At 48.3% G+C, this 138,248-nt stretch overlaps 7 protein-coding genes across 18 annotated transcripts; 5 read left to right on the top strand and 2 right to left on the bottom strand.

Moving 5' to 3' along the window:
* Positions 1-11,804: 11,804 nt before the first annotated feature.
* UTP11 (UTP11 small subunit processome component) lies at positions 11,805-16,629 on the bottom strand. Its single transcript, XM_067311578.1, has 8 exons — positions 16,492-16,629; positions 16,332-16,393; positions 16,150-16,252; positions 15,834-15,947; positions 14,948-15,041; positions 14,509-14,639; positions 12,716-12,826; positions 11,805-12,099 (listed from the first exon to the last, which is right to left on the bottom strand). The coding sequence occupies exons 1-8, from the start codon at positions 16,552-16,554 to the stop codon at positions 12,016-12,018; spliced, it is 762 nt and encodes a 253-aa protein (XP_067167679.1). The 5' UTR covers positions 16,555-16,629; the 3' UTR covers positions 11,805-12,015.
* Positions 16,630-17,477: 848 nt separating this feature from the next.
* FHL3 (four and a half LIM domains 3) lies at positions 17,478-49,226 on the top strand. Of its 6 annotated transcripts, none has more exons than XM_067311584.1 (6): positions 17,478-17,750; positions 44,124-44,305; positions 44,391-44,565; positions 45,197-45,366; positions 45,679-45,865; positions 47,152-49,226. In XM_067311584.1, exons 2-6 carry the CDS (start codon positions 44,150-44,152, stop codon positions 47,301-47,303), a joined length of 840 nt encoding a protein of 279 aa, XP_067167685.1. In that variant the 5' UTR covers positions 17,478-17,750; positions 44,124-44,149; the 3' UTR covers positions 47,304-49,226. The 6 variants fall into 6 exon arrangements, with proteins under 6 accessions (XP_067167685.1, XP_067167683.1, XP_067167682.1 ...); XM_067311582.1 differs by having other exon boundaries at positions 44,121-44,305; XM_067311581.1 differs by lacking the exon at positions 17,478-17,750 and adding an exon at positions 17,914-17,989 and having other exon boundaries at positions 44,121-44,305.
* Positions 49,227-52,820: 3,594 nt separating this feature from the next.
* Positions 52,821-61,941, top strand: SF3A3 (splicing factor 3a subunit 3). Its single transcript, XM_067311430.1, has 17 exons — positions 52,821-52,995; positions 53,119-53,166; positions 53,314-53,366; positions 53,878-53,983; positions 54,850-54,922; positions 55,325-55,416; positions 55,851-55,933; positions 56,310-56,448; positions 56,767-56,835; positions 57,199-57,266; positions 57,693-57,800; positions 58,159-58,228; positions 58,954-59,118; positions 59,236-59,346; positions 59,816-59,906; positions 60,867-60,922; positions 61,634-61,941. The coding sequence occupies exons 1-17, from the start codon at positions 52,900-52,902 to the stop codon at positions 61,709-61,711; spliced, it is 1,506 nt and encodes a 501-aa protein (XP_067167531.1). The 5' UTR covers positions 52,821-52,899; the 3' UTR covers positions 61,712-61,941.
* An 11,754-nt stretch (positions 61,942-73,695) lies between these two features.
* INPP5B (inositol polyphosphate-5-phosphatase B) lies at positions 73,696-92,810 on the top strand. 7 transcript variants are annotated; one of them, XM_067311335.1, is made up of 23 exons: positions 73,696-73,754; positions 74,636-74,699; positions 74,810-74,889; positions 75,148-75,245; positions 75,632-75,661; positions 76,138-76,248; positions 81,101-81,194; positions 82,562-82,732; positions 83,479-83,580; positions 84,067-84,181; positions 84,841-84,957; positions 85,807-85,994; positions 86,600-86,711; positions 86,869-86,978; positions 87,909-88,044; positions 88,657-88,767; positions 89,432-89,594; positions 89,755-89,990; positions 90,579-90,692; positions 91,089-91,173; positions 91,576-91,703; positions 91,954-92,065; positions 92,404-92,810. In XM_067311335.1, the coding sequence occupies exons 2-23, from the start codon at positions 74,643-74,645 to the stop codon at positions 92,526-92,528; spliced, it is 2,595 nt and encodes an 864-aa protein (XP_067167436.1). In that variant the 5' UTR covers positions 73,696-73,754; positions 74,636-74,642; the 3' UTR covers positions 92,529-92,810. The 7 variants fall into 7 exon arrangements, with proteins under 7 accessions (XP_067167436.1, XP_067167435.1, XP_067167434.1 ...); XM_067311333.1 differs by lacking the exon at positions 73,696-73,754 and having other exon boundaries at positions 73,969-74,699; positions 81,104-81,194; XM_067311332.1 differs by lacking the exon at positions 73,696-73,754 and having other exon boundaries at positions 73,969-74,699.
* Positions 92,811-93,495: 685 nt separating this feature from the next.
* MTF1 (metal regulatory transcription factor 1) lies at positions 93,496-114,261 on the top strand. The gene is made up of 11 exons (XM_067311386.1): positions 93,496-93,535; positions 93,836-94,299; positions 100,743-100,981; positions 101,405-101,536; positions 102,082-102,155; positions 103,139-103,272; positions 104,134-104,211; positions 106,094-106,196; positions 106,796-107,352; positions 108,307-108,373; positions 109,884-114,261. Exons 2-11 carry the CDS (start codon positions 93,886-93,888, stop codon positions 110,255-110,257), a joined length of 2,172 nt encoding a protein of 723 aa, XP_067167487.1. The 5' UTR covers positions 93,496-93,535; positions 93,836-93,885; the 3' UTR covers positions 110,258-114,261.
* A 3,302-nt stretch (positions 114,262-117,563) lies between these two features.
* YRDC (yrdC N6-threonylcarbamoyltransferase domain containing) lies at positions 117,564-121,072 on the top strand. The gene is made up of 6 exons (XM_067311764.1): positions 117,564-117,699; positions 118,099-118,294; positions 118,705-118,819; positions 119,178-119,297; positions 120,012-120,154; positions 120,509-121,072. Exons 1-6 carry the CDS (start codon positions 117,564-117,566, stop codon positions 120,570-120,572), a joined length of 774 nt encoding a protein of 257 aa, XP_067167865.1. The 3' UTR covers positions 120,573-121,072.
* A 93-nt stretch (positions 121,073-121,165) lies between these two features.
* On the bottom strand, positions 121,166-125,327 carry MANEAL (mannosidase endo-alpha like). The gene is made up of 4 exons (XM_067311341.1): positions 124,889-125,327; positions 124,040-124,149; positions 123,559-123,635; positions 121,166-123,092 (listed from the first exon to the last, which is right to left on the bottom strand). The coding sequence occupies exons 1-4, from the start codon at positions 125,325-125,327 to the stop codon at positions 122,456-122,458; spliced, it is 1,263 nt and encodes a 420-aa protein (XP_067167442.1). The 3' UTR covers positions 121,166-122,455.
* Positions 125,328-138,248: the final 12,921 nt, after the last annotated feature.

Here is a 138,248-nt window from a genome sequence, read left to right as displayed (position 1 = left end):
AGCTCTGGTGCACCAATCCCATCCCCAAAGGTGAGCGTTTCCTTGCTGCTCCCTGCTTTTGGTACCACTAAAGCAAAGCGCGATCATCCCCTCCACCACCTCCAGCTCTCTTTCCTGGCCACGGGCACCATATTTGTCACTGCCGCCCCTGGCAGCGCCCAGCAACAGGGGTTTGTGCCGGCCGCGCAGGAGCGCTGCACCGCAGTGCGGGAGGCGGCAGCACCTGGGGCGGCAGTGCGCCCACCGCAGCCAGGATGGCCCCGCGGCGCAGGGGTCTCCGCATGGCCCTGCCTGGCTCGCGGCATCTGGCTCGCACACGGGCCCCGCGCGACGCTGTGCATGGCAGCCCTGCCGTGGCTGAACTGCCTGGGCTGCACCAGGGCTCGCCGTGCTGCACGCGGGGTGATGGAGGCAGCGCAGCCAGCACGCGATGGTGTTGCTGCACGGGCACAGGCTGGCGCCAGCTGGTATTTGCACTGATAGCAGGTGAACCTGGGCACTGGGCGGCCCCGACACCTAGCAAGGGGTGGCAGAAACGCCCAATCCGCCGTCGCTTCCCCTCCTGAACTTCTCAAATGCCAAGGGAGGGATTCTTTGCATGCTCTGTTTTGAAGCATTGCAAGGGGCCGCGGGCAGCCGGAGGCTCCCTGCGCTGCAGGGTGCCGGGACGCTGCCTGCTCCCTGCAGCCCAAGCAGCCACCCAGGAACGCTGCCATCACCAGAGCACAGCCCTGAGACCAGCTGCACACTCGCGCACGCTGGTCTGGTGGTGCAGGACGCGGAGCTGGGCCAGTGCTGAGCCGTGCTGATGGGAGCCGTGCCAGTGCTGAGCCGGGCCGGTGTGGGCACCGCGGTGCACCGGGCACCGGGCAGTGAGCGCAGGGCTCCCGTGGTGCCTCCCCGGGAAGGGCCTGAGTCCGGGCAGTGCATTACAGTAGGACCTCATTAGAACAACGTTGCCATGGTGATGCATTAGGGCAATATATCATTAGATACCTTCTGCTGGTGATGTATGGCTCCAAGCGTGGCTCCTGGCAGTACCAGCCCCAGCCCTACAGGGGAAGGCGGCCTTTGCTGCAGAAATGCTTCCCCTTCCCTAGGGAAAACCCCAGATCTGCCATGCGCTGCCATGTGTCCAGGCGGAGCGGTGGTGGGAATGGCGGTGCGGCACCGCATGGCACGGCACAGCACAGCACAGCACAGCACGGCATGGCACCGTGGCACAGCATAGCACGACTCCCCTCCACCAGCCCGGGACGCTCTGCCAAAGTCAACCAGGGTCCAACCTGGCCCGGCCCAAGCCCCGGTGCTGTGTCCCGGCTCGCGTCCGGGGGCTGCGTCCCGCTGGCTCTCCGCGGGAGCTGCACCGCTTTCCGCTCAGTGGGCTAAATAAATTGCTTCAGCAACAAAGGCTCCAGAGAGCAAAACGGGTGAGCGGGTTGCTCTAGCTGCCAAGTATGCAGCATGCATTGGGTATAATTTGGTTTTAATTAACAAAGAAGAAAGCAGCAGAGTTAATAAAGTATGTGCCTGCTTTCGCAGAGGCATCGGCGCTCAGCGCGTGGCAGACGCAGCCGAGCGGGAAGCCGAGCGGGAGGCGCGCGAGGGGTGGCCGCGGGGCCGTGCCCGCTGCTCGGTGCGGAAATGCCGCAGCTCCGCTGGCCCCGGCGCTGCCTGCGGGGCCTCCGCGGGGGCAGGCGGCCGCGCGCCAGGGAGCCCGCGTGGGGCTGGGGCGCCTGCGTGGGGCCGGCACAGCCTCCCCAGGTGCAGGCTGGCGCAGGACCCCGCACCCCCGGCCCAGAGCCGCCGCTTCCCCAGATCCCCAGCAGCGGGGCGGCCAGCAGGGCAAGGAGAGGCTTGAGGCGCAATAAAGGAAATTCCCCGGGAAGGCCCTGCTGCCGGCTCCTGTTCCCGGCACGTGAGACGCTTGGGGGCGTGAGGCCGCGCAGGGACACGCTGGTGCGGGGACAGGGCGGCCGCTGCCGGCAGCACACCCGCGAGCGCCTTCCCCAAGCGCTCGCCCCCGTGCTTTTGCCCTGCAAATCACTGTAGTTACAGCATTTGGAAAATGCTGCGGGAGCGCCGACGGGCATCCCCGCGTGTGTGGCGCAGCTGGCTCGGCAAGCCCAGCGTCCTGCGCACCCCGGGCGCTGCGTCCTGCCCCCCGGCAGTGCCGCCACGCGCCCCATGCCGGGCTCTGCACCGCCAGCCCCTCTGCGCCGGGACTGCCAGAGCAAATCATGGCTGCTAATGTCTTTGCACTCAGCTGAGGTCTCCAGGCTTGTCTTGAACCAAGACACGAGAAACCTGAGGGGTTTTGCCCCTCACTGTTTCACTTGGAGTGGACGGTGCTGCAGGGACTGGTGTAAGCCAGCACATGAGGGAAAAGTCCTTTCCCAGGGGCAGCAACATCCTGGGGAGATTCATCTTTAACAGTGAGCCCCTGGATTGAAGATCAAAGCAACCACGTGAAGAGGAAAAGCAAAGGGAAGAACCAGAGCAGCTCAGAGGCGAGTTGCCTCTGTGGGTCCAGCACTGAGCAGCTCTGGGGCATCGCAGGGAATCTGCGTTCCTGTGGGGAGACATGCACCCCGGGCTCGGCAGGCTGCAATGGCTGCGCGTGCACTGGCATCCCTGCGCATGCGGGAGGCAGCCGCATCCCCGTGCACCCTGGGCTCGGCAGGCTGCAACACCTGTGCGTGCACCAGCGTCTCTGTGTGTGCAGGAGGCAGCTCCATCCCTGCACACCCTGGGCTCGGCAGGCTGCAACGCCTGCACATACACTGGTGTTCCTGTGTGTGCAGGTGGTGGCCCTGCTCCTGAGCCTCTGTGCATCCATGCTGGGACTCCTCAGCGCTGGTTTCTGCCCCGTTTGTCCTCCTCTCTCACGCTGCATTTGCCTGGCACTGGCTGCGCTGCACGCCAGGAATCATTGCATCACCTCGACTTTCCTGTTTGATTCCCAAGACCTGGCTCTGCTCCAGGAGCCAGCACCTCTGGCCCTGCCATGGGAGCCTGGTGCCATCCAGCATGATGGCACATCTCCACCAGTGCCCGGCGATTGCACGCCGCTCTTGCCACACAGCTGGTCCTGTGAGCTGGGCGCCAAATGCCCCAGCCCATCCCGGGTTCAGCTCCAGCAGTCGGAGCTGGTTCCCTCCCAGCCCTTTTGCACCAGTTTTCAGGAGCTGGCAGCTGAGATCCCGGCACCGTCTTCTTTCTAAGCTGGCTGAGGCTGGGCTGAGAGGTCCAGTCGGGCGGCAGAGCACGGACATCCCTGCACCACAGGTTGCTCGCCCTAGGCCAGCCTCACCGTGCACGGGCTCCTCGTTGTGCACAGACACTTTGCCATGCACGGGCGCTTTGCATCCCCTGCACCCTGAGACTCCCCTCAGCTCCCTCAGTCTCTCCACAAGAACGGGGTGCCGGGTGCAAGGGCTGGCAGGTTCCCCTGGCACAGCAGGGCTTGAGAGGTATTTTGCAGGCTGAGCCTCAGCCGCACGAAGGTCTGTCTGCTGCCGCCGCTTTGTTGCCCAGCAGGAAAGGTTCAGCAGCCCTGCTCCCAGCGCAGGGGCTCAGCACCAGCCTTGGCTCATGCTCGACGTGCATTTTTCGCCTTTTAGTGAAAGCAGCTGGATTGTCTGAAGTTGCCTCTCAACTCCTCTCTGGGGCTTGGGTTGCCAAGAACTGATTGACGCATTTAACAGCGGCAGTGGGTGCAGAGGAATTTGGCAGGAGTCCAGCCGCATGATAACAAAGGACACGGCCGTTCCCGCTCAGGTTCTCCAAGCTCGGCTCCCTTGGAACAAGCTGTCCTGTGCTGAGGCAGTTCATGCTCCCGCTGCAGCTGTCTGTGGGCTTGGGAGCAGCCTGGGAAGGAGGACATGCCTAATCTCAGGGGACAAGGGGGACATCCATGTCCAGGCGAGAGTTTCGGGCAGGCAGGGCTGCTGCATGCAGCGCTCAGCCCAGACTGGGGAAGCCAAGCCTCTTTCTAGGATTTCCCACCCCTGCTTTGAGATGTAAGAAAGCTTAAACCCACACTGAATGTGAATCTGCGTGGACAATAACTTGCATGGTTTTACATGCATGTGCTCATGTGTGAACCTGTGTTTTTGTTACATTTCCTGGAGAGAAGAATATCCTGCCAAGCATAGACCAGTGGGAGAAGAGCAGTCAGCACTGATTCCCTTCAGCACATGTGTCTCCTTGTGCACGCTCCTGCGTGCACACACATGCACACCTATGTGCTCCCCTGCACACGCGAGCATCTGCTCCGCATGGCCGCATCCCTGCAGGCACCGCGCTGTCTGTGCCCAGCGCGACACTCGCATGCAGTGCACATCGCAGTCGCCGAGCTGGCTCGTTACTTAGCAGTCAGCAACAGTCAATCCTGCGTCACACAGCCACCCCTTGGCAAAGCAGCATTTTGTCAGCCAGCTCCACGGTGGAGCCGCGCGAGCTGCTGCTGGCATTTCCTGGCCGTCCCGGAGGCAGGAGAGTGTCACCTTCCCCAGCCCCGGAGCGGGCTGGGACGAAGCCCCCCCAGTACCACCACAGCACCCGGCCTCAGCTTCGCCGCGTCCCGCTGCAGGGCGCCCTGAGGCCAGCGCCGATGCTCACTGATGAGGACAGGGGGCTTCCACATGTATTTTCGGAGGTGTACCCATTTCAGGTATAGCTAGACAGTGATTTCTGGGAGTTTCCTGAGCATTTCGTGTGTGCATTGCTCATCCCCTGGAGCCTCCTACCTCCTGCAGATAAAAAGGGTGATTTGTGCAGCTTGCACAGGCTCATGAAAGCACCAGTGCGAAAGGGTGACATAAGTAGGAGAACAGACACAAGTAGAAAAGATTTGTTACTTTAACCAGAGACTTATAAGCCTTGTTTCCTCTTCCTTGTGTCCCCTTTCCATAAGAGTACAGCAATATTTTATTGTCACGTGTGGGAGAAAAGCCTTGGCTCTTTGGAGGACGCGCTGGAGTACCTTGCAGGAATGCAGGGCTGCCGCATCTGCGCTGCACCCGAGGCCGGCGAGCGGAGGGAGCAGAGCCAGCGTGCAGGCGCTCGGATGCCGGGCACATTCTTTCGAATAATGCCAAAAGAGCAGCATTATCCTGAAAGCGGCGTGGCCTGAACCCTGCCTGTGTGGCCATGGCAAGTGTGGGCTGCAGTACAGCTCGGGCTATTATCATGCAACGGACACAGCAGCGGCTCTGTCAGGGGGAGGAAGGGTTAGGGCCGGGGAGAGGCTTAAGAATAAAGGCTTGTTTGGGAGAATTATTCACTGGGTCCCTGCTGTAGGTGGACAGCAGCGGATTAGAAGGAAACATTATCTCTCAGGGCAAGTTCAGAAGGACAAATGAAGCCAAACTGGCACGGGCTGAGAGTCTCAATACATTATTCTCTTTGCGCTACAAATCTGAGAGAACAAAGTGCTCAGTGTAAATGCTCACCAGGGCCTTTTCTTCCCCTGTAGGACCACAAAAGTTCAGCATGAGACGAAGGGCCACGTGTTGGCTATTAGTCCACTACAAAGAGCATTTGAGTCTAGAATTTAGAGTCTCATAAAAACATTATTGTCTGCATCCTGGGACATTTGTTTGCTGGGGCAATACAGGACTGAAAAAATGTGACCCTCTCTGCAGCTGTGTGCCTCACTGCTCTTGTCACACGCTGGCCACCTAAGAGGGGCCACTGACGGCCATCTCCGCCGGGCCGCGTCGCCCTGCAGGCTGGGCGGCCGCACCGTGCCCGTCCCAGCTGCCCCGCGCCTGGGAACGTTCCCGCTGGGCAGGCGGCTGCCCCACGCCCAGGAGCGTTCCCGCTGGGCAGGCAGCTGCCCCACGTCCAGGAGCGTTCCCGCTGGGCAGGCGGCTGCCGTGCCGCCCACTTGGGGCGAGCTCCCAGGCCGCGCCAGGGAAGAGCGGCAGCAGACCACTGAGAGCGCGGAGGAGATGCGTGGACTGGCAAGGGCAGGCAAACAGCCGCGGCGTTATGTCGCGCGGGTCTGCCGAAACCAGGCAGGGTCGCTGCCCCGCGCCAGGTGGCCGCTGCAAAGGAGAGGTGCGAATCGCGCCTTGCTTCATACGTTCTGCGGCGCCTCCGCTGCCCGTGCTGGTCCAGGCGAGGAATGGCCCCCAGCGTGGCGCTGCTGACGCTGCCACCTCATCTCGCGATCGGAAGGGCTCTTAGCACAGTTAACCTGGATCCACGTCTCCCAGGGGCTCGGCTGCCTCAGCTGCCGGCCCAGCCCCGAGGGACGTCCACGCAGCCCCCCCGTGCCCCGGGCAGGGGGCCCCGGCGAACTAGCGCTCGGCAGCTGCGCAGGCAGCGGGGGCTCGCGCGTGGTGGAGCGACGCTCCCTGCGCCCAACCCCTCCGAGCGCGGCTGGATGGGCGGACAGACGGGCGGACAGGCAGGGTCACCCTCCCCCGGGACACACATCCCTCGCCCAGACATCCTGCCTGGGGCACCAGCTCTGGGCACCCAGGAAGAGCAAGGGACGGGGTCGGTGGGAGCTGTGCGCTCCCCGCACGCCTGCTCTGCCCTCCCGCGGGACGCAGCCGGGCACACGCGTCCTGCCGGGGCCGAGCACGGCTGCAGCTGCCGCAGCCCAGCACAGGGGTTCCCGCGGGCGCCCGGGAGCCAGCGCATCCTGTGGACATGGGCAGTCGCCGGCTGGGGCTGCGGAGGGAGCTCGGCCCCCATCTCCGTACAGGGCAGCGGAGGCTCTGCCAACCCCAGGTGCGGACGCTAATCCTGGCCCTGGCCACACCAATCCTGGCCCAATCGGCCGGGACGGGAGAAGCCTTAAATCCCCCGGAGCAGCTGCAGGGCTCCAGCAGCGTGTGGGGAAGGAGCTCTTTGTGCTTGGCTGCTGCTTTGCTGTCCGGGAGCTGGCGGGTAGGAGCAGAGTTTGGGGGTGCACAGCAGGAGGGTCTGGAGAGGGGCGCGGGAGGGAGGGCTGGCGGCGTCTCCCCCAGCGGCTCAGGGCGCACGGCTGGGGCTGGTGCGCGCCATGGGTCGTGCCGGGAGCGAGGCCCCGGCAGCGGTGCTGAGCTCCCTGCTGCGTGCGGCCGAGCCGCGATCGCTGCTCTCATGAAGATAAACTGGCCATTGTTGCCAAAAATAAATGTTAGTGTTCCAAATCCACACTTCAATAGCACCAGCTCATTAGAGATGCATATCATTTGGCTCTGGTCCCACACCTTCCAGCTCGTTATAAATATGCAGTTGCTGCTGGCTCTACCCCAATCATCTCTGCAATCAGAGCTTTTAATTAGGTTAATTAAATTGTATCAAACCTCACAGGGACGCAGTTCACTGATGCTGATGAGGCAGCCAAAACAGACCTTAACTCTGGCTCTAATGAAGGCCCTGCTGCCTGCCGCAGCTAATGACAACGCATAATAAATTAGAGCTTCCCTAGAAAGGTGCATCGGGGCTTGTGCTTTGGTAAATGATGATCTATATGCACTAGCTTACTACTTCGGGCTCTAGGTCTGCGAAGCCAGGGACATCCTGGGAATACAACAGGCTCCTGCCTGCTCCGAGCGATGCTCTGCACCTCGGTTCACGGGGCTCGAAAGCTGCTGGCATATAACTGTAGAGATGGCAAAGCAAGCGTGGCTGTTTGCACCTTGTCCTCGCTCTGCGAGGACGCCTGGCTTCTCCCAGCCCAGGCAGCGCCAGGTATGGGTTTGTTTAAATCCCCTGGGACTGAGCTGGAGGCAGGAGCATCCCGTTGGGAGGGGACTGGGGGCTGCGGGGACGGCTGGGACCGGGGCGATGCTCCCGGCCAGGCCGGGGAGACTGAAGGGATGGAGGAGCCAAGGGAAGCACAGGTTGAGGCCAGCCGTGTTGAATAGCAATTAGTTGCTCCTAATTTGCATTACCGACCCTCCTTGTCGTGCACTGAAGAAAAACAGCATGGGAGGCTGTGTTCTGCCTCGCTGTCGCTCACAGCCTGGGCAGCGTCAGCTGGTGGGACAGGAGGGTCGTGGGCAGTGTGGGGCTGTGCTGGTCTCCGGTTGGGTCCCAGTCCTGAAAATGAGGCCTGGAGCAAAGCTGCCCCTGAAGCCTTGGACCTGCGATGCTTCTGCTAGTCATATGCTGTTGCAGTTGCCTAGAGATAATCCTGCAAGCATTTTAATGTAGCCTGCTATTAACTTTTATAGGCGGTCATTATCGATTGAGTTCCTCAGCTTGAACGAGGAATTACATGAAATTACTATATGGCACAATATTATTCTGAGTCACCTGAGCGGTGAATCTGTGGAGTATTTTGATATCTGTATTTTCCAAGCTGCAGGGAATCTCCTTGCTAGAGAACCAGTTGGTTCAGCCTCTGATACTATAATTATTGCAAGCAGAAAATAGCCGTAAGCTGTCTTGCTCCATCTTTGCCCATAAGGGCCTGGCGAGAGGATGGTGGATCCCACCAGCATCTCAAGCCCTGCACGGTGGCTGAGTCACAGGGCGTTTGTTGCGGTTATAAGGCACTGACTCTTCCTGGACTCTTGCAGAAGCATTTCAGTGCTTTAAGTTGAGGAAACTACACTAAGGACTTCAGGGGTCGAAATGAGAGCAGAGCTGAGAGATGGAGTGGAGGGAAGGGTTTAGTGATGTTCCCCAGAGCAAGTGTCTTTGGTCCAGGGACTGACCCATGGGCACATGGGCCTGGATAAAAGCTATCCTCTGCCATAAAGTGCTACCTACATCGTACAATCCTGGTGATCACCTCACTGTGTGCTCTCCTTAACTCTTCTCAGGAGACTGTCCCAGAACCTCCTGGGAAACACCACGTTCAGCTCAGAGCTGCTCCTGGGCAGTTTGCACCCAGCCATGTCTGCTGGTGCTGGTCTCCACTATAAGCAGCCTCCACGCTGTTTGCCATCTACCAGCTTTTTAGGGTAGTCTCATACAGCCCCTGTCTTGCTAGGCTGAAACAGCTGAGACCTGGTCCCTCTCGTGGGATGCACCCTCTGTTCCCCTCCGTGCATTAGTGGCCCTTCTCTTCATCTGTCCCAGGGTGGACTGATCTTTCCTGGATCTGGATGCTCCCGACCAAGTCTCTCTCACAGCAGTGCTGTGGGATGTTGGCAGGACGCCCTGCTTGACTAACAGGTTTTTCTCTGCAGACGGTAGTCACTGTGTGATTGCACCCACAGATTTTGCTTCTCTTCTAACGCAGGGCGAACATTACTGAGGATCTGTGCGAGTGCAGGCAGAGCGCGGCCGCTGTGTGCGTCGGCCCCGCTTCCTGTTGTGGGCTACTTGCAAAGCTGGGGCAGAGCCCTGTGCTCTTCCTGAACCCCTCCTGGTCCTTGCGCATCGCCCTGGGGCCACCGAATCCGGGGTGCAGGGACCTGGGGGTAGGAAGTTGCTTTTGGGTAGCTGGAGTCTCATTCAAACCATGACATGATGCGGGACAGGGGATCTTCCTGAGAAATGGCCAGACAGCGCCTGGACGCTGTTTTCATTCCCTCACCTTCAAAATGTGCTGGCCTTACCAGGAAAACCAGACCAGCTTCTCTGTTCCAACAGGAGCCTGTTTCCCATTCAGCTGCTCCACAGGGAGCAGGGTCTCGGCACCAGAAGCAGTGTTTAACCTCTGATGGCATTTTCTGCATAAATAGCCTGAATGTTTGTCTAGCTGCAGAGCCAGGCAGTGCTGTGAAATGTACAGGGAGATGGTAGTGGCCAGATACAGGAACTTTGCTGGTTTTGCTCTTTGAAGTAGTGTGGTTTTACTGGGAAAGGTGCTGCTCTGGCCGCCTGTGGGAGAGTCTGCGCCTGCCCGACCCTGCACGTCGCAGGTAGCAGGGGTGAGCCGTGTCTGCACACGCAAGCCTGCGGCAGCCACAGCACAGCTGGGGCCGCGGCCACCCCACGCATGGCATGGCCTGCCGGCACATCCCGAAACATCCTGCCCCTCGCTGCACGAGAAGGTGGCTGTCTGCCAGCGGCGAGGCCATGTGCACCTGTCGCAGCACTCGATCTGCTGGTGGGATGGGAACAGACACTCAGAGCGCCGGACTAACGAGCTGTCCCTGCCAGGGTCACAGCTCCTCATCCTACCGTGGTCATTGCTCTGGTGTCCTCCAAGGGGCTTTGGCTGCTGGTCTGCTTCATCCCTTGCAGCTCCCTCAGCGCAGGTGAAGTCACTCAGGGATACAGATCTAATATTTATTCATTCAAATAGAAATTTTACTTCAAAGATCACCCACCCAGTGTACTGGGAATCTTGATGTACACTTTAAAAAACAATTAAAAGGTCCCAAATACGTATATGTGAACTTACCAGACTTTTTTCTAATCTAGCTTTTCATTGCACTTGGTTTTTGTATTTCTCTGGATATTGCCAATGGGAAGCTCTCAAAATGAACGAGTAATGCCTGGCTGAAATGCTGCGGTGTCCGGGACCCGCCCCCGCGGGCTCCGCGCCGCTCCGCGCCGCTCCGCTGCCCCCTGCCGGCCGCTGCGGCGCCCGCGCGAACCCGCCTCACCCCGCTTCCCCCCTTCTCTGCCAGCAGCGGGGGGAAAAGCCTTCACGGCGAAAAGCTGCACGGTTTTCAGTTGTACCTCTATGCTTTTTCTAAGAGGAAGGAAAAGGAGCGCTTTTTTGCCATGTAGTGTATTAATTTTTCCTCCGAGTTAGTCTGATGCTGGATTGTTTCTATTACACTCTCCCAGTGGAATGGGAAGACTCCTTCCATATGCAGAAGTCTTAACCGCTTTTAAAAATGAAATATAGTCCCTCCCTTAATGTTTCCCATAAAGAAAAAAATAATAATAGATATTGCCACACTGTTCCTAACTTGGGAATCTCTGTAATTACAGGAACTACATCCACTGCTACACTGAAGCTATACTTCAGCACCTGAAAAATAGTCATGTTTCCTCTAAGACAGGCTACAAAAATTCCCAACATGGGAAGGACTTGAGAAAGAGTATCTTTTTTTTTTTGACCATCTTGCATGGGCATGTGCTTATTATTGGCAGATACACTACAAGTGAGAGAGATAAGGGAAGGAATGTTTACACCCAGGCTCTCAACTTGCCTGAACTACTCCAGGACACTCGAGGATGTCTCCATTGTTCTCATTTGAAACCCTCCTCCAACTACCAAAACAGCAACAAGCATAACAAACAAAACAGGCCAAACTTCAGTCCCACATCTGGCCTTTGTTTCTCCCTGTTTATGAATCTCAGCACTGCCTCTGTTCAGACTTAGTTGCACTGGAAATTCCTTGTGGTAGGAGCAGTACCCCTTTGTAAGGTATGAGATAAAATAAGCACAAACAGCTATGTGTATATGCACACTCTTCTCAAGTACCAAAGTTGTTCACAAAGGATATCTTTCCTTGTAGAGTGGAAGAACCAATTCCTCACTTTAGCACCATTCCTGAATAGCCTTTGGCTAAGATAGTACCTGCATTTAGCAATGTGCCCTTAGCAATGCCTTTCACCTCTCAAGTTTCAAAGTGAAATACTTTATCTGCACAGAACAGAAAAACCAAAGACAGATGTGGAAAAAAGGTGATTAGAAAGATAACATTCAACTTTAGCCTGCTAGAAAAGCTAGTTAGAAAAGCTGATCTAGAATCTTGTGTGTGTTTGGCCATGTCATGGTTTGCTGGCCACACAACTGAAAGTAACAAAAAGCCTGGCATACCTATTTTGTCTGCATGCTGCCTGCACCACATCTTTGAGTCTCATAGCTTTGATGTTGACTTTTCAAGGATTGCTTACAGTGTACATCACTAGCACATTCAGGCACCTCTTGTGGGTTTCTAATGTAAATACCATGAGGACAAACTCTGATTTATTAATCCATTAATTAGATACAATGTGTTTATGGCTACAGAAGGCCCACAGTAATTTGTTTTGACAAAGTGTTAGGCTGCAGTGGAAGTCAGACTGATGTTGACAGTGCATCAGTACTTCTTCATAAGGCGAATCCCCTTTCTTCTAAACAAAGAAGGTTACATTAGTTATTTCATGGAACAGTTAACGTTTCCGCTGAAATTTGAACTTGTAAATAGCTGGACCATTTGTTGTCTCCTTCTTCACCTTCACTTTCTGAGTTTTGTCCTGAAAAAAAAGAACAAGAAAACTATTTTATTTGCTAGAACACAAGAAGAAACCTCTTTACATGAATAACACAAGCCCTACCTGGGACTGAAGAGGTGTTAGTGAAAAGTGAACACTTTCCACTATTTAGATGGGGATTGTATTTCCAATTGCTTTTCTGCCTTTAGTTTGTCAGGCACAATCTGTTTTGCTCATAGGCACCAGTGGAAGGCAAGCCCCACCAAAACAAGTAATTTTTTGGTCATTAGGATTTAAAAGATTTTCTTGTAACCTACAGAACTGCTTCCTTCCCTCTGCTATTTGAAAGCATTACTTTGGTACTTGAGAGGTGACAGCAATAGTATTTTACAAAAGACTGTGTACACCATTTCAAGACTTAAATCTTTGTCCTTGCTAATATGGTAGAGTTGTAATAGCAGATAAAATTTAAGTTACTAGTCATGTTACAAGTGGAATGCTTTGTGAAACCCTCTCCTTGCCTTCTCCATACCAAAGAGTTACTTTTAGGAGCTACCTGGAAATGTCAGTATAACTGGAATGAAGAAGTACATACATACAAAACTAGACCTAAAGATGTTAACAAAACAGATCCAAAAAAAACCCCTAAATCCCTCACCAAAAGATCTTTGCGTGTCTGGATTTTCTGTGCAATAACAAACATTGTTTTTTCTCGCTCGATACGCTGCTTCAGGAGGTCATACTGATTCTTCCTTTGTTGGGCTAATTTCTGGAGAAGAAAAAAAAGCATTTTTAAGAAATAAATAAGACAGTCTGGAACTAACCTCTTCTGAGAACTTGGACCTCACAGACTTTTTTGCATTTTAAATCTTAACAGTTCTACTAAAGAATGCTGCTTCTATTCTGTGGCTAGATTCCAGAAAATTGTGTAACATTTTGATTATCAGACTAGAGGTTTTCCAGTTAGGACTTGATTCTCCTTGCTTGTTTTAATCTCTTAAATCTAAACCAAAAAACCTTCTTCTAACCTGGCTTGGATACTGTGGAGCCTCATTTAGTAGGTGGTCTCTGGAAACCTCAGTTTTCTAACTCATCTGAACTTCAGTGTTGAGTGTAAGAGAATATTTAACTCTGAAAGGAAAACTCACAACTGTTTATTCAGAGAGGGAAAAAAAGTCTGCGACCAATTTCTGAAGTGCCTAGAAATTGCACAGAGGCCTCCCAAAATGCAATTTGTCACATTTATCTACTAAGAACTGATGGTTTTCCCAGCACAAAATGGTATTACTGCAGGTGTGATTTAAGTAATTACATCTAAAAAGAACAGATCCCAACATGCTTACAATATGACTCAGACATTCAGAGAAGATGCATCAGTCTAAAACTTGTCCAACTGCTTTACTGACAAGTCAAACTGAGAAAGCTGGCAAGAAGGAAGGGACCACAGGATGTTATCTGACATCTGAATCAGAAGACAACAGACTACAAATTTACTAATCAGCAATTTCAGACAACTTTATTTTTACCTTATACATACTGACTCAAGCTTATAAGACTGTCCACTACATCAGAACTAATTAGGAGGTATTTATAGTGCTAAAGTCAAGTTTAGCTACTTCTAGGACTGAACTGCTGTGATATTAAAACATCAAAGTTGATGCTGTGCAAGCAATTCATGCTGAAGAATCATGAAACATTCTAAATTAGAAAAGCTAAGGAAATGAGACCATAGCTTAAATGTCTTTGAGAAGAAAAGTGGGGGGAGAGCGGGAGGAGACAAGCCCTGAATCTCAAATCGTACTATGCTCAGAAACTAATGGGAAAAAATAGCATGAGATCAGAACCCTAATTATTTTTATTTCTGCAAGAGAAAGATTACTATGATTGTTGGCATTACAGAAAAGAGGAATAAACTGTATAGCTGAAATTTCATAGATATATCTATGTTGGAAGCTTCTTCACATCCCCTATTCAGAGGTATGAGGGGGTTTTTGAGTTGTGGAGAAGACTTAACAATGAGATGTTGTAAAATCACACTTAAAACTATAGCAATATAATGAAAAGATATTCCCATAGGTATATGTTGTGTAACAGAAGAAATGTATCAAGTGTGTCAAGGAACACCTCTAATCAGATCTACACCATTCCACTGTGGCCCATGTTTCTTCAAAGAATACCAATCACAACTCTTGATTTGTAATTCATAGTGGCCTGGGATACAGCTGAACAAATTCTCCATGTTGGTCCACGATTTGACTGTAGGTCTACACATACTTTATGATTATGTGACATACAGTACAGCCCTGTGTCACCAATAATAATTCTAGGATAACAGAACAACTTTGTCCTCCTTCAAAACATTCCAGTGAACCCTTTTGAGGATTTATGGCATAAAAGACGTAAAGTGCAAGTTAAGAGCGCTACAATACAAATAGTGGCAGCACAAACTACCTTTAAGTGGGCAGGATCAGTGGCTCCTTTCAGTGACTCTTTCTGTAATGTTGCAATAGTTGGTCGGTTGTACACTCTATCTACTAGCTCTGGAACAGTATTCAGATGAGTTGCAATATCAAACTCTTGAACTAGAAAAAAAAAAAGAATACTAGGAATAAAAACTCCCACACTTGGACTAATGCTCAGCAAACCTCCTGAATGTCGCTTATGCACAGTCAGCAATGGAGAGAGTCCTAGCAAGATAGCTCCTGCAGAACAAAGGCCTTCTCTAGTTATCAAAAGGGATTTTCAGAACACTTAAACTACTTTTCCTGAAATAGAATCTTCTTTTATGACAACAGCATAAAGAAAGCACCATGGTGTTTTATAGATTTTACACAGCTTGAAAGAAAACATCAAAAAAAAAAGTTTTGGACAAAGCCTTTATGTATCTTACCTTCTTTTTTGGTATCAAAGAAGAACACATGCTTGTTGGACTGCTTCCCCTCAGCATCCAGGAGATGGAGCTCTGACTTCAGCCTTTCGATTTTCTGCAAAAAGGAAAAGTTGATCTCAGTTTTGCTGAGCATCTGTAACAAGGTGAATCGTGTCTCCTTGAAAGAAATTCCTGTTTGCTTCTCAAAAGTATCTGCATCTAAACTCTTTCTTCTTTTTCAGTCTTCTTTAAACATATCTAGTCTACATTTATGTTGTCTCCTCAAAATCTTCTCAGGTAGAGTTTAACAGTAATTTCCAGTATTACCCAGCCAAATACGTACAAATCATTTTTCAAATGATTTTTTCAAATGTGAGTAACTTACCTTGATGGCAGACAAAATAGAAAGGACTACCTTGAAAGTACTAGCAAGGGTCTGAAGGCAAATCCAAAGTTGACTTTCTTTAGCTTTTATTTAGTGTGTGGACCACACTGTTTAATATAGTTCCATTAGTGGTAATGTGTGGACCAATATTACAGAATAAATCATTTTCAGAAGGAGTCAAAAGTATGCTGTCTGCCTAGAATATTCAACCTATTTCAGTAACCTATTCAACCATTTTCTATTCTTGCTAAATATGAGAAGCAAGAGTATTTAATGTCTGAAATTTACACAGAAATTTGCCTTGTTTTATCACATTCAATATACAGTAAAGTTTTTAGTACAGCTTACACCCTGAGGCTCCATATAAAGCTCCACTGACATTTTCACCTGTCATTTCTGGTATTACACAAGCCCAATTTCAGCAACCATACACACAAACAGCCAACAGCAACAACAACAGAAAAGAAAGTTAAAGGAAAAATTCTCAGCCAACCAAAAAACACTGAAAAAGCAAAGTATTACCTTGGCTTCTGCCACTCTTTTCATCTCCACGTACTTGAGATCCTGCGTCCTCATCACTTTCACCTGCTCAGGGGTGACTTCATCCTTCGGCTGCTTGATGATGTGAACTCCATCCTGGAAGCAGAGGGCAGGCAGCGCTCGCAGGCACGGGTGCCGCCCCGCTGCAGCGCGCTTTGGGCTCCGACAAAAAGCAGAAGGCCCTGCGGTCCCGCGCCCCGCAGATGCTCCTCATTTTCCACCGAGCCTGCCGCTCCCTTTGCCAACGCCGGGAGAGGCGGGCGGGCGCGGCGGGAGCGGCCGGCGGGGCGGTTCCCACCTGCAGCCTCGCGCGCGTCATCCGGAAGTAGAACTCGTCGGGGTTCCGGTCCAGCGCCGCCCGCTGCAGCGCCCGCAGCGCGCTCTGCTTCTTGCGGTAGTCACTAGAGGGAGCGCGAGGCGGTCAGGCCCCGCGGGCGGCGCTGGGGCCGCGGCGGGGCCCGGGGGGACGGGGGCACTCACTCGGCGCGCAGCCGGTAGTCCTTCTTCTTCTCCAGCAGCCCCAGCTTCCTCCGCGCCGCCGGCTAGGGGAGACGCAGCGTCGGCGCGGGGCCCGCACCGCCCGGCCTGGCCCGGCCCGGCCAAGCGGCGGAGGGCCCGGCCCGAGGGGGGGCGCACTGACCTGTGCCCGCTCGCGGTGAGGGCGCTGCCCCGACTTGGCGGCTTTCCTGAAGGCGGCCGACATGGCGGCGGGAGGCGCGACGCGGCCACACGCGGCTGTCCTGCTCGCCGACCGGCGCCCCGCCCAATGCCCCGCCCCTGCTCTCGCCACGCCCACCGCCCGGAGGCCACGCCCCCTCGACGGAAGCCGCAGTGTGAAGAGCCAGGCGGGCGCGCGGAGGCTGTCGGTGTGGGAGGAAGTGCGCGTCTCCATGGCGACAGGCGGCCCAGGAGCGCGACCGAGGCGCCGGCGGCAGCCCTGTGCCGGAGCGGCGGCGAGGAGGCTCCCGTGCGCGCCTCTGCCGTTGAGTAAAGGCGCTGCCGCAGCCCGGCCCCGGCAAGGGCCGGTGCTGCCCCGGGGGCCGCGGCCTTCCCGCCTCACCCACGCTCCGGGAAGGCCGGGCCGGGGCAGCCCGGGTGGCAACGCCTCTTTCCTCGGGGTCTCGGCCTCAGGCCCTGCCTGGCAGCGCTGCCCGAGCTCGGCTCGCTCGGCCGCGTTCTTGTTGTGTGTGAGCCTTAATCTGGGCTGGGCGCCTGCACTCCTTCCTTCGGCTTGTCTCGGGGTGCGCGCCTGGCCAGTTAGGGCGCCGGCCTGCGCGTTTATCTCTCGTTGACGCGGTTTTCTGCCGGGGCTCTGGAGCCCCCGCTCCTCTGTGAAAGCGTAGGCGGGGCTTGTCCGCGTCCTCACTGCAGCTTGCAGCGCCGAGTTTAGGATTGTTTTGTTCTGCAAATAACTGGTAAAACAAAACCTCGGTGCGGAAGAAAGAGAATAAAGAGAGGGGAATGGCCAGATACACCGTTGAAGCGTATCTGCGGCCGCGAAAGCCTGTCTCGGCCGGGGCGCTGCGGCAGAGCGCAGGCACGCCGCGCAGGGGCGCCCGGGAGCGGCAGCAGCGCGGGGCCGGGCTCGCTGCGGGCGGCTCCGCGGGGCTGTTCGTTTCCCGCAGCCGAAAGCCGACACCAGGATTTTCTTAAAATACGAGAGATGGCGTGTTTCTCCAGGGCCTTCTCTGAGAGAGGAGAGCTCGCAGGCGGTCTGTTTCCCTGAAGCCCTGTTAGCAGCGTCTCGGGGCGCGCGGTTGCCCATTGCTGCTCTCGTTTCCCTGCCAGCAAAGATGAATTGGAGCGAACAGGTCCTGGAGTGAACCTCCGGCTTCGCGCTTCGGCGAAGCCCTTCTCCTCGCCTCTCCGGCTTCAGTAACACGAAGACGCCAAACGGCGGTGAGGCGAGCGGGCTCCCCATCGCGGGTGCCGGTTAACGGGGCTGCCAGCAGCCCCCGGGCGGCGCTGCGCGCTGCCGTCCCTGGGCGCGGGGCAGCACCCGGGGCGGCCCCGACTCCCACCGCTCCGCCCCGCCGGGGCGGGCTCGGCTCGGCGCCGCCGGCGGGGGCGCCGCTACCGCCTGCCTGCCCAGCGCCGGGACCGGCAGCAGCGAGCGGCGCGGCCGCGGCGCCGACCAGGTGGGGCAGAGCGGGCCGGGCCGCGGTGGGGCCGGGGGCGGCGGGGCCGGGGCCGCCCGTAGGGGCCGCGCCGCGGGGCCCCGCGCGAGCCGCGTCCGCGGCGTTGTCTGAGGAGGAAGGGTGGGAACTGGGCATCCTGGGGGAACCGGCTCGGGTTTACTGGGTCACTAACCAAGACGTAAACTCGCTTGGACAGCTGGATCGATTTTTTTTCTTTTAGGAAGTACAGTTTATGTCATTTTCTGAAAGAAAAAAATTTGGCGCCATAGTCTCTTTTCCAGACTGTAAAGTTGTAATCCTTAAATTGTATTTTATTAAGCAACCTCTAAAACTTTATCCAAGCAATAAACTCAGAAGCAAAGTTAAAACAAATGCTCAAACCTAGTATAGAGAAGTTTTCAACACCTTCCAAATGGTTGCTTTATGTCCAAAGAGTCCTAGGAGAGGGATGGATTAAGATTACTCAAAGCCTTTTTTTTGTTTTTTTTGTTAGAGGATGACTCAAGTCACAGTTGGAATCTTACTTCTTTAAGAAATAGCTCAGTGGCTTTTCAAAATGTTCTTTACTGTACATGGTTTAGTTTTACATTGTTATATAGTTTCTTTCAGATAATGTTTTCTTTCTTGGTTTTTAGTTTTCTAAGTATTTTGTACATGTGGTTATATTAATCGCTTTCCCCATTCCATGAGATTTCATGGAAATGCTGGATATACTTTATGGTTAGCCTAGCTGAAGCATATTAGGAGGAGTTACTTCGCACTTACTGAAAGCTGAATAGGTGGGATGTGAGGGTGGTTACCTATCTTCACTGTGTAGGCTTTGATACTGAGGTGTCTCTATTTAGATTTGAATTTAATCTGTTCATTGTCTCCCTCTTTTGAAAATCATAAAGAAATATTGACAATTTGGAAAACCTATCATAGGAGCATAGGGAAGGCCGTCCTGGACTGGGCCAAAGGTCTGATGAGCTGCACAGGCCACTGGTGAATGGCTAGGGAAGAGTGCTGGGAGAAGGTTGTATGTACAGATACTTTTCTGACTCCTCTACCAAGCTTTTGAAATCTGTGGCTTTTCCAGCTGCTACCAATATGTGATTGTCAAATATTCCATTACTGTTCACTTTTTGAGAACCATTTTCTTGGATATTTCCTCTGAAGCCTCTGGTATTTAAAAATCTGTTTTTGACTTGAGTAATATTTTTCTGGTGTTTACAGAGGTGTTGAGGCTGCCTCATTTCCCTGATCTGCTTTGTCAAGAGATGGTTTAGCTTCCTGAAAGACAGGCTATCATCAGTATGGCAGGAAAGGGGAAATCTGTCATTTCTTCTGTCTTATTTTTGTGCCATTCCTTCCTTTTTATAGGATGGAGACCACATGGCTGCCTCTTCCTCTGCAGTTACTTCTGTAACTTTTCTTGAAATAGGTGCAGAGTTGCTGGCATTAGTTTAATTCTTACCTAGCTAGGGCTGTAATTTTGAATACTTTTAAGGTTGGCATAGTGTTAACAGACAAAAATACAGGCAATATTGTTAGTAGCTGTGTGCCCAGAAGTGGATGCTTCACAGCAAGAAGTATGATTTGGACCAAGAACTCCTTAAGCCTGTATGTAGGGGATTGTGGGGACATACTAAAGGTAAGGTGGTGTTTGGGACGACCCAGAATTCCCCTCCAGGAAGCCCTGTGGGAAGTTCCTTGGTCCTCATCTTCTGGGGTATCACTGTCTCTGTGTTAGATGTTTTTGAGGTGCCTCTTTTGGAGGAGAATTTGGACATTCCTGAATGTTGCATCTCCCCTGCCTTCAGAATAGCATCCAAAGAGCTGAGAAGTGACTAGCGTGCTGAGGATCAGGTTGGTTCCTTGGCCTTTGGGAGGATGGTAGGTCATTGCCCTTCCCTCTGCAGGGCTTGCAGCCATCTGCAGCACGTCTTCTGTCAGCTCTGCTTCCTGTTTACATTGCAGTTCGTTTTAGAACAGACTCTGAAAAGTCATGCTGACAGAGGACGTGGCCAGCACTTGGGTGGCTCAGCTCTCTGAGGCTGTCATAGGTAGAGAGGGCAGGAATCTTTCTTCTGGCCCATGTCATTGTATCTGCCCTGCTCACACATCCTTTTTTCTGTAGAATGGGATCTTTGTGTGGCTATAGACAACGCTCACTGGTCAATAGATTTCAAAAGGATATTAGAATATTATATATATTTAGCTCGGTGATGCTCAGGGGTTCACTTCTGTCTTGAAGCTGCTAGGTCTGAAACCCTTAACTGACAGAGTCAGGAAAAACTTCTCTGCAGGCAGGTTACTGAAATTCCCAATGCACCACCTTTGGAAGCATTTGGTTCAGTTTGCAGCCAGGGCTCGCTTATTCTACTGCTTGTTCTACTAGGCGAGATGCTTTCTACTGTGTGTTCCTAATTGCAGCTCAGCTGATGCTGTTATGTGGCCTGCTGCTTCCTGCAATACCAACAGGAAAACAGAGTAAGTTGATTCCTCTTTAGGCTCAAGTGATTCCTTTTCCCCTGGGGAAAGGGCTTTTGTGGTAATCACAACATTGATGCACGAGACTTCCATGGTGGCCTGCTGGGGTTCTGGTCTGTGTTTGTGGGATTTGCACTGTGCCCAGCTTGCATAAGGTCATGCTTGAAGAACCCTAACTGCATCAGCAGCCTCAGAAGAGAGATGAATGTAACCCTGTTTGCCTCTGCCTCACCCTTCATGTCAGAAAGTTTCCATAGACAGTTATTTACAGAAAATTGGGGACTGACTGACTGGCTGTGTCTGAATAGAAGTCAGGCTTCTTCACTGGGACAGTGGCCTCGTAATTGCTCCAGTAAGGAAGCCGTTCCTCCTTTGGTGTTCAGTATCCCTGATCAACATCTGTTCTTGGATTGCCAGTGCCCTTGATGGAGCATCTAGCTCGATCTGGCAAGAAGGTGCAAGTGGCACTTGCTGTTCTCCTGTCCAGTGTTCTTGTCTAGAATGCAATCTACTACCCCTCGTTCTTTGTGGGACTTGGACTATTTCTGCTGGTGTAAGTGTGATTTTGAGGCTCAAAGTGAAAAAATTCAGAGAGAAATTGAAAATGTTTTGCCTGATGATGTTATCAGAACAAATTTAAGTGTTTAAAAAAAAAAAGTAAAGAAAGGAAAAAAAACAGCTATAACAGTAGCCACCAGCTGCATCTAGGAAAGGGAAAATTCCAGTTGTTAGGGGGCACAGAGAAAAACTCTTACCGAGATTATTTAATCTCATATTGTTACCAAGAGTTTTAGCAGTTTAGAATTACTTTTAAAGGACAGGACATTTTAAGTGTGAGGGTTGAGACTTTGCAAGCAAAGGGGTTCAGCTGCGCATGCTCTGTTGCTTTCGGTAGGATTTATGTCCCATAGCCAGATTTGACAGCTCTGACTGTGCTCTGTGAAGCAGCTGCCATGAAGCTGCTGCAGTGTACTTAGCTCTGTGGTCCTTCCAGACACAGGAGGTGGCATTTCCCACAGTGACTGATATGTAGTTACTAGACTTTATCCATGAAGAAGTAGTGTATCTTTAGCTACAGCTGGAAGGAAAAATGCTGCATTCTGGGGAGGTATAGTTGCTGAGAAAAGTTCTTGGTCTTTGTTTCTTCTCTTCCTTCCGTTTTGCATTGGCTTTGCCAGGTGTGAAATAGAATTGTCAGCAGTTTACAAGGAGGGGGGAGTGTCAGTTTTCCTGTTGAAAAAAATATCAAGGGTCTAATTGCGAAAGGAAAGGGAAAACTGAAGAATGCCACACAGCTTCCACCTTCCTGTATTTCATCCTAGCAGAATTGCCTCTGCTTGGTGACTCACTTTGTGTCTGTTGATGTTTGCTAAATGGAGAACAGTTTTAACAAATGATTCTGCCTTTACTCAATAGGAGCCCTCTGAGATGATGATATTACTCTATAGGAAACCAGAAAGGCATGGCTATTAAGAGTAAGCTAATAGTTTTAAAATTCTTAATCAAGAGTTATTTAGAAATGTGTTAACATGGCATACAAATAGCAATGGAATAAAGATCCTGAAATTTCTGTTCTTGTCCTTAGTACAATCTCACTTTGACTTTATTTGTCTGTGGTCATCTGACTGTTAACGTTAACTCTCATCATTTCTGATCTGCCTCTGAATATATCACTGTAGATTGTCCCAATTTTGCAAGTTGCATTGTTCTTTTATTGTAAAGTGTTTTGAGCTTCTCCTATACAAAAATAATTCTTCTTAAATCAGCACCATGGATAAATATTAAGAAATTCTTGACCCTCCTAACTGGAGTCACTGCTGGACAAAAGCTTGTTTTAATGCTTATGCCCAACCTGCCCAGTGCCAGTTCTGTTCAGGAATACAAGTCAGCTTCCAGGACCAAAGCTAGGGGCTGATGCCAAGGACAAAATCTTCACTGCTTCAGTCTTCCTAACTTAGTTTTGAAAGTCTAAGCTGTAGGCCAGAGGAATGTGCTATATCCAACCCGGAGCTGTTAGCAGCCCCAAAACTCATAAATCCAGTGAGCAGAGATGTCAGTACAGGTGACTGAACAGCTGGAGTTGTTCTCTCTACACACAAGAGGGAAAGGGATCTCTGAATAGCTCAAGGAAATACTCAGTGTTGATGGAACTGCTGCAGCTCTGCTTCCCGAGTGCTTCCTTCACCACATGTTACACTTGACCCTGCCAGTACTAAACGCCAATAGGAGTCAAGTCATTGTCCCCAGTGGCAGATTAAACTGCTTTGCCATTGTTGAGAGTCCAAGATTTTCCTCTCTCACCCTGGTTAAATGACTGCTTGGATGTGCAGCCAAAGTATACATGAGCTAATAAAAAAAACTGTAGAGATAACAGATACTGAATAGCTGTTATGGGCTAAACAGTCATGCTGTAGCACAAAGATGTGTGGTTTTTGCTTGCTTGTTTTCAGCTTTAGTTTTTGTAGCTCAGTTACTTGAAAACAAGGTGATGTAGATCAGGTATAACTAACTTTCTACTGCCATAGGGAAACTATATGTATATATATGCTTTGAAGAAGAAAGCGGTCTCTTGAGCTGCTGAGGATCTAGTGCCTGTGTTAAAGGATATTTTGCACAAACTCCAGGCTAGCACTTCCTCAACTGAGACCTGGTAATGCTGTGGCAGTCTGTGCAGCTTTGGAATACTTTGCTGTGTTTCCCAACAGTCCATTTCCTTGTTGACAAAAAGTACTTTATCAATTGACTTTTTCACTTATTCAGTACACAGCCTTTGAAGCTCATTGCTGTAAGATAACATTGAGATCAGTAGTCTGGGAGGGTTTGTAAAGAGATGAGATGTCTACATGCATATCAGGAGTGCTTAGGCTTACAGTAAAGGAAGGGATGAGTTTTTGGAGAGGATCAAAAATCTTTCAGTGTGTGAAAGCACTATGGAGTGATTGGTGTTGGAAACTCCCTGTATTCCTGTGATGCATGGAGTAGTGCTGTTGAGTACTGTGTTATTAAAGGCTGTGGTACTGAAGTGAATAGCTGGATAGATAGTGTAATTGTTTAGATATACATCTGTCATAAGTGCTCCTATGTTGCTAGCATACATAATCGCTATTTGTCTGAAGTTGGCTGAACTGCCCAAGTCCTTTTACAGTGTCTTTCTTTGCTTTTCTTTTTCTGTGGGCTGGGTTGGCATGGCCTTATGTCCCGGTGAGTTCATGGTCTCTCATGCTGTGTCCTTCAGCCGCTTCTGTGGCAGAATGGTAAGCAGCTGATCAAAAGGTTGTAGAGAGACTGAAGGCTGAGAGTGTGATATGACATTAAAGGATTAAAGGCTGCCGGGCAATAATTACCATAAACGATGAAGACAAGTCCAGATCTAGGAACAGTTTTTCCTCTTTCATCCTAAGCCAGTCAGGACTCATGCTGACAGCACACCTGGAAATGAGGTAATTGAATACTCTGCCCACATTGTTCAGATTAGTTAGGGCTTGGGCACAGGCACAGCATATGTTTTCTCTGCTCCTGGGCAACCTTTGTTCTTCTGCAGCCAGGAAGTCTTACTGAAGAACTGAGACAAGCCAGGGTGCTTCTCTTCCTTTCCTGGGAAAGATACCCCTCAGCCACCTGTGGTGTGACTTTCCTGAGAAATACCTTTCCAGATGTGGAGATCTTGCTACTATTGAAGTGCGAATAGGAAATACTTCTAGTGCTGCCTGAACATGTTATGTAGGTCAATTGCAAAGACGATGGCAACATGAATCAGAAAAGGAGTTGGAAGAGGGGGAAACTCGCTGGATTGCACCTTGACATCCCCTGCTAAGGCAGGATTTTTCTCTGCCAGCACAGAAGTGCAGCTGGAGATCACACTTTCTCCTGTGCTCCCAGTATGATCCTGTAACTATGAGTAGCTGGACTGGAAATAGAAGACCTCAGACAAAAGTCTTCCCTTTGTCCTGCTCTACAGAGATAGTGAGGTCTCTTCTTTGTCCCTCTGGAAGACAGGCTGCATCAAAATAATTGCTCTAACTGCTTCCATTTTGGGTGAATGAGCCTCCAGAAGATGCTTTTGTGGAGGCACAGTCATCACATTTTTGTGGCGACTGCTCACTGGTGGAGTGCTAGCACAAACAGCTCAGATGATTTTCCCACCAGGTAATCGACACACAGTTGGTGCACAGCAGCAGCTCAGAGAGCACCAGGAGTGCAAGGAAAGCCAACAGGCCGAGCATTCTAGGCCTGGGTGTTTGGCTGAAGGAATGTCAGTGATGGTGGGAAACATCCTAAAAATGTCCCTCATCTGGGCAGGGCTTCACTGAGCACTCAATTTCCCTTCCCAGAGGAAGCAGCCTGAATTTACCTGTTGCTCTGTAGAGACCTGTAGGCTAAAACAAATTATTCTTACACAGTAGAAAACATTGGAACCTGCTTTAACTGATAAAGCAATTTGCCAGCTTTTAGCCTCAAGGTCCCTAATCCCTAAGGGCTTTCCAGCGTAATGACTTGAGTTGGTTTCCCAGAAAGATTCTCTTGGATATGTGCTGTTGGTGATATGCTGGCTCATTACTGGCCTTTTTATTTTTTCAAGAGCCAGCTCTTGTTAGCTTCGTTCTCACAGTATTGTTTTCTTTCTAGAACAAGCTTTTGCTGGCTCTTCCAAACTATCACATGGGAATTGCTTACTAGCTTAGGGGTTTTTTGTTTTGTTTTGACCCAAAGCTGTGCTTTGCTCCCCTCTGTAACACTGCCAACATCATTTCCAGTCTCTTTTAAGCATATGTTTTGCAATAATACATAAACTCTTGGCTCCAAATAACTGCCTTACAGAGAGATTAGTATCTTTAACAAAGGAATTGAGAAGCTAATAGTGAGAACAAAAGCAGTATCTTGAGAGTCTGTAAGACTATCCTGACCTTTCCCACTGGTCTCAGCTTAGATTTTTGCATCTAGCTAGCAGATGGCAGACATCAGGGTGGACTTCAGTCAGTTTACATAGTCCTCTGCCCAGTCACTGTGTTTGCTGGAAATGTGCTCTGCACGTTGTTGCCATCTGGGCTTGAGTGTACTATTCTTGTAATCTCCAGGGAGCCTTCTCTAGCAGAGCTCAGCTCTGATGGAAGTCATTTTTGGCTGACCTTGCATTAGGGCAAGTATTAGCAATGTGGATTTTTGAGATTTGACAGCAGCATTCTTCATAAGAAGAAAACTGGCTTGGGAAATGTTTTGTCATGACTGGGAAAGGAAGGTATGCCACTTGCCAGCTGGGTTTTCTGGGTATCCAGCTGGGTGCCCGGTATTAAACTGGATACTGAGGAGATCAGTATTAATGCTTTCAAAACTCCAGGAGAATGTGCTGTAGAAATGCAAAGGCTTTCACAAAGCCAGCTGAAGAATTACCTTTGCTTTAGATGGGAAAATGTTGATGTATAGCTGGGAAGGAAATTGTGCAAGGCCATTCAGCAAATTAGCAGCAGAGGTGGACATATACCCCGTATCTTATGATATTAAAAAGCTCCTCCTTGGTTTGCATCAATGTGTTTCTGTGGGGCTGTGTCTCATCTACAGAAGTTAGGACTGATGGTTAGAGAATTGGCATCTTTGGTAGTGACATTTCTCTCAATTAGTGCATTGCTCACTGGAGTTGCAGGTGAGTTGAGAGAAGTTTCAGCTGCTCCATGTGTTTTGGAGTTTGTTGCTTGTTAGTGCTTGTGACTATTATATATGAGTACACAGATTTCAGCATTTCCCTAGTACTAAATAGGGTTTAAATGTGTTTACTGAGTTCTTGGCTACAAAGCTTTGTGGCATAATAGCAGAAGTGTGTAAAGTTGATGCTGTGGTGCTTGTTGGACCATCTACACCTACATTTCTATCCTCATTGCTTCTTCCTTTGCACTGCCATAATGTCATGGATCTGGAGGGTGTAAATTGCAAGAGAAGTTGTGCAAAATGACTTTGAGGCGGTTTTTGCTTGTGAATCTGTGTTGTTGTCCTTGTAAATACAAAATCTGATGTAGCAGACTAAAAATAGTCATCAGAATAGATTCTCTGTAAATGTTTTCTGATCCCCCTGAATTGTGATTAAAAAACTTGTATTCGGATGGCTCCTGTCATGCAGGCAGAATGAGGGCTCCAAGTGGCATGAATAACTGCCCTTGGCAGCACTATTTACCAGAGAAGTAACTAAGTTGGGTCCTGTATGTTCTGACCTGCTCGAGTCACAGGTCATCTATTTGCACCGGCTACTGCAGTGTGCAGTAGGATCTCCTGCATTACTTTTTAAAGCCTTCTATATGCAGGGACAAAAAATAGATCAGAAGACTCTCACATATGCCATGAAGATCTTTTCCTGACCTGTGTGCTGCACAGCCACCTTTTCCTCCCAGCTCTTTCCAGCCAGCCTCATCTCCCTGTGCTGTTCCAAGGATTTTGCCTTTGTTTTTTACGAGTGAGCCTGAGGTTGTGGTGGTCCCATCTGCTGATCCTTTGGTAGGGCAGGTAGTTGGGATATGTTGAATCCGGAGCTAAGACTCTGGGAATTGCAAGGGAGCTGACTAACAAGTGACAGCTTAAAGAAGGAGGCCAGAGTCAGATTTGGGGGTCCTGACAGTAGGCAGAATCTGTATCTGAACCTGAGTGAATTGCCTGCTTTTCAGAGAAGGTGAACACTGACTTTGCCTGAAATCAAAAGGAAGGATGCAGGTGCTTAGCATCCCTGAAACTGAGATGCCAAACTACAGGCTGCCAATAAATAAATAAAAAGCTGACCTCTGTTCCCAGGCTGTAACTTGCTCTGGCTTGGAAATAAAACATCTCAGATGTGGAAGGATATGTCCCTGCTTGAGCAGCTCATCCTGTGCGCTGCCGTCCTCCAGGGAGCAGGGTGGTTATGTTCCCATTTTCACGGTGCATCTCTTCAGATGCACTCAGAGAGCTGTGTTCACTTTTTAAATCACAATGCTCCATACTTCTGACATTTCTATGCTGGATTGCTAAGTACTGAAGTTACATGTGTTTGTCCTCTGTTTCCTCCTGCCTGATCCAGTCCATCCTTAGTGAAAAGTCTCACTCTTTCCTCAGCCTCTTGAGCTCTCCTGTTGTACACTGATTGGAGTGTACTTCAGGTTACTTTTGATGCAAACTCCTAGGAGAATGTGTGGCTGTCCCAAAAAGGCTTCTCTCCAAGTTTGTCCTGCTACAGCTGTGTCCCTTTGTTTCTCAGGCGTAAAGGGCGCCTGCCTTTTGCACGCTGTCTCCAGCTTAGCCGGCCAGCCCTCATTCAGCCACACTCTTAGGAAATCTTAGTGGAGAGTTAGACCTGGCAGATGGAGGCCTGTTACCTCACTCCACAAAAATGCTTTGTTATTGAGAAAATGGAAACTGTCTGAGGTTTGGGAGCTGAATAGGATCATTGGTGTCTGTTTTAACCGCAGTTTGGTCGCGGCTGCTGAACGTTCCCCTAGCCGAGCATTCCCTCTTTCTACACCCATAATCTTCAAGTCATCGGAGAGCTGCAACGATTTAACTCATTAGCTGAGCGAATGCTGAATACTGTTGCATACTCTGCAGAAACTTCACTAAAACCTCAGCATCTTCCAGCAAAAGAAAAATGGCTAGCCAAGAAATAACCCTTTGCAAACTGTTGCCCGGAAGAGTGAGTCCCTACAGATATTAAGCCAAGTTCAACACTTTTATGGTCTCAGTTGTTCCCCCTGTTTACTCTGATTTTTTTTTTTTTTTTTAGAAAGTTTATTAGATTATGCAGGAACTTCTTGGAGAGAAAGGAGTATGCATGGGGTTTTGTTTTGTAATCCTTTAGCACAGGCATCTGAATCCCAGTTCTGAAGAGAAACTTCTGTTAATCAGTAAATTTAAAAGCAAGTTTCATCAGTTTCCTGAGCACTTGAGTTCGGGAGGATAGGAGAAAGAGAATGAAAACAGGGATTCAACTATTTGCAAGCTAGTTTTCATATTGCTGTGAATGACTTGGGTTAGTCTATACCAGTTCACAAAAGAGCATTAACCCAAATACAAGCCTTGTTTTAGTTAACAGATATTTGTATGCATTTGTGAAACTATGATATCTGATACCTCTTGCTGAGAAGATTGCATAAGCATTATTCACCAAGCACCCTAGCAGAACTGAGAGCAGTGTTAGCTTTCTGGAAGTAAAATGAACACTTTATTTATGTATTTTTAAACTAATGAATCTTAGCAGGCCAAATGAATGTCTTCCAGCTGCTACAGATGTTTTACATGAATAAATATTTTAGTGCATAGAAAACCCTAGAATATTGGAACCACAAGATTATAGATATTTAATTATTACCCTGTAATGTAAATATGGCCTTGATATTTTGGATTTATTTATCCAAATTTCAAGTGCTCACACAGAAACCCCTCAACGCATTCAGCTCTTAGTTTGTTATCTGGGAAGAAGAGTGATTATTCAGCATCTTCTACAAGTGCCTTTGAATATGAGAGTGGGTTTTAGTAACAGTAATTTGCTTAACTGGGGAAATAATCCCAGCTGTTCCAGGCAGAACCCAAGATCAGTGTTTTGGCTGTAATGAACTGTTTCCGTTCTAGACCCCTACTCTCTGTGGGTTTACAGTGTGACCATAAAAATCCTTTCCAGGCTGAGCTCTGGCTCCTGAGGTCTTTGGAGAGGGTTGTTTTTTTTTTAATATGAAATGCAAATTGTAAAAACAGTTGGCAGTTGATTTGCAACCCATATCTTATCAGTTTAAAGACCATTCTGGACATGTGTTGTTCCTGTAACCCTAAAGCAACCTGATTTTTTTTGAACAATCCAAGCCCACAGGATTTCCTTCATGTGAGTGTATTAGAAGTTGGGTAACTTCTGTCGTAGTTCAGTCAGTGGCTGCAGATCATGCCGTTTGCTACTAAAACAGCATATATATTAACTTAGTACTGCTATGGAAAAATGTTCTGGGTTTTCAGGCTCAGAAGAAGTTGAATAATAATATAACATGTCTAACTGAAAGGCCTGACTTCAACGTGGTTGAAGACAAAATATCCCTCTGAGGTCTACAGCTGATGGTGGTATTCCTAGATGTTGCCTAGGATGCTAGGATTGTGAAGAAACAAAAAAAGCAGATCCTGAACTGTCTTTGAGTGCAAGAACTACTTCTGAGACTCATGATCCCAAGTACTAGTCTAAACTACTGATGTTTGTCAGGCTTTTGATCTTGCCTTGGAATTCTACCACCCTAATTTAAGAAAAAATGGCTTTTTTACTCTTCAGAACTTATACAGTTTGAACAGAGGGATAACTCTTGGTGTTTCACTATTCCAGTGCCATCTTCTGGGTCATCTTGCTCATTTTTAAAGCCCCAAGTTTAATTACCAGGACTGTCTAGCAAAGACACAGTGTTATTTGGACAAAAGATCTGGAATGCAGAGTAACTGCACAGGACTGTGTCCATCTGTCTCTCCCTCTCCTTTTCGCCTGTGTTTCACAAGGAGTTTGGTCTGTGGAATGCATTTGGACATGGGTCTATAACATGCATTAGTGGACTTTGCGGTTTCCAGGTAGATTGGGATAGATGTTCCATCTCAGAAGGGGAGAGAAGCTTTCCAGCTTAATCACTGGACAGGACTCAGATCTTGGTTTTATTTTTAGCTCTACCAGGCATGCCTTGTGCCAAAACCTTCCGGGGTGCGGGTCCCAGTAGGGGGGTAAAATAATTCCCTGCCCTGCTGGTGCTGTGAGGGTAAATAATGTTTTTGCTGGTGACATCTAGCAGGGAATGGAGGAAGCAGTAATCCTGTGAAAGGTACAGGATTTCAGGTCTGTTTAACTCTGGAAACTAAGCACTCTTCCACTAATGGTCTTGCACTGGATCATCACATATGTTTGTGTTATCTGCAATAGGGAGACAGGGAGTTAAACTACATTCCATTTAAGGACACTAATATTTAGTTCGTATACTGGAGTGAGGATTAGGTAATTTCACCTGCCCCTTTTCTCAGCATGTGGAAATTTTTACATAGAAAAGCCAGCAATGAAATTTTAAGGTATTTCACTGACTATCCTTAACTCAGTGAACACTTTGATGCCAAGAAAATTGCTGTAATATCTCATTCAGAGTGTTCTGGATTATGTAGAGTAATAGTGGTACTTACCAAGGAGTCATTAATAGCGAAAAGTACACAATGTGTTGCATGGAACTCGGCCAAGAGAAGTTTTCTCTTGTATTTCTCCACCCTACACAAACGTCATGTAAGTCACAGGAAGATTAAATCTGGCCCCCTGAGCTTGTATCGAAGTCTTGCATGCGTTGCTTTTGGAGACCCTGAAGAGTTGTGTGTGGAAAACCACAAATGCACTTCAAGTTGGTAAAGGTGTTGGACCATGCGCACGGATTATATCATGCTTCATGCTCTGTGGAACAATGACTCAACTAAGGAATGGTCAAATCTGTGCTTTCAGATCTTTTCTAGTTTTGAGTTTTAATTTGGAAGAAGATGCAGAACTGGAACTCTGAGTAAGAGGGGAAGGGGGCAGTTCAAAAATTTTGAATAAATGGACCCCAAGTAGATCATTCTGTTTCAATAACACTAATCCTTTCCAGTGGAAATCAATGAAAGTTCTGCTGCTGCCTTCATTAGCACCTGACTTGGTAGGTAAGGCTAATAATGATGTTTATTAGCATTTAACTTTCTGTTATGAGTCTTGCTTGTTTGTTCTTTTCTGTTGCCATGACATTGAGGGGCAAAAAGGTTTCAGAAGTCTACTATATATGACAAAATTGGAATCTGAGATTCTTATGTTTCTTATGAAAATTTAGAGTAACTTTAATTGTAAGAGTCCAATTTCCAGCCACAAGTAATGAAATCTGAACCTCTGTAGGAAATGCAATCCCTGTGCTGAGGTCAGTCTCTGGTTTATGATGTGACTGCTTTTGTTTCTGGGCAAGCACTTGAGTGTTTTGCTAGTGAAGTGATGATTTACTAGTGAGAGGCTCTTGTGTGTCACACCTGCTGTAACTGACTCCGCTGAGTCCTCGGGAGAGCCAGTCTTGCATTGGCTTCGGGTATTGCTGCTGCCATTGAGACCACATTGGGTTGTACGCTGATCCAGGGCATTCAGCAATGCAAGGTAACAGTTAGAGAACTGGTCTAAGTTTTTGTTTGTGGGGATTTGCTGGTTTGGGACAAACAGTCTGCAAATAAAACATTTTTGTTTTGATCAGTTGGGAGAACAGAGAGGAGGTGTCAGGGTAGTGGTGTTTCCTTGTTGAAGTGCAGCCCACAATCCTCCAGCTGCCCAAGCGTGCAAACAGCTTTGGGAGCTCTTTCGTCTCGTCAGAGCACCCTGCTGTGCCTTCCCTTTCTAGCGCTGGTACAGCCGCGCTTTCTTGGGAAGGATGCAAGCTGCTGCTGTTGCTTTCAGTGAATGAGCGTGGAACAACTTCACTGCAGCTAAGAAATCGGGCATTTTTTCTTATCCTCTGCTTCAGGGGCTGAAACATCAGCTCTTCCTGGTCTTTACCTTAAAGTCTGGGTTAGAGGGCCCTCTGTTACTTAAAACCCTGGCTGTTCTGTTCTGTTGGTATCTTGGCAAATCTCTGCATAAATCTCAGATTTGTGTGAGAGGATGAGGTGCTGAAAATGAGCCACAGGCCTGGGTCAGGGGCTTTCTAATGTTGTTGTTTCTTCTCTGTTTATGTAGGGTGCTTTCTTTCTGTAAAGGAGCAGTTTTCATCTCTTCTTGAGTTTTTAGGCACAGGCAGCACATGTGCTTCCCCGTGCTGCCTGCCAGCAGCATTGCTAGGTGTTTGCATGGCCCAGATTCGAGTGCAGTCAGTGTGCAAGCAGTAGCGCTGCAGGGGCATAAGTTTTGGAAACCTCATGTTTAGCTGTGTGACATGAAGGCATTCACACTTAACTTTATGAGCATTTGTGCCCATTTGTAATAGCCATTCTGCTTAGTCTTGTGGATGTGGTGATGGTCTTCCTCTTTATAGGTACCAAAGATTCTGTATCTCAAAGTATTGCAGCAGAGCATGGCAGAAATTGGAAGGCATGTTGCTTCTTGCAAATCTTTTTAGTCCTCACAAGGACTTGCTTCTTAGATTTTATGTAAAATGTATGATGATTTTAACTGATGGCTTCTCTTATTTAGAATGTGCAATATTTAAGAGTAATTTAAAAGGATGTCAGTGAGAAATGCTCTAACAAGGAGCCTGACTTGTGGATAACTAACTCTGTATGGTTAAAGTAAATGATACCTGGGGACCAGCTCATCAAGCCAAGACAGCATCAGCCACATGAGGTGGAAACTTGGCAAGGCAGTGTTTAAAAGACAAGACTGTCTTCCTGCTTTCCAGGATCCCCTGCCAGTCTCCTTTCGGCAGTTTCTTGCACTCTCAAGGCTCAGCTATGCTGCCCTTGTAGAGTTACCTTTTTTCAGAACGGCTGCAGCTGGCACACACAGCATCTCCCAGGCAACAGATGATCTTAGTTTTGTTTCAGACCACAAGCAAGCAGTTCTCGGGATGGTAACCTGAGACAATCAGTCTTTGCCAGGATTCAATCCTTCCCCAGATTTAGAAGGTGCTGATATGCTGGGAGTTAGAGTTGTAATTGCCTTTCCTTGCAAGGGACACCAGCAGCTGTAAAAAGTCCTTTAGACAGAGACTGTACTTCTCACGCAGGTAGCCAGCACACAGGTGCCCGCAGTTACTGATTAGACAGCAGGAGAGGCTGCTGGCAAGAACATGTGGCACACGAGTGACATTTTTGTGTCTCCTCTGCCACCTCGTACCCAGCACTTGCTTTGCTCTGCTGATTTTGCATGCCAGAACAGCCTTGAAAGGCACAAAAGTGCCAGGGCTGTGACTGTAGGTTGTCTTCACAGTTGGTATATCTGGTTATATGCGAGAAACTAACTGCAAATGCTTGAGTTTGGGAGACAAAGAATCAAATCAAAAAGGGCATATTTTGATCAAATTTAGGGGGGTAAAAGAAATCTTTGCTCTTTAAATAATAGGCGTGCATTAAATAAAATGTCTGATTTATGTGTCTTTGCTTGCTCCTGTAAGTAAAAGCTGCTTTGTTTATAAAAACTGAAGTTGAGCAGACCCTTAATCAGCAAAAGAGCTGCCAGGCTTTCTGGAGAAGACAGTTAATAAGGGATTGGGCTCCAACCAAGCAGGTTCGCTTTTCAGCATGCAAGCGCAAAGCACGTGCACTGCAGCTGCATCCTTCCCATTCTGCCTGTCCACAATGCCAAGCGCATGCTTGTTTAGAAGCAAGCTTGAAGCAGCCCCTTGAATGCCTTTCTGTGCAAAACAGAGGTGTAATGCTGTACGTACCTTTTATCCAGGGACTACAAAAGGCTTTGTAAACACTGGCTTAAATTATATATCACCTCTGAAATAAGAATGGTTTCATCCTCCATTTAAAAAAAACAACTGCCTCTGAGGGGGAAGGAATAGTAAAAACTATAGCATATGGCTTGAATTGTAAGAAAAGTTTAGGGAAACAGAGCAGAATTCCTTCATTTTGCAGTGAGTTCTGTACGGAGATGTGTAGACCCCAAAACCTAGCAACTAGAGCAGTCTGATTATTTTTTTTCTGCATGGAGGCTGTGATGTCTATTTGAATTGCATGATCTTGGTGTGCTGAGTGGATCTAAGATGAAGGTAAATTGGCCTGAGTGTGCAGTTAGTCATTTCCTGTCATGCTTTCAGCGTTTGAATTCCAGTGTACTAGATATGACCTTCACTGCATGGGGCAAAGAGATTTTGAAACAGTATTGCCGGAGTCCTCCATTTGTACATTCAAATAAGCAGTTAGGCATTTATATGGCTATGGGCCAACTTTGCTGGTTTATGTGGGCATAAATCAATTCAGTCCGAAATTAAACTTTTATTACTAGATTATAATCCTCACAACGTATTTACTCTGTGGGACTCCCTTTTTCTTTTCGTAATATCAAGGATATTATGTTGATCTTACCAGGTTTCTGCCCTGGGAGTATTTGGCAATTCTCTGTGGACATCTTAGGCTCTGTGTAAGGAACAGAACTGTCTTTTGAGTTTGGGGCGTGAATGTGTTTTCCCCTGTCCAGTCTTTGTGGGTGTATGTTTGCTTCCCAGAGAATACTGACTTCATGAAGGGGGCCCTGTTCCTCGTGAGCGACTGTGATCACGCTGGCGTGGTGTTCAAAGGCTATAGTATGCAGACAAGAAAAACATGCTACAACAGGCAGATAAAGTGAGGCACTGTATGTACCAATTTGTAGTTGTGTGTGCATGTATATATACTCTCTTCATGGCTTTCTTGGTGGAACCTCATCCAGTGGTTCCTTCCCACTCCTTTTCTTGTCCATCACTTTATACTGACACGGACAAAGAAGGTTCACCTATAAATTAATCCATTTCTAAGCAACGGGCATTTGACTTTCCAGATTAGCTTCTACACAGACTTGGTGTGAAACTTGGGGCCTGGAGGCCAGCCACTGCCCATTAATTTGCTTCATACGGTTGATGGCTATCTTTAGAGTTTGTTTTTTGTTTTTTGGGGGTTTTTTTGCATTACTGTTTGTTGCCAGTAGCATGATGATTAATGTACGGTCTGCGCAAGATGTCTGAAATGCCTATTCAGCCTTGCGCAAGTAACAAGTTCCTCATTCTGGCCCAATTTTCTAGTTGAAAAAGGAAAGCTAAGGAAGTTCATGAGTTTGATGTTGGCTTACTGCCATGATATGATTTGTCACACCCCTTCACTGATGGCATTTTTGCTAGTACTTTTGAGGCCCAGATAGTACAAGCAGATAGGAATTAAGCATGTTCGCGCGTTGAGAATTTCGTGTGAGGTGCTGGTAAGGTCTGACACGGGCAGCCTCTTTGTGATGGCCCCTGGAAGTGCCGCTGCTGAGCCTGCGCTTTGCCCGCTGGTGCATATCACGCACGAGCAGCGAGCCTTGGTGCCTTAAACCCTGCGGTGTTCTTTCCTTCTCTGAGTTGTCGCAAAGCGACTTCCTCTTGGAATCAGAGCACAGGGAGTTTCATGACTGAAATTAGCATTGACAGGGTTTATTTTCTCAGACTAAGAAAGCCTGAAGCCTGTGTGCACCTGCTTTCAGTACGCAGCCCAGTGTTGCTAAGGGTGCAGTCCATGGGATGTTGAAGCAGATGACTGTTCTGGAAGCACATATCCCAAATCACAGAAATTCAGGTCTCCCTGAGAACATCTAGGGAATATGACTTTCTGAATATTGGATTCGGTGGCTGTTTTAAGTGCTGTGACATGGATGATCATGTGTCTTGAAACTACTTTAAAAAAAAAATCTTTTATGGAGCTTCAGGTGGATTTTTACTTTGTCATCACTGAGATTCATCAGTTACCTTCCTGTACATCTGTCCTGCCTGTTGAGACTTTATTTTTTCCCTTAGCTTTGGGGTGTTTCTCTGACTCTAACTCCTACAGCAATAGATTATCTGCTTATTGAAAGCTGTCTTTTATCAGGTGGTCAGCTGTGCCGACGCACTGCCAGGAGTGTGTGGCATACATGTTTTGCTCCCAGCGCTGAGAGCGCAGCTTGGCTGTGCAGTAGAGGCACCCTAAGGCATGGGACTGAGAGATCTGTAGAAACCGAAAACATTCAAAATATTTAGGAGAAAGACTTTGAAAGCTACTCTCGCATCCAGCTATTACTTGTAGAACCTGACAGTAATCCCACTAGCTCAGGGTGTTAATAGCCTTTTTAGCTTATTCTGATTCTTCTCCACTGTCCTCCTCAGATGTTTTCATAACTAATGCAGTTTATTTCCAGAAAAACATTTTGGGCTCCCAGGCTGGTGTAACGTAAACAGATGGGCTTCAGAGAGAGGGAGCCCTTTGGAAGAGAACCTGATGTCCAAAGTGACCAGAGTTAGCACTGCAGCGTGGAGCAGTTCATGCCAGGGAACCTCACTTTGGTTCTCTTTGGGGAAGAGACAGCAAGGCAGAATTCACCTTTTATAGAAGCACATGTAACTGGAGGGAAAATGCCCTGGAGATTTAATTTTTTGACATCACTGTTACCATATTTAAATGGGAGCTTACCCTTCTCTCTTAAATGGGATGACTAACATCCTTGTGGGGAGAAGGGAGCAGGAGTTCAGCAAGCAGTTGCACGCTTGCTCTTTACTCCTTTTTAAGAGTTGATACGAGCAACTGTTTGCCAGGACTGTGCCTCCCTGCTCCTCTAATCGCACCAAAGTTCCTGTGCTCAGTCACGCTCTCTGAAACTTGGCTCTCCTGTCTTTCTTCCTATTATGGTCACCCTGGCCATGTCTGCAGCTGCTGCCTGCAGCCCTATAGCAGGTTACAAGTCCCCCTGTAGTAAACCTGTTTGTTTGCAAGCTGTTAGGGGCCAGCAGGCTCCTTTTGCTTGGTGGGTGTTGCATGTGGCAAGGGAAGGTTCCTGCAGTATGGTGCTTGGGTCTGCCTGTTTCTCTTGCCTCCCAAACCTCTTCTGCCCTTGACAGGCAGAAGAGAAGAGGTTGGTAAGAATCTCTTCTGGCAATTTGAAAGCCATGGGTTTTCTAACCATCTGGTAAAAGGGATTTACTTGGCTTGGGAGAAGTTTCTGATGTGTTCATATCTTACTCCTCTGCTCTTGGACTTCCTCCTTCAATTAAGTGTCTGTTTGAATCATGACAGATCCAAACTGCCCAAATGTTTTCAGTTCCTGACTTCCTGTTGAATGCAAAGAATGTGCTTAAGCCCACTGGCTTAACTAATTTTGTATACATTTTTTAAATAAGATTAACAGCTGATCTCTTGAGCAAACATTCGATTTTCATGTCAGGAATGATACAGGGTGCATCCTGCCAGCTCTGCCATTGGTTGCTGTGCTGTCCGTCCAAGATTGCCCTCTGAAGAGGGAGGATTTCGTTCAGAACCTGAAATAGTTTATTAATCCTTATAGGTGTTTAATATATTTTAACTCTAAAATCTTCCTCTCTTGCCTTTCTACATGAAATTTTTCATTTTATGATGGCATAGTATGGACTTTTAAACTTCTTTTTCTGACCCTGGTAGAATTAGCTCTCCCTGAAGAAAATAAGCTTAGAGCAAGAGCTGAGTTGCTGTTGCCTTCCTCAGGCCTCAGCCGTTCTCCTTGTCAGCCTGCGCTCTGCCCTCCCTGCCTTGGGGCTTTGACGGGTGGATGGACACAGTGATGATGGGCACCCACGGGAAGCCTGGCATTTTTCACTGTTTTTGTTTGAATGGATCGTCTGTTTCTCTTCCTCCAAACCACGTGTCTTCATGCTTAGCCCTGTGGCTATGTGGCCTTCCAGTGCTCTTGTTGCACTTGTAATAACCTCCTTCTGCCTCTCCTCTCTCCAGGCAGCTGCTGTTCGGTATGACTGGTCTCCAGGCAGTGGCCTGAGCAGGCGCCTTCCTGGCCCCCCTTCCTCCAGGCAGGTTGTGCCGCTTTCAGCAGAGCCTGCTGTGCGCACAGGTGGATGCAGCTTGCCTGGCAGCGTGGTTGTGCATGCAGGAGGAGGGCTGTGCAGCCTCGCACCTGGCCGATCCGCTCCTCTCCCGCAGGGGCAGCCCTGAGGCAGGCTGGTGGACCACAGAATAAGAACGAAGCCTTCCCTCTGTGTTGGAGAAATGACGGGCAGGGTCCTCCAGGTGTGGTTGCAGTGGGGGAGTCAAGGGAGCTGCTGAGGCTGTGCTGGGGGGGCTCCACTCCTCGCAGCACTGAGGCCCCCCCAGAGCAGCCCTTTGTCTTTACAATGTCGGAGCTGTCCATGGGGTGGTTGGGGCTGGAGCGGGAGCTTGGGAGGCGAGATCTGAGGGCAGGAAGTGACTCAGTGGAGCTGAGAACGGGCAGGTGAAGGCTTGATATAACACAGCTCCCTGACGATGCTGCGTGCAAGCTGGATCCAGCTCACTTGCCCTGATGAAACACTTGGCACCTCTCTGGCAAGCTTCCTCCAACCTCTCACCTAAAAGCAAGATCCATTTTCACGCCAGATGGGACCTTGCTCCCGCTGCATGAGGCCTGCAGCCGTTCTCACGGCTCAGGAGCAGCCTGAAGCCACCTCTGTGCCCCGGCCTGCCCGTACATGCTGCCGCGGGCTCGCTCGCCCTCAGCAGCCCAGGCAGCCGCCAGCGGCGGCTGACCCCACAGGCTGTGTCCAGAGCCATGCTGGGGACACTGGAAGTCCAGCAGAGACTAGCAATAGAGGCGGCGGCAGCACAAGGAGGTGCAAATAACCTGGTGCAGAGGAACGAACAGGCTCTTGGGAGCTAGCCATGCGCGGCCCTGGGCTGCTGCTGGCCTCAGTCCGCTCTCCAGCTGGGGGATGGCAGTAATACTGAGCGGAGCTGCAGAAACAGTGTTGGGAAAGGGGGATTGAGAGTGTTCCCGGCCTGGCTGTGATGGGCCAGAGCTGCTCCTCAGGACAAGCAGCAGCTGGTTTCCCTTTTAGGGTCGGCAATAGGCAGCAATCTTGCACAGATTCCAGGAGCTATAATGAGTCTGGAAAGCCAACAGGGAACAAAAAGTGTTATTCTCCTCTTCTGACCCTGAAGCACTTTGAGAACCTTCTTCCAAAGCCTTATCCCCTGGACAGCTTCATCCTTACATGGGGAATGCTTGCCTCTCCCTGCAAGGTTGTGCTTTCTCCTCTGCATGTTTGTTTAGGTATGAACTGCCAGTGCACAAGTTGTGCTCAGAGCAGCCCGGGGAAGATGAGAATAGACAGGAACCTGACACACAGTCAAAGGCAGGTCTATTCCTGTGTCCTGGAAAGATTAAGCATTTTCCTAGGAATAGCCATACGGGTTGCTCGAGGATCACTTCATGGAGCAGCTGGTTGTGACCTGACAACGAACAACAAACTGGTGTGAAGTTACACAAGGTTATTGGTTCACCATATAAGTGAGACCTCTGGCTGGAGGATTTCATTGTAGCAGGAATCGTCTCAAAAGGCTGATTAAACTCGTGAGTGATTGAATCTAGTGGAAAGCCTGGCCCTAGACAGTCTGTACCACCTCCTTTGCATAATAGGTCTCCAGTTTATAGACACTAAAATTAAGGTAATAATCTCCTGGGGCTGTTGCTAAGCCATCTGCCGGGTTGCTGTGGCCAGTGACACCAGCATGGTGTTACGTGCATGTTGCTCTCTGATTAGAAAGTGGACTCTGCTGCGCGTCTTTGACGGATTGCTGACCTTTCTCATGCATGAAGCTATTCTGAGCTCTGTTCCAGACTGATCAGATTTGCATCCCAGAGCACTTCAAATGTTTGTGCGGAGCTCTCGTTCCCAAAGCTGTTTGTTTTTTGGGCACAGGAGAGGAACTGGACTTCCTTTTCTCCATGAGGACAAGTATATCTGCCAAAGGGGAAGGGGAGACAGCTGGCAGGCATATGATCTGTTGTTTATTTTTGCCCGCAGACAGCCAGTGAGACAGCTGAGAGAATATCGCGAGTCCAGCTCCACCGTCCATCCCACAGGCAAGGGGCCGGCTCCAGGCAGACCTTGTCCTGTGGGGCCATGCTTATTCCGTGCTGGCTGCTGACTGTAGTGCTTGCTGTGGCCAAGAGGCATCAGCCTGCGCGTCCTGTTTAGGGGTTATGTTTTCTTCTGTTTGCCACTGAAATAATAAACCTAATGCACTTTTAGTTCAGCAGCCAGGCATGAAGCAGCGTGGCGGACTGCAGGAGCTGGGTGAGCTGCAGCAGGCAGGCGGGAGCTGCACGTGCCCCGGTGCTGCCGGCTGGGGCTGCGGGGCAGCACGGCCGGTCACTGTGCGGCACGCAGGTGCCTCCTGCCAGGCAGCAGCACGGCTCCTTGCTGCAGCCAGCCTGGCGCTAGTCGGCAGGCAGGCTGGGCTGTCAGCTGGGGCACGGTGCTGCGGGGCATCTGGGAGCTACGACCGCCCTGACGGCAGGGAAGCCTCTGAGGGTAGCGTTGCCACCCTGTGAAATGTGGTGAGAGCCTGTGAAAATGTCTCTAAACAGCAGTTCTGTAAGTGAAGAGTCTCTTTGCAGTTGCAATCCTGTCTTTTTAGGGCAACACCTTGGTTGGTAATGAAGGCGTTACCTCCATCGGCTTAGCACACATCTAATGTTCACAGGGTGGTGCAGACTGGAGAGTACGGGAACATGCTAATTAGCATGCATGGTGACTGCCTGTACTGTCTGCTAAATATGGCTCTCAGTTACAGTTTTGTTTTTTTTAATCCGTTTTAAAAATCCACCTCTTTTCTGCATGAATAGAGACAATTTCCAAGTTCCTCAGGATAATCACAGTAGGAGTTGTGGGCTATTTTCTGCTCTGTTTCTTTTGTCTCACCTTCCTCTTCTCCGTGAACTTGGTCTCCAGCAGTGCTGGGTCCTCAGGGGTGAGGATGCAGTGTTTGCTTTGGCATTGCACAGGGGTTTAACACCCCTACCCAGCATGGCATGTGAGACCAGAACAAAGAGCAAACAGATCCCTTCCTTGCAGCTTATCTAACACAAATAACCCTGAGCAAACTTCCTGGGTCTGTTCTTTATTCTCTGGAAAAGGCAGCATGGAGTCTGATTCTGTATGCTCTCGTAGCTGTCTGCCATGTGACAGCCCTGGGACTCACCATGCTGGTGGTCTGCACATCTCCCAGCCTGCCTGGACTCTTCAGCTTGGAGAGTGTGAGTTGGCTCAAACAGTGTGTAACAGCTAGACTGACTTTGGGAGAAGCTACTCAAAGAGGAGACAAATGGAACAAGGAATGCTAGGTCAGTTGTAAGGGCAGCACCAAAGGCTCTGTGTGGTTTTCATTTCCTCTTCCACAGTCGTTCTGTGTTGTGTTTCTGCAGTGAAAATGACACCAGGTGACACCTAACGGTGTTGCCCACCGTAGGCATCTGTGCGCTGCAGCATGACTGCTGTGTGCCAGCCTGTGACTTATGCCAGTGCAGGGATTAGCAGGAGTGCCCTGGTAAGCACTTCAGTGCAAGCTGGCCTTGGCCATGGAGGGAGAAGGGGATTGGCACTGACAGGAAGAAGAATGACAAACAACATTTGAGATTGAAATATTCCTGTCTTGACTTTTTTTTTTTGACCTATTCTTGTTTTTGCTCACAGTGATAGCTCAGTTGCCACAGCAGAACAGGGTTGAATTTGGCAAATGCACAGTGTTCTGGCCCAGGAGCGCTTCTTATGGAGCAGCTTCACACTGCTCCACAGCGCTCTTGCATTCGGTGTCTGGCATGGGGTCTGCAGGAGGGCATGTGTTGGGGTCGGGGACAGCACGCTCTCAGGGCAGCAACACCTGTCCCTGCAGGGCTGTCCGTGAGTTGGAGGCATGCGAGCCCTTCACGGGTTTATCCAGACCACCTCCTTCCCCCGTGATGCTGCCAAGGGCCGTCCCGTGCTTTTGAGCATGGGAACTGAGACCTGTGGAGGGACAGTGTCTTGGCCTGGGTCAACAGTTCCCAGGAGGCTGGGATCTGAGTCCATGTCACTAGGAAGATCCAAGGCTTTTCCCATAAAGTTTTTCCTTCTTTAGTGTTTTCTAATGTCCTCTGACCCCTTATTATACAGCTAGAGAGGTAAAGCACAGCTCATCAAGCGACACGGTAGCTCCTGCTTGGGCAATATCGCAGCTGCCAGGGTATGAGTGCTTTCTGGAGGCCCTTTTATTACAGACACACCTTGGAAAGTTCCTCTCCTCAACAGGACGGGGAGGAGGAGGAGGAGGGTTTTTAATTTGGTTTCACTCTTTGCCAGAGAGAAAGGTCCCGGATGGCCTCAGGAAGCAAAGGCAAGTGAGGCGCAGAGGAGAGAGGCTGGGCGGGAGCAGCGGGCCAGGGGCCGGTGGGCACTGCGGGGAGAGTCTGCCACCATGGCCGTGCCATGCTGCAGGCGTGCCGGGGCCGGGCGGCAGGGAGCCGGCACACAGACAGGAGCGGCAGGCCCCGTCATCGCCCTGGCCCTGGCACCCAGTAGCTTCTCTGTGTCGCAGCTCAGAGCACCCGCCTCGCGTCCAGCCAGGGACCCCGGCCTCACCGCCCGCTGCAGCAAGCGTGCTGCAGCTGCTTCACTCCGGAGCAAGGCTCGGCAGAGCTGTAGCTCCAGCCCCGCGGCGGTGTGCAGCCGGCGCTCTTCTCAGCCGCCCTTGTCCCACCGCCCCGTGCCAGCCCGCTGTGAGCTGTGCCCAGAGGGCAGGAGGGGCCAGAAGGGCAGGCATGGGCTGGAGGGAAGCAGCTGGTTAATGGGATCGTCTGAAAGGGGACTTTGTTCCCAGCCTGTTGGTCACGTAGCCATGCAGGAACACTAGATTTATTCACCAGCAGCCCTGTCTCGGCGCTTGCCAGGCTTGACAACAGCTGGGAGCTGTATAGCCAGACCAAGAATAGTGCTGGTGAGCTTGCTGCGGTGAGTCAGAGCTGTCCGTATCAGCTCCTGCCTGTGGACTGCCTTCCAGCATAAGAAAAATGACCTGCTGCAGCTGGCAGACCATGAGGAGGGAGGCGCAGAAGGTGGCAGTGAGCTCCTTGCCCCATTAAGCACCAAATTGTAGATTGTGCCATAACAGCTCTTTCTGAAGTGGGTGGTTTCATGAAGAAAACTGCAGAGTGTGGCTCTCTGCAGCCGACTGCTTAGATGTAATTCCATGGGCTTGTCTACACTTGACAGCAAGTTGGTATTAAAGAAGGGTGTGAATTTGCAAGTGAAGAATTCCATATTTAGGAATAAGCAGGTTAAATTGAACAGAAGGAAGATGCTTTTATTCTGGAATTAATGTTTGAGATGAAGTGAAATAGTTTGTCTGAAATATCTCCACAAGCCTCCTATCTTGCAGGGAGGTGGGGGCAATGAGACATGTCTGATGTCCTGCGTGCAAAACCAGAACACTCTGTTGCATGTAAAGCGCACACCCTCCCCCAAACTTTCTCCCTCAAGAATGTTTGTAGTTGGAGCTACATGTGCAGAGAGATTTGCTGGGATGTAGCTTCGTAGCTGGGCATAGCATGGGGTGCCTGATTTCTGCTTCCCTGTGGAGCAGCTGCTTTAAAGTTCTGGAGAAGTTCCAGAATATGAGATGCTGAAAACTAGATCAGGCAAAGCACTGGCTCGCATGCTGTCAGGAAGAATTCTGCCGTCGGTCCAGGGGGCATGCTGGCAGCTGAGTTTGGGTGTGGGAAGGGGTTATTGTTAGACTGATTGCCCTCAAGTTGGCTGTCCCTCCTGTGCGGCAGTGGGTGCGCACCCACGTGGACCTGTTTTGGGTGCTAAATCAAAACTTTTCATGCAAAAAGATTTTCTTTCTTTTGGTCATAATTCACCCTTTGTTTCGCAGCAAGGAGACAGACAGTAAGAAGTTCATTTGCATACTTACGTGTCTAGGTTTCTCTGAGCGATGGCTATTGGTGCTCCAATCGTTGTACTCAAGTATAAATCTGAAGATTCGTCACAGGCCCTGAATGCATGCAGCAATTTCTGGAAGTGCATGCAGCCAAGGAACAGATGCTGCAGCTCGGGTCTCTGTCCTGTCCTGATGGTGGCCACTGACTGGCCCAGTGCCATACAGTGCAGTCCTTGGCAGGGATTTGTGGACCTTGCCCTCCGGAGATGGCAGGGCTGTGCAGGGGACATCTCGGGCAGTGTAAGCTGATACTGACCCAGCATCTCTGTTGATCTCTTAGCAGGTGAAGGAGGCCCTCAGACTGGCACCATGACAGAGTGCTTTGACTGCGACAACTGCAAGGAGTCCTTGTATGGGCGCAAGTACATCCAGATGGACAATGGCCCATACTGCATCCCCTGCTACGATGCCCACTTTGCCAACACTTGTGACGAGTGCAAAGAGCTGATCGGCCATGATTGCAGAGTGAGTATGGGACCCTGTGGCCAGCAGGCCTGTCCCCTAGGCCATTCAGTCCCCTGTCCTCCTCATCTCCTGCTGTCTTCCCCAGGAACTGTACTATGAGGATCGCCATTACCACGAGCATTGCTTTCGTTGCTTCCGCTGTGACCGCTCTCTGGCTGACGAGCCATTCACCTGCCAGGGCGAGGAGCTGCTGTGCAATGACTGCTACTGCAGCGAGTTCTCCTCAAAGTGCATTGCATGTGAGAAGACAGTCATGCCAGGTAGGAGTGTGCAGAGCCAAGCGTTGCAGTTGATCCTAGTCCCAGCAGTGCCACCTGGGGTGGCAGGGTTCAATGCAGGGCGCAGCAAGCAAGACAGCTGAGCTTCTGCCCTCTGCCCCATCGTACTGCACGGAGCAGTCTGGGCACTTTGCTTTTCTGGCAAGACAGCAGGATCCTGAGCTGCGATTACCACAGCAGCCCTGTGTATGTTCCCCTCTTTTGTGGGGAAGTGAGTTGGGGAGGAGATAACAAAGGGCTTCCTGGGTATTTTCTGATGTGTGCTGATGAGAGGGAATGACTGAAGGCGTGTGAGCTTTCCGGAGACGGCCTGAGGCAAAGGCGTGTCTTTGCCTGGCCTTTCATGCACCATCTTCAGCTGTAGGTTACCGCAGGCTTCTCAGCCACAGCCTGTGTGCTGGGGGCATGTTCCTGCAGCCCTCCCCATGCTGTTGCAGGGGTGGGCCCGGCCCCCGCCTCCAGCTCTCTGTGGTGCCCTTGCTCTGCTGTGTCACTCGGTCACTGGGTGGGCAGGCGAAGAGCCTGGTGTGCAGGACTGCGCAGCCTCCTCGTGTCCCGGGTGTGTGATTTGTGCTGCACTCTCATGTCACACTGAAAATGACTTTCTCTGCAGGATCCCGCAAGCTGGAATACAATGGACAAACCTGGCATGAACATTGCTTCATATGTAGCAGCTGCCAGCAGCCCATTGGGTCACGATCCTTCATCCCAGACAAGGAGGATTATTACTGTGTTCCCTGTTATGAGAGCAAGTTTGCTCCTCGCTGTACTCGTTGCAAAAAGGTATGTATGGCCTGACAGCCCAAAGGCCCTGAGTTCTCTGATCCAGGGATGTGTTTCCCCACTCCTGCCATGAAAGGCTGCTGTAAATGTGCTGGGGGTTGGTTCCTGTGTTGTTCTGCACCACGTCTTAACTAGAAGGGGAGAGCAGAGGACCTCCTGCATGACCCCACTGCTATCCACAGTCAGTAGTGTGGGCTCAGCCTCAGCAGGAGCAAGGTTTGGATGCCAGCACCCCTGCTAACTGCTGTTCATGTGCTGCTGCCTCCTTCCCGCAGTGCCCGTGTGTCACCAGTGCACTCTTTCTTCCCACAGTCCCTGACCAAGGGAGGAGTGACTTACCGGGACGAGCCCTGGCACAAGGAGTGTTTTGTCTGCACGGGCTGCAAGACGCCCCTGGCTGGCCAGCAGTTCACCTCCCAGGATGACAACCCCTACTGCATTAAGTGCTTTGGGAACCTCTATGCCAAGAAGTGCAGTGCCTGCACAAAGCCCATCACAGGTGAGCATGCAGAACGGCCCTGGTTATGGGGCGCTTCCCTCTGAGCAGGATGTCACTTACCTGCCCTAATTGCCCTCTGGAGTTCACATGTGACCCAGGCCCATGGGGTGCTCACATAGGTCTCCACTGTGCAGGCTTGCTAGTGTGTCACTAGGCACTTCAGGCTACCCTGGGACACGTGCTGGTGAGCGAAAGGTGCTCTCAGACACGTTCCCCAGGGAAACAACGGCAGCTGCTTGCTGAGGGACCCTGCGAGAAAGGATTGCTCTGTTGTAGTGATCCTAGGGCTGCTTGTGTTCCTTCATCTACATATTTAAAGCTGTGAACTGTGGCCCCTTGGGGGGAGTTCCCTCTCCCCTGGTGTGCAGGGGTAAATGTTTCCAAGATGAGCCCTCGCAGTGTGATCTTGTGTCTCTAGCCTGCCTTGTTTGGAGCTGGTTGCCGCATTACAGGTCCTGTAGAAAGAGCCCTGACAAGCAGGGAAAATCAGGGGCTTCCCACTGTGGCTGGAGCAGCGGCTGTGCTTCAGGGGAGTCTGGACCTGCCAGACCTGCCATGAATGGGGGAAGCGGGGCTCGCTCTTCTGCAGAAACCCCTGAGAGTGTCTGGCCTTGTGCCTGTCCTCAACCACTTGACCTTTTCCTTTGCGACTCCTCTCTTGCTCCTGAGAAGGCAGACGGAGCCATGAATCAGCTGGTGACTCAGATGGTGACTCCAGCTGGGGACAGAGCAGCTTGAGGGCACCCTTCTTCCTGTCTGGTGCTTGCCAGTGTGTCGCCGTCCTGGGAAAACGGGGGTCACAGCCCACATGTCTAACCGCTGCCTGGCTGGGGAGGAAGTTGCCCCTGGGGCCTCTGCGGGAGCTGGGGCATGGCTGATGGCAGGAGGGCTTTTCCCAGAGTTCTGTTAGCATTTGCCTTGGAAGGGGCTGCTCCAGGCATCCCTGCTGGGAGTTCCTGCCAGCCCAGTCATCTGTCACAGTCACTCGCGGTGACGGTGCAGCTTTGCTCTGTGCTCCTCTCTGGGCAGGAAGTGGTGGTTCTGACCTGGGGATCTCAACCCTGCAGAATTCCAGTGTGAAATCATTTTGTTCCTCCTCATGCCTCATGCAGAGTGGGAATGCCTGTGTCAGATGTATTTAATACAGTGGGATGTTTGGGTGCTGCAGTGCAGGGATGTGTGTGAACACCTGACTTGGAGAAAAGCAGGCCAAGACTCATTTGTGTGCAGGAATCTTGTCCTAGTTTCTCCAGCAGTTTTAACCCTGCGCTCTGTCCCTCCTGTAGGCTTTGGTGGTGGAAAATATGTCTCCTTTGAGGACCGTCACTGGCACCATAATTGCTTTAACTGTGCCCGCTGCAAGACCTCACTGGTTGGGAAAGGCTTTATCCCTGACAACGATGAGATCCTCTGCCGCGACTGCAGCAATGACCTATGAGCCTCCAAGGATGCCGTGGGGCAGGGGCTTTCTCTATTCTTCAGAGTCTTTGTGCCAAATATCCCCAACAGCATTTCGGGGGCAGAGCACAAGGCACAGGAGATGAGGGTTGACCCCGAACCGCGGTGTGTTCAGGAGGTTCCTGTGCCCCTCCCTGAAGGCTAGAGTATGCTATGCTAAGGCTCTGTGCAGAGCCAAAGCTAAATAAAAGTTGAAAAAGGAGCTTTAAGATCCCCCATTATTTAGTCTTTCCTTCTGCTTCCTGTCTGATTGGGCACTAGCTGAGCCCAGGGCCCCCAGCTGAGCAAAGGGCAGGCAGCAGTGGCTTCAGCGTTGGTCTGTTGGATCTGCACGCTGGCAGCATGTATTCACTCCTCTTTTGCACAGTGCTGATTTTTCTGTTTTCCCTGTGTGCTCCCTTTGCTCTGTGTGATCAAGGCAGCAGCTCCTGGACCATGCAGCTTGGCCTTGCCAGCCTGTGTAGTGGATGGCTTTGCAGCACCTTTTCTGTACGCATGGTTTGGCCTGTGGCATTGCATGACCTGGGCCTGAAAGGTTCTCCCTGCCCCATTTGGGAGGTCTGGGGACACCATGCTGGAGCATGGCCAGAAGAGCATGCATCATGCCAGATGGAAAACAACCCCAGTTTCTCTAGCCACCTCACCTTTTCTGGGCCCAGGCCCTTTGCTCTGCATGTCTCCATGGAAATGCTCTCGCTCAGATGTCGAAAAGGACCTCAGACCGCCAGCAGGCATGGAGCACTCCAGCCTTGCCACCTTTCTGCCCCATTCCCATCCTCCTGTCTGTGCTGTCATCTCCCCCCAGCCACCTCTGTTCTGTTCAGCCCCGAAGCTGCGTTGCAGCTGTTTGCACATGTGGCCATGTTTGCAGCTACCTGAGCTAGAGCTGGTGATGCTGTGTGAGATACTTCTAGCAAAACAGCGGAGAAGGGTGTTTGGAGGCTGTTGGAGCACTTGGGGTTTTATTCCTGCTTGTTCCCTCTCACGGGGAACTGCAGAATAAGGACCACCTTGCTGAGCCCAGCCAGCAGTGACACAAATATCACCAAAGACATTTCATTAATTTTGGGGAGGGGAGAGTTGTCTGCAGGCTGCTGCAGTGCTTGGTGGCCACTGGGGCGGTTGGAGAGAGGAGGGCCTGAGGGAGAGCAGGAGCTCTGCGGCACAGCGAGCTGCCGAAGGTCAACCGGGGGCCTGAGCCAGGGTGTCCCCTGGCCTGCTCCTGCCGGGGCCTAGCGCTCCCACCCAGTGCAGCCCGCAGAGTAAGGGGCTCCCCGGCCCCACTCGTCCCCAATGTGTGTCCCAAACAAGAAGCAAAGCAAGGTGGCATCTGGACTCCCCTGGGGAGGAGCTTTGTGTCTCCTAAGTCCCTGCTTTGGCCCTAACTGTGCAAAATAGCACCCAGGCTGCTGAGCTCTCCCAGTCTCACGTGAGGGCTTGTGCTATCCTTGCCCACGGTTGAGCTGGCCCCGGGGCCCCTCTGGGGACTCGTGCTTGCCTTGCCTCAGTGTTGCCCTTGCTCTATCTTGCTTGGGGCACTTGTGCCAACCCTGCTTTCCTGCTTAGCCACATGCTTTTCTCAATGCATCTTGTGTTTCTTTTTTCCCTTTTGTACTCTCTTGTCATGAATATCTGTCATTTTGTAACCAAACTGTGGGATGAAGGGGCTAGCCCCCCGTCACAGGATTCATTACGAATGGGAAATGTTATGCATGTTGAAGAGTTAATAATTCTGTATTCAGATCCTTATTGAACCCTCGTTTGAAAGCTTTGATGCAGGCAAATCAGAGTTTGTGTGTTCGCTATTCTAAGGAGCTTCGAGCAGTCTCTAGAAGGAAGTGTCCTAAACCTCAGCCTCCTGTATGTTTCTTAAGGCTTTATATAATAAACCGTTTTAGTGACACTTGCTTTCATGTGTTTCTCGGGCAGCAGGGCAGAGTGCTGCCTGCATGGGTCTTACAGCCCTGTGCTCAGCCTTGTCCTTGAAAAGCAGAGGTGGTTCATGGCTCCCTGCAGGTATCTCCCCTAACTCCACACTGGGGACTGGCTGGTGTCCCCTGTGCTCACGCCTCCCCCTTCCCAGTCCACGTGCAGGCTCTCGGGAGGAGGTTTGGGTGGGATGTTGCTGTAGTCTCCGGCTGGGGTAGCAGTAGGCTCCTTCTGGCAGCCTTCGCTGCAGCACTGTGTGCTCATTGCTCGCTTTTATCAGCTGGGGACCCATTTATTCCCCTAACATCTGCAACTATTTTCCGCAGATTCCTTTACGTTTACTAACAGCTGCATGACTTCCTCTGGGCTTGCCTGCCTGGGGCCCCCTGCACCCGGCTCCGGCTCCCCCTCCCCCTTGGCGTGGTGGCATCGCTCCCGTGGGAGCTGCTGCCACCATCCCGATGGATGCGGCTGCGAAGCTCATGCCGGACCGCGGTGCTGGCTCTGGGCATGCACGTTCCTGGCTCGTTCAAAGGCTCCTGCAAACGTTAGCACCGGCAGCTAAAGGGTTTTTCCATAAGATTTTGTTGCTGTTGCTGCCCTGTGACCTGCGCTGGGCTCTGTTTTTGCTGCTGCTAGGCCTCAAGCAATGAGCAAGCAGCTCTGGCCCTGGAGGTTTCCAGCAGAGTCTGTCCTCCAGCAGCAGCACCACAACTCCTTGTTTCTGCAGTGCTGTTTCCAGGGATTAACCACAAAAGGTTTCTGTACAAAGGGCCCCCGGGCTCCTCTTTCAGTCAGCCTCAAGAGCCTCACGTTTTTAGCCAAAAAAGGAAATGACCCAGCTGCACGTAGCACTGGAACATCTGGATTTTATCCCTGTCATGAATGGGTCATGGATATGCACGGCCCAGTGCCTGATTTGCAGGAGGGGGAGGGTGATGTCATGCACAAACATCCCCTGAGATTCCCGGAGTGTGGGTCGAAAACAGTCATGAAAATATCATTAAGCACAGGCTAACGGTGGGGCAGGGGGCAGCAGGGCTGGGCCAGCTGCGGGGGTGGTGGGGAAGGGGAGTGCTGAGCCCAGGGCTGGAGCCCCTCTCACGCCAGCCAAATGCCCCCGAGCTGCAGCGGTGCCCCTGCGTGTGGGCTGGCGCCGCCAGCCGATGGGGCTCAGCCTCAGCCCCAGGCTGCGTGTGCCTGGGACGTGGGTGGCAGGAAGGGGCAGCAGGGCAGAGCCCAGGACGTGGGTGGCAGGAACGGGCAGCGGGGCAGAGCCCGGGACGCAGGCAGGAGGAAGGGGCAGTGGGGCAGAGCCCAGGATGCGTTCCCAGGACACCCATGGGGCGCAGCCTCCCAGCGACCACAGCCCCATCTCCGCAGCGGGGAAATGGCAGAGAGCGATCCCCGCTGGCAGGGACGGCCCTGGGCGCTTAGCAAGGGTCAAGGGCAAAGCAGCTTTGCTCCTATCACCCCACTTTTCCTTCCAGGAAGCTGGTGCTGCCTCCCTCCACCAGCCGCAGGCAGGGAGGTTGCTGCAGACCAGTGTGCTGAAGTTCGGCAGTGGCCACGCTCCCCAGACAGGGAAAACCATGTCCCGGAGCAGGACGTCTCCCCAGCGCGGCCCAGAGGAGCTGCTGGTGGCTGGCAGGAAGGGAGCTTGCGCAGCGGCCGGTCTTCTCCCACCTTGACAAAATAAAGAGGCTGGATGGGACACTGCCAGATTTCAGCTCCTTGCTTTTCCCAGGATGAAGTCTCATGCAAAGGGAAATGGAAGAACACTAAGTTCAGGCTCTTATCTCTGCTTTTATTTTTAGACAGGCATTCATGAGGAAAGAATGACGTACTTAGAGGCAGCCTGTAGTGCAGGAGAGTAATTAAAGACAATATTCTCACCTTCAGTATCATCCTCTTCTCAGTGAATTGGCTGTTCCCAGGGCAGGATCATGTTTGTCTGCCATAATTATGCCCAATTTTTTTGTTGCTGCTTTTGGCTTAAAGTAATTTAGTATGCATGGTAGAAAGATATCAATAATTTATTTGTGAGTTAAAATTTAATTACGTCTTTGTATTTGGCAAAGTGGGGGCAAAGCCCTGGCATGATCTCTCCTTGGCATTACGGGTGGGTGTGAAGAAGGTAATTAACGTCCAAGCGAGAGTGGCAGGAGCTGGCTTCCACCCGTTGCGTCACTCACACTGCTGAAACCGGCCAGGCTTCTGGGCTGCAGTGTCTCGGTGGAGAGCGGACGTGGTCTTTGCATTCAGCAGTAATCGGACAACAAATGTCCGCATTGCCCGGGTGCCAAGAGCCACCGCTGTGACCACACGAGAGCGAGGATTGCGCGTGGGGCTGTGGGTGTTCGCTCCTTCCATGCCTGCCCCAGCTGGGACGGCGATCCGTGACTGCATACCACTGCTGCAGCCTGCAAAGCGCCCAGCCAGGCATGTGCACGGGCGCCGAGGGCTGTTCCCCAGCTGCGTGGGCTCGGGATGCCTGGGGTGGGCACCGACTGCGGGGCTCAGGCCACCATGCAGGGGCTGTGCTGCTGCGCAGGTGCTGACGACACTGTGTGGTGCCGAGCCTGGGTGCTCCTGCGCCGCTCCGGGCTCAGCCTTTGCCTCAATTTCAGGAGCTGCATGCTACTGCTAGCAACTGCCTATGGGCCTAGAGCCGGGGTCTCTGCCCGGTGCCGAGGCCTGGAACGACCCTGCCTGCTCTGCCTCCTGGGGCGCCGGAGCCTCCCAGCGGGACCAGGCGGCCGCCGGAGTCGCTGCACGCTGCCGCCTGGCTCCGGCACTGGGCGCCGAGGGGCTGGAGGGCCCGACCCCCTCCGGGCAGCCCTGAGGGAAGGGCTCCTCCCGAGGCAGACCTGCCGGAGCTGTTGTCCGGGGCCCTGGGCCTGCGCGCAAGCTGCCCGCCGCTTCCAGAGGGCTCCGGGCGCGGGCAGGCCGAACGCCCACTTCGGAGCGCTCCCCAAAGCGTTGACAGACACCAGGAAAGCCGTGACACTCCTCCACAGCCCTTCGTCCTGCTTTCTCTGCCCTTTCTGGTATCCAGCCTTCCGCCTGCCCCGCTCCTCTCCCCCACCCGCCTCCCGGGTACCAGCCCAGGCCTCCCCTCCCCGCCCCGCCCGCCCGCGGCGCCGTCCCGGCCGCAGCGGCTCCTCCCGCTGCCCTTCCTTCCCTCGCTCCCTGCCCCGGCCTCCGCACGAGGGTCGCGGCGGCCCTGCGGCCGGGCCGCCCCATCCCGAAGGCGGCGGCGGCACCAGGCGGGGCAGCGGCCGCCGGCCCCGGAGGCCCCGCCGCCGCCGCGGCTCTGCGCGCCGGGCGCCGCTCGGCCCGATCCCCCTGGCTGCCAGCCGCGGGGACGGTGACAGCACCGGGCCCCGCGGGGGGCGCGGCCGCCCGCCCCAGCGCCGCCTGCTCCTCGGCGGCCGCTCCCGGCCTCGGCCGCCCGCCCGCGCCCCGCTGCCCCTCGCGGAGCCGGGCGCGGCCCCCAGCGCCCCCGCCCGCCGCCGCCGCCGCCGGCGGAACCTTCGCGCCCGGCGGAACCTTGGCGGCGGGCGCGGGCCGAGCCGGAGCGCCCCCGGCGGGCGCCGGCCGGGCCGGAAGGGCGCAGCGGCGGCTTCCGGTCGGTGCGCGGGAGGATGGAGACGATCCTGGAGCAGCAGCGGCGCTACCACGAGGAGCGGGAGCGGCTCATGGACGTCATGGTGAAGGAGATGCTCACCAAGAAGTCCACGGTGCGCGCGCCGGGCGGCGGGGCCGGGGCCGGGGGCCGGGGTCAGGCCTAGGCCGGGGCCGGGGTCAGGCCTGGGGCCGGGGCCGGGGCCGCGGCCGCGCTAACCGTGCTCCTCTGCCCGCAGCTCCGCGACCAGATCAACTCCGACCACCGGACGCGGGCCATGCAGGACGTGAGTGCCGCGCCGCGCCGGGCTGCTGCCGCCCGGGCGGCCTGGGGACAGGGCCCTGCCTGGCATTGCCAGAGCAGCCAGGGAACAGCGGGTCTGGGGGGCTGTTAATGTTCCCTGTGGCATTTTGGGCTTTGTTGTGTTTTTTAGAGGTATATGGAAGTGAGCGGCAACCTGAGGGACCTGTATGATGACAAGGACGGGTAAGTGCTTGCACAGACACTTCATCTTGTAGTGCATCCACCTGAATGTCTGCTGGGTGCGTTTTACCTAGGAACTTGGAGGGACTTCTAAGCCTGTTTTAAATACACAAGAAGTAATGCTGGTATTTGAGAATGTCAATCAAGTTTTGGAGATTAAACTTGCTAGAGCAGTGCCCAGATTTCATGTCAAATATCTTCATGTGGAATGATATACATATTTTGTCACTTTCCTGGTTTAAGGCACTGGGGGAGGCCCTTGAGTCACCTTGAATGTTTTTAAGTGGAGACTACTGCATTTTCAGTAGGAGACGTGACCCAGAGTCTCAAAGTGTAAGCTTATGAAATGTGTATATAACTTTCTCAGGGCACCGAATATCTGATGCTATGCAGGCATTCTTACTGGAATTTCGTGTAACCGAAATGCAGCACTAGATATGGAAAAAGATTATATCAGCATAAACACATTACAGACTTTCCTTTCTATTTGTAATCTTTTTTCATGAACTCACAGCTTACGGAAAGAAGAACTCAGTGCCATTTCAGGACCAAATGAATTTGCAGAATTCTACAACAGACTAAAACAGATTAAAGAATTTCATCGGAAGCACCCGAATGAGGTAAGTAGTTATCTACTTCATAAGAATAGGTGACTTTTGGTCTGCTGGACTTCATCCCTACAATAAACAGAATTTGTTTTGTTCAATTTGTTTGCCTTAATACATCATTTACAACAAATTTCAAAGTACTAAAATGTCACTTGGGAAAAGAAAATGTCTAAAGATAGATAGTGCTTCAAAGGTTGTACGTAAGCTCTTGTGAGTGCTGTGTGAATAGGAGAAAAGGCAAGATGCTAACCGTGTTCTCTGGATGCTGTCTATTAGTTTAGGAACACTCTGCTGCTGAGCTGGCATTTAGTCTTGCCTTTCTCATGCTGGCTAACATCAGATTAATGGGTAATGTCTTTTCTTCTTTTTGTAAAAATAACGCTGAAGAAATAACTGGCCTGCATTGATGAGTTCAGGACCTCTCTTCCTTACTCAGACTTAGTTCTAATAGATGTGGTACAGGCAAAGAAATTTCTCTGCGCTCACGTTGTAAAGTTGTTTGCTGTTTTGTCCCTCCAGTCTCTGCGCTGAACTGCAGAGACCTCAGGTGTTGGCTTTTCTGCCCTCAGTAGCAAGGAGAGTCACCTCTGCTATATAATAAACTCAGGTATACAGCACATATATGTACAGGTAGGGTTGCTGAGTGGTGTGAGTAAACATTATGCAAGAGGAACCAAGTGCCCAGAATTAGTAGGGAGTTGGAATTTTTGGTTTTGTTCTCCTCCATTGTATAGGGAACTAGGATTTGGAACAAGATGATCTTAGACTGCGCTGGATACCTTTTCAGTTATTAGGTTTGCTACTGTGATTTCATATTGATTGTCCTGAGATGTTAGTTGAAGTAATCTTTTCTCTGAAACTTCTGTCTGTTTTTGAAGATCTGTGTTCCAATGTCAGTGGAGTTTGAGGAACTGCTGAAGGCCAGAGACAACCCAAGTGAAGAGGCACAAAGTAAGCCTGTAGTTTTATTCTGAGGCTAATTTAAGTAAAAATGTGGTGCTTGCTTGAGAGGAATTATTTAATGAACAATATGGTCTGTCTTGCATGTTTCAGAATTCTACCTCCCTTTTACTAAATTACTTCAGAAAATTATTCTTATTTCATTTCATTCCTTCTGAACTGTAGCCACCCTGGAATATTCCACAGTAGTGCTGCCTCTCTTGGGAAATATTTTAGTGTATTTGCATAGAGAAGCAGCCAGCTTTCTCATCACTGAGTATCCCTCTTGCATCATAAACATCTTGCTTAAGCATAAATTAATCCACAATTAATCCTTTTCAGATTCTAGCACGTGTGTATGATAAGTCAGGAAGCTTAAGCGCATAATAAAGCTCTTCATAATCTCTTCCACAGATCTAGTGGAGTTCACAGATGAGGAAGGATATGGACGATACTTAGATCTGCACGATTGTTATCTCAAATACATTAATCTAAAATCATCAGAGGTAAGTGGCTGCATGAGTCTGGGGGCATAATAGTGTTTAATTCTTCAGTGCTTAGGGCTGTGGGTTTTTTGTTTGTTTGTTTTATTATTTGCTTGTTTGTTTTACATTGAGTAGTTTATTTCCAAATCACTATTTCAAAGTCACTTTGTTGCACATACAGTTTGACAGCATTTGAATTCTAAATGCTGCCTCATGATTCTTCTTTCATTCCCTTCAATTTATATTTTCTCTCTAACATTAATATAAATGACGGCCCTGTAAAAAGACTGTCTTCTGATACTGCAGTGTGTTAGAAAGCACACAGAGACCACTGGCTCTATGCGCTCCAGAATATAGGCATGAGCTGGTGCTTTTCTTCTGGTCTGGTAAATTGAAACTGGATGTTAATTTGGCTGCCTGTGTATAAAGTCTGACTCAAACATTTTTGTTTTTAGAAACTGGATTATATCACTTACTTATCCACATTTGACCAACTCTTCGATATTCCCAAAGAGAGAAAAAATGCTGAATATAAGAGGTGAGCCTTTTTGCCTACCTGCTTCATATATGACACTTGATCAGAAGGAATTTACTACTTAAGTTTACAGCTGAGAATACAGTTAGCTGTCAAGCTTAGCTGATGTAAGTTAAGTTACTGAGCTGTAGTAACTCAATCATGTATCTGAGCCCTGAGAAAACATGCGGTACAACAAAAGTGTGGAAAGTCATTGGGATCTTATTCTGTAAAGGGATCTTATTCTACCCATGTGGCTGTTGTATCTAGAAATGTTAAAAACTGTCATAATCTTCATGTCTTCCCTTTGGCATACCAGTTGCAATTCTCCAAAGATGTGATTAGAGAAAAATGTTAAGCTTTGACATTGAATTATCTGTGCTCATGATTACCCTGCCAGGTACCTTGAAATGCTTCTTGAGTACCTGCAGGATTACACCGATCGTGTGAAACCATTACTGGACCAGAATGAACTTTTTGGGAAAATTCAGACTGAGTTTGAGAAGAAGTGGGAAAATGGAACATTCCCTGGCTGGCCGGTGAGCAACCATTAAGCACATGTGAATGCTTCTATTTGTGACCCATTTTCTGTGAACCATCTGTGTAAAGTCATCACAGAGTAATGTAGCAAGGTGTACAAGATGTGTAGCTCCACATCACAAAGATGCAGTTTGATACTAACTTGTACGTTTGTTAAGGTCTGCTTATTTGGAATCTTTTCTGTTATTCTGTTGCTCAGTTTAGTGATAGAGTTTTTCTCTTTACAAAATGAATTGCTTTTCTTGAGGTTAGAGTATTATATTACTTGAAGTGTTACATGATGTCTCAAAGATCTTGTACATGGCTTTTCTTGGCAGAAAGAGACCAGCAGTGCGCTCACTCATGCTGGAGCCCACCTGGATCTCTCAGCATTTTCCTCTTGGGAGGTATGTTTTCAGTACTCTGCACATAGTGCTAAATTTTGGACAGGTGGAACTTAGCCACTTTGTGTCTCTTCAGAATTTTACTTGCTGGGCTTTCATCTCTAGCTCTGTGCTCTAGATAAAACTTTGTTTACGCAGATGGCTTACTTTCTTCCATTAGAGGGATGTAACATGAAATGTCTAGTTAGACTTGTCACAGATTGCATTTCGATGAGAAGGAGGAGCCCATCTTTGTTGACAGTCCTTTGGTGAATGCTATTAGTTTTTTTTTTTAATGACTTACAATGTGGGTTTATGTTAATTTTATTTGCTTAATAGCTCCTCTCTTATTGTGATTTTTTTTTTTTTTTTTTTTTAACTAAACAGGAATTGGCCTCCCTGGGACTGGATAGGTTAAAATCAGCTTTATTGGCTCTGGGTCTGAAATGTGGCGGGTAAGATGCAGTCTTTTTATAGTTCTTTTTCAGTTTTTGAGTTTTTTTTCTGTCTTGCATTCCTTTATGGGATACTTGTTCTGTCTTCTCTGTTGTACAAGAATTATTTTAATGATGTTTGAAAGGACAAAACATTGAGAATTAATCAAGGGATTCTGCTAAGGTACTATGCATTGGAGCATACTATGTACTGAAGTCTCTTATGTAGAAGAATATGGCCTAAAGAATGAAGACAAAGATGTTTGATGTAAGGACTTAACCAAGTCAGACTCCTCAATGGGAAACATTCTCAGTGGTTCTTAATGGTTTTCATATGAAATGTACGACCTCTTAGAAGCTCAGTTTATAGTTTTGTTGCATGAATACAAATAGTTATTTTGACATAAATCTATGTTCTGGACTCACCTCCTCCCTGCTTCTCCGTAGAACTCTGGAAGAGCGTGCTCAGAGACTTTTTAGCACTAAAGGCAAATCCCTAGAGGCACTTGATCCTTCTTTGTTTGCCAAGAATCCAAAGACAAAAGGAAGCAAAAGGTGAGTTCTTAAGGGTCACCCTCAGATTGCAATTGTTCCCTTCACTTGGATGAGAAGTTATTCTATAAACATCACTTCTGTATAGTTATAACAGAGACATTCCTGGAGTATAAGAAGCCTTTCATGTTGGGCCAAATGATTCCTAAGCCAAATAGAAGATATTTGAGCTGAATGGTTTGTGTGTGTGTGCAGTTTTGTTTCTATGAGCTGTTTGGTATTTGTTTCTGTTTGTTTTTGTTTGTTTGTTTGTTTGTTTGTTTTGCTATCTACAAGTCAAATGCATCCTTAAGAGGTCAGTGTGCACATGGTGTTTGCAGTTCTGGAATGGACTTCAAAAAGTTTCCTTGTCTATTTCCAGAGACACTGAAAGAAATAAAGATCTTGCGTTCCTGGAAGCTCAGATATATGAGTATGTAGAAGTTCTTGGGGTAAGGATTTAATTTTTCTTTGAGCTTTGAGTTACAGAGCTGTCAAGTAGTGACTGGAAGGTCATTCATATCTTTGTCTGGTGCCTTCATAGACAGTGTATCCAGAAGAGAGATATAAGCATCCAGAGTCATAATGTTCAAGAGCACATGTTAACAGATAGTTTTTCTTTTTTTTTCCCCCCATTGGTAAATAGAATCTGTTGACTTAGGGTTATGTTTCCATTAGCTAATTATTCAGCAGGCTTTTGCCTTTATTCCAGTTCCAGATATGAAGGCTACAGGTTCCAATGGGAAAGCCTTTTTTTTTTTTTTTTCCCCTTCCTCCTAGCCACCGCATCAATGTAGAGAGTTTCAGTGTGGAGAGATTCTATTCTATACCTAAGCCACAGGGTACTGCAAAACTCTACTTGTTCTGCTGTGATAATTGCCTTAAATCCTTGCATCAGTTTTTGTTGGCTGCTTTAGCAGGGTGGCTGTTGTCTTCAGCTTGTCACCTTGGAAGTGCATATAATACCGCAAGTTTTTCATTCTCTTGAAGTAAGAAATACTGTACTAAAATCTCTTCGGTTGTTGGGCTAAGTAAAAGGGAGAGTTCTCTGTTTAGTACTGGTTTTTCATTTCTGTTCCTCTATGCACTGAGGAAGTGTTTTGTGCTGCAAGAGTTTGCACTTGTTTTGTTGCTATCATGTTGTGTGAACATTTCCTTCTCTTTTCCTGCATTCTAGGAACAGAGACACCTTACTCACGAGAATGTGCAGCGTAAGCAAGCACGGACAGGAGAAGAGAGAGAGGAGGAGGAGGAAGAGCAGATCAGTGAGAGTGAGAGTGAAGATGAAGAAAATGAAATCATTTATAATCCTAAAAATTTGCCTCTTGGTTGGGATGGCAAGGTAATTGAGGTTGACTGCTCTGAAGAAGTGGGAGGAGATTTCACTGAATCCACACTACTTTTCTATTTGAACCTGCTTTGCCATTTGGCATAATCTGTGTTTCTTTTTCCTTGTCAGCCAATTCCTTACTGGTTGTATAAATTACATGGTTTGAACATCAACTACAATTGTGAGATTTGTGGTAACTACACTTACCGAGGGCCCAAAGCTTTCCAGCGTCACTTTGCAGTAAGTAGGGTTTTGCTACAGAAACATCAGTGCTTCTTTCAAATAATCTTGATAGTAAGTAACTAATAAACTGCTGAAGTGTCTGAGTGGCACTTTTACCTCCATTTGAGAATGTGGGTCTGGGCTGATGCTGCAGAGCCATGCTTTTGGAACTGTAAATTATCATACTAAGATCTGTTCTGCCAATTTCTGTAGGGTCCCCTCTTGGTTGAACTCTGATTCCGATGCCCAGGTCTGATTGGTGCAGAGCACCCACTGGCTGCCAGTGTATTGTTACTGTCTAAAATGCAGAAAAAAATATATTTTTTTATATTTTTATTTTTATAGAGCTTTTTAGGACCAGTAGATTTGTATTTTGATAGTATTTGTTTTATCCTGTTCAGATTTTAATACATGTGGTTAGTCTCTGACACTGTGGATGAAGCGTCATTCCCTCTCATAATACTGATCTCTTTCCTCTGTTCCTCAGGAATGGCGACATGCTCATGGAATGAGATGCCTGGGCATTCCCAACACTGCGCATTTTGCCAATGTGACACAGATCGAGGATGCTGTCTCATGTAAGCAGTCATGGCATTTCTTTGCACAGAACAGGGAGCATGTGGTGTAAGAATGGCCATATTAGCTCTGGCCAAAAATTGTTCTTACTCCTGTGGCCAGAGACTAGTTTTGTGAAAGAGTGTAAGAAGCAGGGTGTGTGGGGGATGATCCTTCCTTGGATCATCCCTTCCTGCTCTTTCAAGGGGTTGGCTTTTTTCTTCTTGGATTCCTGTAGGAGCAGATGCTTGTTAGGACAGCCAGTGAAGTGTTTATTCACTGCAAAGTGTTTTGTCTGCGATGCTTCATGTATGGAATCTCAGCCAAGTGTAATAGGCAGCATTTCTTCACACAAAGGGTGTCTGCCTGGTCCCAAAATGTAGATAACTTTTACTTAATTGGTGTGCATCACCATCTTCCTGGGGAAGCCAGAAAAACCTTCAGAAAGGGTAGAGCCGATAGGGAGATTTTTGAAGCCTACGGTACTTAGGACTTCTAGTGATTCTGATTTGATACAGCCAGTCTGTCCTGGTATCTTGAGGAGGGTCCCCCTGCAGATGTTGTTTTTTGAACCTGCCCCATTTAGGCTAACAGGTATAGGTTGTGGTTGCTGGAGAGAAACAGATTCTCACCTGGAAGAAGCCACGCGGGGAAAATCTCAATTTCCCAGACAAGCTATTGTCATCTTATTTCCTTTGGAGCTGGGTCTCTGAAGTACTGTTTTTGAATCTTTGTCTTTTCTGTCCCATCCTGAATGTCCACTTTAAAGCCTTGTTTGCTTTAATTCTGTGCCAGAATTTCACCAGGCAGCGTTACTAAACTGGACAGAGGGATGATACATTTGTGACAGATAGTAGCTACTTTCCTGGATTACTGAAGTGATGAAGAATATTTAAAAAATAAAATGTGTATATTCCACTAGATTAAAAGCTAGTTTTTCAAGGGAAATGGCATTCAGATCCTGTATGATTTTGTATTTACAGTGTGGGCAAAGCTGAAACAACAGAAAGCTTCAGAGAGATGGCAGCCAGATACAGAGGTGAGATGTTTCTAGAAGCATTTGGATGTTTCTGGTCTCATGTACTTGGGAACCCCCATTTACCCTGCATGAATTGTCTGGGTCTGGCAAAAAAATTTCTAAAAGAATCCAATGCATGCTGGAGAGCTAAGTAGGAACCTACACTGCTGGTTGCACAGCTCCTGTTAGTGGTGATGTTTGAAAAGCACTTCATATGCTGCTCTGGAAAGTAGTTCTAAGAGGACAGATTGAGCCCTTTGTCTATGTAAGTGTTTTTTAATACATTGCTCTATAATATCAAAGTCCTCTTTGTTTTGTGAGAAGGAAGAGGAACTGTTTTTTTTGAGGAGTGAGTTCACTTACACTAGCACCTTTTCTTAAACTTCTGACTCAAAACATTTTTCAGTAGTATGCAGGGAGCAGGATAACAGAATGCTCTAGAGTGCAGTGAGAAATGTAGCCTGTAGTACAGTTTGTAATTATTCTGAGTCTGGATAAGCTGTGATAGGTACAGAAGTGTAAAAGTGTTTCATGCTCCTGTACCACCCTTAATTGCTAAGATTAGCTCCTGTCATGTAGCCTGCTGGTAGATCTACTGTATACCTTCATGTAGAGAGGTTCTTGGTGGGAAAGTCATGTTGAGTAGAAGCTGCTGGAGCTAAAATTCAAATGCTGTGGTATAACCTGAATCAGGCTCTGTCCAATACTTCTAAATTGTTCATTCCGTTCTAGGAGGAATATGAGGATTCCAGTGGGAATGTGGTGAATAAAAAGACCTATGAAGACTTGAAGCGTCAAGGGCTGCTGTAACTTTTCCCAAGCAAAGGATTTCACATCTGAAAATCAAGTGGAGAAGTGTCAGCAGCTCTGACTTCTTCATTTTCTGTATTTTCTATTTTGCATGAATATAGATTTCAAGGATACTTTATAGAATCACTTTCTAGTAAGCCCCTTGTGAAAAGCATACTTGTGATAGTTTAAAACTTATGTTATTTTATATTAAAAAAAAGCTGAAAAATAAACTGATTTTAATTTAGGAAGTGCTGAGAAATTTGTCTCCTTTTGTATGCTGGAAAGAAGGGATTAACTTGGTTATGGTATTTTTGAAAAGCTTTTTGCACAGTTTGAATTGTCAGAAATAATTGCTTCTCTCTTATTCTGGTTTTGATATAAATTTTTATGGTGAGGATTGACCTTATTTTAAAGCACACATGAAAATTTTGTGTTTAAAATGAATATTGGTTCTAATTGTCCCACAGGACTGGAGTTAAGCTGCTCAATCGTGGGAACCTCTGTTTTTTTCCATTACATTAGGAAACTGCAGTAAAGTAAAAGACAGTAGTGGGACGTTAGGAAGTGGTTTTGAGGGCTCTGTGTGTCTAGCTCTTATCAGCTTTATAGGAGGCTTTTATCTATGCAGTCAAAACTGATGGCATCTACCAGAAACAGATAAATGTTTTCAGGGTTTCATCCAAGCTCTGGTACTGGCTCTAGTTAAATATAATCTGCTATGAAAAAGTCTCTGTTAGTTGGTAATGGGAAGATTTCCACCAACGATGACTCAAATCTTAGGAGACAAAGGCAAAAGAGGCATTTATTGGAGGTTTTTCTTTTTTTGAAATTGGTATCTAGTTTTTCCCTTATGTGAGCAGTTAGAAAGTTGGAACTTCCTGCTCTTAGGTTGTATAGAGGCTTTTGGTGTTTTTTCTTGCTTTAGTTACTTGTTGATTTATGCCCTAGATGCATTGAGTCTAAAATATTGATGCTGGACTGCAGTCTGAAAGTTGGTTGTGACAAGAAATGCAGCTCTGTCTTCCCTCTGCAATGAGTGTGGGGAGCTTAACAATTTTGATATTTATGGGCAGCAGATGTGAAAGGCTGTTAATATAGGCAGGCATTCCAGTTTTAGTCTCACCTTTGTGAAGATGCTTTTCACTAGGCTTTGGAGCAGGTTGGAGAAAAAAAACAACACCTTTCTCTGTTGTCGCTCTGCAGGGCCATTTGCATCTCTGAATCCAGCAGAGCAGCAGGTAACAAACACCTCTCCCTGGGTGATGGTTTGCACAGCTGGTGGTTGGCAGGGGTGGAGCTGGTCGCTGGCACCAAGGTGTGAGCCGATGCTGCAGGTACCCGTGGCAGCTGCCGGTGCGCAGTAGGCAGTCCACCCCTAGCAGCAGCTGCAGGCTTTCGCTGGTGCACTAGGGCTTCGCAGAGCAGACAGACAGGGTGAGTCAATGCCGTGGGCTGTTTCCTTTCCCTGCTTTTGGGGAAAGCTGCTTTGCTTGGGAGGAGGCTTTGTCTGGTGGTGTTTGTTCCTAGCCTGTCCTGGAGCTGGGTCTGGCTGTGCTGGAGCAGCACCTCCCTGAGTAAGGGCTGCTCGGTCTGTAGTGGCTGTGGTGAAACAGCAGAGGTAACTGATGGCTTTAGCTCCCATCTTGCTTGTGCAGGGTACGGTAGCGGCCAGGAGAACTCAGAGTGATTGCCTTGCTGTGGCTGTGCCGCCCAGCTCAGCAGAGTCCAAGGGGAAGAGGTTGAGCTCTCTCTGGGCTTTTGGGCTTTCCAGTGGGGGCTCTCCAGTCTGCAGGGAGTCTTCATCTCAGCAATGTGCAAACCTGTCCCAGGTGGGGTGCCTGCCCTCATCAGGAAGGTGGGAGAGACACCAGTCTGCACAGCTTTCTCCTTCACACTGGATGAACTACCTCGGTGGCTGCTACACATGCTTCAGCCACTTCAAGTCCTCAGGGAATGTTAGCCAGGCCTAAGTCCTAAGAAAGGAGGGGAGTGTTTTCATTCTCCTTTGCCCTGGGGCCTGTTTGGAGTGAGGCCTTCACTGTTTCCCTAGATATACAGGTAGAGAGGTGTTTGTTCTGAATCAAAGCAGAGATTTACCCACAATAGAGAGCTGGGTGTTACAGGAAGTGCCAAAAAGGGTAGAACTTCCCAAACCATGGGGGTGAGTGCCAGGGCAAGGGGCTGTGTGCTGAGACGCTTTGGACCTGGGACTGGACAGCATTGTGGAGACACGTGTGAGAATTTAACCAAGAGCTTTAGAGCAGAAAACCTCTGTCCATTGAACCTGCTCTGGCCTGAGGCCTTCTCACAAGTCCAGCTGGCAAAAGCCTGTTCTCCTTGCTGTGACAGAGTAGTGGCTCCTGGGCCCACCCCTGGGAGCAAGCTGCTGTTCTGAGGGTCAGCAGATGCCATGGCAGACCTGCCTTCTGCCCAGCTTGCTGACCTGTATTACTTTCCCAGCTGTGCCGCATGGTTTCTGTGCTCAGTCCACATACGGAGCTGTTTGTGGCTGGAGGCATGCAGCATGGAGGCTGGCAGGTGGGAATCGCCTGTGTGAAAGTGATGTGTGTGCCACTGTCCCATGCTGAGGTGCTGTGGTCGGGGCAGGCAGGGAGAGGGGAGGCATGCAGTAATGGGGAGCGAAAGGTGAGAAGGATGTGGCTGTTTATTGTGAGTTAATCAGAAATATTTGAGCATTGGCAGTGACGCAGCTCTTTATGATCCAGAACATTTCCACCTCTCACTAGGGAAGGCTACTTTAGGTGCAAATTGCTCCTGTTTATGTTCTGCATGAGTTGTGTGCCAGAACTAATAGGCCTGTGCGTTGCTCTTTGCCAAGTCCTGAGGGCTTGTTGCAGAGGCATGTTTGGAAGTGGGCATTTTTCATGCCAGACTTTATTCATCCACAGTAAGAAGAACTGCTGTGCAGGGTCTCTGCTGCTGCCCTGAGCTCTGAGGTGCCACTCGGGGTGGTGGGCAAGGGTCCTTCCGTGACAGGCGCTGCAGCCCGCAGGTCACCTCTTCATTTGCAATGGCAGCAGGACACTGCTGTGTGGTGCCAAACAGCACCAGTAATGAGCGTGCATTCATGCTCCCGGCCCCTGTTTGCAGCTCTGCGTATTACCTGTGAGGACTCAGTGGAGCGTTACCACATCAACCAGGAACATGTGGCTTCCCAGGGGAGCTCTTGCTTGCGAGGAGCCGTGCTGTGCCCCTGGGCCTGTCAGCAGCAGGTTGCTGGGCAGCCTCGGTGGTTTGGAGAGCATCACGGGAAAGGAGCAATGTGGCTGGGTGTGTGGCCATTCTGGGTCTGAGCCCGCATGGCTGAACAGCCTCCCCTGTAAACATGCTGCTGTGTGCTCAGCACTGTGCTGCGGCCCCGCAGGCTCATGTATGAGGTATGGTGCAGAGCCACTATGGCACAGTACGAGACCAGAGAACAGTGAGGAGGGCGCTGGGTGCCTGTGCAGCCCCTCCGCGGGGGCTGCTCTCTGTATCCTGCCATGGCTGACCATGGAGCACAGCCTGGCTGGCTGCACCTGAGGGCAGCAGTCAGCAGAGTCGTAGCACTGGCATGAACAAGGATGAGCATCCAGCATGTGCGTCTTCTCCCCTAAGGGTGCTTGGAGCCTTGCTCTGCAGAGGGACTCCTGGCCTCTTGCACAGCCAGAGCACCAATGCCCCATGTGGAAGAACAGGCACTGCCTGCTCAGCAGGAGCGGCTGCGCCAGCAGTCTTGCTCTGGGCGTGCTGCTGCTGACACAAGAGCTACTGCAGGAGAGATGGCTGCACTGGAGAAGCTGCTGGGCCAGGTACCACTGGACATGCCCCCGGGGGCCCAGCCCTGCTTCCTGGATGCAGCTGTAACTTGTAGTTTGCAGCTCCGCTTGGGAGATAGACACGCAGTGCTGCTGGTGCAGCTGTTGCAGCCCTTGGGCACGTGGACGTGCTGGCCAGCACTGTGTCGCACAGCTCGGGGATCTGCGAGTCCTGGGGTAGGCAGCTCCCAGGCTCCCTCTGCGCTTGTTAAACTGCCTCCTGCTGCAGCTGTGACTGAAACGGCCTAATTGTTGCTCCCCAGACTCCAGGTAAGCCTGGTAACAGCGCTTGTTGGAGCATTTGGCACGCTTTGAAGCTGCTCTGCCCCTCTCTCCAGAGCTGAGCTGTGCTGGTGAGGTTCCCTGTGTTTCTGCAGCTGCTGGGCTTGGGGGTCAGAACCTCTCCACGCGTTGCTGGACAGGATCTATGGGCAGGACTGGGTGTTGCAGGTGCCAGGAGCTGGCAGCCGTGGAGGAACTATCCCTCTGCAGCTCCCAGACTCAGAAAAAGAGACAGACTATGTGCCTGGACACCACAGAAGATGTCTGAAGGGCAGGGTAAAACTGTTAACTTAAATTCTCTGCAAAATGGCTCCAGGAAGTACCAAAAGATTTGTTTATTTACATGTTACATGATTTCAGTATTGAGAGCCTGTTGAAATGACCTGGATTGTAGTTTTCAGGGATGCTATTTGTGGGTGTTGTTACTGGCCAGGCACTTTCTCCTTCCTGGAAAGCATGTTCTGCCACCACAGGGACCAAAAATGAAGCGCTGAACACAAACAGGGATTTTTCTGGTGCCTACTGGAGTCTGCAATAAGGCTGCAGAAAGCCTAGGAGAAAGGTCTCTTCCGAAAAGCCACAACAGTAAAAGTCTTTTCCATAGCATGTCCTGATTTTGTTTCTGTCACCTTGTCTCCCTGTTCCCCCCCCCACCTCCGAGCCGTGTGCCTGGCAGATGCCGGGAGCATGTGCTGCCGCGACCACAGCAGCAAGCGCTGGAGTGGGACCGTCCCCTCTTCCCGACCGGCTCTGACTGTGCCTCTCTGCCAGGTCTGACCAGGGTGAGGTCGCGGGCGGCTGAAGATGGCAGGCTGCGGGTGCCTCGTCCTCCCCGTTCAAGGTAACAGCGGCTCCGCTCCAGGAGGGAAAGCTGGGGTCTCCCCGCTGCGGGTAAGGACTCCCTTGTGCTGTGCTGGAGGCCTCCTTGGAGCCGGGGCCCTGGGCAGGCTGGGGGGTCCGTGCTGGCAGGGGGGAGGCTGCGAGGGCCCTTGCGTGCTGCTGTCTCTGCAGCAGGGCTGGTTCCCTGCAGCCAGCGCAGGGTCCCTGATCCCAAGCTTGTCTGTGGGGCTGTCTGCTGCCCTCCCCAAGGGGAACAAGTCACCACCTTGCTCCAGAGACACTGGTGGGGCTGGCGTTGGCGTTTCACACTGAGCCGACCTTGCTGCTGAGGAGGCTCTTCAGGCTTGGAGTAAAGCAGGCAGCGGACGTGGCGGTCTCAGTCCTCTCTCTTCTGTTGCAGGCCTGCTACTCTGCACCTTGGCTCTGTACTTCTGCACCCAGCACCCTCTTGCCATAGCAGGTGAGCTCTGTACCCCAAGGAAAACCTGGGGCTCCTGTGGGGAACAGGGCAAAGCCAACATGGTGCAATTGGGACTTTGTCCCTCTCCCCTCCAGGCTGTATTCTGTGGGATGGAGCTGCACTGGGGAACCTTTTCTCATGGTTTTGACCCCAGAAACACCTGTTCTTCACATGCAGCATGGCTGGAAGGGAAAAGGAGAAGCTGTTAGAAAGTCTGTCTATAGCACTACTGCAGTGATCGCCTGGGCTGCTGCCTCTGCCCTGCTTGTTGGGCTCCCTGTTCACCAGCTGTAAAGGGTCTTATGAGAACCTTTATTACTTGTTTGGGACATCCTGTCACTTAATGCCATCCATATTCCAACCTCAATATGGCCAATGCTTCCTGCAAATCCCTTTGGACTGTGCAGTGGCTCAGGAGGGTACGCAGGGCTTGCTGAGTGTGAGGTTGGTGTTTCCTTCACCGTGGGGGTACTTTGGATCTTCCAGAGCCCGATGGTACTTACAACTCCTCTGCGGCCTCCAACTCCTCTGCGGCCTCCAACTCCTCTGCGGCCTCCGACTCCTCTGCGGCATCTGACTCCTGGGTGAATGGGACAGAAGAAACACCAGTAAGGAAGGGGACCATTGCTCAGGCTGTTACAACCCTGCAGAGAGCGTCTCTAGCATGCGTGGTCTCTTGTGGCAGTCAGAGTCCCATGGGAGCAGCTCCCTGGGGTGGAAGGGGAGTACGTGGGGCACGGTGGGTGGGTGGAGGAGCCCCTTGGACAGCAAAGCCATGGTCAGGGCAAGCATAATGGCGGTGCTGCCTGCCAGTGCTGCCCGGTGGTGCTGCGTGAGCCGGGTTCTCTGCGCGGGACTTCCCAGCCTGCTCTCTGTGCAGCTCACCTGCCAGAGCTTTCACTGCTCCGGGGAGAGGTGTTACCAGGACGAAGCCTATGCCAATGAAACGATGACCTGCTACAACAGCTCTTACTGTGAGGTACGGAGCTCGCCTAGCCGGAGGGCAGGAGGGGGGAAAGTCTGATAGTGAAAGTCTGTTTCCCCTTCTTTATAACAGAAATCCCCAGTAGTTTAAGACTGTGTCAATCTCCCGTTTCCCTTCTCTCTTCATTGCTGCCTGTCAGTTATTTTTGCTCCTTCATCATGGCATCTCTTCACGATTTTTCTACCAATTTTTTTCTTTGGGTCTGCTATTGCAGCTCTACCGATTCTCCAGTACAAACTACACAGCCAGGTGCAGCAGCGACTGCAGCACAGAGAATTGCAGGACCAACAGCAGTGTGAGCATGCAGCAGTGTGCCCTGGACTGCTGCGACTCACCCCTCTGCCTTCAGCTCAATGCCAGCTTCTATGGTAACTCCTTGCGGGGCCTGAGGCCGGCAGCTGTCTGAGGGTCTGCGATTAATCCTGCTGCACACAAAGGAGATGGGGTGACAACTCACTGCAGAGGCGTGGCTTCATCCCTGGGTTTCCTGTGCCCTAGAGATTTTACTCCTTTGAAGCATGTGGGGAAGAACAGGGCTAGAGGGAAGGGCTGGCTCAGCAGCTCCCGCAGCAGGAGGCTGTAGAGGGTCACCTTGTGCGTCCGCCGTTCCCCCAGCCTTGGCTGACATGTAGAGCGGGCACTGGCTGGCCAGGCACTGTCCCAGCTTGGGCTGCAGGCCTGACTCCATAACCCCACTGCACAGCACCGGTGTAGCCCCAATTTAGGCAAAGCTGGGCTGTCCTATAGCACAGTGTGACCCTCTCAGATGAATTTGTACCTAGAGCGATAGCTGTATGGGCATGTGGCCATGGAGGGCTCTGCACGCAGGCTGTGTCCTGAGCGCTGCCTTACGGGGCTACTCATATGTCTGCTGCAGGTGACCTGCCACCCACCACTACGCCAGCTACGACGACAACCACCACCACCACCCGAGCTCCCGCCCGAAATGTAGGTATTGGCTGGACGTGGGGTGCTCTCGCTGCAGGCTCTCCTGGTGGGCTGGTGAGGCCGTGGCTGGTGGGCTGCTGTGCTCCCATCTGAGAGGGGCTGGGCTTCCCTGGGAGATGGAAAGGGCACATGGCAAGCCCTGTCCAACAGGCTCATTTCCAAGCCAGCACTTAGTCGGTTTAAGTGGATTAAACCGACTGCATGGTGAACCTTTCTCATAGCTGCAGAGAGGGTGCAGGAGGTTGGTGAGGCATTGAAGTCTTTTTCCTGAGCCTCAGAGATGGTGGAGGGGAAGGTGCTTATCTTTGTGAAGCCACATTAAGAGGAAGGAAAAGGAGGCTTGAAACTTGTCAGCTATGGTGGTGTTACAGTAGTTTCCTGCAGAATTTGAGATGGGGAGCTGTTAGTCTTTGATTAGTGCATCTAAAATGCCTGAGACAACACTTGCCAAATACCAAAGGAAAGAGATGCCCACAAAGATGGGCATTCCTGGCTTTGCCCCAGCTCCTGAAGGGGGATTTGGGAAGGGCATCTCAGGAAGGAAAGGCTATCTGAAATTCAGTTCTGCCCTGGAGGTCCTGCTCTCTGGACTGGTGAATATACAATATCTCCTCTGGTCCTCCCTTGTAGGGGAAACTGTGTGCATCGTTCTCCTGTCATGGGGACGGATGTTTCAAAGGCAAGAAGACTGTTGCTGGATGCACTGTCGGGCATGACTTCTGTGAGGTATGGTCTTGGGTTTAGAGAGCAGGACGATCCCTGAGCTGGAATCTGTGTGCGTCCCCATAAAGCGAATGCTAGAGGCTGGGCAGTGGCCTACCAGGCTAACACCTCTCTCCTCCTTCCAGATGAAGAAGATGGGTTTGGACTATGTGGCGGGATGTAGCAAAGCCTGCAAGACTGCCAAACCAGTCTGTGCCAGTGGAATGAAGGCGACCTGTTACCAGGAATGCTGCCCAGCTACCCCGAAGGCCAGCTGTCTGAAACTGGATGGCAAGGTTCACGTCAATGGTGCTGAGCAGGTGACTCTGGCCCCACTCTTGAAGCTCCTGGCATGTGGGATGGTCTTTCTCCTGAATTACAGGGTCTCTGCTTCCCTCTGGGAGTAAGCAGCAGTCCTGGTGCTCCACAGCCTGCCCTTGAGCTCAGCAGCATTTGTTAGGATTTCTGTAGCTCTCTGACTTCAGCCAAGGTTGCTATCAAATGCCCTCTGTTAGATCAATGTCCCAGGTGTCTCCTCCCCCTGTTCAGCACGTCAGTCCCATGGGGCGTCCCCAGGCCTCTGTGAAAACACCCATGCGGTGGCTGCAGTTTGCTGGCTGGCTCCAGTCTCTACTCGTGTTGTCCTGCGCAGCGCAGGGAAAGGCAGAACCAGCGAACTGCCCTGGAGAGTACCTGATGGGATGAATTTCAGAGCAAACAGCAAATTAAGATTTCCCTTTCGCTCTGCTCCTAGAAGAGTCTTCAGCCACATGTTCAGACTGTCTGCACAGAGACTCCTTCTCCCACTTTTGAGTTGCTCAGTGAATGGTAGGTGCATGGGTGGATATGGGGCTCCCCGACAGCACAGAGAGCCAGTGCTCTGCTTCGTGCGGGTCGCAAAAATGACACTGGCTGCCTGCCCGAGCTGCAGAGCAGGGGAGACCCAAGCAGCTGCCCTGCGGGATGATCCCCTCTGTGGGGTGGCTGTCCCTTTCCACTGTTAGAGAAGTTTTCTCACTCTGCTCAGTCCCAGTTCAAGCCTCCTCTGGGTTACAGGACAGAAGGACAAATTCCAGGTGCCCTGGAGCCTTGTGACTAACTGCCTCACTCAGGCTTCTTTGTCAGCAGTCATTTGCACCCAAGCCAATACTACTGTGCACAAGGGACACCAAAGGACATGGTGGAAGCCAGGTCTCTTCGCCCCGTGCTTGTGTGGCTATTTAGGCAGAAAAGCCCCGTTATCAGCAAGCTTAAGCAGGAGTAGTTTTCCCCTTGTCTTTCAATAGCAGCTGATGCAGCTGCCCTAAGGGCTGATGCACTGCGGGGTGCAAGCGGCAGGATGTAGGTTGCTGGCTGGCCTGAGCTGTTGCTGAAGCTGCTCCTGAAGCACAAGCTAGGAAATCCTCTTTCCCCTGGGGCTGCTCATGCAGCATGGTAACACACCACTGCCAGCCTTGCACAACTAGCAAGGGCCACCTCTGCTGTTTCTCTGGCTGGCCCTCGGCGAGAGAACCAAGGTGAGATCTCCTCTGCTGCGGGCACAGGCTGAGAGCTGCTGGCTCGGCCAGTCTGCTCGTTGGCAGCTACTCTTGCTTTGAGTTCAGTATGTTTGGCTCAGTAGTTGCCCTGCACAGGACCCCGATGCTGATCTCAAATCCCACCTGCCATCCCTAAGCCCCACTCGAACTGCGCCTTCCTGGGACTGGAGTCCTGGCTCCCGTTTGGTATCTTACATTTCAGTGAACTTCAAATGCTCCTAGTCAAGATCCCCTAGTGCACTCAGAGGAAAGGCGCTTAATCTATATGCGTTAAGGAAGCTACAGCAAGGCGTTCTTCCCTGCCAGAAACCTGTAGGCCTGTGTGATTTGCAAGTTAATTACAGCTTCTGAGAGCTGCTGCAACATGCCTCTGCGCTGCGGGGACTGCAGATGCTGGAATGAGTGACCTCGGGTGAAGGAGCAAGGGGGTGTTAAGCCTGTTTAAAAAACAGAAAATTCTGCCTTGACTGAAGACATAGGGTCTGCTCTAGTTAATAATCTGCTTGCAGTGCAGCCTTTCTGGGTGTCCACTTACCAATTAGTTTAAAACTGCTCTGGTATTGAAATGCCTCCTGTCTGGATAGGTAAAATTAATAACACCATGCTTCCTCTCCAAATCTTAGACAGGAAAATGAGATTTCTCTGAAGTGTCACATATTTTAGATGATCCTGTCTCACATCTATGATTCTCTACACCTAAAGATAGAGCAGGGAATTAGGTTGTAACTGTAAGCAAACCAAAGCCCCCCAATCCACTCCAATTTGCCTGTTACTGCATTGCGTGTAGCTGGTACGTTGCTTGTCACGCGAGATGCCACCAGCCCGAATTCACGGATCATGCAAACACAAACGCTCCTGTCCTCTGCCACTGTTGTCTCTTCCAAAGAAAAGATTGTGAAAATGTAAGTATAAATAAAACGTTTCAGTCCTGCTGGCTGGTGACTAGGATTGTTTGTACGTGGCTGAACACTATGTGACTTGGAGTAGGGGAGGGAGACCCTAAACGTGTTGGTTTTACAGTGGAGACAGAGAGCTAACTGGTCTTGGGGTGCTTCATGTGCTTTCACCAGCAGAAAGGATTTGCTTGAAAAGCCCTTAAACAGTCCTGCACTCTGAGGAGCCCTCTTGCAGCGGATGTGGGACTCGACGGAAAAAAAAGCTCGCTGAGACACATAGCTGGCCCCTTCCACATTGCAGGCGTCCTCCCTTGCGCTGCGTTGGTCTGTGGCCTCCATCAGCCTCCCATCTGGAGCGTGCAAACCGCAGCACAGAGTTTCGGGTGTGTTTTAGGCCACAAGCATCAGTATATCAATAGCAAGCGAAATTGGGGTGAAACCCAGGGTTCTTTTCTGTTTCAAAAATACCATATAGCACCACATTACTCATACTGAATAGCGGTTCAGCGTTCATAGGAAACATTACAAAATGTTCTCCTTTCGTTTCTGCTTTGCCTTCTCTCCTCATTTTGCTCTGCTCTTTGGTTGTGGGGGGGGAGTGGAAAGGCAGACAGCAGAGCAGTTGCCTTAAAAAAGGCTGGTTCTTTTTTTTTGTATAATCCCTAGATCTTGGCTATCACTCCTACAGGTGTTGAAAGAACTGATCTAGGCTATGCTCTCCCATCTTTAGTATGCAAAAGATGTGGTCTGGTTACGTTTCCTAGCACCTGTTTGCAGACTTTACTGTAATTAATTTGCATAATAAAAGAGTAGCTCCAAAGTTTGCTTATGCCACCTCGGTCGCCTGGCATTTTAACCAAAAACAATGCAAGGTGCTACTGAAGAAGAGCATCTCCTGATTTTACTCGCAAATAAATGTTTTCAGCTTTCTGCTAAACGGGCACCTTTCTCCCCTGCTGCTCTCCCCGTGTCCCGCAGGAGCGGGTGCTGCAGGATGCTCCAAGCTGCCTTGGACCCGGCTCTTCCTCGCCAGCCTGTGGGCCTGGCTTCCTGCCAGGAGCTGCTTGGTGCCCTCCATCAGCTCCGCTGCTTTCTTGCCCTCTTTCTTCTTTCTTTTTGGTACCAACAATACAGGTGCACAAATCCAGGCTGTTGTGAAAGTCTTGTCCAGATTCAGTGATCAGAGCAAGCAATCGCACTAGGCTTGTTTCCCAGGGCCGTGCAAGTTTCTGATAAACAAAAGCATTTGGGAAACATTTTCTTCCCGAGAAAGCAGGAAAGCATCAGGTAATTTTGAAGGAAAACATGGCTCGCTCTTTGCAATTTTTGTGGCTCTCGGCAATGCAGGGCCCGAGAGTGCGCGGGGGTGGAGGGGTGAAGGCGCCCGGTGCTCACCCCAGCCCCGTCCCCGGTCCCAGCCCCGTCCCCGGCTCGTGGCCTTGCCGACAGCTCCGCTGCCGCGGGGAGGCCAGCAGCGGGGGCGAGCTGGGGAGGAAGTGGGCAGGAGCAGGAGGCCGCGCAAGCTGGCGGCACTGCCCGGGCAGGGCTGCGGCGGCCACGGACGGCGGCGGCGGGGGAGTCGCCGGGCGAGGGTCTGGTGCCAGCGGGCAGGGGGCCGGCGAGGGCCGGGCGCTCGGCCGTCCCCGGCTGCCGCGGCGCGGGCGGCCTGGGCAGGACGGGCGCTGCGGCGGAGTGGGCCGCGAGGGCCGGGGTCAGCCGGGCCCTCGGCCACGGTGGGAGGCCTCTCCGCGCCGAGCGTCCCCCGCGCGCGGCGTCCCCCCGCAGGGCCGTGGTGGGAGGCCTCTCTGCTGCGTCCACTGCGCGCTGCCGTGGCAGGAGGCCCCTGCGCCCTGCGTTTCCCTCTCCGCTGCGTTTCCTGCGCGGGGCCGCGGCAGGAGGCCTCTGTGCTGCTTCCTGCATGGCCACAGTGGGAGGCCCCTCTGCATGGCGTGTCCCCCTCTGCACGGCGTTCCCTGCATCCCCCCGCGTTCCCTGTGTTCCCTGCATTCCCCGTGTTACCCTGCATTCCCCTGCATTCCTCCGCGTTCCCCCACATTCCCCATGTTCCCCGCGTTCCCCCACATTCCCTGCATTCCCCACATTCCCCCATGTTCCCCTCATTCCCCGCCATTCTCTTACATTCTCTGCATTCCCTCGTGTTCCCCCACGTTCCCCCGCATTCCCCCACATTCCCCTGCGTTCCCCCATGTTCTCTCACATTCTCCCGTGTTTCCCTGCATTCCCCACATTCCCCCACATTCGCCGTGTTCCCCCATGTTCCCCCATGTCCCCCTGTGTTCCCCACATTCCCTGTGTTCCCCTGCGTTCCCCCACGTTCCCTGCGTTTCCCCGTGTTCCCCCACTTTCCCTATGTTCCCCACGTTCTCCCATGTTCCCCCGCGTTCCCCGCGTTCCTGCTGCTGGGCACCTCGCGGCAGCTCCCGGCTGGCGAACGCGGGCTCTGGCGTTGCAGGCGGAGGATGGACCAGTCGGTCGCCATCGAGGAGGCCCTGGCCGCCGGATCGACCTGCCTGATCATATCCTTTGCGCCGGTCCTGCCCGCGGCTGAGGCGGGGGGCTGTGGGGTCTGGGCTCTTGGCGCCGGCGGGCTCGTGTCTCCCTCGTGCTCCTTGACTGGCAGCCGGACGCGGTGCAGGGCACGCTGGTGGCCGGGGCATGCCTGGAGAGCCGGCTCCTGGGGCTGGTGCGGCGCGGCGGCGAGCACGCGTAGGTGCTGCGGCGGCGGTGGGCGTGGGGTGGCGGAGCGTGGGCGGCCGGGGCGGAGGGGACGGCGCCGCGGCACTTGCGGCTCTCCCGTACGGGGGGCGCGTGGGAAAGCCCAGGCCCTCGCGGCTTCGGGCCGCCACTTTGGGCAGCGACGCAAAGGCGTCACTTTGCAAGCGAGCGGGCGGCGGAGCGGTCGCTCGGGGCGCGGGCGCTGCCGGCCCCTGCGCAGGGCGACCCCGTGCCTGCTCCTGCCTGCAGGATCCACGTCTACACCCACCGGCGGATGGCCATCGCGGCGGAGGACGTCTGGCTGGAGCGAGTCATCCCCATCACAGACGGGTTCACGGTGGAGGAAGGTACTAGCGCGCTCAGGGCCTCCTGGGAGCAGATGGCTGCTCGGTCGCCTCCGAGCGGAGGGCACAGAGGGCTTTGGAGCCCACATCGGCTCTTCTGCCGGCTCCGGATCTGCATCCATCCAGCCGTTCAGCACTTTCCCCCAGGAGAAAGGAGGCATCAGGAGGGCCCTGCTAGATCAGCGCCCTGCGATCCGATGCGCCCTCTGTCCTGCCAAATCCTTTAGCCCTGGTCTCCTGCCCCGTCGGACTTGTTCCGCCCGTCTCGGCTCCGTGTGAGCAGCATCCAGGGCCCAAGGACCTTGCCCAGCACTGCAACCGCAGCGCGTCGGCATGGTGCGCAAACCTACTGCTGCGCTTTCTAACGGAAGTTGTTTTTGCTTTTGCAGTAATACCTGATAGTGACCTTCACGTCGTCGGTGAGTTCTGTTGTTGCGTTAACGCCTGTGCTAAAGAGAGTCCCAGGCCCTTCGTCGGCCGTGCTTAGTGAGGTGGAACAGCGGGTTTTGGGGCTGTGGCCGGGTTGCTCCCTTGCAGAGGTGTGCCCCGGAATGACGGGACCTTGTCGTGCTGCTGCTGGAGAGCTCAGCATGCTGCTTGCCATCGTTCAGGTTGTGCTAATGTCAGTGCTGCTTACAATACCTGCAGCAGCAGGCAGCAAAGGCATTCACTGCCACTGAACTAGCAGAATAAAAAGAATGTATAAGCACCGATTTTTATAATTTTTAAATGCCATTCTTGTGAAAAATGGGACAATGCAGCATGGAAAGGCAGCATGGGGAGACCTGTTCATGAAGTCTGCGCACACATGTCTGCTGTGGGGGAGAAACGTGCACTGTTTCTGAGTGCTTAGTACCGCTAACCGCAGGAGCCCGTCTTCTCCCCACGCGTTTAGGCTCGGATGTGACGATCCAGATAAGCTCGGGAGCGGACCAGCTCGTGGTGCGATTGCCTTTCGGCTCCCACACGCGCACCTTCCTCCAGGAGGTCGGCAAGTGCAGCCCAGGTAGGAGCTCCGGGCGCGCGGCCGAGGGCGCGTGCTGCGGGAGATCCGGCCCGGCTGGCGCTGTGCATCTGCGACAGTGTCTGCTCGGCCTGGCAGGGGCAGCTGCCGGCTGGCGCCTGCCTGCTGCTCCGCTCAGCAGCGCGGGCAGCGCCGAGGGGCAACCGGCGCCGGCAGCAGCGCGCAGCGCCCTCGGGGGCCCAGCCGGCGGCCGCCCGGAGCCACGCCCCCGAGGCGGGACCGGCGGGGCTGGGGGCGGGGCCGGCGGGGTTAAGGGCGGGGCCGGCGGGAGGAGCGCGCGGCGCGCGGCACGGCCGGGGCCCAGCCGACAGCCGCTCGGAGCCACGCCCCGGGGGCGGGGTCAGGGGCGGGGGGCCGTGTCCGGGGCGGGGCCTGGTCCCGGGGGCGTGGCCGTGGCCGCGGCCGTTGCGCGGCCGTGGCGCGGGCGGGTTCGCGCGGCCGGTGCTGAGGCGATGAGTGCGGCCCGGCGGCCCCGCGGAGGTGAGCGGGGCCGGGGGCGCTGCGGGGGCCGGCGCGGCGGGCGGGCGGGCGGAGCAGCCGAGGAGCGGGGCCGCGCGGCGGTCGGCGCCGGGAGCGGGACCCCCCGCTGCCGGGCGGGCGCTGCGGGCCGGGCCGGCGGCGGGGGGCTGCCGACGCGGCCGGGAGGGCGGCGTGGGGCGAGACCTTTCCGCCTTGTGCAGGGGCGTGGCGGAACGACCACTTCGTCTGGCCTGGCTCAGAAACAGCACTCTCATTTTGCAAGCAGTGTTATTTATTTAAAAAAAATAATTCGGCATGTGAGGCTGTGGATTTTCTTTTTATTTTCAGTTGTCGCTGGAGTTGTGCGTTCTCTTGGCTGCGATGTCCGTCTCCTCCTCGTTAGGTGGATGTTTCTTGCACGTGGCCAGTCCTCCTGCTCCCAGTATCTGTTGCTCCTGTCCTCTTTGTGAAGTGAGCGTAGCAGAAAACAGGGAGAGCTAAAGCAGTTTCCGGAAAGTCAGTACAGGAGTCAAAGTCAGAATTTGAATTTAATCATTCCTGGTTTACCTGTCTTCATTTAGGCTGTGCTCCTCTTAATTCGTGATGTCCACGGTTAGGAATTATTGGCATTCCTTTTTTTTCTTCTTCTCTGTTTTTCAGTAGTGTATTAAAAAAAGAAAAAAAAAAAGAATTGTAACTCAGACCTGAGGCAACAGCATAGCTCAGATCGAGCCAAGGTAGGGGGTTGGGAGCATCAATTTGGACATGGTATCTTTAACTTGAAGCTTAAAAGTGACCAGGAAAGGCTTAGGCATAGGTACTTGTTAGGGGTGGGGGTGCAGGGGACATGCAGAATGAAGCACAGCCTAAGCTCCTTCGCTGGTATGTTTTTTGTTGTATCTGGAGCACAGTAACACTCCTGAAATTAAAGCCCCTTGGGAAGTAGTGCTCTTATCAAATCATGCTTTTGAGCTTTGACAAAGTTGCCTTTTCAAGGCTTCATTGTTTTGTTCTTGAGTCAGAGGAGTTTAGGGATCTCTTTCTTCTCTTATATTAGCAGAAGAAAATGCTCTCTGCCATCACTTGTTTGGGTCTTTTGTACCTTAAATTGGTATGGAACGAGATTTCTTCTGCCAGCTTTCAGGAGTAGCTGTAACTCATTTTGTCCTTGTATGCATATGCATACTGAGCTAGCAACTTTCCTAAGCCAGTCAAAGCACATTTAAATACTGTGTAAATGCTACCATTTGGCAATAGTTCATTATGTCTTCTGGTTAATGAAAGAGAGCACATATAAAGGGATTTAAATGTGTTTTAACTTGTATGTTTTATGTTCACAATTTCATTTAAAATCCTTATCTAAAATCCTGTCTGTGTGTATGTGCATGCAGTCACAACTTCAGTTTTGCTTCATTTGGGACAGTAAAAAGAACAAAGTTACTCCCCTCCAGCCAGGTGTGGGGTGGTCCCATGTGGACTGTTGCTTAGACTTTCATTATGTAAAGAGTCTTTATTTGTTTATTTTTCTTTCTCAGTAGTACTGGGAACTTGTCCTGCATGGGTTTCCTGTGATGGGTAAGACTGATATAACTAATGACAACGCTCACTTAATTCTCCTTTTAGAGCACTAAGCCTGGATCCTACTTTATCCGGAAGATATAATGATAGGTTATTCTGCTGTAGAACAGCTTTATAAATGTCACTGCATATTTTTAATAAGAAAGTCTTAATTACTGCTTAAATCCCTTTTAACTGCAAATCCTGTTTCATTCAGACCATACATATTCTGCAGTTTTGCTATCTCTGCACATAGCTCTTTATTTCTGTGCCCCCAGTTCAATTACTAAACAAGGTCATTATATTGTTAAAATACTCCACTACAGATTGTAAACATATAGATCCCCTCTGGCTAGAACAATCTGCATCTAGACATAAACTTATCTGAAGGAAACGGTGCATTTCCAAGGCTAATTTCTTTCTTAGGAGGGTCCTACATGGAAGTGATTTCTGCTCCTGAGGTTAGAATGCAAAAGTGTGATATGTGACTGTGATCTTTGGATTTCCTTCTCACTCTGTGTAGCAGCCATGTCAGCAGGCATGCAAGCCTTGCCATTAGAGGCATTAATACCTTTTGCATGCTGGCAAGTGGCATTGTTCTCCATGGACGATAAAGCTTGAAGTTAGCTCCCTTCCTGTTGAAGAACAAAAGTAACAGTTGTCTAGTGGTTGTGCCCCTTATGGTGAAAATTCAAGTTGGCTGTTGTCACTGTTAAGACAGATTGCATGGTCATTATCAGGACAACTTGCAGAGACTCAAGCAACACCCATTAAGTACTTAATGGCTCTGTCCCAGGTCTTAGAGACCATACTTCCTAGTGTAACTCTGAACTAGGGACAGCTCTTTAGAAGCACTGAGAGATTCTAATGTTAGGCTTTATTCAAGCTGCAGATCTATCTTGTTCATTTAGTGTTCTGTGCTTTTGTCTCTGGACTTACTTAACCCTTGAATTCCCTGATAACTTGAACAGCCAAAGGTAAGCTGAACCTCTGGCTTGCCTTTTGTTTTGTTTTGGATGTTGAGGCCTACTGGACTCTAGCTTTATGGGCAAGTGTGGGATTGCTCCTTGTGGCATTTTTCATGGTGTCCTGTCCAGTTTTGAGAACACGTGTTCACAGTGCCTTGACCCAAGGTCTTGGAGGCATCTTCTCAGCCAGTTGATAATTGCTGGTGTGAATTTCTTTTTTCATAATACTTTTTCTTTGATTAGCCATAGTAAGGTGAATGCTCCTGGATTCTGTCCTTGTTTTATTCTGCTCCTCTGAGACTGCAATTTTGCTGTGAACACTAGGGCTGAGGAGTCTAGCCCTGAGAAAGGATTGCTCATTGCTGCAAAGGTTGCTACAGCGACCTCTCTCAATCAAGCTAATCTTCCATATGCAGTTAGGGCTCTTCTTATATCACACTCTCCTCTCCCTCCTGTTGGTGATATTTTGGTTTCGGTACCAAATTCTCCCTAAAATTGCTGAAGCTTCTGCATAGGAACAGTAAATATGTGCCCAGGAAACATGTCTGGTTGGATGAACTCTGAGGGAGGATTGAAACTGATGATACTGCCTCTGAAGCTGAAGACATTCCTGCTAGTGCAGATGTACACAGCTAATGTCCGGTTTTGTTTATCAAGGTCTGTGTATGCTCCTGTTCAACTCTACGTGACTTTGGCTGTGTGGTCTGTAATGAGATTTGAATCACGCGCTCTTCTAGAATCAACCTCTGATAAATCCTCTTAAACAGTCTTTATTCTCAGAGGGGTCTTTGGGCAGAAAAGGCTTTTGAAGCTGAGAACATGGCGGCTTCTCATCAGTTTGTTTGCATTCTGAATGCTTAGGTAAAGTACTTTAAGTTTTGTTTCTGGTTTGCGCTTGTGCTGGAGAGTGTACTATGACAGCAAAAAGCTTTAAATTTTCTGGATTGTGCTCACTGAAGGAGAAGCTCAGCTGAATGACTAGAACCTTATAATCTTAAGAACAATTTCTATATTATTAGATTTATGTGCTAGGTAGCATAATCTTGAGATTGGTGTTCATGCATCTTAAACACAGATTCACACAGAATCCTCACACTTTCAATTGTTAATTTGTCAGTTGTAGGAGCAGAGTGTTGTAACTGAAACAATATGCACAAAGACTGGTTAAATTTTGATAATGAAGTATGATGTGTTTAGTGTTGCACTTGTTACAGTTGCATAGTAGCTGCCCTGTGATTTTTTAGGCATGTGCAGTTTGCATTGAGACATATGTTGCTTCTGCTGAGGTACAGCTGGCTCCTGTGGTGACTCCGTACTGCGCTGTCTGGGTGGGGAGTGACTTGTGCGTTGTTATGTCTCCGCAGATGGGCAGAACCCCTCTAAATGGTGAAGGGTGTGAGATATATATTTGTTTTTTCCTTCCTTTCTTTGTATTTATTGCCTTGCTCGTCATAAAGGAACAGCTTCTTATTAACATACTCTTTTTGGATTCCCAAGATAAAGCCCTGGATTTTGTACTAAGTCCCAGTTTGGCTTCACTCTAAGGGAGCAATAGCAATCCGCTCCAGAAACGGGCAGGCAGCATACAGCAGTTCTGCTGCTCTCTATGGCCTTATGGCATGTTAGTGTAAATTCTTCCTCTGGAAGGGAAGCTGCAGCATCACAGAACAGTTCTTTCAGATTAAGCTGTATCTATCAGTTAACTGACAGAGAGAATGTAGGGCACTTTGTTTCTCCATATGAATCTGAATTATAGTCTGCTTACAGATTTTTCTTTCCCTATGTTTGCATCAGTGTGTTGATGTGTTAAAGAACACTGTGTTTCATATGAGGCTTTTATTTTCTTCCAGAAGCAGTTGGGTCTGAAGGCATCAAACAAAATGGAAAAAAGCTTGCAGTTGGTCAGAACTGGAGTCATGACAGCACTGATAAAACTCCTCCCAGGTATGCTGTATCTCTCATTTTTTTGTATAGGTTTACTGAAGCAGTTGATGCCATAGTTTTGCACATCAGCTCTTTGTGGAAGGTCTAGTGAGGAGTAAAAGTGGTGTGAATGTTTCTTTGGCTGTTTAGCTATGCCTTCCCTCTGCAGAGGATCTCTGTGTATTGGCAGTAAACATACATGTATCACTACACTTCTGGGTACTTTGGTGCAATCATGCATGGATGGAATGAGCTGAGGTGGGCAAATTGTTGATGTTTCAGTGTCTAGAGGAAGAAAAAAGAAATTGCAGAGAGCTTTCTGTTTGGACTTCCTGTTTTTCAGCTGAAAACTATGAGTGGGGAAGTTGGTCCCTGATCCTGGTGTATGAGGTCTGTGCAGACATTGGTTTCAAAGAATCTTGCTGCTGCATAAACGAGTTCCATCTGCTGGTTACTCTGTTGGCTGCAGTTAGACATAATGGGGAATCTGCAGAATCTAGTTGGGAGACAAAAAAGTTCAGCATAAGCATGCTGTTAGATCTTGAGTGGGAATTTCAGCGCTGCCTCTCAGAGATACAGTCCTGCTAGTCCCCCTAACTGGGTGTGTTTTGCTGTTTGGTGAAACAGGACCTGCCAGTATCATTTATTTGGAGTTCAGAGAGCTTTGGCTCAGGACCACCATGTCTCACAGATGCACTCTTAAAATGTTATGGTTTCATTTTCCAGTTCCCAGGACTTTGTGGACCCTACTGCATATCCTTCAAAATCTGTGTGCTGTCCTTGGCACTTGTATGTAGGTTGTTGCATGACATAAATGAAAGGTTGCTTGCTTCTGGGAACTCCCAAGCTGTAGCATTATTATTGTTGCAAAATGAGTTCACAGTAAATCAGCCAGAGCCACAGGGTACTAAATAAAGCCATCTCTATCCCCATCTGTTCTTTTCTGCCTCCTTTCTAGACAGAGCTGGGAGTTTTCCACTAGAAGGCTTTTTAAACAAACACAATTTTTCATTCTTTTGCTGAGGTCAGAAGGTCTGAGTAGGGGCAGCGGGTGAAGAGATTTGCATCTCCTTGCTTCAGTTAGTGGGAAATGCGTGCAGTTTGTATCAACATCTGGGTGAATAAGGCCTGTTCTGAATCAGCAGGCTATATCAGTTTAGTAAAAACAGTCTGTAATTTTAGTTAGTTGAACTGGTAAAATTATTTTATATGGAGAAGGTCTGAGCTGTTCTAAGAAATGCTCATTTCGGTCTTGCTTGTTCATCCCATACATTGATTATCTTTAGCGAAACAGATAGATAAATGCGAAGCAAGTCCTCAGTAGCAGAAATAAGCTGTTAACAGCATGTATTCTGGAGTTCATCATGCAGTTTTATTTTCATTTACAGGCAAAGCAAACCGAAACCTGAAGTAACAAGTGAAATGGTACGATCCTCCAGCGTAATGGTTTCAAACAAGGCATCTATCTTATCAGAACCAAAGTTTGGACTAAGAGATACTATTGTTAAATCTCAGCTTGTACAAAGGGAGGATTCCTACACGCACATCCAGAACTTCAGGTAATGATCATCCCTGAGCAGAGTTTATTTTTTTTAGGGGAGGAGTAAGGCAAAAACTTTCAAAATAAATCTTGTACATTATTTCATCTGGTAACTCTGCAAATAGGAAATTCTGTAGAAGAGTATGGTTGATGTTTTTCAGAACAGCTTTCTCTTCTCTTTTATGCATTAGCAGAGAAGAATTTCATTTGTGGTTCTGTCAAGGGTTGCCCCATGGTTCTTACTGAGCAAATGGCCTTTTTGAAGTGACTTCTTCCTGTGCTTATTTCAGACTGTGCCTGGAAATGCATCAATTCTGTGCACCTCTGGCCTTCTCTGCTTCTGTTCATTGATCCTTGTAGTAGTTCCAATAAGCTCATAAGAGCTTGGGTGAAATATATAATTAGCATCAAAAACTTTACTGTGCTTAAAATCCTCTTATGCAAGTCATTCTATGAATTTGTCATTTCAAACTGCTACTGCACAGCTCTGTTCTTAAGTGCTTTTTACAGCATATGTACCCACATGTGTGCATCCTTCTGCAAAACACTGCTGTAAATATGCCATTGTAATAAAATAATTTTAGGAATTTAAACTTTGTCAGATTGTCCTAATTCCCCCCAGGAACAAGTTACTCCTAAACAATTATATGTAGTATTAAGTGCATGGGTTAATAATAGTGGTGTTTCCATCAGCTCTAGAATTTGCAGATCTTGGATTTTAGCAAAAGAGATTTTTTTTTTTTTTTTCTCTTCCCTGCCCCCCAGATTTTTCATTGGGACATATAACGTGAATGGTCAGTCACCCAAGGAGAGCCTCTGGCCTTGGCTGAGCTGTGATGCTGAGCCTCCAGATATTTACTGTGTGGGGTGAGTGTCTCTTTCTGGCCCATCCTTTCAAAATTTGACTGTGGGTTGCTTGCTTGTGAATCTCCAGCATGTAGGTTTTTAGCCAAGACATCGCAACTGAGGAATGTTTGTATTGCTTTACTCCTTTGCATAGCTTAGACTATGCAAATGCACACTCTTAAAAGGGCTGTTATTCTGGTAGTGTTTGGACACTCTGGCACTGCAGTTTTTCAAAACTTTTAATTCCATTCAATTTAATATTAACAGTAATTTAGCTTTATATTTAACACACCTGGCATAACTGGATTTGAGTTCTCAGTTATAAATTTAGTGTGAAAAGTATAAATTGATTTAGTACTTCCCTGGAAGAAAGAGCTGGAGAGTTTAAAACAAACAAACAAAAACAAACAAACAAAAAAACACACATAACCCCCCCCCCCCCAAAAAAAAAAAAAACCCAAAAACCACACAAGTGCATGCATCCATGGGTTCCTTCCTCTAACACAGTTTCCAGGAGCTTGATCTGAGTAAAGAAGCCTTCTTTTTCAATGACACACCAAAGGAAGAAGAATGGTTTAAAGCTGTAACTGATAGTCTTCACCCAGATGCCAAATATGCAAAGGTAAATGTGGCTTTTGGGGAGGTTTGTTTGAGTCTGGAATCAGTTTCCACTTGGGCCTCTTTTCACTTTGTTTTTTCCTGTTTCCAATTGCTGCATCTTCCAGAGGCTCGTTGCCTGCAGGGTTTTGCTAAGTCAGAAGTGCTCTGAAGATGAACTACGTAGTATTACTATGCAAGGTGCCAAGGCAGAGGGCAGGACAGGAGATGAGAGCTAGGTATCCCTGTGTAAATGAAGCTCCTGATATCTTGGGGGGAAGAGAATAGGAAGTATCTTAGTTTCTTTATTGTCTGTCTCCACAATGCATGGTGGAATGCATTGTGAAGGTATCTCGGTAGAAATACTGCTTATGTTTTGGCTCCTGCTCCTTAAGTCTGCTTTGTCTTTTGTCACTGTTGCTTGAGGGAAGGTCTTTTTATGGGCTATCTGTGCTGTAGGCATTGCTTTGAGCTTCAGCTTTCTTTACAGGGGTGTTGATCCCTGGCTCCTTCTTGTGTTGTGTGGCTGTGTACTTTAAGTCAAGCTGGTCCACTGGATCAGTGTAGAACTGTTTTTCCATATCTGTATTTTGATGACCCATGTTTTGGATTGGTGGGTGATATGCTTCTTCTTATCAAACTTCTTCCATTCTAGTATTTAATGCAGCAGGATCTATTTTTCAGGTGAAACTTGTGCGGCTTGTGGGAATAATGCTTCTGTTGTATGTGAAAGCAGACCTTGCCTTGAATATCTCTGAGGTGGAAACTGAGACTGTGGGAACTGGAATCATGGGGAGAATGGTAAGAATGACAACTGTGCATGAGAAGTGGTGAGTTTTAGGAGAGCCCTTAGAACTGCACTCCTCAGTTGCAATCATTATTCCTCCAGCTAAAGGATGCAGCTGCCTCTAGGAACATATAGTCCTGTCTCTGTGACAGCTCAGGGTGTTACTAGAGGGAATTGCCATGTGCTCTCAAAGACCTTAAGAGAGAATCTTTCCTGAAGTCTTTTTTCTGATTGCCCATGCTGGACTGTGGGGGGCCCAGCTCTCATGTGAGAGTGATGCTGGCCATGATTTTGCCCAAAGCAAATGATGCAAGGAAACATGGGTAAAAAACATATCTATCCAGGTTATAGTTTTCTTGAGGAGGACTTCTTGGCCCCTTGCCATTCCACATGGTTGGAATGAAATCTGTTCCCACTGAATGTAGTTTCTGCGAACCTTACAGCCCCAACTTGGTGAAAGCATTTTTGACAACTAAGCCCTGTGCTTCGTCCTCCCCTTAAAAAATTGTTTATGGTCTGCGTTGAAAGATCCAGTTTGTTGCTAGAGGAGCTTCAGGACTTACTGAAACACCTGACCAGCTGTCTTAATGATTTTAATTTCCTTTTTTACTAGCTAAATCCTGAACTATAAATGGAGTTCCATGCGCTTGCTTGTTCTGTTCTGTTGCTGTGTGCAACCCTCACATGAGTTACTGACCTAAATTTATGAAGCTTATGAATTGGGGTTTTCAACCTTGTCCTTCCTCTGGGATTAAATGGTCTGCATTAATCTTCTGGCCTGTCTACCGCTGTTAGGTCATTTGGGGCTTCATCTGCTGTGTACAGGAAAGCTTTTGACTCATGTCTTTGTCTTTATCTTTCAGGGTAACAAAGGTGGTGTTGCCATAAGATTTAAATTCCATAACACTAGTGTGTGCATTGTGAATTCTCACCTTGCAGCTCATACAGAGGAATATGAGCGAAGGAACCAGGATTTCAAAGACATCTGCTCTCGGATGCAGTTCTGCCAATCAGATCCAAATTTGCCATCTCTCACTATTAGCAAACATGAGTATGTTTCTATTTGACTGTGTGAGTTCACTGCATGTGGCAAGAAAGAGCCTTATGAATATAGCAGGTGTAAGGCGCTCTCAGCAGGGAATTGAGAAGAGTTGTTTAGTAATTTAAGCATTAGCCTTGAGGGATCAGAAATGCTTCACCATAACCCTGGCTTTGAGAGTACCGACCTATATAATTCTGATAAATCACTTGCCTTCTTATGTTCTTCCATGCCTTATTTTATTTTCAAGCATGAAGTGGGGATGGGGCAATAATATGCATTGATCTCCCCAGTGGGTTGTGAGACACTTACAATTTGGAATGTTAAAAGCACTAGTTATTAAGAGCTAGTGACAAACATGCAGATTGGGAATTAAAAAGAAAAATGGCAAAAGAGGAAAATGTAGCTTCTCTTTCAAGTGCTGATTCTTGTAGTCTCTGATGGAGAAAGGCAAACACAGCACCCGTCTTATCAGCCTTATTGAGATCAGAAGAACTCATGATTGCATTAGATGGCTTAAGGCACTGCTGCTTAGCTCTCTTTCCAACTGACAGCTAACTTGGGTTTTAGACATCTTTAGGCCTCTATATGGATTTCCAGTCTGTGTTCTCTTTCAGTGTGATCATATGGTTGGGTGACCTCAACTATCGGCTGGAGGAACTGGATGTTGCAAAAGTTAAGCAGCTCATAGATGAGAAGGCATTTCTAGCGCTTTGCCAATATGACCAGGTACTGATGTGTCTCACCTACACGCAGGTGGTGGTGGGGATGCTAGAAACTGCACATGAACTCCTTAGCCTTCTCAGTGTTGAACATTCCCCTTTAGCTCCTATAGGACTTGTGCTTGAGCTTATTTAAAATTAAATCTATGTCTTTTGTTTCATAGCTGAAGAGGCAAATGAATGCAAATGCAGTCTTTGAAGGCTTTACAGAAGGAGAGATTTCCTTCCAGCCAACGTACAAATATGATGCTGGCTGTGACGACTGGGACACAAGGTACAGTGATCACCTCATACATGACACCACCAATGCCTAATGTTGTTATTGTTGAGGCAGTAAAAACAAAGCTAGAGTCACAGATCTAATGGCTAATAAGAACAGTTTTGAGATTATGGCTGTTCTTCTCTCTTGGTTCCGAAATCCATCTTCAGTTTATGTCTATTTGTGCTGCTGTTGCTGTTCTTGCACTGATAGTTGTTGGCTATCCCTAATCTTTTTCCAGGAATAACCCATTGGGTTTCCTCTTTTTTAGAGGTATCCAAAACTAACAGGTCTGGTCTTGTTTGTTTGTTTGCTTGTTTGTTTGTTTGTTTTCAAGCAAATTTTTTAGGATCTTTTATTTGCTGACATCTGATGCACCTACTCAGGTCAGACCAGGTAGGGTTCTAAGTGGTGCATCTGTGATGTCTGTAGCTGAGTGCATCCTTCAAAAGACCGTCAGAACCATAATTCCTCTAATGCATTGCATAGAATGGCTGAGCTGTTCTGGGTAAGCTGGGAAGACTGGCTTCAGGTGTTAGAATGAAATCTGTGCAGCAGTCAGTGAAAGCTTTTTTTTTTATTATTATTATTTTTTGTTTATTAGAGCCTGAGCTCTTACTTTTCATGGTTCTTATGATTGCAAGCAACTCTGTGTGTTGGTTTGTATGTAAATTGTATTTAGACAAAAAAAAAAAAAAAAAAAAAAATCACATGACCTTTGAAGAGGTAAAAAGTAAAGCACGGTATAGAGATACCTAATAGTAGACAGTCAAACCTTGTTTCTTTGAGAAGTTATTAAAAATCTCACCACCAATTTTGATAGAGAACTAGCTCCAGGTCATGTGAGGAAATACTGTAGCCCCTAGCAGAGCAGTATTCTGCCTTGTGTTACTACTCCACCTTAACTGTGCTGGGAAGCTGTAATTTTTACCTCTTTGGTTTTAGTGAGAAGTGTCGTGTTCCAGCGTGGTGTGATCGGATACTTTGGAAAGGACAGAACATTACTCAGCTGAGCTATCGCAGCCATATGGTTTTGAAGATCAGTGATCATAAGCCAGTTAGCTCTGTGTTTGATATTGGGGTAGGTACATCAGCATTGAAGGAAATAACTGTGCTGACCTTGTCCTCTGTGTGAGGAAAGGGGAAGGAGGAGGGAGGTGTTCGTGCTAATGGTCTTCCTTCCCCTTCCCTCCTTTTGTGGCATACATACAGAACAATAGCTTATGAGGTGAGCTAGATAATATCTTGAGATAGGATCATTGTTCATAGTAAGCTAGGGTTGTGTTAAGTGATACTTCACTTAAGCAGAATAATTCATAAGTCTCTGTAGGTGTCTTTTCAGAAATATTCTTTGCTTTTTTAATTTTATTTTTTTATTTTTTCCCCCCTAGTCAGTTTGAGAAACTTGCAGTGCAGGAATGCTACATCATTGACAGCACAGTAGTGTGTTGTCAGACTTTAAAAAGCTGATCTAGTGCTGACTGGGTGACTCTTGCTAGTTATGGCATGGTCCTTCATTGTTGGATCCAGAGATCTTGGGAGTATTGGTGCTCCAAGTGGCTCTGTTCATTACATGTGTTGTGTCTGCTAGTGTACTATTAAAATCAAATCACTTCATATGTTTCAGTCTGTGTTATAGCTCTCCTGCAGAGGCACAGTAAATGCCATCTGGTGTGGTGTGTGTTCTTTTCAGGTAAAGGTTGTGAATGAGGAGCTCTATCGAAAAGCCTTTGAGGAGATAGTGCGCTCACTGGATAAAATGGAGAATGCCAGCATCCCCTCAGTGACCCTTTCCCAGAGAGAGGTAGGGTATGTTAATGTGCCATGACTCATTGGAGAAATCAAGCAAGCCTAGATCCCAGAAGTGCAGTCTAGCTGTAGAAGTACATCAGATAGACTCTGGGGTCAGGTTCCAAAGAAGTATAATATATTGACTTTCCACAGTTTTCTATTTACAATCCCTATCTTTGTTTCTGTTTAGATACAGGCAAATTTCATTCAGGGCACCACACTGAAATACACAGACTTGTTATTCTCTGAAGTGGGAAATGAGAGAGTAAAAGGGCAGTTTGCGTTCCTTACTTTTACTTGTTCTTAGAAACATAAAATGTAAAATACTGAGGGATTTGGATAAGGTCACAAAACTGGCATTTACGTTGTGTGTTGGGAACTAGAAAAGATATGCAGCTGGGACCCTTTGAGGCTACAGCTATCTTTTTTCTCAAGTTTCATTCAGGTTATGTGAGGGGAGCATTTGTTCTACAGGGCCCTCTGGTGCAAATGGCTTGGGCATGCAGAGTAAGCAAATGTAATTCCATTTAATCCTGGAAGAATTGGGATACGGGAGGAGGAGGGTTCATCTGTATATCTTGCTGCTTAATGATTAAACTCTGGGATATGAGGAATTGCTGGTGGTGCTTGGCAAGGTATGACTGGCTGACAATGTTGACTTTGACATTTGTTTCTAGTTTCATTTTGCAGATGTTAAATACATGCAGCTGCAGGTAGAGAAGTTTACAATTCACAATGGACAAGTGCCTTGCCAGTTTGAATTCATCAGCAAACCAGATGAGGAAACCTATTGCAAGGAGTGGCTGATTGCTAATCCCAGTAAGGGCTTTCTAAACTCAGGTGAGTTCCTCATTGTTCATTTTGTGTTATTGAGCTAATATTGTCACCTTCTGGCTTAGTTCTCACTGCTATTTTGGGAATGTTATTCCTGTTTGCCTTCTTGGTTTAACACCTCTTTTTATTGAGCATGTTTGTTTTATTTTTTACCATCTTCCTGCAGATTCTGAGGTCACAATTGAGTTGGAACTGTTTGTTAATAAATCAACAGCTACACACTTAAACTCTGGAGAAGATAAACTTGAAGATATCTTGGTTTTGCATCTTGTCAGAGGGAAGGATTATTTTCTATCTGTAACTGGAAACTACCTGCCGAGTTGCTTTGGGTCTCCCATTCATACACTGTGTTACATGAGGGAACCTATCCAGGACATGTCAGCAGAGTCTATTCGGGAACTTGTGAGTTAAAGATAGAGCTTACCTTCTGAACCCACAAGAACCCTTAAAACTTGATGGTTAAGTCCTGTTTATTGATAAAGAGCCTTCTTCCTCTTCCCTGGTCTGTAATCTGAGAATGCTGATACAGCTTGTGTTCTCCAGTGCACAGTCTTCACACCTTGCTTTAATTCTTCACATGGATGAATCAACCCATTTCATATAGAGCACTGAAAGTAAGATCTTGTTTGCTCTGCCTGCACATTAAAAAAAAGGTGTGCGACTTCTAAACATAAATGTTTGCTGTGAAGCCTTTGGCCTTACCACCACTGAATGGAGATGTGTGTATATGTGAGGCATGATGTAACATTTCCCTAGATTTGAGGGTACGTGATGCATGCCTATGAGAATTGCTTGCTCCTTCTGTTTGGGCTTTTGATATGAACATGCCTGTTGTTCTAGTCTTGTATGAAGACTAGTGAGTGAAGCTGCACAGTTTCCTAACCAGTCTTAATTCGCAGGTGCAAGTTTTGTGAAGCACTTTGCAGAATTGAATAAGAAGTTGGCTAGCTCCTTTTTCCTCCCCCTCCCACTAACCCCTCCCCCTCCTAGACCTTGATGCCGCTACAAATGATTGATGATGCTGTTCAAGCTGAAAAGCCTCTGGACATTCCAAAAGAACTGTGGATGATGGTGGATCACTTATACCGCAATGCTTCCCAGCAGGTTGGTAGTGTTTGTACTTGAATCACAAAATAAATTCTTAGTATTTGGTTTAGTTTTGAAGATGATACTGGGAAGGGTAACCTTTGCTAACTGTGGAAGTTTGGCCAATGGTAAAGGGAGATAAAGGGTAGGTGTGTGATAAGTGACCCAGTACTCTGGATTGCACTGTTTATGCTGGTGACTTAGAGTGTGATATGCATCAGCAGCTCTTCTTTTGTTTTGCTCTCTACTGTAGTGCCACAGTCTTACTGGAACTGCTTACGGTGAGGTTTGTGCTGATAACTATCAATCTGGAGAGATTTTTCAGGACAATGTATATGTTATTTGGGTAAATGGAGCACTGTCATTATAACTTGTATTTTTCTTGAGACTGACTAATGATTTTCTTCTTTGCAGGAGGACCTGTTTCAGCAACCAGGCCTCAGATCTGAATTTGAGCAAATCCGAGACTGTTTGGACAAAGGAATGCATGATACCCTCTGTATCCTTTTAGACTGATGTCCAGTAAGGCTCACTATGCCCTACCAAAAGATCTAAGCTGAAAAAGGGTTTTAGCAGTCTTCTATACACCATTATGTTTTTTTATATCACCATCTCTCATCTCATGGTAACTGAGATGTGCAGTTCTTTAGTACTGATTGCAAGGAGTACCAGTGCCTCTGTGAAGTCCTTGCTATGTTGATGAATGATTGCTGATGAATTACATGAGTGCCCAACTGCAAACAAAAGCAGTATTTGCTATGTGGAGTTGAGCAATTTAACTTGAAGCTGTGAACAAAAGGAGGCATTCTTGGAGACCTAAGCAAAGTTGAATGTTTCAGCAGAAATTCTACCAAAATGGATCATGCCATGCTTGCCTCTTCCTTAACCATCTCTGGATCAGTTGGCAACAACCATTCTGTAGCTGAAGCCCTGCTGCTCTTCCTAGAAAGCCTGCCAGAGCCCATCATTTGCTACAAATTCTATACCAGCTGCTTGGAGTGTTCTAACAACTACTCATTGAGCAGCGAGGTAATGCAGGCTTCACTGTGAAAGATCATTTCTGTACTTCCAAAAGGAGGTGGGGCAGACTGTTTTGTTACAGACAAAATAATAGAGCACAAACCTAAGTAACTTAATCATTTGATACTAGAAAGGACCTATAACTGGTGTTTCTAGGTTATTAAGAGCTATTAGTATTTGCAGCCAGTGCAATGTTGATAGTAGTTAAAGTTGCTAAACCATTGCTGTTTCTTCAATGTAAACTCTCTTTTTCCCCAAGATTATCTCCAAACTGCCCAGGTGCCATAAAAATGTATTTGAGTATCTGATGGCATTTCTTCGAGAACTACTGAAAAACTCAGGGAAAAACCATTTGGATGTGAATATTCTTGGTAAGGCGAGCAAAGCTATTCTGTTCAGTGGGGTCTTGCAGTTTGTATAACAAAACATGTTTCTCCAAAGTGATTGCAGTTGTGTCCTTTACTGTTTTGAAGCATTTAGTGAGCAAACAATCCATTAAACAAACAAACAAACATGGTCCTTGAAGTAGCCTGAAAAAAATGTAAACTGACACACACACAAAAAAAAGATATGTCATCAGCTGTGTCTTAGCCATTCCGAAGCCAGGCATTCTCTCATTTTGCCTTACTGGGGTTGCTGGAATTACTTTTGATATTCTGGTGCTGAGTGTCTTTTTGTTGTTGTTGTTTTTTTTTTTTTTTAAATGCAGCTAGTGTATTTGGTGGCTTGTTACTTCGACCTCCTCCTGGACATCCTAAACCTGATATAAGTGCAAAGAGGAAGGCTCAACAATTTATCCATCAGTTCCTCTTGAGAGAGAATAACTTACCATGAATTTCAGATGCAGCTAATCTGATCTTTAGATATTGTATTGCTGTAAAAATAATTTTGTACAGAATATTAGCTTTTTTTGGACTTTCACAGTATTTTATATGATCTATTGCTATTAAATGCAGATCTGGCAGTTAAAATCATGTGTCGCTATTAATAAGCTGTAAAGTATATTGAATTCCTAAATCAGCTGTATGTAAACAAGCAAAGATACAGAAACTGATATTCACACTGTAGTTTATTTAACAAGTATTAAAGTATATTACTTTTTAATATACAAATATATTACTTTTTAAGTCCTTGTTATTTAAATAATCATCTTAGGCTGAGGGGCAGGCTGGAAGAGTGCCCTGTTCTTGCTGCTGGCTGGCTTAGGGTCCCGGTTTGCTGGCAGCACTTTGAGTCCCGTTTGTAAAAGGCAATACCCGGCGTTACCTGCGCGCTGGGGCGCCGGCCCGCCGCGACCGTGTCCCGCTCGGGCCCGCAGCGCGCCGGGGACGGACGTAAGGATCTGCGTCCCCGGGAGGAGGCTGGAAGCACTTAAGAGCTGTTCCTTACCTGCCGGCACCACCGCGGTCGGAGACGTGGCAGAGACGTGTCTTGGAAACGCCGAGGGGAAAACGAGGCATCAGGGAAAAGTTTCTTAAGCTCCGCCTGCTCGCCAGGCGCGGGACTGTAGGATAACGGCCGCGGCTGCAACTTGCCTCTCGCATAGCAGTGCTTTGAGGCTATAAATTATTTTCACCACCGGCCGCGGTGCCTGCGCGTGGTCCTTCTGGCGCGGCGTCCCGCAGGCCCTGCTGCCGCCCCGGCACGGCCCGCGCCTGGGGCTGCTGCGGCGGACCGGCCCGGCCCCCCGCCCCCGCCGTGCGGTACCGCTTTCCCGCCAGGCCCCGCGGTGGGCGCGGCCTTCCCGTCGGGCCGTGCGCGGCCGGAAGCGGAAGTGAGTGTGCTGGTAATCATGGTGCCGCTGGGGTGGGGAAGGAGGTGCCGCCGCTGCCGGGAGCTCGGTGAGCGCGGCGGGGCCGGGGCTGGCGGGACGCGGTGGGGCCGGGCTCGGGGGCGGCGGGGCCCCGGCGGTGGCTTCCCGCAGGGCGGTGCGGCGCCGGGCCGGGATGGGGGCGGCGCGGCGCTGCGGGGCGGGGGCGCCTCCCTCCGCCTCGCCCTGCGGCGGGGGCAGGCCGCGGCCTCGGCCCGGCCCGGGCCCGGGCTCGGACCCGCTCCCGGGACCCGCGGCCCGGCGGCCGGAGGCCTGCCGGGCGCCTGCCCGGCGGGGCCGGGCCCCTGACCCCTCCGCCCCTGTGTTGCAGATGAGCTGTCCCAGTCCAGCGCCACGATATCGCACTGAGCGGCGGTGAACATGGGGGAGAACAGTCCTGAGGGCAACGTTATCTACTATGAAGTGGAGGAAGATGAATTGACCCAGGATGACAATATGATGAGGTTTGCCGATAAAAATGGGCTGGTTCCTTCATCATCTGGGACGGTCTATGACAGGACAACTGTTCTGATAGAGCAGGACCATGGTGCACTGGAAGATGATGAAGATGAAGGACAGTGTGGTGATCACTTGCCTTTTTTACCAGAGGGTCATGAAGAAGGATTTCATTTAATAGCAGATCATGAAGGAATGTCCCAGGGTTATGTGCAACATATTATTTCTCCAGATCAGATTCATCTAACAATAAATCCTGGTTCAACTCCTATGCCAAGAAATATTGAAGGAGCTACACTCACTTTACAGTCTGAATGCCCAGAAACCAAGCTTAAAGAAGTAAGTAGTTAAATATAATTTTAAACTTTATGCTTATATGGAGTGCTTTTCACCTAATGACCTTAAATACTTTGAAAATTTGTTCTCATAAAGTGATTTCTGTTTTTAAAGGCCAGTGTGTTGTTAATTCTCCTGAATTACTCTAAGAAATTTGTGTTACTTTTAGTCATAGTACTGCTTTGTGCAGATAGGTGTAACAGTTTCCCACAGTCACTCAGGGGGTCAACAGCAGAGCTGTGAATGCGATCAGTTTTCGTTCTAATATCCTGCTGCTTTCATATGGAGCACCCAGGGAGGAGTACTTGACATCTGATAACCCACTAAACAGTAGCAGAATATGGCAATGAAAATGCATTTATGTTAATAGTTCATGTGCTTTTAGTGGCCTCTTATTATTCTTTTGTTTGGAGATTTATTTCCTCAGAATTTTGAGAGAACTGAAAAGAACACAAACTTTGTTATTCTGTGGTGTACTATGTTCTTGAGAAAACTGCAGCCAAATCATAAGTTAAACTTTAGCCTATTGGAAATGGCTATAATATGAAGCTAATAGTAGTCTTATAGTGTAACTTATAAATAGTGTAAAACTTGTAGTCTTATAGTGTCATTCATGGGGATGCTGTGTAAAGTAGCTAAGGGAAACTTTAGACTATCATCTGCTGTATTTAAAAAATATAAGTCAGCTTATATATTTACAGTGGAAACTTATTTCTAATTCTGTTTGCCTAATGAATTCTAGCCGCATGAAAAGTGATGAAGGCTTGTACAGACTGGCTTGGGATTCTGACTTTTTAGGTTCAAAAGCAATGCAAAAAAATGAAATGCTAACACATTTTTACTAGCAACTTTGAGCTACTTTTGTGGCCCTTCTGAATTGACTTATACAAGTATTTCTACTAGTATGGGTGGAATTATTTGTGTAACTGATATTCATTGTGAGTGAGGATTGCAGAAATGAGCCCTTGCTTAGAAAGGAAGCTGGGTTTGAATACTCTGAATAATTTAGATTAACAGGGAACCTTGATTATCACTTGGTCGTGAGGAAATGGGGCTGTAAGAAGTCAGTTTGTAAAACCAATTTAATTTCTGGACTGAGGTTTGTTCAGTAAGGCCTTTTGGTCTAAGAAACATTTTTGCTCAATTATTATTCATATTAGCAGCTGCTGTGCCCTTCCTTCTTAGCTGCTAAAAATGTTACTTTTTGGTATGTCAGTCATACCAGTGTTTCCTTTCCTTTTCATAGGAGCTTGTAATCAGCTTGTAATCTACAATATCTAAGAATGGCGTGTCCTAGCTAAATTGCTGTTCATAACTACAAATGCAGTTAAAAAAAATAAAAATCATTTCAAGATAAATGTTTTAAAATCTTAAACTTTCAGGTCACTTTCAGACATCTGTGAAGCAAAAGAGGTCTTTATACTCCATTAATTACCTTTATCTTTATCTTGTTGCAATGTACTTCTCTGACCATTCATTCTTTGTAAGAATGAGTGTGATTGTAGTCTTCTATTTCATTTCATTAATTTTGTTCAATAATGAAATAGAAAAAAAGGGTGGGGGGGAATCCCTTAAACTCCTCAAGCTGAGTTAAACTCAAACTGAGCAATTTTAAGTGTACTTTGGTTCAGTGTGGCATCGAGCTTTTACCAGTCTTGTTGATTATTGAACAATTAGTTCCTACTTCTAAGGTAAATGGTTCAATAAGACTGTTCTAGCTTCCCTCTGTTGAATCTCTATGGAAGCATGTTGTCCTTTGCAAAAAAGCATATATGATCCAGCCACAGCCTTTATCTTCCAAGCAACTTGTTTCTGTACACTTTGTATTCTAGCCATCTGTGGTTTTTCCTGTTACTGCCGTGTTTCTTTTTTTTTTGTTTTTTTTTTTGTTGTTGTTGCATATGGCGATGGTCTTGAGTTCTGACTGCTGCCAGTCTTTCATGGTCAATATCCACATCATTTCCTGTATAATCAATGTTTATTTAATCTGCTACTTTTTTAATAGGAAAAGAGAATTAAATGCTTTGTCATTGTGCAGGAAATTTTATTTTGCTTAGAATGTCGTGACAGTAATGCTTCTGTCTGCAATATCCTTCTCAGAATAATTTGAGATATGTTAAAGATTCAGCCTTTGAGAATAGAGGGAGCAATGCAAGGCCTTTCTCTTAGTTCATGCTGTTAAATTGAAAGTGTCATCCATCCAGTACTGTCTTCCTTTAAACATGCACATCAGCAACTAAGGACAAAATCCTTAATTCGTAATTAATAAATATTATTTTTCTTTCACTTTCTAGGCCTAAATGTAAACACATAGGAGGCTTAATGAGCTCCTCACTTGATTTTGGGTAGCCTGTGTCTGTGTCAAATCTCTTGCGTATTATGAGAAATACCGTGGGGATTGTCCTGTGCAGTATGTATAATGTTATTGCCAGCTGCTTTAAAACTCTGAAGGAGACCATTTACTTCAGTACTGATATATAAATAGTACTGAATCTGACTAACTTTGAAGATAATGTACTCGTTTCCATCTAATAAAAAGTACTTTCTGACCTTGTGTCTGTGTTTAATCAGTCTACTCTCTTCCTTGTGTTTTGGCTGACTTAACACACGACCAAACTTCTTCTAATATTTAGTGGGTTGCGAATGTATCGTATTGCTTGGATATTTGTTGATAACTTTAGCTGATCTATGAATTAAAGGCAGTTAGCTTTAAAGTGGAAATTATTGTTTCCTTCTCTGCAGGCTGCTTTTAAGACTGCTAAATGACTAGACAAAAATGTTAAGACCTCCAAAATTTTTCTCTTCAAGTTACTGATGGTCCTAGCTATCTAGATCACTTGTTCAACTTAAGCACTTAACGTTTTTCATCTTTTTTCAATCTCTTACTGTCCTGTACAAAATCAAGAGAGAATTAGGCACAAACATTAACATCTGGTTTTGGTGTAGGAAATCATTTCTGTTACTTTAGATCACAGGTGTTTCTTGACTAGCAACTCTGTAGTAGTTATATGCTTTATAGTAAACATTGGATATGAGGAGAAGAAAGGCTTAGCAAGGATGTGCTCCATTCTGTGAACTTCATGCTAGTCTGTCAAGTCATGAGTCCAAGCATGACATGTTTTCATATGTGTCCTCGTACAAATACATAGTGTTTCCTCTATTTAGGAGGGCTCAGGTAACTAGTATCTGTAGAAAAGGGGGAACACAGTGTATCTTAAATATAGTACAGGAAGAAATTGAATTAGTATCTCACAACTAGCTTTTTTAGACTATCTAAAGCTGTTACAGTGAAGAGTAGAGTAGGTCCTCCCCCCCCTTCAAAAAGGGGGGGAAAGAGGGGCAAAAATAAATAAATTAAAAAAAAAAAAAAGCCCAAAACAGTTTCTGCTGTTAGAGTGCAGTGGTGCAGTGAGGATTGGGAGAAGTAGCCCTTCAACAGGGCAAGATAATTGGAAAAAAGAAAGGCTTTATTTTTGGCAGTAAGGCTCCTGGACTGTTGTTGTTAAATAAACCCCTTTGTGATTTCTTCAGGATCTTTCTGCATCTTACTGTGACAAGATACTTTTTTTTCTTTTTTTTTTTCTTTTAATGATAGTAACAATGCTACAGGTTAATGTTCCTTCTCATCTGTTGTGCAAATGGAAAAAGGTGGAGAACTGGTTCCTGGATGTCTAATTGTCAGTTGAAGCGTAATCCAACAGTGAGATAAGTGTTGACATTAAAAAGCTTGGAAAACTTGTCTCCATTTAGCAATATGCTATTAGCATCAAATGGTATATAAAGAGCCAGGAACTGAATCTAGTACTGGCCAAGATGAAAATTACTGCCGTTTACTTGAGCATTTTGAGCGTAAGGAGCACTTGCATTTGTAACCTGTTTTAAAATTCTCTAAAAACTAAGTTTTATCAAAGGAGAGTGAAGGTAAATGCCAGCCTACTGTTGTGGTATCAACAAGAGACTACACACTGAGACTATGCAAGAGACCACTCAGCTCGTATATTCAAATTTTGTAAAGCCTTCTTGAATGAAGGGGGTCCTTCTAATAATTTTATCCTCTACAAAATAGGCTGGAAGTAGTTTATGAGACTATTTATTCCTTATAAAGTGCTATATAAAGGCTAAATTTTATTTGGTGTCCAGGCTTGTGCCAGGATGCTGTGTGACCGCACTGCTCTGTGGGAAGCTGTTTAGAAGATGCATTTAATTAACTGAAATCCCTGCCCTTACTGAAAAGCAGTTGTTCCTCAGGTTACCGTTGTTTTAGAGGTGATCTGCTGGACAGGTGGAGGCTGTGTCTAAGAAACCTGGTTGTTATAGCCCTGAAATGTGGGGCTTAATGCTGTAGTTTGTAGCTCTGCAGTTGCTCTTCTGAAAGCCTTACACCTGTATGTATATATATATATAGAGAGAGAGAGAGAAGTCAAAGCATGCAGTGAAATATCTGTTTGGGCGCCTCAAATCTCTGGTACTTGGTGTAGAATCTAGTAGGCATGTTCGTACGAAAATGATGGTCACATATGGCTCAACTGATAGTCTTGAGGGCTGCTAACTGAGTATTTGAAAATCAAAACCTGAAGGTTTGTAGCTCCTTCGGATCTTGCACCACTGGTGAGGTCTTCAACTGTTCCAACAAATGTTAACATTAAAAATGTGTTCCAGATCCCTTCAACTGTCTGTATTTTCATGCCACTGTAGTACATGAATGGGAGTCAATTCTTAGACAAAAAACAGATGTGGTTTTAGAGAAGGTCACTTGCAGGTCTCAGTGTTTTTATTGAGGACCCATTACTACTTTAATTTATGCAGTATTATGCAAAGTATTAATCACATTATTTTTTGGAAGGACTGCAAAAGTATTCAGTTCTTAACTAGCCATAGCAAGGATGGTGTGTTTTTTTTGGTGTTGATAACTTCTGTTTATCACATTCATCTAATTTCTAATTACTCTGATGCTAGCATCACTTCAAATAAAGTGATTTTATGCTTAACCTGATAGCAGATCAAGGAGTCCTTTGTTATTCCATTCTCAGTCCCCATGCTGTGACAGTAAAGAATAGTGATTCTCAAATCTTTTTTTTTTTTTTTTCCTGATGGGTGTATGTAAAGCAAAAAGAGAAGAATGAATATCAAGTCATGAGTTGGGTGGAGTTTATTCTTAAGGGTGGCTAGAAACCATAAATGTACACTGGTTATGTATAGGTTCACCCAATCCTCCTGATACCAACCCACAATTCCATATCTGTTTTTTGAAGATAGTCTGTAGCCTTTTCTAAGCAACAATCTTGGGTACAGTGAGACAGGTGATTTGTACCTTGGAAAAGTAGGAAGGTTGCTGGCTTGTATCCTGCCCTATTATTTTCTTGAGTAGTCATTAGAATACAACTCTGCAAGTTTCTCCTCCTCTGTTGTGACTTTGCACTGTCTTTCTAAACATTTCCAGATCAGCATCTTTTCAAATACTCTGCTGCTTCTTGCCTGTCAACCATCCAGCACTCTCTTGGGCTCTGTAATCATTTTTAGATGTTAAGGCTTCCTAACTGTGGCAGTCAAATGCAAGCTGTCTGTCTAATAATTAATGTTGGAGATAAGCCATCTGATATGCTTGAATAAATTTATTCCTTCCACTTCACAGGAGAGAATAAGATTTAATTAAGCGTTATGACTTGCACACTGGAAGCTTCTTACATGATCTCCTTCTGCCTGTTGCAGAAGCTGGGAAGACAGTCAAATCAAGTTCAGTATGAAACAGTTTCCTGGTGATCTAGATAGCTGGCTGAGAAATCTGTAACACTTATCTTTTGACCTAAAGCACCGTGCTCAATTCATTACACTTCAGGTGTTTACTGTTAAGTAAACACAGAAGAGAAGAGCAAAGCACAGTAAAGGCTGTTTTTGAAATAGAACTAAGTTATAAATGAACTGATGGTTAGACTGTAGGAGAGGTTGAAAACTGTAGTACTCATTCAGGGTGTTAATGGAAATTCAGCCCACAGGTCAGTGCTTTCAAGGGTCAAGCTGTGAAAGTACATCTCCCTTTCTTTTTGTCCATATATATAAGCACCGCTACAAGTGCCTGAGTGAAATGCAGGTGCTGAGGATGGGGATAGTGGTTGTGATAGCCTCTTAAGGTGCTTTTCAACTCTATTTTGTCAGATTGCCAGTTAGATACCCACATGTATTTTGAGTCGTTTTCCTTTTTCTCTCTTCTTCTGTTAGATTCCCGTTCTTTTATAAGGTAAGCCAGGTAGCTATCTGCTTTCCCAAATGTGCACTCTTCCTTGCATAGTGCAGCAGAAATACTGAGTAGTCTGGTAACTAATCTGCATTTTTTTTTTTAAAATGCCTATGGCGTCAGAACCTGTCACACTGTCTCTGATGTTTAACTGGTGTTAACCCTGTCCAAAAATGCTTAAAAAACTTTAAGTATGCAGCATTTTGTCTCCTAGGTTAAAAGATACCAGTGCACCTTTGAGGGCTGTCCACGCACATATAGCACTGCTGGAAACCTGCGCACTCACCAAAAGACACATCGTGGGGAATACACTTTTGTTTGCAATCAAGAAGGTTGTGGCAAGGCCTTTCTTACCTCTTACAGTCTCAAAATCCATGTTCGCGTGCACACTAAGGAAAAGCCGTTTGAATGTGATGTGCAGGGCTGTGAAAAGGCATTCAATACACTGTACAGGTAGGAATTTTCTTGGTATCTCCCTTGTATGATGTGGCTGTTGCTGTTTTGCAGGTTGCATCTACTTTTTGTTTGCGTCTGAATACAATTGTTATGCTTCCTCTGGGCACAGATATGAATATAAACCTCAGAATATATGGAAAAACTCTACTGAGAGAGTGACAGAACCTGTAATGACATAGTTAGCTATTTATATTATGATAGTATTGAAGATGGTGGATGAGCACAAGGAATTTTTAGATTTGTTCTTATGAGGACTTTGGAAGTGATATCATTTAGTTTCATAAGCAAGTTACCTTGTATTCAGAATTTGTTAAGCCTTTGTTCCTGTCCTGCATGTTTGAATGAATGGCTTGCTTGTCTCAGATGGGGGCTATCTTTTGATACGAGTAGTAAGAGGGATTTTTTTGGAATGCTTTTTAGGTTGAAAGCACATCAGAGGCTTCACACAGGGAAAACATTTAACTGTGAATCAGAAGGCTGCAGTAAATACTTCACAACGCACAGTGACTTGAGGAAGCACATTCGAACACACACAGGAGAAAAGCCATTTCGGTAAGTTGTTGGATGGCAATTTTTACTTCTGTGGGACTTCTGTAATGGAACACCTGTGCCAAAGGCAATTATTACTGTCCTTAATGAAAAGTAATTCTCACTGGGAGAAGAAAAATAAGGGATGCTAGCATTTGAGCATGCTTGTTTTAGAGCTCTCTCAGTTGGCTGTAAAAGTGCATGAAATGTCTGTCTTCAAGTGACCAGAATAGTCAAACTAGAATATCCTTTTTAAACATGAATATGTCCCATGATGACCATGTTTGTAAAATACATTGCTTCTTCCCTGGCATGATGGAATGTTTAATCCATGAAAAAGTCTCCTTCTTCCCCCCACAGAAATGACTTCTTCATGCTTAAATTTTATAGTCATGTTTAGAGCCCTGCTGTGGTCTGTGTAGCGGCTGTTGGGAGATACTCGATTACTGACAGAGACTAACATCAGGCCTGTGTTTCCTAGTCCTGTGACTATTGGAAAGCATGATGTAGGATTGTAACTAATGCATCATAGAAGTTTAATGCTGACCCTTCTCTGATGCCTCATTCAGGTGCGAGCATGATGGCTGTGGAAAGGCTTTTGCTGCAAGCCACCACCTTAAAACACATGTTAGGACACATACTGGTAAGTCCCAAGGAATTTTTTTTTCTTTAACTGAGCCTTTTCAGTTTATGCTAACTTTCAGAATCCTAATATGTATGTGTACTTACATACAAAATAACCTAGCAAGGACATTTTAGAGGTTTTAGCACCATTGCTTTTAATCTTTAAGTGATGTAATATGTTCAGAACTGTTAAATATGGCTACTCAAATAGAAAAAAAGGTGCAGGTCAGTAAGTCAGCTGTAAAACATTTCTTTCCTAAATGTTTCTAGGAATATATCCTGACTCCCCTCTAGGAGCTGTATTAAACAAACTGATAACATACAAAAATGGGTGGATGATCAAAAATTCAGCTCATGTTTCAGCTGAGAAACAAAATCTGTGAATCACAGAGAAAATCACTTCCAGAACTTGAATTTCATCAGCACGTTTTGCAAATGTATCAGTAATGATACATAAAACTTAAATGTTGTGTTCTCCTGTCAGCTCACTTGATAAAATGGAAGCTTTTTATTTGCAAGACTTTCCAAGAATGCTGAATGCATGAAGTGGCATTAAAATGACTCAAAAAAAACATTCATGCAAGTTCCAGCAGGTCATACAGCAATTACTTACTGTTTTTCAGAATACCATAAAGACTGTTTATAAGATGGGACCCAATCTTTTACACAGGGTCATTGTGATGGCAGGTTAAGGAAATACTCTTTCAATTAGCTGTTGTTGCTGCTAGCTTGGCTGTAAGTAGCAATCTATATCATGGTCGGCATCTATATAGAAAGCAAAGTGCTTTTTTTCCGTATCAAACTATGTTCTCTAGGGCGAGAAGAGTTGGAATATACTCAACTATGTTAAGGTTTTACTTTTTTTATAGTAACCAGAGTTGCATTTGGAGAAAAACAATTCTCATTTGTGTAAAATATATCATCACTGGCCTGTGTGTTTTAGAAGTATGTATCTCATGTAAAGTTACTAAGTCCGTTTTGTGTGTTTTGTGCTGCGTGTAGGGGAGAAACCCTTCTTCTGTCCCAGTAATGGCTGTGAGAAGACTTTTAGTACACAGTATAGTCTCAAGAGTCACATGAAAGGTCATGAGAAAGGACATTCCTATAATGCACTTCCCAATAACAATGTATCTGAGGTTAGTAGCTCTTCTTTCTAATGCTTCTATGTCATATGAAGATAAAACCATACTTTAGGGAGGAAATGATTTGGTTGGTAATTGTGTCTAAAGGTATGACATTTGAGGCTGAGATTTTTAAAGGGACTTGCAACTATTTGGTGTCCATCTCCTGTGGAGAAACCCATGGGTGCCTCCCTTTTTTTGATCCAGGAATTCAGTTTCAAATCTGACGTTGCTGCGATTCAAGATGGCAGTGTAGGGTTTATTCTCACATGCTGTGTTCACAATCTGATTAGAAATATTGGGATCAGGTCTTCTGAAATTCAACTTCTAGCATGGTATTCGATTACTTAGTCTTACTTAGAAATGCTTATCTAAATTGGTTTATTCATTTTAATCACATTAAAATTAATGTTTGGGCTGCTGCTGTTCTGATGAGTGTGTAACATACTTGCACAGATACGTAGGCAATTATATAGATTATTATGTTATTCCCTATAGGTGCTTATGTTTTGGTCAACACTATATAAGATACATGTGAAGTAAAATAACTGTTAAGGTTTTGTAATTTTATTTTCTACAGGCTCATTTGCTCATGTAGTAATTTAAAATTCTAGGTTACTTAATTTTTTTTGCAAGTAGCATAAGATAAATGCTAAGAAACCTTGATAGCTGCTAAATATCCTTTGAGTAATATTGTTCCTTTGATTTTAGAATTGAGACTTGTGTCCCATATAGGTTAAAAAAAAAAAAATCTGTTTAGACAGAATAGCTCTGCTTATGCTGTATGGACAGCAGTATTTCTTTTAAAAAGTAATTTAAAATAATTCTGCCACTTTTTTTTTAATATTTAACTTCATTTCTTTTTCTTCTTTACAGGATACAAGCCACTCACTTTGTCTGAGTGACCTAAGCCTCATATCCACAGAATCAGAATTGCGGGAGAACTCTAATCCAGTAAGTTACTCTCCCCTAATTGCCTCACCCATCATTTGAGATCTATTTTTTTCCTAACAGTGTGCTTTCCCTGTCCATGAGAACACAGAAAATTAGATGTGCATGACTAGTTGCTTCTCTTCCACTTCTTCTGTCCTCCAGCATTTTCTCCTTTAAGCTTTCATTCGCTAGTAGAGAAGATGTAGTCTGTTACAGAATAAGTGATTTTGAATTGACATGTTTTAAATGCACTGAACACTGCTTTTTTTTTTTTCTTTGTCTGTTCAGCAGGGTGCAGGGGCTATCTCTTGACAAATATGTATGTTTCTTACACACCCTGCTGAGTACTTTATGCTTGAGTTTCATGGTCTGACAATGAGGTCTGACAATTATTGCTGTCTTTTTTGGAATGTTTGAACAACACTTGTGATTTGGACTCTTGATAGTAGCATATATGAATTTAACTTTCTCTGGCCAATGCTGCTCTTGCTTTTATTAGGTAGGGGACAGTTTTTCTCAAAATAAAATAATTCTAGCATTCTAATATTTGAGGTCAGAACGAATTGGTTTAGAGTGAATACTATATGCAAATTATATATTACATTATTACGCAGCATATGCCTCTCTTTGTGTAAAATCACAAGGAAATCAGAGAAATGGCTATCCTCAGCCCTGAGTTGTCAGCTTAGAACTAGCTGAGCAATAGCTAAAGTGGGTAACCAGTTGACATGCTATACAGCATGTTTCTTGTGCTTGGGTGGGGAGTTTATGCATGTTCAGACTAAGCTTGGCAAGCTTGCCTCTGAAAGGCTTCAGGCAGAAATACAGATGAGCAAATATTAAGGCAAGCTATTCTTTTTGTACAGCCATATAACATCTTCATGAAACTTTTGCCAAAAGGATCCTTATTTTGGGGTAGAACTGGTATTATGTGTTTAAACTGTCTTAATATCTGCTATTTGGATATTTTCTCCAGCCATTCCTGTTGTGGTTTTTTTGTAGGTATTAGTTGTGTCACTTATATAGAATAAATTGATATGTGACACAGTCATTTAATTAGGTTATTTGAGATTAGCCTCCAGGAGTTATTTAAAGGGATTGCATCTTTTTGCAAATACAGCTGGGAATAAACTTGTAAGTACTTGAAGTGCCTCTCGAGGAAGTAATTGCACTTTGTTGGTATTTTTTAGCACAGAGCTTTGACTTTTTGTTGCAAATGACTTCAAAGTCTTAAAGAAGGATAGCAGAGTGAAAAAGAGGGATTTTTTTTCTCCAAAATATGAAATGTTTTAAAACTGTTTTTAAAGTCTCTGCATCTGATTTTACCATAAAAATATTCTTGCTTATTGGTAACTTAAATTTTACATGAAGGAAAATAATATACTGATCAAGCTGTGGCCTTGTTTTGTGCTTTGATATGGAGGCAGCATACAGAGCTTTTTGATAAATTCTGTTCCTAGAGCAGTGTGGGTGACAATAGTGCATAGCCCAGGATGTAATCTAAGCATAGCTACTTTGTTACTGCTCCAGAAAAAGTCTCACAGATGATCAAGACCAAATTAATGCATGTTTCTGTTTCTAACAGAGTATTGCGAGAAATAAGGGTTAAATAAAGTGTAGATGCAGAAGAATGTTTGACTTTTAAAGGCCTTATTTATTTTTGTAAGGTTTTGCTCATTTTATTGGTTAATTTGATTATGGGTAATAAAAACTAAGAGTCATCTTTTACGTTTTATGCTGGTACATAAAATATATTGCCTTTCCTGAAGGTAGCTGATTAATGTCCAGACCCCAGACAGGTCTTTCTGATATTCGTATGCTACCTGCCTGGGATTTGTGCAAAGTTTATGGAGACCTGAGACAGTGTTATCTGATGTGTTCCTCTTTCTTCTCTATTCGCCAGACACATGGACAAGACCTTAGCACAATCTCACCAGCAAGCATCTTTGAGTCTATGTTTCAGAGCCCAGATCATACTGCAAATCAGGAAGACTCTCAGCAGACAGGTAAAAATTGCTTCTGTGGTATTGTAACAAAGCTTTTAGGCAATTTTCCCCTTCTCCATGTATTTGCTTAATTCAGCATCTCGGAATAAAGATTACTGCTGTGCCTAAGCCTGTATAGTAAACAGACAACTTTACCGTGAATGTTGAAATGCGTTGTATTCACAGACGGTGTAACACTGAGACAGTGATACTGGAACTGACATCACATTTACAGCATGCTGTCACGCTAATGCTGACACTGATGCTCTTGGTTTTTCCATCTAACTGTTGTTCTCCAGCTTCCTCTTGACGTAACTACATGAACTGTATGAGCTACATGAAGCCGTAGAAAGGCTTATTAGGGTTAAAGGGAGTGATCAGCTTGTGTGCAATATTCAGTGTTACCAGCTTCCTGAATTTGGACCTACTTTTAGATTCACTGTCTAGTCTTATGTGTCTTGAGCATTAGTCTGAAGATGCAAAAGTGGTAATGCTTTACTTAGCAGGGATCCATTAGCTAGCTACTATGTGAGGCTTAGTGTGTTAAGGTTCATTGAAAAGAGGTGTTTATTCAGACCTTAGAATTGATGTACTTATGGTTTTTTTCTTTGTTTTGTCAGCTGCCTTGATTGAAGGTTATAACGGTGATGCAGACTCAGTCACTGCTGTTCCGCCTTCTGCAGGAGATTCGGCATCTTTGTCTCTTCCACTTGTACTGCAGCTTGGCATCTCTGAGCCGTCGCCCTCAGCACTACAAGCCTCAGCAGCACCTGCTGCTCCCTCTTCCCTAGGAACCAGCTCACAGCAAGCTGCATTTGGAAATCCTGCAACTGTTTTACAATCTCCAGAAGTGCCTGTTCCTCACAGCACACAGTTTGCAGCCAGTCACCAAGACTTTCTGCAGCACACTCAGACACCGCCACAGCCCATTGTACAAGGACTTTCAGTGGTTGCTGGAGCATCTGCCCCAGCAGCATCAAGTGCCACTGAGCCCCTGCCAGCTGTAGTTCAGACAGTGCCTGTTGGTGCGAACTCTGTTCTGACCAGTAATCCAACTATAACAATTACTCCTTCTCAGAGCACCGCTATTCTGCAGTCCAGCATTGTCATGGGAGAACAAAACTTGCAATGGATTTTAAATGGTGCCACTGGTTCTCCACAAAGCCAAGAACAAATGGTTAGTATATCTAGCCCTGCTCTGAAACAGCTTGGACCATCCCTGTTCCTCCTGGAATCTAAAGGCTTTGCCTTTGAAAAGAAAGAGGATCAGACCTGGAGTTGTAAGATACAAACCAGGGTGTATCTGCTTCAGTATTGTATAATGCTTAGCACAGTAATATGTTTAAACAAGTCACAAATGCAGCCCATAAAATACATAAAGAAATAGAGAATAGAGAAATCCAGAGTGCAGGAAAATCTTTTCTTCTTCTTTCCCCTGGTGACAAACTTCTCATAGCAGATGCCACTTTGTTTTATCCAGGACATTGCACCATATGGCCTGATAATATATGTGTTTTTTTAATCTATCCTTTTGACAAGTAGAAGCACAAAAAATTCTGTAAAGTTTCAGTGTTTAGACATTCTGTAATCTCTGTCTCTTCCTAATTTAACCTTGTTGCCTTGTAAATAGAAGTAGCCTGATAAAGATAATGAAAAGTTTTCTGGGAAAACAGGATGTGCCTGCTTCTCCAGTGAATGTGGATATATAAGGCTTCAAGTGTTCTATCTTCTAAGCATTACTGTTACCCCCTTTAGGTTTTCTCACTTGCAAATGGTCAAGAAGGAATGGCTGCAGGTACAAACAGTATGAGCATGCACAACAGTTCTTAAAGAATTCAGTCATTCAGTTACCAAAAAAACACAAGCTATGATAACAAGCATACAGGAGAGGGAGATTACTCACCATCTTTAGGACTACTGAAACAATAGTCTTAGTTTAGGGGCAGCCAGAATGTGGATAGCCCAGAACCAACCCAAATGATGCAATTTTCTATTAGTTTTCTTGTTTGCTGTCTTTGGAATGTGTGTATATCTCTTTCTTTTGCTTGCAACTGTTTAGAGTTTGAGTAGAGATTTGATTTCAATTGACTCACATGTATTTTTTTTCTTTTTCTTTTTTTTTTTTTTTAAGCCACAAGTTCCAAAAGTAGTAGAAAAGGTTTTTTTTACCACTGCATTACCAGTAGCTGGCAACACAGGTAAGCATGTTTAACACTGAACTGCTTTGCTCTCTCTCCTCTCTCTCTTCCTCTTTTTGTTTGCAGAGGTGTTAGCTTGACCAGGATTTGTGGTGATGTAATTGCTAGAGGAAATGTTGAAGAAAATTCTTTCAAAAAATTTTTTAATATTCCTGAGGTTTTAAATGCTGTCTGCTGTAGACTCGTGGCTTTGTGTTGATCTGTCCTGTACTAGTTTCTCTACTTGTAAGATAACCAAGTTCACAAATTAGATCCAGTATTTATAAAAATCAGTATTTTATAAAAATCCAATATTTCATAAAAATCAAATAGTACTTTAATGGAATGTATATAGAAGATTAAAAGGCAGAAGTGTAAGGATATAATTTGTCTTTTATTCTTTTAAGTGAAGATATGAAACGGCTAATAAACTATTAAATTTAATCAATGCCTTAGCAGCTGTTTTTGGTAAGCACTATTGGTGAGATTCGTATAAATGTACAACTGTAGAAGTTCTGTTCTATAACAGCCTTCCTACGCAGAATAGTATATGGAAAATAAGAATCAATCATAGCCAAAAGAGGGGCATGTAAGTTTAAGACTTAAACTGTAAAAAGGAAAGAACACCAGGTAAGGAAAGCAGCACAGGAAGCGTGATGAGTTAGGAAAGGGGACTAGAGAAAATGAACAGGAAAATATATGGGGTGGTGTTAAGGAGGAGAGTTGCTGGTGTAATTCTGTATCATCATCCTCAAAGACTAGTGTGCAGAGACTGGGGGCATTAGAATACCACTCTTTATAGGATTATAAACTGTAAAAGTCACAGTGGCTGTCAAAGAGGTGGCATATCGTGCTGTGCTTAAAAAAAAAAAACCCAAAAAACAATGAGACCAGACTTCTAGTGCCTGGCTCACAGAACAGGTTGAGAGTACCTTCTACCAGCCCTGGGTGGCAAATGTCAAAGTGATTTAGTGCTTTTGTGAGATACCTCTTAGATCTGTAAGGAGCAAGAAGCTTGCTTTGTGAGTTATTGGAGAGGCTGAGTACCTTCCTGTAACCATACCTCTTCCTCCTCCTGTATCATAAAAGCTGTGACTGGTGCTTGAAACTAGGATGTCTGAATATTGCTCCTTCATTTAATGCATATTCAGCAACAAAGAAGTTACTGTGCTTGCGTCACTGTTGATAGCTGGTCAGGAGCACGTTGGACTAAACCTTGCTTGGATTAAACATCTCTGGCTTTCTTTAGTAGAGCATATTATCAGTATGCCGATGACTTGAACTCTCTCTTAAACTTGGCCTCTTGTTAGGATTGAAATATTAATTGCTTGTTTCCCTCTTTCCTTGCTTGTTATTATTTCCGGTAGCAATGACTTTCTTTTATTTATGATCTGCCAGAAGTATGCATTGTGCTTAAACGAAATAATGTGTAATCTCTGCTGCGAGGCGCATACGATTTAATATAACAAAGATGATTTGTCTTTCCCTGATGTGAAATTATGCAGTTCTTATGTCTTTGTTTCACCTCTAGGAAATCCTGTTCAGCAGATTGGTCTCAGTGTTCCTGTCATTATTATAAAGCAGGAGGAGGCCTGCCAGTGTCAGTGTGCCTGCCGAGACTCTGCCAAGGACAAAGCCACCAGTAAGAAGGAATGTTCCTCACCTGAGCAAACAGCTCCTCAGCTGCAGCCTCAGACCTTTCCTTCCTCTTCCCCTTCTCCTTCATGTGGGCAGAGCAGTCAGATAGTTAACCCTTCAGACTCACAGACTGAAACATTAAGTGCCATGGATGTATCGGACTTCCTGTCCCTCCAAAGCCCTGAAACCCCATCTAATATAATTCCGATTGAAGCACTACTGCAGGGTGAGGAAGAAATTGGTTTGAATAGCAGCTTCTCTAAATGAAGATGTTCCAGATTTTCCTTTGCACCTGGGGGGTAAGACCCTCCTCCTTAGAAGCAGAAACTGAAGGATCTTTTTTTTTTTCCTTCCTATTGGGAAGTCTTGTGGCTTATTTCTGCTTCTCAGATGTCATCTTAGTCACATCCCAGGTACATCCATCTTTGAGAATCTATCTTAAAAAAAAAAAAAAAAGGCAAAAAATAGCTAAGTTATATATGAACTGTTTTGGCTGCACTGTCTGTCACTTTTGCTTGTCATATGTGAACACGGAAGCTAAGGTTACTCCTGTGCAAACAGATTTTAAAGAGTAAAAGGGAGGTTAGTTTGTCCGTCTCCAATTGCACATCACTTATGTTTGGGATTAAGGTACTGGCAGTGAGTGGGTCTTTGTTACAACTCCTTAGGTCTATAATTTTCTTCTGTCTCATGTCTGATACTAACCATGCACTATAAGGGGAGCCCAGGAAAGGAATTTGCTGTAGCAGAAGATGGTATTATACTGGAAAATGTTTTATCTTCAGTTTTACTGGAGTACGATTGTCCCATCACTGAGTTGGGAGGTGATGCCTGGGTTTACGTTGTACTAACACTATTACTAAAGCCAACAGAAGTTTTTGGGGAGTTTACTTCAGTAGAGCACCAAATACTTGTTCTCCTGATAGATCTATTCATTTAATTTCATTAGGACTTACAAAGTGCGGTGGCAGACACACTGCTTCACAATATGGAAACACAGTCAGAGCCCCTGCTTATTCAGACTGAAGAGTCTGTTTTCTTTGCCTCTGAAGGATGCAGTGAGCTCCAAACGTAGCCAGCTTGGTGCCTGCTGCTCTTTTGACTCATTTGGCTCTGTTCAGGAAGAAGTCATCTTCTTTTAAAAAAAATCCCGACTGTTTAATCAGGAGCATGGTGCCTTTGCTGGTTACTCTCATCTTTTGTCAAGAACTCTAGGAAACCTTTCAGAATGATTCAACATAAATTGAGTTTGAATTCAGCAAGTCTATTCTTTAGCTGTCTGGGAATGCTTCCTCTTCTGTTAAGCTATATAATTTCTGCCTGAATCTGCCTCCAACCTACTGCAATGCCAGCTTTTTGTGCACGGGGCTATTTCTTGACTAAAAGATGTTACACAATGTAGTAGTTTTTCATATCAAACTGAAAGTCTATATTCTAACCTACTCAGGGTAAATAAAACACAACCCCCCCCCCACCAAAAAGCCTGTAATGTTGCAATAAATGCAGTCTCATTCTAAATGGTTTATTTATGCTGCATTATTTTAAAAGATGTAATTTTATAGTGTTTTATCCATCTGTTTGGCTTTGGCTGTCAGTCTTTTTGTGTTAAAGAAAAGAATATTAAATAGTCTTTATTCAGTTTACAGTGTTGTCATTAGTGAGATACAAAGATAATGACTGTAAGCCAATTTGTGGTGCATCTCTGCCCACTAAATTTAGGAAGGCAGATGCCTAGTGGATAGAGATCTCTCCCTCCTCTTTGTTTGTATCTGATCAAAGCTGCTCTCTGCACCTGTGGAGGGGGAAGAGTCCTGTGAGTGCAGCCAGACCTCCCCATACACCTGATGATTGGTAGGTTTTTTAACCCTTTTCTGACATGCTCTGTGTAGTCTTACCAACACCACTGTCACAGTCTTAGCTGAGACAGTGGCTTAAGCTATCTCACTTTCTATTCCCTTGCAAGTACACTGCCGCAACACAGATGGAAGTGAAGGGAACTGGCTTTTCACCTCTCTGACTTGCTTCCCGTTGTTAAATGTGGAAGGGTAAAATTGTATCCTATTAGGGTGAATCTGAGGGAGGAGAGACAGCATAAAGGATGCTTTGTGCCTGGAAAGTGTCATGTTACCACTAGGGCAGAGCACTGTTTTGGTAATTGCAGGGACGAGCTTAGGGGCACCAACTGGACTGGAAACGTACTGACGGCGTTTCCTCTCTGTGGGTGTTGGCTCATGTTGCAGTGCTGTGCAATGTATCACAGCAGGGATGTGGGTCCTGCAGCAATAAGGTTTGCATTCATAAAATGTGGATTAACAAAGAATTTTGTTTTGTTCTTGTAATAGTAATCCCTACAAGACAGTGAGATAGTGGCTTTTTTTTTTTCTCTCTCTCAGTATTGGTTTGTGATGCATTTGTTTTGCATGGCAGCAAGAACTGCTTTGAACACAAAGAAACAGGCCCAAGTCTGTGGCTGGGATTGTCCACACAATGAGTCTTCTGCTGGTTGTCTTGCTTCAAATTGTGCTTCGAGCAGTGTGAGGGGAGTCGGGAGCCGAGCGGGGGCTCCCCACGGGGCCCAGGCCCTTGTGAGGGCCTTGCGCCTTTTCCTTGGCACAGCATGGCGGTTTTATTTGAGGTGCGTGGATGCGTGCATGAACGCATGTGTGTGCGTGTGTGTGTGTGCTAATGCAGGAGCATGTTGATTCCCCTGGAGTTGTGGGGTTTTCTCTGATGGGGATAGAGGCAGCAGATTTGACCTGAAATGTGACAGCGGAGGGATTTGGCAACCTCTTTTGAGCCTTCCCATTCTTCAGGGAAGCATTTTACTCTTGCTACTCAGTGAATTAATCCACTTAAAACATGCTTGTGATTGGGCCTGAGAGCATCTTCAGAAACCCCTTTGTGATAGAGATGAGTAAAAGAATCTACCAAAGGCTTTGAAATTGGAAACTCATTTGGAAATCAGGTGATTGGCAGCAGGCAGATGTTGCGCGAGTCCTTTCTGAGTGTGTATCGGAGGTTAACCTCTCTGCTGTTTTTTCTTCGTAGCTACTGTTTTCTACTGGTGTGTTCTAGGAAAAGCAGTGCATCCCAAGTTTATCCTGACTTTTAGGTGCATTGGGTTTGCAGTTAGCCTCTTGTACGTGCATCGGACGGGCTGTGATTTGGGTGCAACTAGTAAGAGCTTGTACAGAGGTAAGAAGAGTGTGACTGTGTGAGTGCACAGGCTGCTCTGCCGTGGAACGTGCGTCCCACCCAATCGCTTTGGTAAATTTCTTTGCTTTTTTGTTTAATCATGGGTCTGTTTTCGAGAATGTTCAATGCTGCGTGTATCTAATATGTCTCACAGTGGACATTTGCATTGTCCCTGGCGCTGTGTGATCGAACATCGTACTGCTGGGGTTGTCATTAACACACTTGGATGGAAGGAGATCCATGAACAGCTGGCAAGAAAGGGCAATCACAGTAAACCTCTGAGATTCCTGAGTGCCAGAGTGTTTTCTATCCTTCCCCCCGTACCCCAGCATTTAATATATTGACAATAACATTTTTAATGAAGAGTGGAGTTTCTACCATTGTAGATCTGGTAAGACATTGGATTCCCAGAAAGGGGCATGTTCTGTTGATAGGCTGGAGCCTCTGAGATCAGTGCACCCTCCCTCTGCAAAATCTGCATCTCATGAATGCCTTTAATTACCAGTCAGAGAGCAAAACTGCACTGCTCCAGGTCATTCTGTTGTTAAAGCATTCACTGTTCCATGGCTTGTGAAGATTGATTTGGTTACTTACAGTTTCTGGCTGGGTGCAAAAGCCTAAACGTGTAGAATGGATCTAATTACCAACATCAGTAGCTTTAGTGGCCAAGCAGTGACCCAAGCAAACAGACTTGGCATGCAGCTGAAGGCTGGAGAAGTTGCTTTTCATGCTTGTACATGGTAGAGGGATGGAAAATCAGCACTGTTTAAATGCTGGTACTGAATTATATAGAACAAAGTACGAATTGGGCACTTCATGTAATGCTGACTGTGTCCAGAAAGACTAGTTTGCAGAACCTCATACTGGTATCTAAAATGCACTTTAGGTTATTTTATCTTTAACCCAATTGCTGCAATTTCTTTTGTATATACTTTCACAAAGTTTATTTTTGCTCTGAGTAAAAGTTAACAGGGGTGTGCAAAGATGAGCACTTAATTTGGTGCAATACTTGTAGCTAAAGATCATTGTCCCATGTGGTCAGTTTGTCTGTGTCTGTCTAACTGAATATATATATATATATAGTAACTAGCTCAGTGACATATTGCCCTACCCTGTCTATACCCAAGAGAAATTATGCATCATTAGCAAATGTCCAATCTATGCAAATATTCCACTGAGAGCACTGTGCTTTAGCCGGCCTTTTCTCTCATGCTTTCTGGTGAGCTGCTTGTCACTTCTGATAGAAATCAGTACCTTTTAACAACGGCGTTCATTTGGTTTATGTCCCTCTCCCTTGTCCGCCCCTCTGGTCTTTCATGTAAGTGTGAACAGAAGTGACAAGCTGTTCTTAAACAGGCATATTGCACCTTTAGAATTTGTCTTCACGAGATCGTTTTTGATGTCATGTTATCTGCCTTACTTCATGGAGGATGGCGCTCCGCAGAGTCATCCCAGATATTGTTTTTGCAACTGCAGCAACACTGTTGAACTGTTTACAGTACTCTTCCTGCACCAATTGTAAATAAGGCTCGGGAAGCAAACTAACGATTGGCCTGTTGGTTGTAGAACTGCTGGGGGAAATCAGTTAAGGCGTGATTGGCCTTGAAGTTGATTGGAGATGAAAAGCTATTCTCTGATGGGGGAAAAAAAAAAATGCACAGCTGGCAACTGAAATGAGAGGCAGCCAGGTCCAGTATGGAGAGCAGGTGGGACCTCAATATCAGCTGCGAGACCTCCCTTGGGCGAGTCACTTAACCTCTCTATGCCTCGGGTTCCTCGCCTGTGAAATGGGGACAAGGAAACTTGGCTTTGTGAAATGCTTCGACATCTATGGATGAAAAGTCCTATGCATTTAGAGCTAGCTGGGCGGAATTGTTAAGAGTCAATTTGGACTGTAAGGCGGAAAAAAAAAAAAAAGCATGTCTTTAATAAACCCTACAAATTTCTGATTGCATAGTTTTTAATTGGTATACTTTTTCCTCCTGAACATTTTGGAAACAACATCAAGTTTTTTATAAATGTTACCTGTAGTTGATACTCATGGACAGGGCTGAACTTTTAACTTTTTTGCATCTTGTCTTGATATATATCATATGTTCTAGAAGTTGGATTCTGTGTCTGCACTGAGAAATGCAAATTAAACTGGATATTTATGTAGTAGTGTACATAGTCTGTGTGTGTTCTTGGAACTAGTTGAAAAATCCCACACCATGCTTTTAGTGGTGTGCAAGCTGGCCAAAATTTGGTTCATTATGCAGTGTACACTTTCTCAAATAAATGCAGTTTCTACTTTTTCTTACAAGAAATTTTTTTCATATGATCTTTTTCAGCAAAATCAAAGGTATGTTTTTGCAGTACCGTAGTTACAGTAGCTGGTATTTCTTGCTGTGTAGCTTTGTGACCTTCCACTTGCTTATTAAACCGAAGCTATCTGTCTGACCCTTGTTTTGGAGAGAGAGCTATAGTTGCTGTTCTATTTTACGCAGACTAGCGTCAGCTAGGAGGGCAGGGATGTGCTAACCTTGAGCCTGGTTAGTTACTGAACTTTTTCTTCAGCATAGTCATCTGCATAATTGTCAAACCAGGAAGTCTAGGGAAAACTTAGGTTGTCTATTTACTGCTTTTGTTTTGTTTGATGTGTATGGGGAGCTGGGCAATGGTCTTGGAGATGATGAGAAAAAAAAAAATAAACCCCAGTTTTTCAAGAATGTGTGTATGGTATTAAAGGAATTTATTTAACTATGAAATATGGGAACAAATGTGCTTACATTGAGCAATGTGAAGATGTTAGTTACAGGTACAGTACTTCCAAAGGAAGAGCATCTCCAAAACCCAAAAAAGAGTAAATATGAATTTGTATTTTTTGAAGAATGTAAAATGTGAAATAATGGTGTTTGCTTAATTGCTCATTTTGTATGAAGTTAATATTGTACTTTGAAATATCTGCAAAGAAGTGGAAATTAACTTTTTTGGAATTGAAAGCAATATTAATACTAATGGAATCCTAATTAAATGCTTATTTAAACATTGTGTTACGATAGTCTTTCCTCAGGGTATTGGTAAGTTATTTGGGAGGCGAGTTTGAATGTTCTTCCTCTGCCCACCCCCAACAGATCAGGTCCCAAAATTATTTCCTGACTTTGACAACAGCGTTTTACTTAGCAGACTCGCCTTCCCCTTGGACTGATACTGACCTTCAACAACTTCATAGCCTCAAGTTCATTCACTAAGAGCAGGTGTTGTGAATCTATAAATTGCACCCTCATTTTCGATAGCAGGAAGCTCTTGTATAGTCCCTTTCCACTGTAAAACGGCTGCTCCATGTAGCATACCACGATGCCAAGCACTGGGAACACAGTGCAAGCCAGCTGAAAGGGCAGGGGAAAGGAGCAAGGCAAAATATGCTGGGGGGAAGAGGGTAGCTGTAGCGACCCTCACGTGAAGGGGTTAGATGCACTAAGGAGAAGGGAACTGCGGGGAAGCTAGTGGCAAAAGGGAATACGGAATACCCCAAGACCTTCCCCTGTGGGACGGGCCCCCCCGCTCCCCCCGGTGCGGAGCAGCGCCAGGCTCCTCCCGTTCCTGCCCCGGGAAGGGCCCAGCGCTGCTGCTGCGGCGCCTTCCCAGGTCGCTGCTGCAGGATCGCGGTTGCCCCCCGCCCCGTCCGCCCCTCGGAGCCCCGAGCAGCGGTTAAGCGCCCCGCTCCCCTCCGCGGCGGGGAGGGCGCAGGGGCGGCGAAGGACGGGCTGAGGCACCGACTCTGCTTTATTGCACGCAGCGATACGCGGCGGGAGCTCGCTGGAAGCGGCGGAGCCCCCGCCTCAGCCGCAGGGGCCGCGGGCGGCGGGCGAGGCGGCTCCGCGGGGCTCCGCGGCTCCGGGCGGCGGCCGGGCCGGGCCGGGCGGCGGCGGCAGGGCGGCGCGCAGCGCGGCCATCTCGGCGGCCAGGCGGTCGCAGGAGGCGATGCCGGCGCGCAGCTGCCGCTGCCGCGCTTCCAGGCGGCGCAGGAGGCTCCGCAGCTGCTCGACCTACGGCAGACACAGGCGCTGCAGGGCACTGCCGGGCCGCGCCGCGGGCTCCCCCCGCCCCGGCCCCCCCCCGGCGCGGCCCCCACGCACCAGGCGCTGCGCGTCCCGCGGCGGCGCCGCGCGCTCCTTCGCCGCCTCCATGGCCGGGCTGCGCTGGGGCCGGGCGGGCGGCGCCGGGCACGTCCCTGCGCCTGGCCCCGCCCCGCTTGGCCCCGCCCCGCCGCGAGTCTGGCCCCGCCCCGCCCCCGCCCTCTCTGGCCCCGCCCCACACGTGCCCGGCCCCTCCCCCGGTATCGTGCCCTCCCCGCGGCCGGAAGTGCTTCCCCGCCGGAAGCGGAAGCCGCCTTCCCATGCTGCGCGCGCGGCGGGCGGCGGTGGCGGCGGCGCTGGCTCGGGCGGCGGAGGGGCCGCCGGGCCCGGGGTGCCCCTGCGGCTCCCGCCTGCGGCTCCCCGGAGGCGCGGCGGACCCAGACCCGGACCCGCGAGGTGAGAGCGGGACGCCTGGGGCAGGCTCTGGGAGGAGGCCCCGGTGAAGGGACGGGACCGAGCCCGGCGGGAGGCGGTGGGGTGGGGGGAGGCAGCCCCCGGTGAAGGGACGAGACTGGGCCTGGCGGGAGGCCTCGGGAGGCGGCGGAGCGGACGGGGGCCGGGCCCGGCGGGAAGCGCGGGGCTTGGGGAGAGGAGAGACCAGGACCGACGACGGGGGACGCCGGGGCGGAGGGGGGCCCCTAGGGTGGCGGTGGGTTTGGGGGGGGCAGACCCCAGTTGAGGGACGGAACCGGGCCCGGCAGGAGGCCTCGGGGGGCGGCGGGGGCAGGTACCGGGGGGGCGGTTGGCGGCCGCTTTGGCTGCCCGGCCCCTCGCTGACGCGCCGGTGTGTGGCAGGCTGGCGGGAGGTGGTGGCGGCCGCCGTCGGTGCCCTGCAGGCGGGCGGGCTGGTGGCGGTGCCCACGGACACGGTGTACGGTGTGGCCTGCCTGGCCCAGGACCGCGGCGCCGTGCGGAACATCTACAGCCTGAAGGGGCGGAACGGGAGCAAGCCGCTGGCCATCTGCCTCGGGGACGTGGACCACATCTACAGGTGAGCCGCGGGATGCCAGCTGTGGTCTGTCCCAGCACTGTGGGAGCCCCGCATGGCCTCTCCTCTGTGCCATGGCTGCTCAGGCTGCGTGGCCACTCACCCACTTCTCTTAAAACCTGTGTATGATGCTAAACGAATGCCTATAAGTGGGGCTGTGAGGTATGTATTGAAAATAGACTTGGGTTCCTGAGAGCCCCAAAGTGTAAAACTTTTAAAGAAAGGTTTGTGGTTGCCTGAACTCTGTAAATTTGTGGTAGGGAGAAATCTACTTTCTACTTAGTGCACTGGAGGGCAGGAGATCCGAGGGGAAGGGCTCTGTTGTAGCTGGCCACTTCTCAATGCGTGCAGCACCAGCAGTGTCTGTGAAGAGCTGTGCAGCAACCTTTCGTGCACCTCCTCTTGCTCTGTAGATACTGCCACGTGAATGTGCCAGATGAGCTGCTGCGGGACCTGCTTCCAGGACCTGTGACTCTGGTCTTAAAGCGTTCGGATGAACTAAATAAAGACTTGAATCCTTTCACGTCGGTAGGTCTTTGTCATGGGATACATCTATGTGTTTATGCTTTGCAGCATTTTATTTTTTGTGCTTTTGCTGCAGTAGCTTTTATTCTCACATGTGTTTAGTGTGCTTAGCAGTGATTAACATTTCCTTGAAGCTGGTTCCTGTGCTATTGTGCTCCTTGTGACTTATCTGAACATGGCATAATCCAGCATTAGATGCTAATTTATGAAGGCATGCGCATGTAATTGCCTAGTGCAACAGGTGTTGAAGCATTAATTTGCTTTAGTATCAGCTTGAAGTCAAGAGGGCTTTAGGCAATGTAGGATTAAAAAATAATCTCTAGTTACTGTGTGTAAATCCATGCTCTTTTCTTCCTTGTAGCTGGTTGGTGTTCGTATTCCAAACCACCCTTTTATTAGGGAGCTGGCACGAGCTTGCTCTGGACCACTGGCTTTAACAAGTGCGAACATCAGCTGTCAGGCAAGCACACTGACAGTTTCGGTAAGGCTGTTTTTCCACTCTGTGAAATTATTTTGGTAGGCTCCCAGGCCCTCCAATTGCAAGCCAGCTTTATCAGTAAAACAAGAATTTCTTCTGCGCTGCTGTTATCTTTTGAAAGTCTCTAGTCTGTAATTAAAACGGCCTGCAGATCTGTGGTGTGTGGTAGCTGTCTTGCTGTCACCCTTACCTTAAAAACTGAGGAAGGGCAGAGCTGAAAATAATATTTAAAAGCTTTATACACAGCTTTTGAAGTGGGTGCTGAAACCAGAAGACGGAAGTTGCTGTAGGAGGGATGGGTCTAGAATGAGACTGCTGCTCTCTGTACAGCTCCTTGTAGTCTGGGAATTAATTTTGGCTTGAGGAAATGTCTTTTTCCAAGGTTTTTAACCCTGGTGATGGTATATATTTGGGCATAGTACCAAATGGACAACCTGTTCTTGTCCCCAGGTATCTTGCTAGAGTTCTAGCTTTTTTTTGTGCACTCTGCTAGCTGCTTTAATAAATAGTGATGCAGCTAAGAAGCCCGGAGCCTGAGATCTCTTTGGAACTTTCTTTCATGTGTAAGATAAATCTTTTCTCAGATATCAAACTGGGGATGTGTTCATGATGGAAAAAGGTGAGACCACCTCCTTTGACGCTAGAATGTCCAATAGTATCTAGTAAACATGATTACAAGCAGTCGTCTGGATTGTTAGCTACTTCTCTTTTTCTCAGGAATTCCAGGACCTTTGGCCTCAGTTGTCCTTAATCATTGATGGAGGCCCAGTGGGGGATGTCCAGAGCCCAGAATGTCGTCTGGGGTCGACTGTGGTTGACTTATCGGTATCGGGGAAATTCGGCATCATTCGCCCTGGCTGGTGAGCACTCTTTGCTAAATGGAACTGTAGCTTTTTCTTTACTTTAAATAAAATGAAGCTTTCAGGTTAGGGTGGGTCATATTTTGCTTATTTTCCCCACACTAGTTAATCTTCACATTGATGTTTTTAGCTTAATTACCAGCATACTCAGAAATCCTGAAAGAATACTCCAAATGCTGAGCCTGGGAGACCCCTGTCTAGAGGTTTCTACATGAAACACCCTAGTTTTTGTAGTTCATGTTTTCCTGAATTCAAAATGCAATTTGCATCCTTAGCTGAGTGTTGTTTCTCAGAAAATGAGGCTAAATCCTGAAAAAAGAACCTTTTTCTGACAGTTATGTTTTCCCCCCACAGTGCACTGACATCTACAGTTGAAATCCTGAGGCAGAAGTATGGCTTGATACCAGAATCATCTTGAGACTTCAGACTGAAGAAGCTCTACAGAGCTGGTAAAGCTGGGCACTGTGTGCCTGCCTGTGCATTCAGGAAGGGAGCATTAATGGCCTTGTTTAATAAGGTCAATGGATTATGTCGGGATACTAGTCAAAGGATAATGAGAGCAACAGTTAATGGGTACCTGTTAGTGTCATATCTGCTATAGTCTGAGAAACCAACCCAGTATTTATGCTGACCTCTTCGTGGTGGTGTACCATTCCCAAATACCCATGTCTGTCTTATTAAGACGATTAGGCCTTTGAAATAAAATAATTTGAACGGGAGGCTGTTTTCAGGGTGGGCTGATGAAGATAGTGTTACTGATCCTCCCTCCCCTTAGAACTTGTTTCATGTGTCTATTTAACTGTATCTGCATTGAAAGAAGAACAGAGATGGGAAAGGGGTTATTCAGACTCTCGTGATGTTGTATGTTGTTCTCTGGCTGTTTTTTTCTGTTCCAAATACAATCAAACCTGCTCTTAAGGTGAAACTGTAAATGCTTTAAAAAACAAAAAAAACCCCCCAGCATTCAGTTCCCTATCTAGATACGACTTGCTTAGATCTGTTGGAAGACATAACTTCCTTCTAATGGAAGAATGAAGCCAAGCTCTTAATGTGTTGATCTTCAGTTTCTTATGTGGACTTTCCTCTCTTGATCTTGTTTTGGGAACAGTGCTAAGCTGAAGTAAATAGGGAACCGGGTGAAAGTTTCCTCTGGTATTTATTCTTCAAGGAAAAGTAAAGTTTGTGGTGCTGTTAATAATTTTAAAACTGGTAAGCAACTTGCATAATTTTGTTATAGATGCTTATTTTTAGATGTTTTCCATCACATATGACACACCATAGGCATATGTGAATAGAGCATTGTCTCACATACAGAGCTGCCACTTCTCATTTTATTGACACAGACAAGTATAAATTAATTTTAATGGCTAATTTGGAAGGGCCCATGCATGTTTAAAACCACAAAAAAGGGAAAGCTCCTGTGTGCTGACCTTCTTTCAAAGCACAAATTCATTTTCAATTGCATTTTTATTGCAAGTTTTTTTGTTCCTTGGTTGCTAAGAAGATAAAACAACTTCAGATGTAAGTTTTCAAAACATGGAACACTAAACAATCAGATTAAGAGCTTTTAGAATAGATCATTGCATTTCCTTGTTTTCCAATGCACACAGTAGGTTAAATGGCCTAGCATTCCAGCTCTGATTATCTTTAGTTATTTGGATACAGTGGGTCACAGGAACAACACCCAAAGCAGAACTCCTTGGTATGAAAGAGCTTGCATAAAGCAAACGGTACGTAATTGCATGGTTTAGTTTCATCTATAGTAGACAATTTAGAGAAACCTTTATTCCTTTTTTTCATTAAGCTGATAGGGAAATGCTTTGTCAGAGCTGCTAATGGAGCGAGGGGATATGTGATCACTGCAGGTAGTGGGCCAAGGGCATCAGGTAAAATGCATGCTGGAGCCCAGCTAACTATGAAAAACACCACAGAGCGTACACACTGTAAGAAAAACAGATCAGATCTCTGGCCCACAAGCCAGCAGCCCTGTGAAGATTCCAGAAGAGCTGTGAAAGGGTCATGTGTGCTAAATCCACAGGAGAGCTAGGTTGGACTGCTGCTTAGAGATCAATCCTCTGCTCCTTGTAACACTCCCTCCTGGGATTTCAGAGTTGGGACTTAAGCAATCCTTGGGGTACTTGCAGAGGATGCTGTTTGCATACAGCTGCCTGAATAGGCTGAATGCTCTGCACAGAGACTTCACTCCTGTGGCTGCTTCTCCTCAGTGCTTTTTCCTTAAGCACTCCTCTCTGCTGCAGCTTTGTCAATGGGAATTGTTTCTCAGTAAGGCAAATACTGAAGTCACATCAACCACTGCTCTTTCTCTTTGCTGAAGTGTTCTGCCCACCTGCGAGTCAGCTCCAAATACATGTTAGGCTGATGAGGAAGGTAGTCTAGATAAAGACGTGTCAGAGTCTTCTTGGGTACGGCTTTCTCAATCTGGGTGCCTTCATGCCATTCATTGAAAGAAGTGATGGAAACGATCTCTGGCCTGACCATGAGAGCAGCCTGCAGAGCTGTTTCATAGTACTTCCCATTGACTCTATTCCGAGTATTGTGGTTGTTCCAGGGGCGGATGCTAGTGTCAATGTAGCCTGGGCCAACACTGGGGATGAACATCAGGTTGTTGGAGTCGCAGAAAGTTTTGATCGCTTTCCAGTTCTGGTGGGATGAGCCAAAAGAGAAGCCATTGGATGCGAAGTATGTGTACATGCCATCATACCCTGCGGAGAGGATATCGTGCTTGTGTCCTTCCTCCACCAGCAGTGCTATGAACACAGCATCGTAAGCAGTATTGCGGAGAGAGTGGGAGCCTGATGGTGTGAGAAGGTTGGCCCACGATTCAGCTGGTGTCAGGTAGGAATCATAGATATAAAACAGTGGGAGACTCCTGCCGGTGCTGGTCTTGTACTTATAAAAAGCTGCATGGGATCCATATCTAGAGAGAGAGCACAAAGCTGTTCCAGCGACTGGGGTAATAAGCCCTCAGCAGGTATTTTCATTATAAGGCATGCATGATGTGAAACTTGATTTGCCTCACAGGGACTCCTTGCTCAGAACTTTTCTTTGGAACCTTTATCTCCTTATTTATGGGAATGTTTTTTAACTCTGGTGCCTGTTTCTTTCCTTTTGAAAGAAAGGATATAGGTGCCAACCTACAGTAATACCTCAGAAACCTGGGTAGAAGAAAGCAAATTCTGGTTCTGAAGGCAAGGTATTGAAGTGCCACAGGAAGTGGGATTTGATTATGACCCCTGCTCAGTTTTTCCCTCTTGGCTTGCTCTAGGTAGCTCCTTCCTCTGTGCCCCGTTTTTTTGGATTTTGCATTTAATTCAAAGTTCTGCATATTGTTTGTGCTTAAAGCAACATTATACAGCTAGATTTAGCTTACATGAAAAACTTACTTGTCCATGATGTATTTGATGTTTTCGTGCACAGTGTGGTCATCACGCCCTTTGTATGGCTGGATATGGAAGGCAACCTTCAAAAGAGACCATGGAGGTGGTTATTTTTTTCATACTTGCTTTGCTTTCTCTGCAGTCTGACCTCCCAGAAGACACTAGCTCCTTTGTAAAGGCCCGCAGGTAGCCTGGGAGGACCCCTTCGTGATGCAAGCAAATACAGCAATCTATTCAGTGAGCCCAGGGCTTTCACTAGTTTTTAGTAATGCTAATGAAAACTAAATTGAAAATCCCAACTATTAAGAAAAAAGCCTTGTGTTTAGCTATTGAAAAATTGTTCCCATTGTGTTATTTTTAAGTGCTCGTTTCTTTTAACACAGTAACTGAAAGAGAGAAGGAGGGTCCTTGCCTAAGCACAGCATTGTCATTATGCTGAAGTTGAACAGTTAGTTTTATGGCTTCAAACAACAGACAAGAGCCTTACCTTTATGGCATATCTGTGTGCAGCATCCAGTATAAACGGCACAAGGCTGTCTGATGGTTCCCCGTTGTCGTCTGCTAGGCCGGGTGGGTACCATGACAAAACCAGCACTCCTGCAGTGACATGTAATAGAGCAGGTCTTAATGTTTTTATTCTAAACTTTTCCTCTTCCCATACATTAGCAGTACATGAAATATTTCTTGTCATTCTAAAACTTTAGAAGACCTACAGTGTTTGAGATTTGGGTAGGAGACACTCCAAAATACAGTCTGAACTATTGGCTCTGAGATACAGCTGCAGGTGCCTTTTTATAACTAACAGCAGTCTACCGGGATGAATGCTGGATGAATCAAGCAATTGAAAGCAGGGAGAGGTGCTGTGTGGGGAGAGTGTTGAGGGGTGCTGCTTCTTTCTGAGCTGATACTAGATTACGGTTGGTATCACACACCCCAAAAAAGGGAACAAACTGGTGTGACTTGTGTTTCGGCCCCTGGTGACACACCGTATGGGTTAGCAATTTGTGTGCGTCTGTATGTGGCTAGGGGAGCAGTGGGTGGGCATCGCTGCTGGCTGTGTGGGGCTCACTAACCCCGGCCGGGCCCAGGGAGGTGCGAACGGGGCCAGGGCTGGGCAGCCTCAGGGCCTGCCGCGGAACTGAGCCGGACTGAGCCAGATCTCGGAGCGGGCCGGGCTGGGCCCATCTGGGCTGCAGAGCTGGCTGGGCCGGGCTGGGCCAGGCCGGGTCCTGGAGCTGGCTGGGCGGGGCCGGGTCTCGGGGCCGGGTCTCGGGGCCGGGTCTCGGGGCCGCGGAGCTGTCCGTGCGGGCGGTGCTGAAGCGGGCGCGGCGCTTACCGATGGCGGCGGCGCGGAGCTGCCCCATGTGCTCGTCCAGCACGGCGGGGTCGCGGGAGCTGTAGGGCCCGAGCGCGGGGTAGAAGCTGGAGCCGATGTCGTCGGGCGGGCGGTGGCGGCCCTTGGGGTAGCTGGCCGAGACCTTGGGGTCCCAGTGCGGCACCGTGGCGTGGTCCCAGTGCACGTAGCGGCCCTCGAAGCGCGGGCTGCCGTACCAGGCGTAGTAGAAGGCGTGCAGGTCGTAGGCCGGGCCGCGGGCGGGCGGCGGCGGCGAGGCCCGGCGCGGCGCGGGCGCGGGCGGGGGCGGCGCCGCCAGCCCCGGCGCGGCGGCGGGCGGCCCGTCGGCAGCGCGCAGCGTGCGCAGCGCCATCACGGTGCCGAAGACGAAGAGCGCCGCCAGCAGCAGCGCCAGCCCGCCCCGCCGCCGCCGCCGCCGCATGGCCCGCCCGCCCGCGCGGCGCGGAGCGGAGCGGCTCCTCCGGGTGCGGCTCGGCTCGGCTCGGCTCGGCTCGGCTCCCTCCGGCGGCGGCGGCTCCAGCGGCCCGGCCCCGCCTCGGCTCGGCTCGGCTCGGCTCGTCTGCGGGCGGCCCCGGGGCGCTGCGGGCGGGCGGCGGGGACCCCTGCTGGCCGCGGCCGGGGCTGCAGCGCCGCAGCCCGCCCCCCGCCCCGCCTCCGCCCGTGCCCCCGGGCCGGGCCGGGCGTCCCCGCAGCTGCGCGGGTGAACCGGCTGCGCGGGTGTCCCCGGGCCGGGCGGGTGTCCGCAGCTGCGCGGGTGTCCCTGGGCCAGGCAGGTGTCCCCGGGCCGGGCGGGAGTCCCCGGCTGCGCGGGTGTCTGCAGCTGCGCGGGTGTCCCCGGGCCAGGCAGGTGTCACCATGCAGAGGTCCCCAGCTACGCAGGTGTCCCTGGGATGGGCCGCTGCCCTGTGCTGGAGTGACCTGTCCTGGTCGTCCTTACCTGCTTTCCCAGACCATCACGCCCAGGCTCTCCTGGCTGCGGCTGCCCTCCCGTAGCAGCATCCTCCCACGTGTGCCGTCTCCTTTGGCGCAGGTTAGATCCCCCAGTGGACTGCTGCGATGCACCGTGAGCGCGCCGCCTTGACCCGTGTTAGCTGGAGAAGCCTGTGCTCCCTGGGAAGGTGCTGGCTGCCAGCATTGGCCATGGTCTCCGGCTGGGTAGTGCTGCAAGGACTTTGGGTCGCTCAGAGGTGTGCTGGTGCCAGCTCCTGCCCCGGCATGTCCACAGAGGGCTGATCTGTGCCCCATGGCCACCTCCAGTCACAGCACAGCTGTCCGGTGGGTGGGCAAACTAGTCCCAGGAGCTGTGGGTGACTGGTTTGGGGAAATGTACTGCAGGCATGTAGTGTGTCAGGAATAAGATTTGTGAATTATTAGAGTCATTGATTATGTGGATTCCAGTTAAACTGCTGCCCACAGTCACCAGAAATGCAATTCTCTCAGAGCATGCAGGGCTTATGGTTGTCTGCTTGGCAAGACTAAAGCTCATCTGATGTGGATTTTGGCCTGTGGGTGATGTGGTGACTGGTGCCCAGAGAATGCCCATGGCACTGAGGTTGATGGGTGATTCTGTGGGGGCTCAAACAAGCTGAAGGGGGTGGCGATGCTCAGCTCCTTGCAACACCAAATACTTAGTTTTGACTGATCATATTGTGGCGTGGTCTGGGAGGTAAAAAAAGAGACTGCCAAATGCTGGGGAAGGATACTGGCTTCTGTCTGCACTTTGTTCCCGAGTGAAACACTTGAAACGAATGGCTGATGAAGGATTAAACTTATTCAAGGAAAGGAAAACATGCTCCAGCAAACACTGAAATGTGACTGTCTGAGCCGTTAAAGGGAATAACATTTTAATTGGGTGAATCTGTTATGCACAAATGTTACAGGCGATAAAACTCCTGCTAAATGGAAACCCAGTAATGAGATAAACCTGTCGAGGGAACAAATTGCCTGCAAATCGGGAACAGGCTTTCGTGGCTCCCCAGCAGGTTTGGGGCTGCCATTATTTTGCTTAGCTGAGTCTGGTGCCACCCCACGGCGCTGGAACCTTCTGGCAGTTTGCTCACAACAGCCACCCATGCAGACTTGTGCTCTTTAGGAAGAGTAGGAGTGTGGATAAGCATTAGTGAGCTGTAGAAACTGCTAGGAGTTTGCCTTTCAGAACTTTATGTGTTTTTTGGCTGGGTTAGACATGCACAAGAATTAACTGTAGAACTTGAGGTAGAGTCTTGGGACTGCATGTTATTTAAAAAAATAGGAAAAACAAACTAGTGATTGTGTCCACCTAAACTGTGGCATACTGTGCACGCCTGAAAGGGGTTTTTACAAAGCCAACAGGTCTCCCACAGATAGTCCCTTGGACTCCAAGGCACAGCCTCATGTTTTAGACAACACTGAAGTATCATCTACAACAAACTGGCTATGACTAGTGACTTGCATAGTGGTGTTAACCTGGACATGGCTGTCACCCTCCATCCTACATGCTCTTGCGGAAGACTGATGTGGTCTTGTCTGTGCTGGGACATTTTGTTTTCTGACCGTACACCAGTGTGGTGTATGCGTTTTCTCTCTCATGCATCCCTCCAGCAATTGCTACTCACTGATCCTTCTTCTCTGCAGGCTTTGCTGTCCCCTGACATGTTACCGACCTGCAGGCTCAGGGAACTGTACCTGGCAAGGGTGGCTGTGACAGTTTGTGCCCCTGTGGCCTGCTCCCTGTCTGCTGTATGTGCTGGGTCCTGGTTTGCAGCAGTGGCTGTGGTAGGACAGCCAGTGGTAAGGGGTGTCTGGACTGTGTCTTCTTCTGGCCAGCGTGCTGGGACTACAGCAAGGAGAATGCTTGGCTAGTCCTGCTGTGATCCTGTGTTGTCCTGGGTATGTTTTGGCCTCTAAAATTGCTGAATCTAGTGCCACAAGAGTTGGCCAAAGACATTTAATAATCCAGCCCCAGTATTTGCTGCTGTGATTCTCTTACAACAGTGACCTCTCAAGGCAGTTCAGAGAAACACTGTACTTCCTTTCATTATTGCCAACTGGTTGTCCACAGATCACGACTGTAGAGCTGAACTTGCTCCCATAGAAGTCCCTGGTTTGTGCTTGACTTCCCTCTGTTGGTTGTAGACTGACCCTGATCTGGGGGTGAGGCCTGCTTCTGCCTTGCCAGGATACCAGCATCCTTTTGTTTGAAGCAGTTACTTTGGTTCCTAGTCCCTGCTGCTTTTCGTGCATCGCCATTATGTGACTGCTATGAACAGCCCAGAGCCAGTTTTGTCAGATCAGCAAGAAACTTCCCCCTGCTCAGATGAGCAGTTATTCTGTAAAATGCAGAACTTCATCTTTGTCATCTGTCCCATTCGGGTATGGGACATAAGTGCTGCTGGAGTATGAACTCTGCATGCATGGGCTTTGCTCTAGAAATACTTCATGTCTGTGTGCAAATAGCACACAAATGCTGTACTCAAAGGTCTGCAGAGAGGCATCCAGTCTCAACTTTCCAGTTTCTGGATTTATTTAGTTAGAAGTGCAGCTATATTTTACTATTTTACTCCTGATTGCAGGGAGAGATTGGAAACCGCAGGGCAAGAGTACTTTAATGGCTTAGAAACTATAAGGCAAATAAATGCCTCCTGCTTCCACCATTTATTTTTCAAATCTGTTTAAGGCCAGTGTTATAATTTTGGAGGCCTGATTCATGCTTGGGGTTGGTGTGCCTGTGTGGTGTGCCTCATCAACTCACATCTGCCTGGGCTTCTTCAGTGGCTTGGTGCGCTTCATTTCCCCCGTGCCTCTGACTTGCTGTCATCTGCTCGAGATGTGGATGCTTTTTAATCTAATTTCATGCCTGCCAATTGTGGGTGCCGTGAGTGTTTCATGCTGAGCCAGCTTGCTCAGGATGTTGGTTGTGACGTGTTCATTTTTTTTTCTTTCTCTGAGTCATTTCTTTCATTTGCTTATGCAAAGAACAGAACTGTGTGTGTGACCTTCCAGTTGGCAAATCCTTGCATCTGAGCAAACTAGAGCCACTAAGAACCAGCTGCAGAGAGGGAGACAGTAGGGCTAAATATGACTGCTTTTAGATGGACAGTTTTAAATTGCTCTGTTCAGCTCATCATCCCACAAGTAGCTGTCATTTTCTTTCGAATAGCTACCTGCAGGCTGCTTGGTGAGGTCTGACTGCAGAGGATTGGATGCTCCAGGGAGGTGGGAAGTGCTTTCTGTGTTCTGTAGCTGGTGCCAGGGACAAGGGCACTGGATGGAAATCTGCAGACCAATGAATTTGCTGTCACTCTTCTCCCTCTGTGCCTTTGGATACTGCCTGTGACATTTAATTTACGAACTGGCAGGTGAGGGAGCTAAAGGCAGGGTAGAACCATCTGTATACAAAATATTCAGAAAGCAATGAGCAGAGGGCACATGATGTACAAGTTAGAATATTCAGGACTAATGGTCACATCTAACAAGGTAAAATGGTGATGTTGCCCCATCAGGTCTCCTCATTTCCCCTGTAATTTGATGTTCCAGCAGTATTGTAAGGGGCTGTGGGACGGATTTTTTTTTGGGAGGGTGGGGAGTCCCATCCCTGAGCCCAACTGTGTTGCAGTTGTCCAACTACCCTGTGTTGCAGAAGGCCCAGAAATACAAGCTCCCAAATATTGAACCAGGGCACTTTTCACTGCCGCATTGTTGGAGATAACCCTTGTCCTAAATGACCCTCCCACTGGCTTCATCTGATGCATCCGTCCACACGGGTTTGTCATAGCAGCTCCGTGAGCTGGGCTAGACCTACTGCTTTTTGCTTCCGACACGGCCCGGCCTCCAGAGCCTTCGTCTCTGACCACTAGATAGTGCTAGGCCACCACAGGGAGTGTTCAAGCAGGCATCTGCGCAGGCTGACTGTATGTTCCCTTGCTGAAACACGTTAATAAGTGGGCACTGCACAGGGGCCGTGCTGGCATGGGCCATGCTCGGAGTGGCGCAGATGGCTGCCTCTGTGCAGCGCTGCTCAGCTGCAGGGTGAACAGCTCCAGGAAGAGCAGGATGGAGGTGCTGCTGTTCTGCCTGTGCGTGCTGCACGCAAAGTCCTGGCTGGCATGATTTTTCCCAGTGTCTGAGTGTCATGGAGTTGTTACGTATCTTTATTGCTCATGAGCAGCTGTCTCAGTCACTGCTAATGGACTGTAATACGCACAGAGCTGACCCCAAAATGATGTCTTTATAGAAATTGCCTGTCTGTGGAGCTTCTGCTGTGGAATCCCAGAAGTACCAGGCTGTGTGAATTACTGCCATTTGCAAAGCATGTGTGTGAGGGGTCTTTGAGTGCTTCCCTTTCCCTGAGCCTTTGCTCTTATCTTGTCTTTCCAAATCAGATGTCCTGTACTGCAGAGGCCTCCTGTCTGGAGGAGGGAGGGAAAGAAAAAAGGGATCACTTCCCTTTTGTCTGCCTGCTTGGGGCCCTGTCCCCTCCGGGACTGTCCCCGCAATGCTGATAGGCAGTTTTTTGAGTGCGAGGTGTGACTTGGTGGAGGAGATGGAGCAGGGCGCGAGAGACTGGTTCTTGCATCAGCTGTCAGGCAGTGAGTATGGACATCTGCACTCCAAAAACCCCAGTTCCCAGTGATGCTGAGTAGAGACAGAACTAGCTGCCCTTCCTGCCCCGAGGCCTGTCTCCCCCCTCACTTGTGGCGTGGATGTGAAGGCTGTTCAGGCACTCGCTGTAACATCTCACCTTAGTGAGCAATTTCCCTACTGATTCTGCTGCTCTCTGCATTTGCATAGCGAGTTTGCTGCTCCCCCCGCCCCGTTCCTCAGCTCATCAGCTATTCATTGATCTTTGCCAAGCTCCTCCAGCGCTCATTCATCACTCTCACACCCGCCATCCACTTTCCAAATGTTTCCTATTTTTCCGGTGATGTATTTCCCTGTTCAGATAAGCTAATCTTGCACCATCAATAACCAGGGTGCAGCTGTGCTCCTGACCTCTGTACTGGAGCAGGCACAACGCAGGGCCTCACAGTCCTGCCACACTGTGGATGGAGCCAGCCAGAGCAAGCGGAGCCATGGGAACTGCACCCGGATGAGCAGGGCAGCAGCAGGGGCCAGCGGGCCTCTCGGGAGCTGTGCCCAGCTGCCTGCTGAATCTCTGGTGCAGGGGTTTCTCTCTCCCCTTGGAAGCTCTGAAACAGAGCTGCAGACCCACGTGATGCCCTCGCAGCCAGGAAGGGCCACTGTCCCCATGCTGCTGGCTGGGGAGCTCATGGTCTTTGAGAAGCTGAGGCAATGCCATGAGGCAGAGCGACCTTGCTTGCATGGGGCTGGCTTTGCTCTCCACTCTTTGGTGCCTCAGAGCCTCGGTCCTGGCTCATATCTCTGGCACAGCCTGGCATGGCCTTTGCTAGCAGCCTTGGTGGGCAGAGAACTCGGGGAACATATCAGCATCTCAGCTGGTGCCTCTGTTTTTGGATCGCTCCAAGCTGTTGGTGTTCAGCGTCCCTGCAAGTGACAGCTTTATTTGTGCCACCAGCTTGAAGAGGATGAGCCGTGCCAGGCATGGGTGAAGTGGCTGGTGACCTTGTTCCTTTGCAGGAAATGCAGGTGCTGTAAATCACTACTTTAAATCACTTCTTTCCTCTGGCTTCTGGGTGTCTGCAGGCCACTGTAGCTGTTACAATGATGTACGTGGTACCAGTTAATGTGACCATGGTTGTGTCAGCATTTGGGCACTCTCAGCACTTCTGGAATGCGCCAGCACAGAGCAAACCCAGGCGGATATAGGGGTGGAGGGGACTGGGGTGTGAGAAAAAACTGCTCCTCACTGGGGAACAGCTCAGCAGCTTCCCATGAAACCAAAGGATGCAGTGTAATTGCACGTGCTCTAGCCAGGACTCCAGATAGGTGTTCCTGGGAGGATGGAGGTCATTTGATCCCTGATGGCTACAGGAGGCGAGGCATGTCACCAGTGCATGACACTCCCTCTTCTGTTATGTCTAAAGTGTCTGAACAGGCGGCAGAGGTGCGAGTCAGCACCAGGAGTGAAATCCCCCTGCCTGACCAGAGAATTTGGCAGCAGAGTTCCTCTCGTGCAACTCATGGAAGGCTTAATTCCTGTGTGCAAAATGCTTTAAGAGCCTGGGTCAGACGGGATTAAGACAGGGAAAGGGGATTACTGTTACCAGCATTATTACTTACACTGTGCTGACTGGACCAAGTCAAGCACTGGCTGTGCAGCGAAATGAGCCCGGCAGCACTGTGCCCCTGTTGAGCACTGCCAGCAGAGCACGGGCGGCTGGTGAGGCGGGTCTGCACAGCAGTGCTGCCCAGCACGTGGTGGTCTGTGCCGCGCGGGGCCACTGGCAGCACTTAGCTGAGCCTTGGTGGCAGGGATGTGCCAGTGTCGCAGACGGGGACCAGACCCATGTGCACCCCAGGCTGCATTTCCCTCCTCTTGCTTGTGTGATGCTGCAGCAGATACGTGGTGCTGGTGCCCTGTGTGCCTGATTCACGCAAGGCTTCATTTCTCACACTGCCACATCTGTGCAGAGGCTTGTGTAAGACAGACACGCTGCAAAGCCAAGAGGTGGCTGCAGACAGCTGTGACCCGTCTTCCTTCTCCTTAGCACAGAGGGCCAAAGCGAGTGTCTTACAGCCTGGGGAGAAGAGGAGAGCACAGGACAGAGCTGCCTCCAAACTGGCCCCCTCACCCAGGGCCTTCCTGTCGCAGGATGGCTCTGTGCTGAGCTGAGGTGCCTTGTCCTGTGTCTGTTGAAGAGCATTGCGATATTGTTTTTGCTGTTTATTCAGGATGGTGGGCACCTGAAGGCAAGCACAAGGTTGCTAGCTCCTCTGGGGCGGGGTAGCTCAGAGATACAGCCCAGGCAAGAGGGCTGTGGGGTTGCTGCAGGCCGTAGCTTCGCTGCTGCGTCCAGGTTTGTTTAATGCCAATGGGACAGCTGCCTTTGGGGCTGATGTACTGTGGATGTCCTGTGTGGAATGGACCTGCTCAGCTGTGGGTACATTTGTCATTAATTTTTAATGAGAGCTTAAAAAGTGACTTTTAGGAGTGATTGTATCTGGCTGAATCTTTCACAAATGGCAAGGGGGTGCAGACCCCCCCCTCATCCCTTTTTTGAGCCTGGACCACATAAAAATGCATAAGATTCCAGCTGCCAGTAACACACGGCAGCATGAGACCTCAGAGGTGTTCATGGGTTTTTGGGAAGAGCTGTCTGATCTACGGGGCTGGCGTCCCGTCACATCCACGCTGGCTCTCAGATCACGCAGGACTGTGGAGGCAGGCAGCCCTCTGCCCCGGCTGGCCTCTGCCTTCGGCCGCACTGGTGCTTCGTCTGCTCTGAGAGCAGCTGGGCGGTGCTGCCCTGCTCAGCGTGCCATACGCCGCAGGGCAGCCTCTGCTAGGGAGGAAATGCCAGGAGCAAAGTCTGCAGCACTAAAGCAGCAGCTGCTCTGCGCAGGCACTCAAGTGCTGCCTGCTCCTTGTGGTTAAACAGGCTGCCAAGGGAGCTTCTTCAGAGCAGCAGGTGCCTGCCCTGGCTGCCCAGCGTGTTAGAGGTGCTGCCGTTGCTGTAGCTGCCGTCGTGGTAAATGGGGAACTCCCCAAGAGGGGACACTGCTGCTGTGCCGAGTGACTCTCTGCAGAGACCCAATGCCAGGAACTGCTGTGTGTGCGGCAGTCGGGGGGATCTGGAATCAGGACCGACAGCAATAGCCAGCGTGGTGAGTGTTTGGGATGTTGCAAGCTGTCAGGTGAGATGCGTTGTGAAAATACAGTCATCACCAGTTAGCACATGCTGATTAGGCAAATAGATTCTGCTGGAGTGCAGAGATGCCTATTTAGATCTTGTAGGTGGAACTATAAACACTTTTGTAAACCAGTTCTTCACAGGAGCAGCACGGATTCAGGGTGACTCTTCTGTTTGCAACCCTTGTTGAAATCACATCGGCGTGAGCACTCAGAGCAGGAAAGGCATGGTTTGCATTTTAATTAGTGCTTGACCTCCAAATAAAAATGCATCTTTAGAGCCTCATTAGCAGAGCCAGTTCAAACTCACATAGCAATGATTTGAATGAGTAATGACAGACCTAGGCTTAGACAGGCTTAGCCTGTGCTGATGCCAGAGATGAAGCTGCTGAGTGCCTGACCCTTTGCATCCCTGTTGAAGCTATTGGGAAAAAATATTGTCAAGGGTTTGTGTCCGGAAGTCTTGGCTGAGTAATCAGTTCTTCTGGCAGTCAGGAAGTTTCTGGGTAACCCTTGCTTCTCACCTGTGATCTTATCTAATGATGTTTATTGAGTGCTTCCTTGTGCGCTACGATGTGATTCTTACCGCTGCAGTTGGCGGTTAGAGGCCTGTGGCTTTTCATAACCTTTTTTATCTTCTGCAGCTGTTACATGGCAGCAGTGGGTGTATTGAGCATTTTTTACAGCAGATGTAGTTGGAGCACCCTTTATTGTGGCATTTTGGTTATGTTTTGGAGTGCTGTGGGAATCAGGACGTAAATTAGAGCAGCCTGGGAATGACTCTTGTTACTGCTAGGTGCCTTAGGGAATGTATTTAATTATTTTAGGAAAAGCATGTTTTTTAAACAGCATTTTAAATATTTTTAATGTATTTCTGGCCATCTGTAGTTATTATTGGGACTAAATTCACTGTGTTCTTCCTCATGCTCCACAGGTCTGAGCGAACGTGCATGGCTTCACAGTGCCACAGTGCAGGCACGGTCTGCCAGGGGCAGACATGCCCCGAGTCCTGTCTTTGACGGGGCGGTCTGGAAGTCTTTGGCAAAACTGACCTGTGCATTCATTCACAGAACAGGATAGGAAGCTGCTCTGCCCTGCGTGGCCCTGTCTGGAAGAGCCTTGTAGTAGGAAGGAGGTGCTTTCGCTGGGAGCAGAGGTGGTAGAGGCACAAGCAATGGCCCCTAAGATCCTGGGGTGAGAGAAGAGACCTGCACCTGCTGCAGGCCAGAGCTGGGAGATGCAGACCCGCTCAGGCACTGCTGCAACTGCAAGCAGCGCCCACGCAGTTCCCGGTGCCTTCCTTGCCTGTGTGCAGTTCAGTACTGTTAGACACTTCTTTCCTCTAGCTGCAGAAAATGCAGATAAATGGAGGAGGGGCTCATTGCTGCTTGGTGGAAAACTGTATCAGCATCCAGATTGCCCTTCTTGTGTTCCCTGCGGCCACCGCTGGTCCACAGTACCGTCACTCACAGGTTGGTAGCGATAACGGCTGAGCAGAGCAGGCCATGCCGTGGAAGGCTGCTTGGAGCACGGCTCAGAAATGGTGTGGCTGTGAGCTCCTACAGCAGAATGCTGTGTACTGTCTGCATAAATTATTTGAAATCCTTAAATGATGCAAAACTGATTGACTGGATGGACTATGCAGCTGTGTTACATTACGTATCCCTGCTTATCGCAGGGAAAAGAGCTAGTGGGTGCAGACACGTTAGTTGTGGGCACGTTTTAACAGGCAGGAAAGCCAAAGCCTGTCTCTGTGCCAGCAGCTCAGGTACGTCAGCGGTACAGGTAGGGGCTGATGGGTCAGACTTTAGTTGGGGCAAGTCTGGAACTGCTGTGTGCAGGTGTTTGCCGGCAAGAGATCTAAACAGTGCTGCTTGCCCACCTCTGCTGGCTAGCCAAAGATGGTTTTGTCCACCTTACACATTTCAAACTGGGCTGGAGGCGTTCAGCAAATAGTCCTGGCTCAGAGCACCTCTTTGGGTATGCCAGCCAGCTGGCTCCATCTGGCTGTTGCTACAGCCCTGAAAACGTGGGTGATACTTTACCAAGAGGTGGCCCTGCCCCAGGAGAGAAGGGCTGAGACGAGGCCTGGCACAGCTGCCTGGGCAGAGGCGAGGGTCTGTGTCTGGGAGATGCTCACAGGTACCACCTGCGTGCCACAAGGGCTCTTTGCCTCTCGAGACACTGATGCTGATGAAGGCAAAGCAGTAAGTTCTGCTTTGGCAGATGTAGCAGGAATGTGCCTGCAAGGCTCGAGCATCCTCCTTGTCCCGAGGTGCTACAGGAAGCCACCGAAGCACCGCTCACCCAGCCCAAAGCGGCCTCACCCAGGGAGCCTGCTGTCCAAAGCATCTGCTAGCACCAGCCGGGGAGAGGTTTCCTCCAGCACCACAAACTGAACTCTGCAAGGCTGCTGCTAAATGCCCTCACTCTGCTCCATAATGCAGAGCAAAGACAACCAGGCTTGGGCTAATTAAGCTGGAAACATAACATTACAATTTGTAGCTGATTAAATCTTTCAAACAATATTTATGTTAATCTCCTCCTGATTTATTTTCTCATAATGCCTTGACTAGGAGATAGTCCACTGCATGGGGAAATGGTTCCAGATGGAGCACAGTCCGCCTTGCCAGATGCTTGAGGCTCAGCGTGAGGATTTTTCACTGACTGTGGTTGCAACCAAGAGAGTTGATCCTGTCCATTTAGGCCATTTTTGTAGGTGGAGGGGGATGCTGAGCTGCGGCTCTTGTGTTTGCTGCAGAAGAGTCTGCTTGTAACAGGAAAAGGCTGTGAACCAGCATGGGGGAAGGAGCGTCCATGAGACTGCCTGAGTCTGTTCTCAGCATGTTCTGCCTCTCTCACGCCCGCTTTGCATCTCTGAGCCAGGACTTTGCCGCTTCAAGAGTAGGCTGCTGTTTATTACTCCTCTGAGTATGTCTCTGGAGATTACAGGGGGCTATTCCAAAAACCAGCTTCCTCTTAACCTGCAGCATGTGCATATCCATTTACGCTGTAATTGCCGCCTTCTTGCTAGTTGGTAGCTTACAGAACACACGCTCCTTGCCTGTGCTGCTGTCTTTTACTGCTTATACCTCTTTTTGCCTGACCTTTCTGACAGGCCGCAGACAAAAGCCCAGCCCAAGTGCAGCATGTCCTTGAGCTAAACTAAAAAGTGCGCGCAGCAAAGCAAGCGTCTGCGAGCGGTTCTGTGGTTGCCGATCAGATAAGAGAACACAAAAGATCAGATTCTCTTGTGAAGGAACTGCGGTAAAATACTCTAGTTGTGGAGCAGTGTCATTGCCTGTCTGTTGGGATGTGCTGTGGGCCAGCACCTCGTGGCTCCTGTGTTCATCCCCTTGGTGGAGCTGGACTGCTTCTCCCAGTACCGCATGTCGTTGATCCATGCTGCAGCTTGGAGTCCAGTGGCTGCAGGGGCTCGCTCAGCCCGGCGCTGCCGTGGGTCCCTTCCCAGGCAGGAGCGTGCAGCGTGTTCCCTGAGCCTCTCTCCACACAAACGCTCGTCAGCCAGGAGGGCACACTGAGCACGGATAATGGATAGCTCCAATCAGCGGGCGGCACGGATGACCTGGAGAAAGGGAGAGCTGCCGCAGATAAATTCCCTGCCAACCAGGAGCACCAGGCAGTTCAGTTTTATGACTCAAGGAGAGCAATTGCTCATCTCCTTTGATGGAATAACAGCCTGCCCAGGTGGATGGCACGTTCTTTGCATAGGGAAGCAATTTTAACCTTCTCCACATTGCAAAAAAGTCCTGTCCCTCTTCCCTCCTCTCCTGTCTTTGCAGACCCTTTTCCACCAGCTGGGCAACTGGTTTGAGGACCTGCTGCCATGAGCTAGCCTACAGCACTGGACACACTTGTTTACCAGCCTCCCGGCTGGTTTACAGCAGGGTTAGAGAGCACAGACTGCCCCCGTGGCGTTCGCGGTGTGCCTCTGCATCGGGGACCGTGCTGCACTTGCAGTGCTGGCTGCACTGCTGAGCTTGGCCTGCGAGAGCTGTTAGCTGAGGAGCGGAGTCCAGCGCGACCGCAGGGGCCTCAGGATGCTGGTGGGATTGGGAGCTGCTGCTGCTTTGTGTGGGAAGCGGCGGTGGAGATATGGGGCGAGCCCATCTCCCTGGGCAAGGGCAGGGCCCCGGGCTGCGCGGGCAGCGGCGGGACGTGCCGAGGGCTTGGGAACGGGGTGCTGCGGGGGTGCCACGGAGGTGCTCTATGGAGGAGCTTCAGCTGCGTCAGGGACAAGTGCTCAAGCGAGGCACAGCCAGTGCTTGCAGGGAAGATAGCTCCAGAGGTCAAGGGGGTTTCACTGCGGAACTGCTAAATTAACTATTCGTTTAATTATATTTTGATTAAGTTAGATCCTCTTTTCTTTTTTTTCTTTTTTCTTTTTTTTTAATTTCATCAGCAAATGATTCTCTGCATAATTAATGCTGGCTGATTCTGATAATTCACTTACTGCTGCTGAGGGGACGGAGGTGTCGTTTGCAGGCAGTCTGAACCCTGTGCTGGTTTCTAGGGGTTGGTGCTTTTCCGGGTTGCGTTGTGCTCTCTGTGGAGCAGCCTTGCGGGATGCTC

Source organism: Apteryx mantelli, chromosome 27 (genome assembly GCF_036417845.1).
Source record: "Apteryx mantelli isolate bAptMan1 chromosome 27, bAptMan1.hap1, whole genome shotgun sequence".
Taxonomy (NCBI): Eukaryota; Metazoa; Chordata; class Aves; order Apterygiformes; family Apterygidae; genus Apteryx; species Apteryx mantelli.
Note: the sequence above shows the minus strand (reverse complement) of the source record. Positions and strands in the feature narration are given on the sequence as shown.

Coding starts and splice junctions, on each gene's coding strand:
- SF3A3 (XM_067311430.1), top strand. CDS start 52,900: ATGGAGACGATCCTGGAGCAGCAGCGGCGCTACCACGAGGAGCGGGAG. Junction 53,367..53,877: donor CTGTATGATGACAAGGACGG/GTAAGTGCTTGC, acceptor ATGAACTCACAG/CTTACGGAAAGAAGAACTCA. Junction 56,449..56,766: donor GAACATTCCCTGGCTGGCCG/GTGAGCAACCAT, acceptor TTTTCTTGGCAG/AAAGAGACCAGCAGTGCGCT.
- MANEAL (XM_067311341.1), bottom strand. CDS start 125,327: ATGCGGCGGCGGCGGCGGCGGGGCGGGCTGGCGCTGCTGCTGGCGGCG. Junction 124,150..124,888: donor GCTCCGCGCCGCCGCCATCG/GTAAGCGCCGCG, acceptor ATGTCACTGCAG/GAGTGCTGGTTTTGTCATGG. Junction 123,093..123,558: donor ATCAAATACATCATGGACAA/GTAAGTTTTTCA, acceptor CTCTCTCTCTAG/ATATGGATCCCATGCAGCTT.
- YRDC (XM_067311764.1), top strand. CDS start 117,564: ATGCTGCGCGCGCGGCGGGCGGCGGTGGCGGCGGCGCTGGCTCGGGCG. Junction 117,700..118,098: donor CCCAGACCCGGACCCGCGAG/GTGAGAGCGGGA, acceptor GGTGTGTGGCAG/GCTGGCGGGAGGTGGTGGCG. Junction 119,298..120,011: donor CAAGCACACTGACAGTTTCG/GTAAGGCTGTTT, acceptor TCTTTTTCTCAG/GAATTCCAGGACCTTTGGCC.
- INPP5B (XM_067311332.1), top strand. CDS start 74,271: ATGTTCCCCTCATTCCCCGCCATTCTCTTACATTCTCTGCATTCCCTC. Junction 75,246..75,631: donor CGGGTTCACGGTGGAGGAAG/GTACTAGCGCGC, acceptor TTGCTTTTGCAG/TAATACCTGATAGTGACCTT. Junction 91,704..91,953: donor ACTACTCATTGAGCAGCGAG/GTAATGCAGGCT, acceptor TTTTTCCCCAAG/ATTATCTCCAAACTGCCCAG.
- MTF1 (XM_067311386.1), top strand. CDS start 93,886: ATGGGGGAGAACAGTCCTGAGGGCAACGTTATCTACTATGAAGTGGAG. Junction 94,300..100,742: donor CAGAAACCAAGCTTAAAGAA/GTAAGTAGTTAA, acceptor TTTGTCTCCTAG/GTTAAAAGATACCAGTGCAC. Junction 100,982..101,404: donor GCATTCAATACACTGTACAG/GTAGGAATTTTC, acceptor AATGCTTTTTAG/GTTGAAAGCACATCAGAGGC.
- UTP11 (XM_067311578.1), bottom strand. CDS start 16,554: ATGTCGGCCGCCTTCAGGAAAGCCGCCAAGTCGGGGCAGCGCCCTCAC. Junction 16,394..16,491: donor CTCACCGCGAGCGGGCACAG/GTCAGTGCGCCC, acceptor CGTCTCCCCTAG/CCGGCGGCGCGGAGGAAGCT. Junction 14,640..14,947: donor CTTTGATACCAAAAAAGAAG/GTAAGATACATA, acceptor TTTTTTTTCTAG/TTCAAGAGTTTGATATTGCA.
- FHL3 (XM_067311580.1), top strand. Junction 44,566..45,196: donor TGAGAAGACAGTCATGCCAG/GTAGGAGTGTGC, acceptor CTTTCTCTGCAG/GATCCCGCAAGCTGGAATAC. Junction 45,367..45,678: donor GCTGTACTCGTTGCAAAAAG/GTATGTATGGCC, acceptor TTCTTCCCACAG/TCCCTGACCAAGGGAGGAGT.